Source organism: Salvelinus fontinalis, chromosome 39 (assembly GCF_029448725.1).
Source record: "Salvelinus fontinalis isolate EN_2023a chromosome 39, ASM2944872v1, whole genome shotgun sequence".
Classification (NCBI taxonomy): Eukaryota; Metazoa; Chordata; class Actinopteri; order Salmoniformes; family Salmonidae; genus Salvelinus; species Salvelinus fontinalis.
The window spans coordinates 12,978,314-13,097,202 of NC_074703.1; the positions used below are offsets into that span (position 1 = coordinate 12,978,314).

At 44.1% G+C, this 118,889-nt stretch overlaps 7 protein-coding genes, 1 long non-coding RNA gene and 2 pseudogenes across 17 annotated transcripts; 3 read left to right on the top strand and 7 right to left on the bottom strand.

Annotated features, from left to right (window-relative positions):
• Positions 1-14,235: 14,235 nt before the first annotated feature.
• Positions 14,236-16,731, bottom strand: LOC129838536 (peroxisome assembly protein 26-like). 2 transcript variants are annotated; one of them, XM_055905581.1, is made up of 5 exons: positions 16,344-16,731; positions 16,109-16,260; positions 15,599-15,930; positions 15,370-15,510; positions 14,237-15,162 (listed from the first exon to the last, which is right to left on the bottom strand). In XM_055905581.1, exons 2-5 carry the CDS (start codon positions 16,237-16,239, stop codon positions 15,071-15,073), a joined length of 696 nt encoding a protein of 231 aa, XP_055761556.1. In that variant the 5' UTR covers positions 16,240-16,260; positions 16,344-16,731; the 3' UTR covers positions 14,237-15,070. The 2 variants fall into 2 exon arrangements, with proteins under 2 accessions (XP_055761555.1, XP_055761556.1); XM_055905580.1 differs by having other exon boundaries at positions 14,236-15,162; positions 16,109-16,731.
• Positions 16,732-18,805: 2,074 nt separating this feature from the next.
• On the top strand, positions 18,806-24,478 carry LOC129838471 (cystine/glutamate transporter-like). 2 transcript variants are annotated; one of them, XM_055905449.1, is made up of 12 exons: positions 18,806-19,366; positions 21,077-21,203; positions 21,320-21,435; positions 21,531-21,656; positions 21,765-21,864; positions 21,965-22,009; positions 22,108-22,231; positions 22,334-22,437; positions 22,536-22,632; positions 22,792-22,941; positions 23,065-23,242; positions 23,932-24,478. In XM_055905449.1, the coding sequence occupies exons 1-12, from the start codon at positions 19,129-19,131 to the stop codon at positions 23,994-23,996; spliced, it is 1,470 nt and encodes a 489-aa protein (XP_055761424.1). In that variant the 5' UTR covers positions 18,806-19,128; the 3' UTR covers positions 23,997-24,478. The 2 variants fall into 2 exon arrangements, with proteins under 2 accessions (XP_055761424.1, XP_055761425.1); XM_055905450.1 differs by having other exon boundaries at positions 21,320-21,431; positions 21,584-21,656.
• On the bottom strand, positions 24,310-30,450 carry LOC129838470 (forkhead box protein M1-like). Of its 4 annotated transcripts, none has more exons than XM_055905445.1 (9): positions 30,330-30,450; positions 28,563-29,078; positions 28,307-28,455; positions 27,879-28,073; positions 27,563-27,691; positions 27,339-27,395; positions 26,978-27,029; positions 26,680-26,849; positions 24,310-26,574 (listed from the first exon to the last, which is right to left on the bottom strand). In XM_055905445.1, the coding sequence occupies exons 2-9, from the start codon at positions 29,032-29,034 to the stop codon at positions 25,768-25,770; spliced, it is 2,031 nt and encodes a 676-aa protein (XP_055761420.1). In that variant the 5' UTR covers positions 29,035-29,078; positions 30,330-30,450; the 3' UTR covers positions 24,310-25,767. The 4 variants fall into 4 exon arrangements, with proteins under 4 accessions (XP_055761420.1, XP_055761421.1, XP_055761419.1 ...); XM_055905446.1 differs by lacking the exon at positions 30,330-30,450 and adding an exon at positions 29,788-29,934 and having other exon boundaries at positions 27,354-27,395; XM_055905444.1 differs by lacking the exon at positions 30,330-30,450 and adding an exon at positions 29,788-29,934.
• Positions 30,024-31,883, top strand: LOC129838376 (RAD9, HUS1, RAD1-interacting nuclear orphan protein 1-like). Its single transcript, XM_055905305.1, has 3 exons — positions 30,024-30,153; positions 30,361-30,563; positions 30,666-31,883. Exons 2-3 carry the CDS (start codon positions 30,381-30,383, stop codon positions 31,098-31,100), a joined length of 618 nt encoding a protein of 205 aa, XP_055761280.1. The 5' UTR covers positions 30,024-30,153; positions 30,361-30,380; the 3' UTR covers positions 31,101-31,883.
• Positions 31,884-31,988: 105 nt separating this feature from the next.
• Positions 31,989-34,368, bottom strand: LOC129838218 (uncharacterized). The gene is made up of 2 exons (XR_008756837.1): positions 34,252-34,368; positions 31,989-33,866 (listed from the first exon to the last, which is right to left on the bottom strand). It is a non-coding gene; the product is annotated as an uncharacterized LOC129838218 (long non-coding RNA).
• A 41-nt stretch (positions 34,369-34,409) lies between these two features.
• LOC129838217 (tubby-related protein 3-like) lies at positions 34,410-75,141 on the top strand. 5 transcript variants are annotated; one of them, XM_055904993.1, is made up of 13 exons: positions 34,410-34,555; positions 55,168-55,209; positions 59,631-59,682; positions 65,714-65,876; positions 66,879-67,085; positions 68,964-69,122; positions 70,452-70,585; positions 70,843-71,034; positions 71,268-71,380; positions 71,563-71,680; positions 71,774-71,872; positions 72,287-72,458; positions 72,604-75,141. In XM_055904993.1, the coding sequence occupies exons 1-13, from the start codon at positions 34,536-34,538 to the stop codon at positions 72,735-72,737; spliced, it is 1,605 nt and encodes a 534-aa protein (XP_055760968.1). In that variant the 5' UTR covers positions 34,410-34,535; the 3' UTR covers positions 72,738-75,141. The 5 variants fall into 5 exon arrangements, with proteins under 5 accessions (XP_055760968.1, XP_055760967.1, XP_055760966.1 ...); XM_055904992.1 differs by lacking the exon at positions 34,410-34,555 and adding an exon at positions 34,685-35,579 and having other exon boundaries at positions 71,271-71,380; XM_055904991.1 differs by lacking the exon at positions 34,410-34,555 and adding an exon at positions 34,686-35,579.
• A 1,309-nt stretch (positions 75,142-76,450) lies between these two features.
• LOC129838216 (protein mono-ADP-ribosyltransferase TIPARP-like) lies at positions 76,451-83,657 on the bottom strand. The gene is made up of 5 exons (XM_055904990.1): positions 82,775-83,657; positions 80,017-80,185; positions 79,667-79,854; positions 77,674-77,952; positions 76,451-77,355 (listed from the first exon to the last, which is right to left on the bottom strand). The coding sequence occupies exons 1-5, from the start codon at positions 83,650-83,652 to the stop codon at positions 76,902-76,904; spliced, it is 1,968 nt and encodes a 655-aa protein (XP_055760965.1). The 5' UTR covers positions 83,653-83,657; the 3' UTR covers positions 76,451-76,901.
• A 610-nt stretch (positions 83,658-84,267) lies between these two features.
• Positions 84,268-87,483, bottom strand: LOC129838579 (E3 ubiquitin-protein ligase TRIM35-like; annotated as a pseudogene).
• A 664-nt stretch (positions 87,484-88,147) lies between these two features.
• LOC129838582 (nuclear factor 7, brain-like) lies at positions 88,148-91,505 on the bottom strand (annotated as a pseudogene).
• On the bottom strand, positions 91,497-101,279 carry LOC129838581 (zinc-binding protein A33-like). The gene is made up of 6 exons (XM_055905657.1): positions 100,827-101,279; positions 100,519-100,605; positions 93,108-93,338; positions 92,896-92,918; positions 92,688-92,818; positions 91,497-92,584 (listed from the first exon to the last, which is right to left on the bottom strand). Exons 1-6 carry the CDS (start codon positions 101,223-101,225, stop codon positions 92,052-92,054), a joined length of 1,404 nt encoding a protein of 467 aa, XP_055761632.1. The 5' UTR covers positions 101,226-101,279; the 3' UTR covers positions 91,497-92,051.
• Between the last annotated feature and the right edge of the window lie 17,610 nt (positions 101,280-118,889).

A 118,889-nucleotide genomic window follows, 5' to 3' on the forward strand; every position in this document is an offset into this window, starting at 1 on the left:
AAGCAGTGGACTTGTCTCATGTCATGACACTTGTCGTTATGATTGTTAATTCGATATGCGCAAAAGGACTTCAGCACCGCTTGCTTATTAAATCTTTATTAGATGAACTTGATGCCGCATACGGTGACTCTATTCTCCACGCTTGCGTAAGGTGGTTGAGTCGCGGGAAAGTACTGCAGCGATACGTTGACTTGCTGCCCAAGATCAAATCATTTCTGGAGTCACGAAATGAGGAGCATGAGAAACTGTGTGATGATGCATGGCTGCTAGACTTAACATCAAAACTAAACAAGCTCAACTGCGAGTTTCAGGGAAAAGACAAAGACGTGGCACACATGATCAGCGCTTTCAATGCCTTTAAGGCGGTGTGTGGGTGTGTGGGCCTCTCAGCTGAGAAATGGAAGGCTGCTGCACTTCCCAAAACCTGAGAAAATGTTGCAAAACATCGGAAATAAAGATGCTTTTCTCCCGCAAGAATTCTGTGCCCACCTGGAGAAACTGGCATACGAATTCAACAGGTGTTTTCAGGAGTTAAATGACATAGGGGAGGTTGTTGCATTTATCTCAAACCCTTTCCTCCCCATTGAGATTGAGGAGGTGTCAGCCAATTGCAGCAAGTATTTGCTTTACCAATCGTAGTTGACATGAAGATAATTGAATTGCAAAATGACATCGAGTTGAAAAGCAAGATCAAGAGACAGTGACTTTTGGGGTCTTGTAAATACTGAAATGTTTCCCCTCCTTTCATCCTGCGCACTTAAGGCGAAGGCCTACTTTGGATCAACATATCTCTGTGAGATGGCCTTTCACAGTTGAAAATAATAATGTCAAAGAACAGGTCTTGTCTAACTAATAGACATCTCACAGACAGTGTCAGACTTACTGTGTCAAACTATGAGCCAGACTACAGAGCACTTGCTGATAGTGTGCAATCACAGCCATCACATTGAATAAGTATGTGTGGGGAGGGGATCTCATCCACAGCCATCACGGTGAGTGAGTATTTCCAGTTTGAAATCTGTTGTAGGCTATATTGTTTACAAAAGGATATGATCTGTGTTGTATGTTGTTCAAAAATGGAAAATAAAACAGTACTGTACATGATTGGCTTAGGCCTGTAATTGACTGATTATTGAGGTAATGAATGGTAGTAGGGCTGTAATTTGTGTGAAAATATTTTTTAACAATTGAATGATGTGACTGTTGTCATAATATTTTGAATGCTAGTTGCACTTACTTGAGTATTGTCATTTTGAAGTGTCTTGAAATATGATGTTTATAACGGGAAAGTGAAACAGTACTGTACATGATTGGTTTAGGCCTGTAATTGACTGATGATTGAGGTTATATATGAATGGTGAATGAGTAATAGGCCTGTAGAAATATAGAAAAATGTAATATGACTGTTCTAAAATGTTGAATGATAGTTGCACTTAGTTCTGATTATAGTATTTGTATAATTAAATTAATACTTTGCTTGTGACTGACAGGTAACAAAATAAAGAATGTCAAAGTGAAACTACATTGTGGCCTTGTTTTTTTGGGTCATTTTTTGCATGTGGTTGATCTTGGTTTACATTTGGGCTTGAAAAGGTTGGTGACCACTGCGGTAGACCATTCCATTCTTGTGGGCCGGCTAAGGAGTATTGATGTCTCTGAGGGGTCTTGTTTGTCCCACCCCGGACTTTGTGTTAAATGCTCTACAACAAATTTTCTTAGTGTCCAACAAGCTTTCTCTACCCTTAACCTTGTTCTTAACACCTCAAAAACAAAGGTAATGTGGTTTAGTAAGAAGAATGCACCTCTACCAACAGGTGTGATTAATACCTTTGAGGGTTTAGAGCTTGAGGTAGCCACCTCATACAAGTACCTGGGAGTATGGCTAGACGGTACACTGTCCTTCTCTCAGCACATATCAAAGCTGCAGGCTAAAGTTCAATCTAGACTTGGTTTCCACTATCCTAATTGCTCTTCTTCCACCCCAGCTGCCAAACTAACCCTGATTCAGATGACCATCCTACCTGTGCTAGATTACGGAGACGTAATTTATAGATCTGCAGGTAAGGGTGTTTTCAAGCGACTAGATGTTCTTTAAAATGGCGCCAACAGAGAGGGCTGCCTCGCTTCTCAATTTTAGGATTTTTTGAATGTATTATTTCTTACACTGTTAGCCCATAAAACATTTGTGTGTTATTACATACAGCCGGGAAGACACTATTGGATATCAGAGCGACGGTAACTCACCTGCACTACCAGCATTACGACCAGGAATACGACTTTTCCAAATCGGATCCTTTGTTCGCCACCCCATGGCGATTGAACTAATATCAGAAGCCAACCCAAAACAACGCCGGCGGAGGAGAGGTACTCAGAGTGGTCTTCTAGTCTGACTTAGGAGGCGCGCACACCACCCACCGCTTCCGAGTATATTACTTACAAATGTCCAGTCTTTGGATAATAAAGTTGACGAGCTCAGGGCGAGGGCTTCTTTCCATCGAGACATCAGGGCCTGTAACATACTCTGTTTCACGGAAACATGTCTCTCTCGGGATATACTGTCTGAGTTGGTCCAGCCAACTGGGTTCTCAGTTCATTGCCCAGACAGGAATAAATATCTCTCCGGGAAGAAGGACGGGGGTGTATGTTTCATGATTAACGACTCATGTAATTGTAATTGTAATTGTTATAACATACAGGAACTCAAGTCCATTTGTTCACCTGACCTAGAATACCTCACAATCAAATGCTTACCGTATTATCTCGCAGGAGATTTTTATTTGGTTATAGTCACGGCCATGTATATCCCCCCTCAAGCCGATACCACTACGGCCCTCAAAGAACTTTACTGGACTTTATGCAAATTGGAAACCACATATCCTGAGGCTGCATTTATTGTAGCTGGGGATTTTGACATAGAAAATTTGAAGAAAGGGCTGCCAAATTTCTATCAACATATCGACTGTACTACTCGTGCTGCTAAAGCACTCGACCACTGTTACTCCAACTTCCGGCACGGGGGTGCCGACGCTCCTGAAGAAGGTTATCCAGAAAGGAATGTGAGTCATATTCAGTACATTTAGTTATTGCTTGCTTTTCTAATAGTGCTGAGCGATGAACCGAAATGACGGTTATTTTTGGTTTTAAAAACAACTAAACTGAACAAAAATATAAATACAACGTGCAACAAATTCAACTATTGTTCTGAGTTACCGTTCATTTAAGGAAATCAGTCAATTGAAATACATTCATTTCGCCCTAATCTATGGATTTCACATGACTCGGAATACAGATATGCATCTGTTGGTCACAGGTACCTTAAAAAAAAGGTAGGAGCATGAATCAGAAAACCAGTCAGTATCTGGTGTGACCACCATTCGCCTCTTGTGGCGCGAAACATCTGATCCGGCTGTTGTTTATGACCTGTGCAAAGTTGTCCCACTCCTATTCAATGGCTGTGCAAAGTTGCTGGATATTGGCCGGAACTGGAACTCGGTGTCGTACATGTTAATCCAGAGCATCCCAAACATGCTCAATGGGTGACATGTCTGCTGAGTATGCAGGCCATGGAAGAACTGGGATATTTTCAGCTTCCAGGAATTGTGTACAGATCCTAGAGACGTGAGGCCATACATTATCATGCTGAAACATGAGGTAATGGATGGCATGATAATGGGCCTCAGGATCTTGTCACGGTATCTCTGTGCATTCAAATTGCCATCGATAAAATGAAATTGGGTTTGTTGTCCATAGCTTATGCCTGCCCATACCATAACCCCACCGCCACCATGGGGCACTTTGTTCACAACGTTGACAACAGAAAACAGCTCGCCCACACGATGCCATACACCCTGTCTGCAATCTGGCCACTACAGTTGAAACCCGAGAATCATCTGTGAAGAGCATACTTCTCCAGTGTGCCAGTGACCATCGAAGGTGAGCATTTGCTTACTGAAGTCGGTTTACGAAACATAACTGCAGTCAGGTCAAGACCCTGGTGAGGACGACAAGCACGCAAATCAGATTCCCCGAGATGGTTTCTGACAGTTTGTACAGAGATTCTTCGGTTGTGAAAACCCACAGGTTCATCAGCTGTCCGGGTAGCTGGTCTCAGATGATCCCTCAGGTGAAGAAGCCTGGGCTGGCTTGGGTAAACGTGGTCTGCGGTTGTGAAGCCAGTTGAACGTAGTAGAAGCCATAGGAACTGCAATCTGTGGCCTATTTTTTTGTATATCCCATACGCTAGCATTGAAAAGGCCTGTGACCTCAAAAAAAAAAGTTCCGGAATGATTTCCCTCAGGTTTTCGCCTGCCATATCAGTTCTGTTATACTCACAGACATTATTTTAACAGTTTTAGAAACTTCAGTGTTTTCTATCCAATGGTACCAATTACGACTCCTTGCCGTTCCTCAAGTTATAATGCGTTAGTTGCTTACTGGACCCTGGCAATCTGTGAAATGTTAACGAGTTAACTAGCTAATGAACTACCTACTATCTGTGAACTAATGTTTTCCCTCTACAGTACTATATGTGGGTCAAATTCAGAATGAGAGAATTAGTGAAAATGTGAAAATGAGGTGTTGCTTGTTTTAAACAAGTGGATTCAAGTGAGCTGGGCCTGGCTTTGGCTTAAGCTGGATGCCACTATAGAGTTGAAAGGAACACCACACACTTTCCCTCATTCTCAATACAGTTGATAAATAGGTGTATGCCAAGTGTACTCTGCCTGAAAGAGATCAATTATGCCAACAAAGGGTATCATGTTCTGCTGGCACATTGTAGAACAGATGTCCACAGGCAGAAAGTGTATCATGTAATACTGTGCAGTGTAGCCAAAATATTATTTTTGTTGTGTTGAACTTGACAGTAACACTTGTGTGTGAGTGAGGAGGGATTATATTTTTTTTTACTCAGTGAATGTTATTTTTGCACATGTAGCCTTTTTGCACCTGATCAATCTCTACTATAGTGGCCACTATAATAGAGCATAAAATAGAGCCTGTTTGTTTCATTCCATTTCTAAATTTTAATATGTTTTTTTCCCAAGTGCAATATTTAGATGTGTGTGTGGTCACAAGCGTTATATTATGAAGGCTGTCATGGCTAACTGCAATATTAGTGTATTGTTTTTTCAAGACTTAAGTGTAATTTGCAGTAAAGTCCTGGCAACAAATTACATTGGATTGGTTACTTTACATTTTTTAGCTGTGAGTTAGGTTCACTTTAACCACTTCATTTTACACACAGAAACTGATCATGTAGATCATATTCTTTGTTGTTTAATTAGTTAAAACCTGCATTTCACCCGAGCAGGGATTTTATTTACATGTTTTAGTGCAAAAGAAAAACATTACCCTTTTGTCCCCTCCCCAGTTTGCATCCATGTACCTTAGAGCCTTATTCTAAAATGGATTAAATTCTTTTTTCCCCCTCAATCTACACACAATACCCCATAATGGCAAGGCAAAAACTGGTTTTTAGACATTTTTGCAAATGTATTAAAAATAAAAACTGAAATATCCAATTTTCATAAGTATTCAGACCCTTTACTCAGTACTTTGTTGAAGCCTCTATATGTCTAAGTAATAACTCCTACAACTGCCATTCCACTCTCCACTCTTTCCAGAGCGCAATTTGTAAATAGCAAATTGGTTGTCTCTTCAGTCTTGCGCTGCATTCTATTATGTATGGGGGGTGATAAGAGACATATAAGCTAGTGATGGGTCGTTTGCGAATGAGTCGGCTCTAAGAGCTCTTGTAGGTGAACGTTGGGAGCCGGCTCGCATATCAGAAGAGCCAAATATGTTTAAAAAAAATAAGATATTAATAATCAAAAGATTTAAATGAATATAATTAACTAATTCAAAGAACGAAAAAATATATATAATAATATAGTCCTAAATGCTCAAGCACATACATTCATTCTGACTGTCTTCTCAGACTAACAGCCTCACCTGTTGTTCCTGTCAATCAGACACGCAGTGTCAACCAATGAACCAAAGATGCGTGAGTGAGGGCCGAGCAAACTCACTCCGTCACACACTTAGCAACCGAGGAGAGAGAGGAAGGACAGCTGTGAAACAACAGCTGGAAAATGAGTCAGAGGCACAGTAGCATTTAGATGCATTTTATTAATGTAGACAATGTTAGAGCACAGTGTAGAATTTGCCAAAACAAAATCTCATATAAAGCCAGTTCTACGCCCAACCTACACCGACATATGCGAACTGTGCACCCAACTGTGAAGCTAGCTGTAGCGGAGCTTCGAGGAGCTAGCGGGCCTGCTTGTGAAAGTGGTGGAGCCAGCACCTCCACACGTGGAGATCCACTCAGTCAAGTAGGCCTACTCCGCGACCCACAGCAACGCAGTCTTCTATGGACCAGTTTATGCCAAAGTCTATGTCTGTAGCAAAACAAAGTCAAATTGATATTTTCGGTCGTGTAGGTCAGAGGTTTTAGAAATTATAGCAATAGTCTAAATCCAATGTACACAATTCCAAGCAGGAAAACCCTTTCAAAATCACTTATTCCACAACTGTACGAGAGCACACAGGCTTCAGTGCGTGGAAGAGTCCAAAAAGCTATTGCAGTTTGCATTAACAATGACTACTGAACATCAAGGGTAGCCATTTCTTACATGTCGGTTACATGTCACTTAATTGAAGATTTTTTGATGTCTAGCTGTCTTCTGGACTGCTTTGAGTTCAGTGACAGACACACCTCCGAGAACTTGGCAAAGGAACTGTTGTGCGTGGCCAGAGAATGGCATGTAGATGGAAAAGTGGTCTGTTGTGTTACCGACAATGCAGCTAACATAACCAAAGCCATGAACATTTTTAAATGGACCCATCATCCATGTCGTGTCCACACAAACAACCTGATTGTAAGAGATGCTTTGAGGTGACGAAGCCCACTGTGGACAAAGTGAAAGCATTTGTGGAATACTTCCACAGGAGCACAGTAGGTGCTGAACAACTAAAGTCTACACAAAGCCAGATGGGGATGCCTGAGCTGAGGCCTAAACAAGACTGCACCTCAAGCTGGAATTCAACATTTTATATGTTGAAGCGGTTTCTTAAGTCAAAGGATGACATTATCTCTACCCTGGCCATTGTCAATGCACCTGTTGATGCTCTGACCCAAGAAGAATGGGAGGTGGTGGAGGAGGTGTGCAGAGTCCTAGAACCCTTTGAGCAGGTCACTGTGGAGATCAGTGGAGAGAGGTACAGTAAGCAATTATTACTACATAATTATTTAATCCAGTATTATATATGTATATGAGCAGTAGATGAGAATGTAGTATCAGTAGACAAAACATAAACCTGAAAGCGCCTGCATGCTCTGGACACTACGCTGACAGACACAGCAAACCTTTTTGCCACAGTTCGCATTGATGTGCCATCCTGGATGAACTGCACTACCTGAGCCACTTGTGCGGGTTGTAGACTCCGTCTCATGCTACCACTAGAGTGAGAGCACCGCCAGCATTCAAAAGTGACCAAAACATCAGCCAGGAAGCATAGGAACTGAGAAGTGGTCTGTGGTCACCACCTGCAGAATCACTCCTGTTTTGGGGGGTGTCTTGCTAATTGGCTATAATTTCCACCTTTTGTCTATTCCATTTGCACAACAGCATGTGACATTTATTGTCAATCAGTGTTGCTTCCTAAGTGGACAGTTTGATTTCACAGAAGTGTGATTGACTTGGAGTTACATTGTGTTGTTTAAGTGTTCCCTTTATTTTTTTGAGCAGTGTACATTAAAATAGTTGTACTTTAAATGCACATGTGTAAGAGCATCCTTCTTTTTTACATATATTTACATTTGTGGAATGTTGCAGTTTTGCAAATTGTTATTTATTTTTCTTTGATATGGTGCAATATTCTATTATGCTGTTCAGATTGTGTTCGTTTTGAATGGATAGATTTATATGCACTTTGTTTATATACATTTAAAGGTTAGACTTTAAATGCAGATGTTTAATAGCATTCTTTTTCATAACAAAGCACCTACCGATGTAGCCACCTTGAACTATAGTGTAGCCTACGGCTTGTGTATTTCCTGTTATCGCTAAAGGCCTAGAAAAGATTATGTCCAATCTATAGATAATCTGTCTTTCCCTCAACACCTCATGGCATAAAAATCCACCTTTCCGGAAACATGTCTCTCACCGTTGCAGATTGCTATAGACCACCATCTGTGCCCAGCTGTGCCCTGGACACCATATGGGAATTGATTGCCCCCCATCTATCTTCAGAGCTCATTCTGTTAGGTGACCTCAACTGGGACATACCTTAACACCCCGGCCATCCTACAATCTAAGCTTGATGCCCTCAATCTCACACAAATGATCAATGAACCTACCAGGTACAACCCATAATCCGTAAACACGGGCACCCTCATAGATATCATCCTAACCAACCTGCCCTCCAAATACACCTCTGCTATCTTCAACCAGGATCTCAGAGATCACTGCCTCATTGCCTGCATCCGTAATGGGTCTGCGGTCAAACGACCACCCCTCATCACTGTCAAACGCTCTCCAAAACACTTCAGCGAGCAGGCCTTTCTAATCGACCTGGCCCATGTATCCTGAAAGGATATTGACCTCTTCCCGTCAGTAGAGGATGCCTTGATATTCTTTAAAAGTGCCTTCCTCACCATCTTAAATAAGCATGCCCCATTCAAAAAATTGAGAACCAGGAACAGATGTAGCGCTTGGTTCACTCCAGACCTGACTGCCCTTGACCAGCACAAAAACATGCTGTGGCATACTGCATTAGCATCGAATAGCCCCCGCGATATGCAACTTTTCAGGGAAGTTAGGAACCAAAATACACAGGCAGTTAGGAAAGCGAAGGCTAGCTTTTTCAAACAGAAATTTGCATCGTGTAGCACAAACTCAAAAAAGTTCTGGGACACTGTAAAGTCCATGGAGAATAAGAGCACCTCCTCCCAGCTGCACGAGGCTAGGAAACACTGTTACCACCGATAAATCCAGGATAATTGAGAATTTCAATAAGCATTTTTCTACAGCTGGCCATGCTTTCCACCTGGCTACTCCTAGCCCGGTCAACAGCCCTGCACCCCCCACAGCAACTTGCCCAAGCCTCCCCCATTTCCCCTTCACCCAAATCCAGATATCTGATGTCCTGAAAGAGCTGCTAAATCTGTACCCCTTCAAATCAGCCGGGATGGACAATCTGGACCCTCTCTAAAATGATCTGCCAAAATTGTTGCAACCCATATTACTAGCCTGTTAAACCACTCTTTCATATCGTCTGAGATCCCCATAGATTGGAAAGCTGCCGCGGTTATCCCCCTCTTCAAAGGGGGAGACACTCTAGACCCAAACTGCTACAGACCTATATCTATCCTACCTTGCCTTTCTAAGGTCTTCGAAAGCCAAGTTAACAAACAGATCATCGACCATTTCGAATCCCACCATACCTTCTCCGCTATGCAATCTGGATTCCGAGCTGGTCATGGGTGCACCTCAGCCACGCTCAAGGTCCTAAACGATATCATAACCGCCATCGATAAGAGACAATACTGTGCAGCTGTATACATCGACATGGTTAAGGCTTTCGACTCTGTCAATCACCACATTCTTATCGGCAGACTGAACAGCCTTGGTTTCTCAAATGACTGACTCGCCTGGTTCACCAACTACTTCTCAGACAGAGTTCAGTGTGTCAAGTCGGAGGGCCTGTTGTCCGGACCTCTGGCAGTCTCTATGGGGGTGCCACAGGATTCAATTCTCGGGCCGACTCTCTTCTCTGTATTCATCAATGATGTCGCTCTTGCTGCTGGTTATTCTCTGATCCACCTCTACGCAGATGACACCATTTTGTTTACTTCTGGCCCTTCTTTGGACACTGTGTTAACTAACCTCCAGACGAGCTTCAATGCCATACAACTCTCCTTCCGTGGCCTCCAACTGCTCTTAAATGCAAGTAAAACTAAATGCATGCTCTTCAACCGATCGTTGCCCGCACCTGCCCGCATGTCCAGCATCACTACTCTGGACGGTTCTGACTTAGAATATATGGACAACTACAAATACCTAGGTGTCTGGTTAGACTGTAAACTCTCCTTCCAGACTCACATTAAGCATCTTCAATCCGAAATTAAATCTAGAATTGGCTTCCTATTTCGCAACAAAGCATCCTTTACTCATGCTGCCAAACATACCCTCGTGAAACTGACTATCCTACCGATCCTTGACTTCGGCGGTGTCATTTACAAAATAGCCTCCAACACTCTACTCAGCAAATTGGATGCAGTCTATCACAGTGCCATCCGTTTTGTCACCAAAGCCCCATATACTGTATTACCCACCACTGCGACCTGTATGCTCTCGTTGGCTGGCCCTCATTACATATTCTTTGCCAAACCCACTGGCTCCAGGTGTTGGAGCAAACCATTAAGGAGAGCTGAGCATTAAATATAAATAGGTCTAGTTGCCAGGCTAAAGTAGCAAGGACATGCACATTAACCTGTCTAGGATGAGGGTGCCGCTAGCGGCACTCCCCCCCCCCACCCCCACTGAAAAGGCAGAGCCGCAAAATTCAAAAAAATATATATTTTTTAAATATTTAACTTTCACACATTAAAGTCCAATACAGCTAATGAAAGACACAGATCTTGTGAATCCAGCCAACATGTCCGATTTTTAAAATGTTTTACAGGGAAGACACAATATGTAAAGATGTAAATCTATTACCTAAAAACACATTAGCATAATCCACCATCTTTTATTTGTCCACCAACACCAGTAGCTATCACCAATTCGGCTAAACTAAGATATTTATAGCCCCTAACCAAGAAAAAAACTCATCAGATGACAGTCTGATAACATATTTATGGTATGGGATAGGTTTTGTTAGAAAAATGTGTATATTTCAGGTAGATGGCATAGGTTACAATTGCACCCACCGTCACAAATGGACTAGAATAACTACATAGAGCAACGTGTTTACCTACTTACTAATCATCAAACATTTCGTAAAAATACACAGCATACACTAATCGAAAGACACAGATCCTGTGAATACAGACAATATTTCAGATTTTCTAAGTGTCTTACAGCGAAAACACAATAAATCGTTTATTAGCATAGCACAGGTGCAAACATTACCCCAGCATTAATTCTAGCCAAAGTGAGCGATAACGTAAACATCGCCAAAATATATTATTTTTTCACTAACCTTCTCAGAATTCTTCAGATGACACCCCTGTAACATCACATTACAACATGCATATACAGTTTGTTCGAAAATGTGCATATTTAGCCACCAAAATCATGGTTAGACAATGTGAAATGTAGCCCAGCTGGTGAGAAAATGTCCGTGCGCCATATTAGACAGTGATCTACTCTTATACATAAATACTCATAAACGTGACTAAAAAATATAGGGTGGACATCGATTGATAGACAATTTAATTCTTAATACAATCGCGGAATTACATTTTTTAAATTATCCTTACTTTTCAATACAGTTTGCGCCAAGCGAAGCTACGTAAAAAAACATGGCGTCCTAAGCCACTAACATTTTTCGACAGAAACACGATTTATCATAATAAAAATGTCCTACTTTGAGCTGTTCTTCCATCAGTATCTTGGGCAAAGGATCCTTTCTTGGGTCTAATCGTCTTTTGGTGGAAAGCTGTCCTCTTGCCATGTGGAAATGCCAACTGCGTTCGGGATGAACTGGAAGCGTGCCCAGAGATTCACAGCGTTTCAGAAATAAATGTCCCAAAATCGCACTAAACGGATATAAATTGCTATAAAACGCTTTAAATTAACTACCTTATGATGTTTTTAACTCCTATAACGAGTCTTAACATGACCGGAGAAAGATTACTCCCAACACTAATACTTGGAACAGGTGCGGGTCGGTGTCCTCCACGCGCATAACGCAGCTCCAAAAGACTTACTAGCTACAGGGTTTTTTAATTTATAGTGCCTGTGAACGCGCAATCGACCCCATTCAAATCGTCATCACGTAAAGGCATCCAGGGGAAGACGTAAGCAGTGTCCGTATACTCATAGCAATAACTGTGGCCTTTTAACTGACTCCAGATCAGGGGCCAACATTTCTGAAATCTGACTCCATGTCAGGGAAATTGCTGTAGAATGGGTTCTGTTCCACTTAGAGACAAAATTTCAACTCCTATAGAAACTATAGACTGTTTTCTATCCAATAATAATAATAATATGGATATTGTACGATCAAGAATTTTGTGGGAAGCCGTTTCAAAAATTACACGATTAGCATAAATAGTGATAACAGCGCCCCCAGCCTCAACAGGTTAAGAGAAGATGACACCCAGGCCATATGACACCCAGGCTATACTCTATTTTTGAAAGAGTACATTAGCCAAGGCCATACGTACATTTATGACAGCTGGACATACTATGGTCAGCAGGATACAGGAAGAAAGATGAAAGCAAAATAACTGATGACTAACACGTAAAACATAAGCATGCAATGCATAGATTATTTTTAGGACGTGAAAAGGGTTCTACCATCATTATAACCTAACCAAAAGCAGATATGAGCGTTAGTGGGCGTGAACAAACAAGCTCTGAGATGGAAAGATTAATGATGGAGAAAAGTCAAGGGAAGCTATTTTCATATAGAGGGAGGGGACTCTATACGTTATGCAAAGACAGAATCCTATAACGGCAGGACTCTGTAATATGAGAATTTAATCTCTTTCCATGGAGAAGCTCGGCTCTGTTACGTTTGTGATAGGGTCTTTCCATGGAAGGGCTCAGTTTTGCTACTTTGTATTAAAGTGTATATTGAATTCACAAGTTCTTGTAAGAGTGTTATATTTCTGAGACGATTCTCCACAACATATTTGGCGAGCTTTGCCAGGAGATCAAGGGGCCACAGAGAGTGACGTTTCGGGCTGGTGACAGTTTCTTTGGACAATCTTGCAAATGGGTGGCCACCTAACTATAAAAAGGTAAGCTTGTTCTTACATAGTTGAATGCTGTATAAGCTGCTTCACAGATACTGTCTCAGCGAGAAGGGCGTCACGTAGGTCTCTCTTTAAATTTCCTAGAAACCCAGTAAATGCTAAGAGCTTTTGAATTCAATGAACTGCATACATGTGTGATTTTGGGGGTTGTGAAATGTAAATATATATGTGCATGTGTAGGAACTAAGTGAGTAGGGGCTGTGAACCTTGCGGGCGTTTAGCGGAGGGGGCTTGCACTCGTTCTGATCGGACCGTTCGAATGTGTGGCCTGACTGGTGCAGTTGTTTGCGCTCTCTGGCTGAGATGCCTGGCCCGGTGTGGGGCTGCGGCTGTCTGCCCATACGGTCAAAACAGATAAAGTAGGTAGAAAATCCTGTAATACCTCTTCGATAAAATTAGTAGAAACACTCAGAACAAAGAGGGCAGCAGCACCTGGACTTTGCAGTTTCCCTCTTCGAGTCCACCTTCCAAGACTGACTACCTGTTGAAAACAAGTGACAGGCAGAACCTCCCATCCACACAGCACCCACTTCCTCTCTATTCCACACACCATAATTCAGTATTTCAGTCTATGATTGCCATGTGAGTGTACAAACAAATCGTGAAAGTAAATTGACACACAAAAAAATAGTTTCTGTATTTAAGTCTAAAATATTTCTACATTGATTTTCACAGCTGTTTCATAAGGTGTTTTATTGTAAATTGTAATGTATCCCTTGATGGTATTTGTTAGTTCACCATGATAAATTGTGTCATAAGACATATATATTAGATATATAGATATATAGATATAGATATATATTCAACCACAAGGGTGTACTAATGAGCTATTGTTAAAAAAAAAATGAAAATAGAGGACTAATATTATTTCAGTGTTGATAAGGGAAGGCCTGCTTAAAATATTAACATGTCAGCCAGACAAGCCAGTGTATGAATCAAATATATTTTGCATATGAATGGAGTGGAAATTAGCTCACTTTGTGATCTGTAAGGTAAGTATAATTAATGTGTGTGTGTGTGGGGGGGGGGGGGGGTGAAAGCAGATGAAAGCAGGTTCACACTGAGCACATGTGACAGACGTGACAGAGTCTGGAGACACCGTGGAGAACGTTCTGCTGCCTGCAACATCCTCCAGCATGACCGGTTTGTGCTCACCAGAGGTAGCCTGACTGCCATTAGGTACCGAGATGAGATCCTCAGAGCCCTTGTGAGACTATATGCTGACATATGCACATTTGTGGCCTGCTGGAGGTCATTTTGCAGGGCTCTGGCAGTGCACCTCCTTGCACAAAGGCGGAGGTAGCGGTCCTGCTGCTGGGTTGTTGCCCTCCTACGGCCTCCTCCACGTCTCCTGATGTACTGGCCTGTCTCCTGGTAGCGCCTCCATGCTCTGGACACTACGCTGACAGACACAGCAAACCTTCTTGCCACAGCTCGCATTGATGTGCCATCCTGGATGAGCTGCACTACCTGAGCCACTTGTGTGGGTTGTAAACTCCGTCTCATGCTACCACTAGAGTGAAAGCACCGCCAGCATTCAAAAGTGACCAAAACATCAGCCAGGAAGCATGGGAACTGAGAAGTGGTCTGTGGTCACCACCTGCAGAATCACTCCTTTATTGGGGGTGTCTTGCTAATTGCCTATAATTTCCACCTTTTGTCTATTCCATTTGCACAACAGCATGTGACATTTATTGTCAATCAGTGTTGCTGCCTAAGTGGACAGTTTGATTTCACAGAAGTGTGATTGACTTGGAGTTACATTGTGTTGTTTAAGTGTTCCCTTTATTTTTTTGAGCAGTGTATATGGGAGCAACTGAATCTGCAACACCAGGGAAATTAATTCTGCCTATTACTTACACATTCTGCCTTCACAGGTATCCATGTTTTTCACATTCTGCCTTCACAGGTATTCACGTTGTTTTTGCCAACAAAAGTCCCCCTGAATTTCTCTATTTATCTCAGTCACTTATTAATTTTTACATGATTAGAGGGTCAATGGTGAGCTCTTCGGTATCAGTCAAATTTAAACCTGATATCCCAGCACCAGGCTGTATGGTTTTACAGTTAGCTCTGAGATCAGGCTCGATAGTAAGGAGCAAACGTGGCGTCCCACATCTGCTTCAGCATCTGCAGCAGCTGTGAGATCCAGGGGAAAGATGAGGGATGAGCTGTGGAGAAACCATATCCAAGAATCATCATAACATTTCTGCTTTTTGTTCTGATATCTAGTCGCTGTTCAGTGCTTAGTTGCTTAAATACTGTAGGTAGGTTGGCTGCAATCAAAAGCTATACAAAAGCTTTATGCTAAGTGCTAGACTAGTATTAACTAAAGCAACCACATTATTTTGATGTTCAATTTTATTTAATTTTTTTACCTGGATCCATCCGGACAAAAAGCATGTAGAGAAGGACCACAGCCAGAAAGACTCTCCGAATAAGGAATGACCCAGCACTGGCTACAGATATTCCTCTGTTCAAAAGTCTAAGCAAGGCCTCAAGTTTCTGAATCACAGCACCTATAAAGTACAAACACACAGTCAGTCACACTGTCTGGCAGCATTAACGTCAATACAAAGGGTTAATGCAACTGTAAGTGAGATGCACCTTGAGGTGTGTTAAGTCCAGCAGCCACCACCACAGGACTGGGGTTGGGACTAGGGCTTGGGGATTGTTCTTGGCTGAGGTTCTCTTTATTCTCCACGATATCCAGTGCTGCTTGTTTCTGGTCCTCTGTGAATGCAATACCTCCGACCTCACCAAAAACCAACTCCCGTTCCTCTGTCATATGACCTAAAGGCACTAGAATATGCAGTAAATACAGCTCTGCTACAGTCCCAGATCCTGCCAACCTCCCATTGGATGGGCAGCACAGCCAAACATTGCCTGCCTCCTGCATCATAGCTTGCTCACCACCCACTTTGGTGTAGAAGAGCATGCTACAAAAAAGAAGAGGGACATGGAGAAAAACATGACTGCAGGGTGAATTCGGGAATACATTTACATGCCAATTGAAAACATAAATCACAATGTCCAGTGTCTGCAGTGTATAGCACTGTTATAAATGGTGTGGAAGAAATGAGAACCTGCAAATTAACCATGTTACATTTTCCTCACCACATCTGCATTATTTTGGCAGGTATTTTCTCAGGGCACTCATAATGCTGCAGAATCCATGCCAGTGCACCAGGCCACTGATTGAGTTCAGCCATTGCTTGAATCCCCACAATGCTGAGTGCACCCTTCATCTCCCCATACCTGAAAGTCAGCTGGACAACGGTTTAGTCCAATAATGCAATGCAACAAGGACCATGTCATGAAAGGTGAGCACATTCTAAGAATTAGTACCCACCTGTTGATTTTTTGCTCTGCGTTTAAAAGGCTCTCCAGACCTCTCTCACGTGTGTCGAAAGCAGCTTGGAAATCCCCCCGAACCATTAGCTGCTCGACAGCTGAGTCCAACAGTCCATGTGTCAGCTTTGATGGGCAGACCCGAAGCTGAGAGTCTGAGCCATTGAGGTGGACGAGTTGCTCCTCATTTTACTGTAGGTAGCTAACGTTTCTTCTCTTTAAGTTGTTTGTGCCGACAAATTGAAATACGAATCACCGACTGTCAACCAAACATTAGTAACGTTTTTACCAATATGTGAAACGTGCCGTCAATTATGTGGTGGTGGTAAGTTTAATTGCAAAAAACGGTGGTACCTGCCTTGTACCAATTTTTTTACATTCTGAGGCAATCTACATGCTCTTATTTTGCTTCCGCATTCGCCACCAATCATATTTGGAGATTACTCATGAACACAAGGCAGCCAATCACTTGCGTTCCTATTCATGCGTGAACCTCCAGGTGCGCTGATTTAGCTCGCCCGGCGTGCCGGAATGGTGGGGTTCCAGATGATCATTTGTGGGATCTCTGGAACAATGGTGCATTTGCATATACATTTGCGTCACTGTTTTGTAAGACAAGGACAGAAAGCATTGAAGTTGTAGAACTCAAAATAACTCTATGACATGAGCTGATTATACTGTGCAAAGTAAGGTTTGCGTGTTAAGAGACTTTCATTTACTAATTTTCTGTTGAGAGACAGATTTAGAAGGTTTTAAATATTATATTATTACATGTGATGTTTGATGTTGGTGTCACGTTCCTGACCTATTTCTGTTAGTTTGTTGTATGAGTTTGGGTGGGCATTCTATGTTTTCTGTTTCTATGTTGGTTTATGGGTTGCCTGGTATGGCTCTTAATTAGAGGCAGGTGTTTGGCGTTCCTCTAATTGAGAGTCATATTTAGGTAGGTTGTTTCACAGTGTTCGTTGTGGGTGGTTGTCTCCTGTGTCTGTGTTTGTCGCACCATACGGGACTGTTCGGGTTGTTTGTTCATCGTTATTTTATGTGTAGGCTATTTTCTGTGTTTGTGCGTTCTTCGTGTTTATGTAAGTTCGTCGTCCAGGTCTGTCTACTCCGTTTGTTATTTTGTTAATCATCCAAGTGTATTTCGTTTCGTGTTTTTTTTCCGTCTTGTTTATTAAATATCATGTCTTCACAATCCGCTGCATTTTGGTTCAATCCCTGCTCCTCCTCTTCGGATGAAGAGGAGGAGGACAACCGTTACAGTTGGACCTACAGCAATTTGAAATACTTATTTTTCATAGCAGTAGGGATCTCTCTAACATCCTCACAACTTTCAGCTCAATAAACATGAAAAGTAGAAAAATAAATGTCATACTTTGCCTTTCTGTACTGTTCAAATCACATAATGTGATGGTGTAGAGTGGTAAAATGTCAGATAAGTTATTGTGACACTTAGTTTCCCAGAAATGCTGACAACCATTGTCAACACATGCAATTACAACAAAACATGTCAAATGAAAATAAAGCAGCTATAATGCTTTTGTTAACTGCTGTGTTGAAAGATTTTTAACAATAGGGAGACAAGCGAAGGATTAACTGAAATGGACAGCCACAGTCTCCCAAGCGTTAAGGAAAGAGAGGCCAGATACATTTTTTCACAGTTTGCTGTTTGATCCCTCACATGTGATCTCATGCTGAAGTTTCCTTGCTCATGACAGAAATACTTCACAGTTCACACACAGGGACAAACTACATGACCTTGGTTTTATTCATCAGGCGTGTGTGCAAAGAGAGAGAAATGACATGCCAATTGTTTGACATTGCATTCAACCCCATTTTAGTGTTGACATTTTTGTCAAATTGGATGTTATTTGGTTCTGATTTGGTTCTGAATGAATTCTACTGATATTTTGTGGATATTAGTGAGAACATCAATAAGGCCATCTGCTCCGATAGCACATATAGTTTCTCTGTTGTGAAGTTGTTGTTGTAAGCCACCCCCCTGTTATTTGTACAGCTGCCGCTACAAGGGGTGTTTGGGTTCTCTCCCTATGGTATTCCGTGTTTAAAGCTGTGCACACAAGCAAAACTTACACACACCGACACACACACACAAAGACCCCGAAAAACTTTAGTGCATGCGCACACACACACACACACACACACACACACACACACACACACACACACACACACACACACACACACACACACACACACACACACACACACACACACACACACACACACACACACACACACACACTCTGTACAATGAATGCACCATGGCTTTGACCGTCTAACTATCTTAATTACTCATGTTGTTGAAGCTTGGGAAGACTGCTGGCTTTGTTTCCCGCTTGTGCAGGATTGGTGAGTTTCTATGGTTACTGACTGTGCTGATTTGCAAGAGCCAATGAGGGGGTAAAAAACAAGTTCGGGGGAGAGGGCCTTGTGTAAGTGTGAGGGGTATACTAGTCTACCCGTTCAGCTCATACAGCTCCACTCTGCTTGTCACCCTCCCCTAGCTTGTCTCGTCTTTCACACTTGTCCTCTACATCAAGCAATCTTCATTGGATAAATACAAGCAGTTTCAGTATAAGAAGAAGGATATATGAATTTGATAGTTTATCCATAAAGGGAATTACTATACTTTTGTGTTCGTAAAGAGAGAATACTTTTTTGTTCACTTAAATTAACTACTTGATTTATTCACTGGAACGTGTTGGTGTAAGGCTGGCTATCTAAACAAGGTGTTTTCACACCTTCAAGGCTGCTGAGGCATGGGCATAGATGGAATTCAGTCGAAGGAAGAGGAGGATGAGGTGAAGGAGAAGAAAGAAGATGATGAAGTGATCCACCTGAGGAGGACAATAGGTCTGCTTCCGGCTATCTCCTTCATCATCGGTACCGTGGTGGGCAGCGGCATCTTCATTGCACCAAAAGGGGTTCTGATGAACAGTGGTAGTGTGGGGCTGTCACTGGTGGTTTGGGCACTGTGTGGGGTTCTCTCGACCTTCGGTAAGCACCAACTGTCATTTTAAAAGAGGTAGTGGGTAAATATGAGAGCAAGAGGAGCATAATTGTGATGTTTGAGAGTGGCAGTTGCTAACACAATATCCGTCTTGAAACATTTTTGATAGATCTTCACACATCAGGCTGATTCAGTATTGTTTAAGGTCCAATGCAGCTGTTTTTATCTCAATATGAAAACATTTCTGGGTAACAATTAAGCACCTTACTGTGATTTTTTTTCTATTAAAATGGTTAAAAACATACAAAAAAAGCTTCTTAACAAAAAGTAATTTGTCTCGCAAAAATGTTGCTAGGACTGTATGGGAAAGGTCTGAATGAGGAGCCTCCTAATTGGAGGAGCCTAATTGGAGGGATTGTAACCTGAAAACTATCTGTTATTGGAAAAGAGATATATTATTGTAATTGGTCTATTACACTGCCTGGTCATGTAGCCAGGCAGGGCGAAACAAGCTGAAATTTCAGGCAGTCTTTTCTCTACCTCATAGTGTGGAAATATATATAAAACACAGGTTAATCATGCATTTGACTGCACTGCCCCTTTAATTCACAGACAGCACACAACATTCACTCCCCTAATGGAAGCTTAGGCTACCTCAGAGGTGTAATCTAGTACTCGCTGTATTGTCTTTGGTAGTAAACTGTGATGGATATGTTCACTTAGCTGAATGATCTGGCCAAGGTCCATAATCCTCTGGTATTTGCACATGTAATCAACCTTTTCACTTATAAAGTCATTTTGACTTATCTTATTTAATTAATATGAGAGCAAGAGGAGCATAATCGTGATGTTCACTGTTCACTGTACAGGTTATTGTCATACATGCCTCCACTATTATTTGTACCATTAACATAATTTAAAACATTTATTATCATTCAAGTATATGAGTCCTTGAACAGATGTCCAAATGTTTACTATTAAACTGATGGTTTAATATACAGATGTAGGATCTTAATTTGAGACAGTTTGCTACAGCAGGAAAATGAGCCTGTTGATTATAATTAATGGCCATTTTTGTAGGGGTTGATGCATTTTTCATTTGGGCAAATCAAGTCTGAAATGGAAATGTCAGTGGAAATTACAAACTTCAGAAGCCTTTTTAAACAGGAAAATTCTCAGCAACAAAAGTGATCAAATTAAGATCTGTACTATTCAATAAGGTTGTTTATAGGGTAATAGCCTACGACTGACCAAATAAACAGATCAAAAGGGTAGCATGGGCTGAAAGCATGGGGTGGATGTATGGCTGACCTTTCCCAGGTATTCCCCCAGTTTTTAACTTTATTATATCACAGTTTTAAGCACAGCTATAACTAATGATATGCACTGAATAATGAATATTTAAAAAAATCTGTTTCCTGAATGTATAGAGATAGTTATACAATAGAAAATATCTCAGGCCACTGAGCAAAAACTCCACATTGTTTCCACATCATTTCAACCACCAAATTCAATGTGATGATGTTAAGTCAACGTGAAAAACTGACTCTATTTGAAAAAAGTAATCAACGTAAGGGAATTTAGTATTTTTTTCACCCAACTTTTCACCTGAATCCAATGACATGGTGAATTTTTTTTGTGATTTCACGTTGAAATTAACGTTATTTGACAACTCAACCAAATGTAAATCAAAACTTTGTTGAACTGACGTCTGTGCCCAGTGGGAGATGTGTCATCTGTCTCTGTTCTTTGTCCAGGGGCCTTGTGTTATGCTGAGCTGGGAACCACATTTACAAAGTCAGGGGGCCACTACACCTATCTGCTGGAGACATTAGGACCCTTGCCTGCGTTCCTGCGTCTCTGGGCAGAGTTTTTATTCATCAGGTCAGCAGCCTGTATCTCTGTGTCTCTTTGCATTCACTCTTGGAGTAGTTTAGGGGACAGTATAGTTTATTACACGTTTTCTAATGCTTTTACTGTACTCCATGTGGACTGTAAAGGCCAGCTGTAGCATCCTACGTGTCCCTGGCATTCGGACGCTATCTGGTGGATCCCTTTTTCAGCCCTTGTGCTCCTCCCACAGCACTGATTAAACTGGTCAGCATCCTTGGAGTGAGTGAGTGATAAAATACAATCGATAAGACTTTGTGAATTGTTTGATTACTATGGAATACTATTTCAACGAGGTTTATCTTCCCCATCTCCTTGTAGCATTTGTGGTGGCGATAAACTGCTGGAGTGTGACCCTGGTCTCTCGCACCCAGATCACGCTGACATTCATCAAGATGTTTGCCCTTGTCTTAATCATCGTTCCTGGCATCATGGCATTAGCCAGAGGTGGGGTAGTGGTTTTGGTAGAGTAACATGATACACAATGTACACAATATACACAGGACCCTAATCAATCAAACCCTGCTAACTCGTTTTCCTCTCTCCCCTCCCCAGGACAGACAGAGAACTTTCAGAATGGCTTTGAGATTGATACATTAACACTGGATAAGCTACCATTGGCCTTTTATTCTGGTCTATATGCCTATGGTGGATGGTAAGCAGTGCACAAGAAAATCCCATATCATATACCAATTGTTGTGTTGTCCGTAAAGAACTGTTAACTGATAAATGGACATCTTTTACTTTCTTTGCAGGTTTTATCTGAATTTTGTCACAGAGGAGGTCATTAACCCAAATAGGTATTTTACATTAAAAAAAAACAATGTGATTGACCAATTATTTCCACACAAATAATCAATGAACCTCATGCCTTAGTTTGTCTGATCTATTTTGTCAGAAACATCCCACTGGCAATCATCTTCTCCATGGTGACGGTGACTGTGTGCTACGTTCTTGTCAACGTGGCCTATTACACCATGATGACAGCAGAGGAGCTTCTTGTGTCTGATGCTGTGGCTGTGGTCAGTACTGTGGCATCATATGGTCAAAGCCAAGAGAAGGAAAATAACTGCATATGAAGTGAACTGCATGTCAGCCTCATATATGCTGTCTGTTTATCGCAGACGTTTGCCAATCGTGCGCTTCACGGCTTGGCCTCTGTGATTCCTGTACTGGTAGCTGTGTCCTGTCTTGGGGCGCTGAACGGTGGCTTCTTTGGAGCACCCAGGTAATAATGCTGCACTCTTGTAATTCAGAAACGTACACCTTGATGTACGCTTGGCTGGTTCTATTCACGAGACGTCTGTCTGTCTGTCCGTGGTGCAGGATGCTGTTTGTGGGGGCCAGGGAGGGACACTGGCCAGTCCTCTTCTCAATGATCCACATCCGTAGAAACACGCCTCTGCCTGCTGTTCTGCTGCTGGTATAGTCTACTACTACTGCCCATAGTCTACCTTGCCAACTCTATTAGAGTCTCTTTACAGACATCTGTATTGTAGGGATGTCCTTGTTGGGTTGATGAGGTAGGTCTATGCTTTGCTTTCATGGTCCAGTTGAGATGTTTGTGTTGTCCTTCCTGCAGTATCCGTTGGTGGTAGTAATGGTGGCGAGAGGAGAGATATTCCAGCTGATCAACTTTGCCTCCTTCTCTCGGTGGCTCTTCATTGCCATGGCGACCATGGGGATGCTCATCCATCGCTACCGCTTCCCCCTCCACCCAAGACCCTTCAAGGTTGCTATGACTACTATAATTAACTAATGTCACTTGTTTGGTACTTACTAGTTGGCTGTTTCTTGACTGTTTACCTAGTTTTATTCCTATGATCAGCTCATAATTCTATTCCATGTCTACTAGGTGCCGCTGGCCATTGCAGTCACCTTCACAGTGGTGTGCTTCTTCATCGTTGGGCTGTCTCTGTACTCAGACCCCTGGAACACAGGGGGCAGCTGTGCTCTCACCCTGTCTGGAGTCCCTGTCTACTACCTGACCGTGCACCGCTCACGCCTGCCCGCCCGATGGAGAAAGATCTTCAGTGAGTCACATCCTTATCATGCCACTATAATGTTGTCATCATCATACATCATCATACATCATATTTCTGCTGCCAATGACTGGAACGAACTACAAAAATCTCTGAAACTGGAAACACTTATCTCCCTCACTAGCTTTAAGCACCAGCTGTCAGAGCAGCTCATAGATTACTGCACCTGTACATAGCCCATCTATAATTTAGCCCAAACAACTACCTCTTTACCTACTGTATTTATTTATTTTGCTCCTTTGCACCCCATTATTTCTATCTCTACTTTTTTCTATCTCTACTTTTTTTTTTACTTGCTATATTGTATTTACTTCGCCACCATGGCCTTTTTATATTTTTATTTATTTATATATATATTTTGTTTGCCTTCACCTCCCTTATCTCACCTCACTTGCTCATATTGTATATAGACTTATTTTTCACTGTATTATTGACTGTATGTTTGTTTTACTCCATGTGTAACTATGTGTTGTTGTATGTGTCGAACTGCTTTGCTTTATCTTGGCCAGGTCGCAATTGTAAATGAGAACGTGTTCTCAATTTGCCTACCTGGTTAAATAAAGGTGAAATAAAATAAAAAAATACTGAATTACTGATAGCAGAAATGTCAGGTGAGGGTGTTGTGTGGGATAGTTATGGCTGTTGCGAGTCACTGACAGGACAGTCTCTCTATTCTCCAGACTACTGCAGCAAGCAGCTCCAGATACTGCTGGAGGTGGCTCAGCAAGAAGTCCAGACCTACTAAAGACGCCTCTTTACTCACACACTGACCGGACGGACACCCATTGCTGTGCCCTCCATATTGCATATGGATGTGAAAACCAAGGCATGTTAGATTTGGAAAATAATGAGCCGTTAACTCCACAACATTCACTGCTGGGAAAGTTAGTTCTGCTGAAAAAACCCCCACTGACTATTGTTTTTGTTTATTTGAATTAACGGTGTACTTTTTACACTTTGAATACGATAGATGTTTTGTGTGGATTATTTACATTTAAAATGACAATCATCAGCAAATGACATACTGGTATTTGGTACTCAAATAAAACAAAGAGAGAAACTGTGACATTAATTTATTCCATTTACATAGGATTCATAAAACAGACATACTTTTCGTAATCATCCCAAAATGTACCCATGTCAGTTTTCCCCAAACCTTCCTCTGGGGTCTGTTGTACTGGTCATGTAATAAATACTGAACCAGAATGTAAAAGTTCTTGCATATTATGTGGTGTTCATGCCTCTTCCAGTTTATCATACTTTTAAATTATATGGGACAAGAAACCCAGGACTGTGTGAATCTAGTCAAAGTTAAGACATCTAAACCCACCCAATGTGAAAAGAAGCAGCAAAGTCACAGGGTTTCATTATAGTCAGCACACCCACCCAAAAAGGAAAAGAGGCACTTTAAACATTTACATTAACTACAGTTTCCAAGACACCAATACTGTAAAGATATGAAACCAAGTCAATCACCAGCAAGCCCATGCCATGATATTAAACACTAGCAGACAGTATGCTCCTTAAACTTGAACCTGAATGTGTCCACCACAAGCACAGCCAACAAAGGAACTGAGAATAACCATAAAAAGCCATACACCGTTCAGAATTGGTCATATACAAATGATGCAGTCTTCCTTTCCCATAACAAAGTAACAACTATGACCCTTTGATCAAGATAAAACCATAAACTCATGCATTAAATGTTTAATCTTCTAGCCATAAAAACTTCAAATGACAATTCAAACATATTTCCCTTCTACACAGACAGAGTAACACAGGAGTAGAAGACATCACCATACTACTTTATGCTTTTACACATTGAGTAAGAAATTACTACCACTCTTAAAAAGTTCACAACGCAGATTGGACATTGTGTCATACTTAGAATAAGTTACAAAAGTGCACTAGAATAAGTGTTGACTTGGTCAATCAAAAATGGCATCTCCTTTGTGTGTAGACAGCCCTGGTTGTTTATTACTTTCTCTCATTGGTGGTTGGTCCTCTGTACATCATGTTACATCCTTTCAGAGGTCCAATCAAATGGAGACTCGCTCACTTTCAGAGGAGGCACCACATCTTATATTCTAGCATGGTAGTGTCAGTCTCACTGGATAGTTTGATGATTTATCTATGTATAAATGTACATTTTAAAGAGCAAAACATATTACAAAATGTGCAAATTAACATACATATTCTATGTAGGCTACACATCAACATACAACTCAGACATACTTTTCGGTTCTCTAGTAGTTTCTTCAAGACTATCGTGGGAGACAGTGAATTGTAATCAAAATATGGTCGCTTATGCTTGTGGCATGAAACACAACCAAGAGAGAGGAAAAGGACTGCTTAGTATTGACAAAAGCAACCTATGACAAAGAAAAAAAATCTAAGTCAGAAAAACTCCCACATTTACAGATTGGAAGATGATGTGAGCAGCTTGGGTAATGATGAGACTATGGCATCATCTAGCAAAGAACTTTGAAAAGGTCGTGCTCTCTGCTCGGCAGTGGCTACTTGAGTTCAGGGATGAGCTGAGACCAGCTGATGTTCCCCATACCCAGATCATCATCCTCCAGGCCAGAGAAGCTGATATCCACCAAGATCTTGCTCAGGCTGTCGTTCATGGTGTCCAGGACCAAGCCCTCCGTAAGGGAGCGGTTGGCTGTGGAGGGACCCCCGATCTGGAGCTCTCTGGAGCAGCCCTGCAGACGCTCTGGCCCCGGGGAGCAGGTGCCGGTGGGGCCAGCCGCAGATGAGGAGCGCGCAGAGGTGAGCAGCTCGCGAGGGGAGTTGAACAAGGGCAAGTCCTTAAAGGGAGTGCTACTGAAGCTGAAGGGGGTGTGGTCATGGCGGTGCGGGGTGAAGCTGGGGCCGGGGGTGCGGATGGGGCTGAAGTCCAGCATGCCGCCTCTCTCCTTGCCCAGCGGGGTCACCCTCCAGGGCTCTAACAGCACAGTGGGTGGCTTGCTGGGGGTGGAGGAGGCTGGGTGGCTGCTCTTGATGGGGGTCTTGAAAGAGAACTCCCTGCAGGGGCTGTTAGGCTCCGGCCGGGGATCGAGCTCGGCGTCCTGTAAGGCGGAGCCGTCGGAGGCCAGGCCCGAGTCGAAGAAGGTGCTGTCGGGGAAGAGAAGCACAGGCTCCTCGTTGGAAGGCAGGACGAGGCGCTGCTTGCGACGGGAGCTGCTGACTTCCTTCCTGGTGTTGGTCAGAACAGCCCTAGGGGCAACGGAGGTCAGGGGCACACAGACCTGCTCCTCCTTCATCTCCCCAACTGGAGGAGCATACAGCATCACTGTGGAGGCATCACTGTACGTAACCTGCCAAACACACAGTCCCAGCGTATTCATTTAATAATTATAGGGAATCAAGTAACCTCCGGCACTTCACAATAAAAAAAACGTATGGTGATGGTGAGACTTTACCTTGGGAGCTATACGGACCCTCTTGCCCCCTCCTGTGGAGCTAGATTTCTGTTGGGGGGCAGAGAGGGGGAGCTGTGTGGACGAGGACAGGAAGAGTGACTGGGTGAAAGGCAGCTGGATGGGGACCAGGTAGGAGTCTGCACGAGGAAGAAGGGGCTTCATCTTCCTCTCTGAACATATGGATGGCAGAAAAAAAAGTCACAAGGCAACAGCTACACATCAATAATTTCCAACTCTCAAAGGTTTGGTAATTGTCCAGCTGCTTGTTTCCCCCCCCCTCCGTCTTTCCCTCACTCACCAGGGGCACTGGCAGATGTTTTCTTGATTTCAGGAGCAATTCTCTTTTGTTGCTGCGGGAGACAATTGAGATGTTAACTTCTCATTCCCAACACAACTATTCTAATTGAAATGGTCCCTTTCTCTTCTCAAAGACAACATATGAAGACGGCATGAGTTAGACCTGTGTAGAAGAAGTTACTGACTATGTACGGTGGTCCTGTGATGTCTGCCTCTCTGCCTACACCTCGCATCTCCCCTGAAATTAATTGTCAACTTAATGAGCTAAAAAAGAGCAGATGGAAAGCATGTCCTGTCCTCTCTCGGAGTGTCCTGTCCTCCCTGACTGACTGCCACAGATGAAAAGGGTAAAACAATCTTACATGTTGTTCACAGACCTGCATGGTCCGAGACGAGATGGAAGTTGGATCAGACTCAGTCTGTGGGGTGGAAAATTGGTCAAAAGGGACAGAGTTATCATAGAGATAAGTAGATATCAGAGTTAAGACCGTTATATGCAGGGATTCGTCCTCTTGTGGAGTCCCATAGTTGTAATTGGCCAGCGACAAAATATGACTTAGAACAGAAAAGTGGGTAACATGCCGACCTTGTAAACCTGGTCAAGAGTAAGGCAGCGATTGGCCTCTGGGCGGATGGTCCAGTAGGAGATCTTGCCATCTTGTGTTGTCTCACGGATGAACATGTCATGCAGGGAGAGATTGTGGCGGATGGAATTCTGGCAGAGGAGCATAGACAATATCAACCTAAAAGGATGTGGCTAATGCCATTGGCAATTATACAAGTTTTTGTTGGGTGCTTAAGGGGTATTTTTCTGCTTCTATTGTAACACGATCTTGTCCTTAACTACTACAGTGACACCAATAAAATCTATCTGTGACCAAGGGCTTATTGTGGATGTTTACCTTCCAGCCTGGCTTAGCCACCTTTCTGAAATATGGAAAGTGATCCTCAATCCAAGTGTAGATCTCTTTCAATGTCATCCTCCTGCTCTTCTTACTGTTGATGGCAAACTGAATCATTGCCATGTATGAGTAGGGTGGTCTCTCTGACAAGGGGTCTTTGACAACCATGTGTGCTTCCATTCGCTCACTTTGTGACTGTGTGCAAAACAGAACAAAAGAGAGGTTGGTTTCGTTTGGCCTATGTAGATACTACTCTTTGAAGACTCAACAAATGCAGCAAGCACGCAGAACTAATATCACACTTGAGTGCAACACTTGAAACATTCTAGATAAACATATAACACGGTGTCGGTGACACCCTCCTTGAGCATCACTGTTTACATACGTCCGTTGACAATCACACTGAGATGCTAAAAGAGGAGCCAAACCTGGAGAATCTGTTGGCAAGCGTCATGATTCTCTTTGTTGGCAGCTTTCTTAGCAGGATCTGGTTCAAGACCGTCTGTATTCATCCTCCCAAGCCACTGGATGTTAGTAAGGCTGTCATCTAGAGGACTGCAATCAAGGTCCCTATTCACTGTGAAATAAAAACTGTGCGCATCAGCAATGTTCATCATAAAACAGTTAAACACCTGAAAAGTGGAGGGTCAATTAACCCAAAATCATGAAAGCAAATAAACATACATGGTTTAATTGTAGTCAAAGTCCTAGTATCCTTTAGGCAGTCCATTGTTGTTGCCTTCTCTGGCTGTGTGACAAGAGCCATGCTACTCCTACCAGAGCTGCGACCTCTCATATAGCTAGGTTGACTGAAAGAATCTGCACCATCCTCGATACAGCCGCCACCACTTAGAAGGATAAATTTGTTTGGTCCTTGAGAGCCACACTCCTTCCCCTTGGCAGTGAGGGCCCCAATTACACTCTGAAGGTCTGCAGTTTTGGGGATGACAACCACTTGTGTGCCAGGCATAGTGGGATGGTCCATGATGCGGATGCCATCAGGAAAGCACTGGCCACCTGAGGGTTTGGATGTGGATGGTCCCTTGTGTCGTAGTCCATCCGGCTCATCAATTGAGCCATCAAGTGTTGGTTCATTTAGCTGGAAAGGAAGCTTCCTCCTCCTAAGGATCAGGGGCCTTCTTGGGCTCTGTCTCATTTTGCTCAGATTACAGAGGCTGGCCCTTTGACTTCACTTGATGTCTGAAGAGATAACAGGTAACGTTAAAGTCACAACTACATTTCCCCTGGGGCAGAAAAATCTGGTTAGGTTAGAGCTAGTTAGCTATAATGGTTAAATGATAGCGAAACTGATCTGATGACGAATCAGGTGCTGACAACTTTATACCTGAGTTGATATGCTGCAACTAAACAAGCAAGACTGTCGATGCAAAAGCTGTTATTTCAAAAATTATCCAAGGTTCTTTTGATGGGTAAATAAAAGTAGCGTTAGCTAGCTTGCGTAACCTGGTAACAACGCCAAATTGAATATCTTTCACATCATGAATTTACGTTTTCCATATTTGCGCTGACGTTACTCTAGTAACTTGCTAACTTAACTATACTAAAATATATTTGATTGTTTCAATTAAAAATAAAACAGCCAGGTAATTGTTACTATAGCTAGTTAGCTAACGATTTTAGAATAGAAATACCAGTCTTTCAAATATCAGCTATGGTTATGACGCAGTCTTCTAGAACATGATGGTGTTAGTTAAATTAGATAGTTTCTAATCCACGGGTTTATAGTTAGCTAACATACAAAGAAGGTATAAAAATATTCCCCAAACTAACGTAAGCTAGTAGTTAGCTAACTAGCGGTAGTAGTTAGCGCGTTTAGTTTGCCAGCTAACGTTAGTCCAGTTAATTAGCCAGCTAACTAGCAACTTTAACCAAGTTGAAAATAACAAACCTTCATATTATGGTGATGCGATGCGCTTTTGTTCTGGGTTACTTTACTCCTTAATTAAACAATGACAATAATCGAAAATGAAAGTTGATAGGTAGTTTGTAGATCTCCACCTCCTTTCATTCAGTGTGAAAGCGAATGGGAGTTTGAATTTTGGCGCAGTATTTGCGATTCCGGTCATGTGGTCTTTCAATATCCAATGGGCTGAACCCAGTGGATGTGACAACCAATCAGCGTTAGCCATTATGTTAACTGCAAGACTTGAGGAGGACAGCGAAGCAAATGCCAAATGTTTGTCCTTTCTGATTCTGACATTATTTCTTCAAAACATTGATAACTAGCTACTTCTGACATGCAGTATACACCCAGGTACGTCGTGTGATATGCGAAGACGTACTGTGTTAATGGGAGGGTACTTCACTCTGTTATTTTTTGTTGTTGTAGCTAACTAGCTAACGTTACTTCTTAACCCAAAGCAAGCTATAGCGTTATAACGTTTCTTATATACCACATCTGTTCTATACTGCATTACTTTGATACGTCACCTTATATTTCACCTTCTCTTGATCCCATCAGCTCCTCAGCCATGATCGCTGATGCCCCGTAAAACAAGAAAGACATATTTGCCAAACTCACAGAAGCCGTCGCTGTTGTTTTTTGAGACACCACTTGATGACGCCAGATACCACAACGTGCCTCAAGTGAGAGGCGCACTCAATCCCAATTCATTTCTGGTTGAGGAGCAGCGACAGAACAGCTGCACAGCCTGTAGTTCTTGGGTAATCACAGTTTAGGATAACTGATGTGTATGATGATAATCAATCATTTTTTAAATGTAATTATTTACTATCTTAATGTACTATTATTTACTATCTTCTAACCAAGATGAAACGGAGACACCAACACCGAGAACTTCTCTCAGGAAAGGGACAGCTGAGAGGAGACGGTTGTCAGAGGTAACACTGGAAGATGCAGCATCAACCTCCGGCAGATGTGTGGGGGTCCTTAGAATGGCAGCTGCCAATGTTGCCAGACATGGCAAGAGCCCAGCGTCATGCTCTGCTCGGACTCCTGCCTCAGCAACACACCACACCCCTGGCACAGACAATGTCTTCTCCCCACCTGATGTAGAGACTCCAGAATTACACCATGATGGTAGTTCCTCCTTTCTTCGCTTCCTGTTGCCTGCGTCACAGCCGATGACCCTGCCACACACCGTGACTTCAGAGATTTTAGCAACAGACACCCCAGAGAGGGACTATGGAGTCAAGGTTACATGGAGGAGGAAAGGGCTGATGAGGTTGCTGAGGGACTGAGGTTATCTTTCAAGTGCAGGGGCACTGATTAGCATCTAATCAACATTACTGTAAATGTTGACATTTTATTATCATGTTCTGCAATTAACACTGAATTGTAGTTAACACAACATGAATACATTAGTCCACTGATTGAAAGTGATATGCTGCAATGACTATAATCGAGTCCATTCAATTGTTTTGCTGCTCGGGATAACTTGGCATGTTGTCCATGTGCAGTTGGTAGTTCAGCCCATTATGGATGTGGCTCTGTCTAGGTTCTTGTTTTCTTTGTACCCTGGGTCCACATTAAATCTTTTTTTTTTTTTTTTTAAAGGTTTTTCAATTTAACATAAATACATAATGAATTTCCGTGGTGTGAGTGTTACAACACTAGCTAGTAACTTGGGTATAAATAGAGGGGTCTATTTACTAGCTACATGTGTGGTAACATGGCATGCAGAAGCAAAGAAACCTGTCCAATCACTGTCTATATAACTTGCCATCCAATAACATTGTCAGTTGCCAACTTAGTGACTTTGTTGCTATATTTAGCATGTATTCAGACCCCTGTAGCGACTAGTGACAAATGTAGCAACTTTCTGGTGTTTTTGGAGACTCTGACGTGAAAGCACATATTGTTCTTACTCTTCTCAACGAGCAGCAAGTGCTGCCGTGGGCCCCACCCCCATCCCAAAGCAATCACAGGCGGCCCAGTCCTCACGCAGCAGTCCCTCCCAGCTGCAGTCAGAGCAGGAGATGTTCACCCCTCCGTGTCCAGACTGCAAATGAATTGTGCATGCGGGAAGCATAAGCTAAACATCTAGCTGGCTAGCTCATCATGTCTCAGTCTAGACTGTACACTCAAAAATACAGAAAGGAGTGGGAATCAAACCCTGAATTCAAAGACTGGTTGAAGCTGTTTATTGGAGATGATACATGGGCATACTGGCTGTATTGTAAGGCTGATTTCTACGCCAAACTTAGTAACTCAAAAACATATTCAAAAGGCAAAGCTTTATAACAGTTCCACCCAAAACAAGCTGCCATTTATGGTTAAAAAAATTGACTGCAAAAAAGACTGAGGCCACCATTCGCTGAACACTGTTCCATGCTGGCATGTGATCACATTGGAGAAGCATGTAGAGCTGCTTTCTCAGACTCCACTGCTGCTACCTACTTCAAAATGCACAGGACAAAGTGCACAGAAATGATTAATGGTGTTCTAGCACCATACTTTATAAAAGAAGTTGGTCACAGATGTGGGTGACCAGCGTTTCAGCCTCCTCCTCGATGAGTTCACGGATGTAAGTGTTTCTAAGTACCTGGGGGTTGTGATAAGGTACTTTAGTGATACCAAGCAGACAATTGTATCAACATTTCTGGGGCTTGAGTTGGAGGGAGGAGATGCTAAATCTATAGCCCGTGCTGTTGTGGCTTTCCTCGAGAAGTGTTGTCTTAAAAAAGAGAAACTCCTGGGGATAGGGACTGACAATGCCTCTGTTATGACAGGGATTCACAATGTGGTCCATAAAGTGCTGAAGGAGGAGTATGGCCTCAAATATCTGGTTCTTATTCACTGTGTGTGCCACTCTCTGCAGCTTGCTGTAAGTCATGCTTCCAATGACACCATCCCACGTAGTGTGGAGTACTTGGTACGAGAGACTTATAACTGGTTTTCAGTGTCTCCAAAGCGTAGGGCAAGGCCATATATGAGACCATCAACTGTGGGGAGAAACCTTTACAAATAACCAAGGTGTGTGCCACACGTTGGCTCTCCATTGAACCTGCGGTTTCACGCATTTTGGACCAGTGGGAGGAGCTTAGGCTGCATTTCACAGTCACCAAGTCCAGTGAACACTGCTACATGGCTGAGGTTTTATACTCCATGTACAGTGATCCTCAAAACATATTGTATCTGACTTTTTTGAAGTCAGTGCTGGGTGAGGTACAGTTGGCCATCAAGGCTTTTGAGGGAGAGCAAGTAGATCCTCTTAAGCTACTTGACAGCTTGGTTAGCCTGATCAAGTCTGTGAGCAGCAGGGTGCTGTAACCATTGGCAAATGTTGATGTACTCAAAGGGCCAATAGATGGATACATCAGTCCCAAACCGTACCTTGGTTACCTTTTTGAGTCAAAAGCAGCTGAGCTCCACCTTGCGCCTGAGGATGAAAACAATGTCAGAAAGCGGTGTGTAGCCTTCACTAATGAGTTGAGGGTGAGACTGCTGGACAACATCGAAGCATTGCAGTACATGTCAGTTTTCAATGTGGAGGAAACTCTAAAGCACAATAAGAGCCCTGGAGAAAAAAATGAAAATAGCCAAGCTCCTTGGCGACTCAAATGCAGAGCTAGACAAGATTGTTCAGCAATGGCGTGCCATCCATCTTAGTAAATGGAATGAGACAAAAAACACACTGGGCTTCTGGAGTGAGATTATGAAGTTCAGGGATGCAGCTGATATCAACGCGTTTCAAGAACTTGCCATGGTTGCTGTGTCTGTGTTGTCCTTGCCACACTCGAATGCTGTAGTCGAGAGTCTTCAGCCAGATGAGTGTGGTAAAAAGCAAACTTAGAAATCGGATGTCCTTGCAGACCCTTAACCCATCCTGTACATTCGATATGGACTGAAGCTGTCTGGTGAGGCTTGCAATGAGCACCAGCAGCTTTTTGGCACATCAGCTGCTTACTCATTTAAGTCAGCTCCCTCAGTTGCTGAACCTGCCATAGAGAGCCCTGACCAAAATGACGATGACCCACTCTTTCTGTGAGCCTTTTTCCCAGGGTCTGGGAAAAAAAAATATTAACCTGAATTAGGGCCAGACTAGTTACCATAATTTTCTCACATTGTCTTTGACAGTTTTTTCTATTGTCTCTTTTTGGTCCATTTAGGTTGATAATGTAGATTGTATACAAAAAAATGAAATGTTATGGTTAAAAATGTTCATGTTTTACTGTGACTTGTTGTAGGCTCCTAAGTGGACCCTAAGGTTAAAAACCAAACCAAATTAAGAAAAAAAAAAAAACTATGTAAGTGTCTCTTTTGGGTCACTTTTGTCTGTCCCAAGTCCGGATAAAGGAGGAGGGTTGGAATTGTGACATAAAAAAACAAGAATCAACAGAAGAAAGTTAATTTGTAGTTCTAAACATATTTTGGGTGTTTTTTACTCACTTTTTGTCTCTCCCACGACGTTATTCCTCTCTCCTACGGCGTCCATCACAATTACATACACATGGCCAATTATGCAAATTAGGCGCTGGCGTCATTTAGCGACTTCTAGCGACTTGTAGGACAGCCAATAGCTACTTTCCTTACTGAGGAGTTGGCAACCCTGTGTTGTAGTCATGTGCGGTAACTAGGGCTGTGGGGAACAATTTACCAAGCGTATCAAGGAAAGTTGTCTGCTGCACCGGGAGGCCACCACCAGCTGGGATCCATAGCAACCGTGGATAAACATGAGTTACTACAGCATAAGGTAAGTAAAAAATAAAATAAGTAAATAAATATATATATATATATAGTTCTTATAGTTCTTTGCCCATGATATTATGTAGACATGCGGTGTCCAAATTTGATGGGCGAAGTGTGTCTGGTGGTGGTGCGCGAGACTTGTCTGTCACTTAACTTTTTCAGAAGGCACTGTTGCTCGAGAACTATGATGCTAGTTTGGCTAATGTTTGGCTAATGTTCTTTGCTTGCTCAGGCTTGCTTGCCTGAAGATAGCGTGCTCCGTGAAGAGACTAGATCAGAGGCTGAGTGGTAAATCAATCATGGAAGATAATACCAAGCACAAACTAAAATGCATATTTTTCACAACTTGAAATGTAGCGAACTATTTTATTTTTTCTTGTCAGGAATCAAGCAGAGTTAGATGCTTATCATTAATAATTTGGGAATCGTTTTATCACGAAAAGGAAACATGAGCTAGCTGGTCAGTGAATTGTAGCTAGGAAAACACCATCGATTGTTAGCTAGCTAGCGTGCTTGTTAATAACGGTAAAACAGAAAGAACACAATTCGTCATGGATTGCTCGTAAACTTTGTGATTAATGTTTTGTAACAGGAATGTGTTTGAAAATGAGAGAGTATTTTTTGATTTTAACTTGCTAGCTAGCTATAACGTTCAATCTGAAAATTGTCAAAATTGTATGAACATGTATGTTGACAAAGGAGCTATAACGGCGTTATAAACATCTAGCAAGGCTCAAGCCTGGAATATGTTGGGTTGCTAACGTAACATTATTGCGTCAGGAAAGCCATCAGATAGGGAATATATTACACTCGATTTCTCGAGTTACTGTGGCTTTGTCATAGGAGCTTGCGCCATTGTCCTTGGAGACGGAACCGCAGAAATGTGGGTACTATAGCAGCGTGCTAAAAAATACAGTATTAGGGCCTATGAGGGGGGCAATCTTGGCAACATCACTCGGCACGGTCACCACCAAAGAAGTCTCCCGAAACGGAAGAAGTGACAGGATGAACAACATCAACAAAAGCAGGTGAATCAAGCTAATGTCATAGCATAATGATTGTATGGAACTGTGGCCAACATGGGGACAATCCGATGTTGAATAGGGTGTTGGATGGTTCAGTTCGTGGTTAATGATGTGATAGTTATGTGATATGCTACATGGAGGCAATAGACAAATTACAATATGTCAGTCAGAGTAGGATTATTATTTAACACTACCTGAACCCTTCGGCATAACAGCATCAGCTGTCATAAACACAGTCATGACAACTTGTCATTAAAATGACAACTGACTTTATACTGTTTATGACCCTACTATTATGACAAAACCTGTTCTTTTGCTGAGCTTAAGGTGTTATACTAGCTAGCACCCACAAGTGAAATCCACTGCATTGCTTTTGCAACTTCATTTCACCCTGTGAAGTTGAGTTTCATTTAGGGATTCTTAATGCTTATTTCACAAGCAAACATTTTCCTTATGCTGTGCATTCCTGGTCAAAATAATGACACTCCACCCCCATATTATTGTGGATTGGAATGTAGTATGGTTGAATGTTATGTGACTATCTGGAGGCAATAGAGAATTCCATAGTGTTTGGTTTTTAAAGCATGCCCACGAATGTTGCAATACCATTGCACCCACAACAAACAATATTATTGGCTATTCCCTTTGTAACATTAATGCACACTGTGGAAAAGGGCTCAGGACAATTAATAGGCAAACAAGTTGACACAAGAACTATGCAATCTGGTTTCCGAGCTGGTCATGGGTGCACCTCAGCCACGCTCAAGGTCCTAAACGATATCATAACTGCCATCGATAAAAGACAGTACTGTGCAGCCGTCTTCATCATCCTGGCCAAGGCTTTTGACTCTGTCAATCACCGCATTCTTATGGCAGACTCAATAGCCTTGGCTTCTCAAATGACTGCCTCGTCTGGTTCATCAACTACTTCTCAGAGTTGAGTGTGTCAAATCGGAGGGCCTGTTGTATGGAACCTCTGGCAGTCTCTATGGGGGTGCCACAGGGTTCAAATCTCGGGCCAACTCTTTTTTCTGTATCTATCAATGATGTCGCTCTTGCTGCAGGTGATTCTCTGATCCACCTCTATGCAGACGACACCATTCTGTATACATCTGGCCATTTTTAGTTTAGTTTAGTTTATTAATTCGACCATTTAAAAAAACAAGCACACATAAAACTTAAAAGCCATACATGCACATGAATAGAATCATCGAGGATAACACACAATAAAGTCTGGGACTTATTTCCATTGTGGTCCTCTTGAGACAAGATGGCTAGACAAGATCAAACACAGTATGGCAGTGAAATAATAAAACAAAAACATAGAAGAACATCTATCTCATCATTCCAGTTACATCATAGGGGTTATTCATATGGGCACAGAAAACATCAAACATATTTTTACTTTATTTTTAAAGCAGTCCAGAGAGGATGTTATTTTTATAGGCAGAGGCAACTCATTCCATTCTGAGGCTCCAGTATACAAGAAAGTACCTTTCCCAGCATTACTCCTGAACCTGTATAAGTACACATCAGCAACACCTGATCTGGTGCTGTGATTGTGTGCATCCCTAACACAAGGAAAGTAATCACTTAGATATCTGGGCGCAGGACCATAAATACTCCTGTAAACCAAACCTAGTCTAATCTGGGACACCCTAGCCTCAACAGGCAGCCAGTTTAGTTCCTGAAAGCAGATCCTGCCTATATGAGTACCTGGACACACCTTCAATACTACCCTGATCAGCTTATTCTGGGCTATCTGGAGTGGAGGTCGACCGATTATGATTTTTCAACGCCGATACCGATTGTTGGAGGACCAAAAAAGGCCGCTACCGATTATTCGGCCGATTTTAATTTTATTTATAATAGAGACATTTACAACAATACTGAATGAACACTTATTTTAACTTAATATAATACATCAATAAAATCAATTTAGCCTCAAATAAATAATGAAACATGTTCATTTTGGTTTAAATAATGCAAAAACAAAGTGTTGGGGAAGAAAGTAAAAGTGCAATATGTGCCATGTAAGAAAGCTATTGTTTAAGTTCCTTGCTCAGAACATGAGAACATATGAAAGCTGGTGGTTCCTTTTAACATGAGTCTTCAATATTCCCAGGTAAGAAGTTTTAGGTTGTAGTTATTATAGGAATTATAGGACTATTTCTCTATACGATTTGTATTTCATATACCTTTGACTATTGAATGTTCTTATAGGCACTTTAGTATTACCAGTGTAACAGTATAGCTTCCGTCCCTCTCCTCGCTCCTACTTTGGCTCAAACCAGGAACACATCGACAACAGCCACCCTCGAAGCAGCGTTACCCATGCACAGCAAGGGGAACAACTACTCCAAGTCTCAGAGCGAGTGACGTTTGAAATGCTATTAGCGCGCTAACTAGCTAACCATTTCACATCTGTTACACCAGCCTATTCTCGGGAGTTGATAGGCTTGAAGTCATAAACAGCGCAATGCTTGAAGCACAGCGACGAGCTGCTGGCAAAACGCACGAAAGTGCTGTTTGAATGAATGCTTACGAGCCTGCTGGTGCCTACCATCACTCAGTCAGACTGCTCTATCAAATCATAGACTTAATTATAACATAATAACACAGAAATACGAACCTTAGGTCATTAATATGGTCGAATCCGGAAACTATCATCTCGAAAACAAAACGTTTATTCTTTCAGTGAAATACGGAACCGTTCCGTATTTTATCTAACGGGTGGCATCCATAAGTCTAAATATTCCTGTTACATTACACAACCTTCAATGTTATGTCATAATTACATAAAATTCTGTCAAATTAGTTCGCAACGACCCAGGCGTCCCAAACTGTTGCAAATACCCTGACTCTGCGTGCAATGAACGCAAGAGAAGTGACACAATTTCACCTGGTTAATATTGCCTGCTAACCTGGATTTCTTTTAGCTAAATATGCAGGTTTAAAAATATATACTTCTGTGTATTGATTTTAAGAAAGGCATTGATGTTTATGGTTAGGTACAGTCGCGCAAAGATTGTGCTTTTTTCGCAAATGCGCTTTTGTTAAATCATCCCTCGTTTGGCGAAGTTGTCTGTCTTTGTTAGGAAGAAATAGTCTTCACACAGTTTGCAACGTGCCAGGCGGCCTAAACTGCTGCATATACCCTGTATATGACTGTATAACTGTTGCAAGAGAAGTGACATAATTTTCCTAGTTAAAAGACATTCATGTTAGCAGGCAATATTAACAAAATATGCAGGTTTAAAAAATAAGTACTTGTGTATTGATTTTAAGAAATGCATTGATGTTTATGGTTAGGTACACGTTGGAGCAACGACAGTCCTGTTTCGCGAATGCGCACCGCATCAATTATATGCAACGCAGGACACGCTAGATGAACTAGTAATGTCATCAACCATGTGTAGTTAACTAGTGATTATGATTGATTGATTGATTGATTGTTTTTTGTTAGATAAGTTTAATGCTAGCTAGCAACTTACCCTGGCTTCTTACAGCATTCGCGTAACAGGCAGGCTCCTCGTGGAGTGCAATGTAAAGCAGGTGGTTAGAGCGTTGGACTAGTTAACTGTAAGGTTACAAGATTGAATCCCTGAGCTGACGAGGTAAAACATTTGTCGTTCTGCCACTGAACAAGGCAGTTAACCCACCGTTCCTAAACCGCCATTGAAAATTAGAATGTGTTCTTAACTGACTTGCCTAGTTAAATAAAGGTATAAAACATTTAAAAAAAATAACGATTTCCGATTGTTATGAAAACTTGAAATCGGCCCTAATTAATCGGCCATTCCGATTAATCGGTCGACCTCTAATCTGGAGCTTCCCCTTCATAAGTTTAGATAAGCCCACAAACCAGGAAGTACTAGCATAGTCAAAATGGCATTGAATGAGGGCAGTAGCTAGCACTTTCATGGAGTCCTTATCAAGCAGCTTGGACTTTCTAGCCAAAAACTTAGTTCTGGCATTAACCTTCCCTAGCACCTTATTGGCCATGCTCACACCTCCCAAGCTTCCATCAAGGTTACATCCCAAGTAGCTAACAGAGGTTTTAAACAAGCTTCAATGCCATACAGCACTCCTTCCGTGGCCTCCAACTGCTTATAAATGCTAGTAAAACTAAGTACATGCTCTTCAACCGATTGCTGCCCGCACCCTCCCGCCAGACTAGCATCACTACTCTGGACGGTTCTGACCTAGAATATGTGGACAACTACAAATATCTAGGTGTCTGGTTCGACTGTAAACTCTCCTTCCAGACTCACATTAGTCATCTCCAATCCAAAATTAAATCTAGAATCGACTTCCTATTTCTCAACAAAGCCTCCTTCACTCATGCCGCCAAACATACCCTTGTAAAACTGACTATACTCCTGATCCTCGACTTTGGCGATGTCATTTACAAAATAGCCCCCAACACTCTATTCAGCAAATTGGATGTAGTCTATCACAGTGCCATCCGTTTATCACCAAAGCCCCATTTACTACCCACCACTGTTACCTGCATGCTCTCGCTGGCTGGCCCTCACTACATATCCGTCGCCAAACCCAGTGGCTCCAGGTCATCTATAACACGGAACCCAAACCGGCTGAGCGTGTGCGCCATCGTGCATAAATGTATTTTGTCCCCCACACCAAACGCGATCACGACACACAGGTTAAAATATCAAAACAAAATCTGAACCAATTACATTAATTTGGGGACAGGTCGAAAAGCATTAAACATTTATGGCAATTTAGCTAGCTAGCTTGCACTTGCTAGCTAATTTGTCCTATTTAGCTAGCTTGCTGTTGCTAGGTAATTTTTATTTATTTTTATTTTACCGTTATTTTACCAGGTAAGTTGACTGAGAACACGTTCTCATTTGCAGCAACGACCTGGGGAATAGTTACAGGGGAGAGGAGGGGGATGAATGAGCCAATTGTAAACTGGGGATTATTAGGTGACCATGATGGTTTGAGGGCCAGATTGGGAATTTAGCCAGGACACCGGGGTTAACACCCCTACTCTTACGATAAGTGCCATGGGATCTTTAATGACCTCAGAGAGTCAGGACACCCGCTTAACGTCCCATCCGAAAGACGGAACCCTACACAGGGCAGTGTCCCCAATCACTGCCCTGGGGCATTGGGATATTTTTTAGACCAGAGGAAAGAGTGCCTCCTACTGGCCCTCCAACACCACTTCCAGCAGCATCTGGTCTCCCATCCAGGGACTGACCAGGACCAATTTGTCCTGGGAGTTGTTATTTTACCTGAAATGCACAAGGTCCTCTACTCTGACCATTAATCCACACACAAAACGGTCAAACGAATCGTTTCTAGTCATCTCTCCTTCTAGGCTTTTTCTTCTCTTGACATTATATTGCGATTTGCAACTGTCATAAATTAGGTGCATTACCGCCACTGACCTTGTTCATCTTTCAGTCACCCATGTGGGTATTAACAATGAGGAAATGGCACGTGGGTACCTGCTTCTATAACCAATGAGCAGATGGGAGAGGCAGGACTTGCAGCGCGATCTGCGTTACAAATAGACCTGACTTCTATTTTAGCCCTTGGCAGCGCAGATGCTCGTTGGCGCGAGCGAGCAGTGTGGGTGCAATGATTGAATAATATAGATTTCTACATTTATTTTTGCAAAGCTTGCGCACGCAACGCGAGCGGTGTAGTCAGCCTTTAAGTCTTTGCTAGGTAAAGCGCCGCCTTATCTCAGCTCACTGGTCACCATAGCAACACCCACCCATAGCACGCGCTCCAGCAGGTATATTGCACTGATCATCCCCAAAGCCAACACTTCCTTTGGCTGCCTTTCCTTCCAGTTCTCTGCTGCCAATGACTGGAACGAATTGCCAAAATCTGGAGTCTTATATCTCCCTCTCTAACTTTAAGCATCAGCTGTGAGAGCAGCTTACCGATCCCTGTACCTGTACACAGCCCATCTGTAAATGGCACACCCGACTTCCTAATCCCCATATTTTTACTTACCCTCTTGCTCTTTTGCACCCCAGTATCTCTACTTGCACATCATCATCTGCACATCTATCACTCCAGTATTAATGCTAAATTGTAATTATTTTCACCTCTAGGGCCTATTTATTGCCTACCCCCCTACTCTTCTACATTTGCACACATTGTACATAGATTTTTCTATTTTTCTTTTCTTTTGTCTTGTTGACTGTACGTTTGTTTATGTGTAACTCTGTGTTGTTGTTTTTGTCGCAATGCTTTGCTTTATCTTGGCCAGGTTGCAGTTGTAAATGAGAACTTGTTCTCAACTGGCCTACCTGGTTAAATAAAGGTGAAATAAAAAAAAGAAATACAGTGTTTCCTCTAGGATTTCCACCAAACATTTTAGAGGCCCTCTTGGACGCTGAGACAAAATGTTGTAGTTTTAAAGCTGATTTCCTGCAATTCTACACATTTTGCCATGGGGCGGAGAAGACATTTTACAGTTTTATAGCTAGTTTCATGCTATTCTAAACATTTTGCCATGGGGATGAGATAACATTAGCAGTTTTAAGGTAACTGGCCAGAGAAAATCTCACTTTAAAAAGTTTATATTCTGTTAACTAAAATATAATGTTGTTGACTCGTCCTATACTTGTATTTGTGGCCAAAGCATAAATTACAGCCACATCGACATTTTTCCACCTGGGGCAGAAAAAGATGGTTAGCTATAATGGCTAAAGGATAGCTATACTGTTGAGCTGATGACGAATCAGGTGCTGACAACTTTCTACCTGAGTTGATTGTTCTTTTGATGAGCAAATTAAAGTAGCGTTAGCTAGCGTAACCTGTTAACACCAAATGACATTTCTATCATGATCGGATGTTTTCCATATTTGTGCTGACTTTATTCTAGTAACTTGCTAATCCTTTCCTACAATTCTACACATTTTGCCATGGGACTGAGAGAAAATGTGCATTTTTAAAGTAACTGTCTAGTGAAAATCTCACTTTTAAAAGTAAATATTCTGTTATATACTATTCTCATATTCAAATAGTGTTATTGACTCGTGTTATTGACTCGTCGTTGTGGCCAACGCATAAATTGGAGTAAAAATGAATACATCTCAAACAGCTGTTAAAAAAAATGCTTGCTATTTCCTCATGGAGTATGATGTAATACTCATTTACATTTAAGTCATTTAGCGGACGCTCTTATCCAGAGCGACTTACAAATTGGTGCATTCACCTTATGACATCCAGTGGAACAGCCACTTTACAATAGTGCATCAAGATCTTTTAAGGGGGGGGGGGGGGGGGGGTCAGAAGGATTGCTTTATCCTATCCTAGGTATTCCTTAAAGAGGTGGGGTTTCAGGTGTCTCCGGAAGGTGGTGATTGACTCCGCTGTCCTGGCGTCGTGAGGGAGTTTGTTCCACCATTGGGGTGCCAGAGCAGCGAACAGTTTTGACTGGGCTGAGCGGGAACTGTACTTCCTCAGTGGTAGGGAGGCGAGCAGGCCAGAGGTGGATGAACGCAGTGCCCTTGTTTGGGTGTAGGGCCTGATCAGAGCCTGAAGGTACTGAGGTGCCGTTCCCCTCACAGCTCCGTAGGCAAGCACCATGGTCTTGTAGCGGATGCGAGCTTCAACTGGAAGCCAGTGGAGAGAGCGGAGGAGCGGGGTGACGTGAGAGAACTTGGGAAGGTTGAACACCAGACGGGCTGCGGCGTTCTGGATGAGTTGTAGGGGTTTAATGGCACAGGCAGGGAGCCCAGCCAACAGCGAGTTGCAGTAATCCAGACGGGAGATGACAAGTGCCTGGATTAGGACCTGCGCCGCTTCCTGTGTGAGGCAGGGTCGTACTCTGCAGATGTTGTAGAGCATGAACCTACAGGAACGGGCCACCGCCTTGATGTTAGTTGAGAACGACAGGGTGTTGTCCAGGATCACGCCAAGGTTCTTAGCGCTCTGGGAGGAGGACACAATGGAGTTGTCAACCGTGATGGCGAGATCATGGAACGGGCAGTCCTTCCCCGGGAGGAAGAGCAGCTCCGTCTTGCCGAGGTTCAGCTTGAGGTGGTGATCCGTCATCCACACTGATATGTCTGCCAGACATGCAGAGATGCGATTCTCCACCTGGTCATCAGAAGGGGGAAAGGAGAAGATTAATTGTGTGTCGTCTGCATAGCAATGATAGGAGAGACCATGTGAGGTTATGACAGAGCCAAGTGACTTGGTGTATAGCGAGAATAGGAGAGGGCCTAGAACAGAGCCCTGGGGGACACCAGTGGTGAGAGCGCGTGGTGAGGAGACAGATTCTCGCCACGCCACCTGGTAGGAGCGACCTGTCAGGTAGGACGCAATCCAAGCGTGGGCCGCGCCGGAGATGCCCAACTTGGAGAGGTCTAGAAGGATGAGAGCAGAGGAGAGAGAGTTAGCTTTAGCAGTGCGGAGCGCCTCCGTGATACAGAGAAGAGCAGTCTCAGTTGAGTGACTAGTCTTGAAACCTGACTGATTTGGATCAAGAAGGTCATTCTGAGAGAGATAGCAGGAGAGCTGGCCAAGGACGGCACGTTCAAGAGTTTTGGAGAGAAAAGAAAGAAGGGATACTGGTCTGTAGTTGTTGACATCGGCGGGATCGAGTGTAGGTTTTTTCAGAAGGGGTGCAACTCTCGCTCTCTTGAAGACGGAAGGGACGTAGCCAGCGGTCAAGGATGAGTTGATGAGGGAGGTGAGGTAAGGGAGAAGGTCTCCGGAAATGGTCTGGAGAAGAGAGGAGGGGATAGGGTCAAGCGGGCAGGTTGTTGGGCGGCCGGCCGTCACAAGACGCGAGATTTCATCTGGAGAGAGAGGGGAGAAAGAGGTCAGAGCACAGGGTAGGGCAGTGCGAGCAGAACCAGCGGTGTCGTTTGACTTAGCAAACGAGGATCGGATGTCGTCGACCTTCTTTTCGAAATGGTTGACGAAGTCGTCTGCAGAGAGGGAGGAGGGGGGGGGGGGGAGGAGGATTCAGGAGGGAGGAGAAGGTGGCAAAGAGCTTCCTAGGGTTAGAGGCAGATGCTTGGAATTTAGAGTGGTAGAAAGTGGCTTTAGCAGCAGAGACAGAAGAGGAAAATGTAGAGAGGAGGGAGTGAAAGGATGCCAGGTCCGCAGGGAGGCGAGTTTTCCTCCATTTCCGCTCGGCTGCCCGGAGCCCTGTTCTGTGAGCTCGCAATGAGTCATCGAGCCACGGAGCGGGAGGGGAGGACCGAGCCGGCCTGGAGGATAGGGGACATAGAGAGTCAAAGGATGCAGAAAGGGAGGAGAGGAGGGTTGAGGAGGCAGAATCAGGAGATAGGTTGGAGAAGGTTTGAGCAGAGGGAAGAGATGATAGGATGGAAGAGGAGAGAGTAGCGGGGGAGAGAGAGCGAAGGTTGGGACGGCGCGATACCATCCGAGTAGGGGCAGTGTGGGAAGTGTTGGATGAGAGCGAGAGGGAAAAGGATACAAGGTAGTGGTCGGAGACTTGGAGGGGAGTTGCAATGAGGTTAGTGGAAGAACAGCATCTAGTAAAGATGAGGTCAAGCGTATTGCCTGCCTTGTGAGTAGGGGGGGGAAGGTGAGAGGGTGAGGTCAAAAGAGGAGAGGAGTGGAAAGAAGGAGGCAGAGAGGAATGAGTCAAAGGTAGACGTGGGGAGGTTAAAGTCACCCAGAACTGTGAGAGGTGAGCCGTCCTCAGGAAAGGAGCTTATCAAGGCATCAAGCTCATTGATGAACTCTCCGAGGGAACCTGGAGGGCGATAAATGATAAGGATGTTAAGCTTGAAAGGGCTGGTAACTGTGACAGCATGGAATTCAAAGGAGGCGATAGACAGATGGGTAAGGGGAGAAAGAGAGAATGACCACTTGGGAGAGATGAGGATCCCGGTGCCACCACCCCGCTGACCAGAAGCTCTCGGGGTGTGCGAGAACACGTGGGCAGACGAAGAGAGAGCAGTAGGAGTAGCAGTGTTATCTGTGGTGAGCCATGTTTCCGTCAGTGCCAAGAAGTCGAGGGACTGGAGGGAAGCATAGGCTGAGATGAGCTCTGCCTTGTTGGCCGCAGATCGGCAGTTCCAGAGGCTACCGGAGACCTGGAACTCCACGTGGGTCGTGCGGGCTGGGACCACCAGGTTAGGGTGGCCGCGGCCACGCGGTGTGAAGCGTTTGTATGGTCTGTGCAGAGAGGAGAGAACAGGGATAGACAGACACATAGTTGACAGGCTACAGAAGAGGCTACGCTAATGCAAAGGAGATTAGAATGACAAGTGGACTACACGTCTCGAATGTTCAGAAAGTTAAGCTTACGTTGCAAAAAAAAAAAAAATCTTATTGACTAAAATGATATAGTACTGCTGGCTGGTGAAGTAGGCTGGCTAGCAGTGGCTGCGTTGTTGAAAGTGTAGCTGGCTAGGTAACCTCGACAATTTCTCTAAATTTCTCTAAAGACAGCAAAGACAACTATGTAGCTAGCTAACACTACGCTAATCAAGTCGTTCCGTTGTAATGTAAGTTTCTACAGTGCTGCTATTCGGTAGAAGTTGGCTAGCTAGCAGTGTTAGCTAGCAGTGTTGACTAGGTAGGAGAACGGCAGCGCGGCGGACGAAAATAGCTGGCTAGCTAACTGATAATTACTCAAAACTACACAATTATCTTAGATACAAAGATAGCAAAGACAACTATGTAGCTAGCTAACACTACACTAATCAAGTCGTTCCGTTGTAATGTAATCGTTTCTACAGTGCTGCTATTCGGTGGCTAGCTGGCTAGCTAGCAGGGTTGACTACGTTACGTTACGTTAGGACGAAAATAGCTGGCTAGCGAACCTCAATAACTACACGATTATCTTTGATACAAAGACGGCTATGCAGCTAGCTAAGTAGCTAGCTAAGATCAAACAAATCAAAGATAGCAAAGACAACTGTGTAGCTAGCTAACACTACACACTACACTAATCAAGTCGTTCCGTTGTAATGCAATCGTTTCTACAGTGCTGCTATTCGGTGGCTAGCTGGCTAGCTAGCAGTGTTGACTACGTTACGTTACGTTAGGACGAAAATAGCTGGCTAGCGAACCTCAATAACTACACAATTATGTTTGATACAAAGACGGCTCTGTAGCTAGCTAAGATCAAACAAATCAAACCGTTGTACTGTAATGAAAATGAAAAAAAAAAAAAAAAAAAAAAGGAGGTTGAGCTGGCCAATCAGCGGTCTACTCGTATTTTTTTATTTTATGACCGGTATATGCCCACACCATTCTGTTGTTGGGGTACACCTAAACCATTCCAACACAGAAAAGCTGCTGTGCATACTTAATTACATTTTTTTGGAAGGAAAACTATTTTACTCATATTGTAATTCATTATAGGTCATATTTCATATTAATCTGGAAACACTGGACAGCTACTTTTAAGCAAATTTCCCGCAATTCTACACATTTTGCCATGGCTTATGCTGTGTTCTTATGCTATCTGAGTGACTCAAACATTATAACAAAATCAATAGTTCAATGATTATCTTATTTAAAAATATGTACCCTCATTATCTTTTCTGTATACTTTGTATCTGGTTTTAGTCGTTTAAGTTTACACTGAAAACATTTTATGAATACAGGGGAAACCCTGACATGACGTGTTGGAGCATGCCTCTCCCTACCACATCTTACTCTAGCAATCCGTTTCAGAGCTGAGGGCACTGTGCTTAATGTAATGGCTTGTCTGAGGGAAATCAACTCTCCCTATGGTCCCCCAGCACTCCTATTGATGTCTGTTTGATGTCAGTGCATTAGGACTGTGCTGACCAGAGGTGCCCTGAGAGCAGAGCATGGTGCTGTGTGCGTAAGAGGTTACTGTTAACTCTGCAGAAAAAGTGTGAAATCCAGGTCCATTTTTACCCTGAGATGAGAATAAAATCAGAGGGCAGTTCCCACCCTTTCCTGTTCTCATGCTGCAATGTGGACTGTGATTATTTGATGTAATCTGCTTGTGTAGTCTTTCAGAGGATGTGTGTAGAGGATTAGTGTAAGGAACAGACATGTAGCCTGGGCAGGGTTTCCGTCAGGAAAATTTGGTGGCGGACACCGTGACGGCAAGATTTTAATTTACCGGATGTTTGAGAAATTTACCGGACATCCATATGCATTGGGTGCGTAACATAGGCTGTCCTCCCATGGTGCTCCAAAGCACATTTTAGATTATTGTAATTAATCTTAACAGAATAGAAATGAGCCTGTAAATTAGCCTGTTCTTATATCAGCATGACAGGTTTTATCGAAAAGCAAAATATTGCTGACCAGAGGTGCTATAAATCATAAATGAATATCATTAAAAAAATGAAAAAACATTTAGCCTAGAAGAACAAGTCGCCTACACAGTAATAAAACAAACTTCAAAATATAATATTTGTATAATATCATTTGCCAATGACCTGTCCTATAGCCTATTTGTATGAACATTTTAATTAATAAATAACAAACCACAGCTGGTTTCAAATACAATCTAGGCCTCTACTTTAATTTAGCCTAGGCGTGCAGATTTTAATTAGTCCTAATAAATAACAAAACATGGTTGTCTACGAACTCCAGGGCCAGCCCGCCTCGCTCCCAATTCCAGCTGCGATTCAGCACCACAGCAGTGGAAAGAGGCCACTCTAGGTGGCCACAAAATGAAGAAATTATCAAACTGGTGTTGGACAATCAAATTCCATATGTAAATAAACAACATTTGTTACAGCTGGTTCATTAACAGAAAGCTTATTTTACAATACTCCTGTGAAACGAGTTCCGCGCCATGCATTTATAAAAGTACTTGTTTCCAAAGCTCAATGTTTAGTTTCTAAGTGCTGCTGAATAAGCTCAACTGAAATGCACCAATAGTGCATGATACACATCATTACTCTACTCTGGTCTATTAATCCATTCTAAATCTATATAGGCCTGGCCTACTATACATGGTGATCTTGCCTAGGGCGGCAGCAGAACTGCTAGGACTGGGCCTGTCAAACATAATAATTTGCCTGTAATTTACTTGCGTTTTGGGGTGGACCTTGGCCTGCTCAAAGTGAGCTGCTGCTGCTGTTGGGATGTCAAAACTGTCCAACTCCTTGGAGCAGCTTGATGCACATCAGCCTTTTTACCTTGTTCTCAAGAAGGTGCGATCTTGAGGCCGTCTTTACTCTGGTTTGGGGAAAGAATCCCTTCCCGACGGGCACACTGGAAACAGGGTTAATCAACACAATCTTCGCCAATTTTGCCCAGTCTGTGTCAGTGTGTGCGCTACTGGTGGAGAAGTCAGGTGCAGGAGAGCAGAGAGTTGTGAACAGGCGCACACTTTATTTAGGCAGAGGCAATAAAACAGACAGACGCCACTGCATCAAAACCTCCAGCCAAAGGTAAAAGTGCAAGGCTCGAAACAGTCACAAAAATTAGGAAATGTTTTACAATAAACATCCTTCGTGGAAATACCACAGAATAACGGAAAAAACCCCAGCCTGGCGCGTACACACGAAACACGTAACAAAACCAATTTCACACAAAGACATGGGGGGAACAGATGAATAAATACATGCAGCCTCACTGCGGTAACGGTCTGCGCCCACTTCCTGGCGCAGCACGGCGCGCTGAAGGTGGACATCGGCGGCGTCCTATGTTTCCTCCGCGCGCCGGAACCAGTCTTCCACTGCAGGAGCCTCGGTCTGACGGCTGATACCCCAATACACACTGGAAGGGGGTGAGGTTAGTGGAGGAGTGGCGGAGCGAGTTCTGGGCCATCTCTGCCCAGGGCACGAACGCTGCCCACTCACCCGGCCGGTCCTGGCAATTGGACCTCAGAAACCAACCCACATCCTGGTTTACTCTCTCCACCTGCCTATTACTCTCGGGGTGAAAACCTGAGGTAAGGCTGACCCGAGACCCCCAGATGTTCCATGAACGCCTTCCAGACCCTCGACGTGAACTGGGGACCCCGATCAGACACTATATCCTCAGGCACCCTGTAGTGCCGGAAGACATGAGTAAACAAGGCCTCCGCAGTCTGTAGGGCCGTAGGGAGACCGGGCAACGGTAGGAGACAACAGGATTTAGAAAAACGATCCACAACGACCAGGATCGCGGTGTTACCCTGTGAAGGAGGAGGATCGGTCAGGAAATCTACCGACAGGTGCGACCACGGCCGTTGTGGAACGGGTAAGGGTTGTAACTTACCTCTGGGCAGGTGCCTAGGAGCCTTGCACTGGGCGCACACCAAGCAGGAGGAAGTATAAACCCTCACGTCCTTAGCCAAGGTGGGCCACCAGTACTTCCCAGTCAGACAGCTCACCGACCGACCGATCCCCAGATGACCAGAGGAGGGTGACTTGTGGGCCCAATAGATCAACTGGTCACGGACAGCAGACGGAACGTACAGATGCCCGATGGGACACTGGAGGGGAGCGGGCTCTGTACGCAACGCCTGCTCAATGTCCGTGTCCAGCTGCCAAACAACCGGCACTACCAGGCAGGAGGCCGGGAGTATGGGAGTCTGATCCATGGGCCGCTCCTCTGTGTCATACAGCTGGGACAGTGCGTCTGCCTTCATATTCTGGGAACCTGGTCTGTAGGACAGGGTAAACACAAAACGGGTAAAGAACATGGCCCACCTTGCCTGACTAGGATTCAGTCTCCTCGCTGCCCGGATGTACTCCAGGTTGTGGTGGTCAGTCCAGATGAGAAAAGGGTGTTTAGCCCCCTCAAGCCAATGTCTTCACGCCTTCAAAGCTTTAACCACAGCCAACAGCTCCCGGTCCCCCACATCATAGTTCCGCTCCGCCGGGTTAAGCTTCTTCGAGAAGAAAGCACAGGGGCGGAGCTTCGGTGGCGTGCCCAAGCGCTGAGAGAGCACGGCTCCTATCCCAGCCTCAGACGCGTCCACCTCCACTATGAACGCCAAAGAGGGATCCGGATGGGCCAGCACGGGAGGCAAGGTAAACAGAGCTCTTAGGTGCCCAAAAGCCCTGTCCGCCTCAACCGACAACAGCAGACGTACAGGACCCCCCTTCAGCAGTGAGTTAATGGGAGCAGCCACCTGGCCAAAACCCAGGATAAATCTCTGGTAGTAATTGGCAAACCTTAAAAACCGCTGCACGTCCTTTACCGTGGTGGGAGTCGGCCAATTACGCACGGCTGAAATGCGGTCACTCTGCATCTCCACCCCTGATGTGGAAATGCGATACCCTAGGAAGGAGACGGCCTGCTGAAAGAACAGGCATTTCTCAGCCTTGACATACAGGTCATGCTCCAACAGTCGTCCAAGTACCCTGCGCACCAAGGACACATGCTCGGCGCGTGTAGCGGAGTATATCAGAATGTCATCAATATACACCACTACACCCTGCCCGTGCAGGTCCCTAATAATCTCATCCACAAAGGATTGGAAGACTGATGGAGCATTCATCAACCCGTACGGCATATCGAGGTACACATGCCCTGAGGTGGTACTAAACGTTGTCTCCCTCCCGGATACGCACCATGTTGTAGGCGCTCCTGAGATCCAGTTTAGTGAATGAAGCGCGCCCCGTGCATTGACTCAATTGCCGTGGCGATGAGAGGTAGCGGGTAACTGTACCTCACCGTGATTTGATTGAGACTCAAAATCAGTTACCATTCAGTCTGCTGTAGGAAAATTGTTCCTGGTTTAATTCAATGTGTCTTAAATCAGTATCAGTATCAGTAATTCCCTTTCCATAAAGGTATGGTTGTTGTATACCTATTTCACAATGGCTCAGCAGACCTATAACAAACCAGCTGGACCTCAAGTATCTATCTGTACAAGACCTGTGGGTGAAAAAGCGTTTCAACAGGGTAGAAAATGAGGTGCAATTTACTTCCTGTTTTCCAGCACATTCCGAACACATGCCTCCGCAGTGGCTTGGACAATCCACCCAGTTGAGTCAGGGACTGACAGACAGAAAAAAATCGGGTAATTGCAATAGGTAGGCTGGTTCTCAACTGTATCATGTAGGCTACATCATTTTAGCCTACCTAATCTCCCGTGGGCCGATTCTGCGTGTAGACCGAAGAATCTACCATGACTCAATGGGATGCATGCGACAACGAGCTTCTGTAGTTCCTGTCTTTGGGTTTTCACCATTGTTATATGAATGTAAAGCGGTGCTTCGAGTGCTTGCCAGTCGACACTTAGCTCTTGTTTCCATCATTTGTTTTGACAGTGTTTAATTACTCTCAGGTGAATCATTCCCCATATTGCCCTCAGCTGAGGAGAATGCCATTTTCCCTTCGCTGGCACGCGCATGCAAACACACGTACACAAACAGAAGACGATATGACTTAAAGGTACTGTGGTCTCCTAGCAACAGGATCAAGGTCCCCCACTTCTTGCCAGTTTTAGGAATGAGAGGGTTGTTTGTTTATACTTCCGGTAATTGGGAGTAACTGTGGTTGTCATCCAGAAACCGCACTACTTACACGGACGGATTCAAGGGGCATATAAGGAAAGCCTATGTAGAAAGCCAGAAAAACAGAATAATGTGGTTTCCCATTGACAAGAAACAGTTTGGTTCATTTTGCTATGACTAAGCAAATTCCATTTTCTGGCATTTTCTGTCAAAATAAAAGTGTTGGGACTATTTTACTTAAGATACTGGGCCTAGGCTAAAGCCCACAAAACGTCAACTTTCCCAATTGGTGTTAAATTCAGTTTTTTAGTCAATGGTCTGCGGTTTTGATATGTGCAATATCTCCCTCTGAGTCAGAGGAAATGGCGTGCAGAAAGCATTTTTAGCTATTCCGATACAGTCATTTCCAGTTTTAACACGTGGCCTATCAGTCTATATATCTGATACATCTTAGAAACTGAAGAAAGACACACATGTAAGTCAGAGGACCAAGTTTAGCGATTTTATGCCCAGTATTTTGTCTTGGCATGAACTCACGCCACATTTAGACTCCTCTAACAAATCCCTGTGGGTTCACTGTGTTGTGTTCAGAGGCTTGCCTCAAGTGTGGCGTCATGGCAACGGCTCCTACTCCGAGACCTCACCCTCAGCTGTGTGGTGCTGGGACTCCCTCCTGACTGCAGGGTAGCAGGGTTGTAGTTGGAGCTTCAGGTAGACCTTCAGACTGACTCTGGACCGGGTTGGGAGTACCATACATTACCGGCGCTGCTGCTGGACTCACTATCTATCATACACCTAGACTGGCTGATACAGCATCATGGACAGTGTAAAGAGTGGTGTCTCCCAGCCTGTCTACAGCCGCTGGTCTTACAGGTATTCAGCAGGCCTACGTAGGCACACACTCGCGCATAGACATGATCATATTGTACACGCACACACATACTGTGTGCTTGATTTCTCATAAATGTGTACTGTAGGGTGATAGAGGAACTGAGAGGGGTCTGTGTCCTGTGAGTCAGGTGTTTGTTGTGCCTGTGACAGACAGATAGGCTTTGAGCATCTCTTCCTCCTCTTCCCACTGATCCTACCTACCCACACCCCGGTTCTCTGTTCTCCTTGGGCTGAATGGCTTACCTGTTGTTAAAGGGAAACAAACACCAAAAGGTTGTTTTTGAGTGGTTTTTCATTAGTCCACTATTGATACAGCCCCAAAATGTTTTGTATGTCAGCAGTCAAGTTTGAAAGATATTGTAATTTCAAGAAGCAAAGTGTCACCGGCCAAATGCAGTGTCAACAGTGGGCTAATAAAAAAAAAAAAGTTTACCTTTAAGGATCTCTCCCACGCTCATGTTTCGTCTGGTGCATTGTCGTTACTTATTCAGAGCTCCACCGCTTGTACTGTAACACGTTTCTTTCTAACATGTTATATTGTGAGGTTTTGTTTTACAGCTGTTTGCTCTAACTAAGGACGTGCTAAGAATATTTGACCAAGTAGCTGACATGAAAGAATTTGATTGAAGTTGCTTGTGTTGAAAAGACTGTCGTTTAGCTTGTATGAGTCCTATAATATCCTAGGCCTAGTTAAACAGAGTTGTTCATGCTCTACACCTCACCATGCGTTGATCATTTATACAGCTGGTGTCTTTTCGTCTGGCTTCCTTAAAGGCACAATCTGCAATCTGGAAATCTGTTTTAATGGTCATTTCAATTCTTGGTATATAGCAGGGCTGCCGTTTCACATGAAAAGACAAATCCCAAATTCTAGCTTTAACTTGACGCAGAGCTGATCTGACTGCCAGGGTATCAAAAACAGCCTATTATCACCCATGTCATCACCCTAATCTCACCCATGTCATCACCCTGTTTTGAATAATCCCTCTTTCTTGTGATTTCACTCGCTGAACTGGAACTGAAGCCATTCTCTCCAACCTCCGGGGAATTAGAAGTTTAATTAGACTACCTCTCATTCAGTCTTTCTTTTTAACCCCGGAAAGTCATTTGCCGAAGGGGAAATTAAATGTACTTTATTCGTTGAACTTTAAAACATGATTTAAATTAGTCCAAAGCTGTGAAGTATATTAATGAGAATAATTTTTTTGCAGTTTGATAATACGCTTCTACTCCCTTGTCTCTCGTCTGATAATAAAGTCTCTAATTTTATGCTAAATGCCAGAGACACATTTGGAACTGCATCATATTGTCATATGAATGCAGTAGTCTCATCCTATTCTCAAGCTTTTTCACCAACAGACCGAGGACAAGGCTATGACATGGAGGGTATATTAAAGCTTGTTCGTGATAACGTAATAGGCTATTACTGGCCTGCGTCTTGTTTGCTTGTCAGTCATGAAGTCTTTTACAGCACAGTGTCAGTGTTATGAAACATTGATTAACGCGTAGATACCTGTGAAGTGGACAGAAAGACTGTGTCCTCCACCTCTCTCAAACTTGGAGGACACGGTCTTTCTATCCACTTCACAGGTATCTACGCGTTAATCAATGTTTCATAACGGTCTATTCTCAGATTAAAGTATAGAATGATGATACCCTGTGGCGGATTAAGCAAATACACAGCACTTGATCAATGTTCATTCACTGTCTGGGGGCTGTGACCACGCCACAGTCATATAGGTGTTCATTCACTGTCTGGGGGACTGTGACCACGCCACAGTTATATAGGTGTTCATTCACTGTCTGGGGGACTGTGACCGCGCCACATCTATATAGGTGTTCATTCACTGTCTGGGGGACTGTGACCACGCCACATCTATATAGGTGTTCATTCACTGTCTGGGGGACTGTGACCACGCCACATCTATATAGGTGTTCATTCACTGTCTGGGGGACTGTGACCACGCCACATCTATATAGGTGTTCATTCACTGTCTGGGGGCTGTGACCACGCCACAGTTATATAGGTGTTCATTTGTAGTACTACTGTACAGGCCACTGTCTGTTCTATGTCTGTTAGCTTTAGGCCTATTTTAGATAAATGAAAAATGTATTGCTTAATATGTGTTATGGACTGGGGATCGATTTACATTTCCCTGTAAGCTAGAAAGATCATGTGCTTCTCAAACTGAAGGACCACACACGCATTGAGACAGAGTGTCAGAACAGTGTCAAAGCTTCCCGTTTTAGCATCGTTCTTTTTGGTGTCACTGATCTCTTGCTAACTCTATTCTTCTCTTTGTTACCTGTTCGAAAACCCCATGGCCCTGAAGACCCTCCAGCTCCGCCAGCTTCTCCTCTACCTCAACAGCAAGGTAAGCAGCACCGATGTTGGATCATAACTTGATCACCCAATGCAGGAGATGTAGAACTTGGAGTGTATTTGAGGTTTATAAAGGCTTTTGAATTTTGTAATATCCACTTTGAAATTTCAGACTTGATTTTCCCTTACGAAAAATGCATCAACCCCTACAAAAAATGTCCAATAATTATAAACCACATAATAATTCACATTTCCTGTTGCTGCAAGATTATTCTCCTGCTGTAGCAAACTTAGAGAGAGAGAGAGAGAGAGAGAGAGAGACACACCCCCATCCTCCATCACACACTCCGCCATCCCTCCATCACACACTCCGCCATCCCTCCATCACACACTCTGCCATCCCTCCATCACACACTCCGCCATCCCTCCATCACACACTCTGCCATCCCTCCATCACACACTCCGCCATCCCTCCATCACACACTCTGCCATCCCTCCATCACACACTCTGCCATCCCTCCATCACACACTCTGCCATCCCTCCATCACACACTCTGCCATCCCTCCATCACACACTCTGCCATCCCTCCATCACACACTCTGCCATCCCTCCATCACACACTCTGCCATCCCTCCATCACACACTCTGCCATCCCTCCATCACACACTCTGCCATCCCTCCATCACACACTCCGCCATCCCTCCATCACACACTCTGCCATCCCTCCATCACACACTCTGCCATCCCTCCATCACACACTCTGCCATCCCTCCATCACACACTCTGCCATCCCTCCATCACACACTCTGCCATCCCTCCATCACACACTCTGCCATCCCTCCATCACACACTCCGCCATCCCTCCATCACACACTCTGCCATCCCTCCATCACATACTCTGCCATCCCTCCATCACACACTCTGCCATCCCTCCATCACACACTCTGCCATCCCTCCATCACACACTCCGCCATCCCTCCATCACACACTCTGCCATCCCTCCATCACACACTCTGCCATCCCTCCATCACACACTCCGCCATCCCTCCATCACACCCCCCATCCTCCATCACACACTCCGCCATCCCTCCATCACACCCCTCATCCTCCATCACACACCCCCCATCCTCCATCACACACTCCGCCATCCTCCATCACACACTCCGCCATCCCTCCATCACACACTCCCCCATCCTCCATCACACACTCCGCCATCCCTCCATCACACACTCCCCCATCCTCCATCACACACTCCCCCATCCTCCATCACACACTCCCCCATCCTCCATCACACACTCCGCCATCCTCCATCACACACTCCCCCATCCTCCATTACACACTCCGCCATCCTCCATCACAATCTCCCACATCCCTCCATCACCACCACCCCCCCCGTCCCCACATACGCTGTGTTCTAGCAGTAAGAGTGTCTTGTAGGTTATGTCTGTCAGTAAGAGTGTCTTGTAGGTTATGTCTGTCAGTAAGAGTGTCTTGTAGGTTATGTCTGTCAGTAAGAGTGTCTTGTAGGTTATGTCTGTCAGTGAGAGTGTCTTGTAGGTTATGTCTGTCAGTAAGAGTGTCTTGTAGGTTATGTCTGTCAGTAAGAGTGTCTTGTAGGTTATGTCTGTCAGTGAGAGTGTCTTGTAGGTTATGTCTGTCAGTGAGAGTGTCTTGTAGGTTATGTCTGTCAGTAAGAGTGTCTTGTAGGTTATGTCTGTCAGTGAGAGTGTCTTGTAGGTTATGTCTGTCAGTAAGAGTGTCTTGTAGGTTATGTCTGTCAGTAAGAGTGTCTTGTAGGTTATGTCTGTGGCTTGGTAGAGTAGCGGTGGGTTCCTCTAACTCGCTCTGTGTCTCTGAATAGAGTCCCACTGCTACTCCCACCTTCTTCTCCTTCTCCACTGTAGCTTAGCAACATGTACCCAGCAGGCCTTTTCACAGGAGTCCAGGAAAAGTCGTCCCAAACAACAGCCACCACTCTGACGGCCAGAGACAGGACTCTATGGAGAACTGTGTTTTAGATCTAGACTTGCTGTTGCTTTGTAGCACAGTAGTGCTGCTGTCTGATGCGTTGTTCTATTGCGTTATACAGTCCTGATACAGTATCATTTTTGACCTCACAAGGAAAGTGAGGAGTTTTGTAGCTCGAGCCCTAAGCTTTTCTCGGTCAAGTTAGCCTCTGTGGTCATGAAGAACTCCTGGACAAAATGATATCTATTAACCACTACATGTTTCTTTACAGTGTGCAGATCATGCAGTCAGGCTAAGCTCAAACAGTTCTAGCCTAAGGTATGACACTAATCCTGTATGACAGTCTTAGTTATGTCCAGCAGTGACACTGCTTTTTCAAGCGAACACCTTGGTAACATTCAATTCTAGCTCTGCCAGGAGATTTCAGTGCATTGTCCGCAGTTATTATTCACAGCAGCGATGCCCCCTGGTGGAATTCCATTGAAATTCATTAGTGTCATTGTAAGTGACAACAGGGTAGGCTTGTGCAATATACCATATACCGGGGTATTTACAGTTGAAGTCAGAATTTTACATACACTTAGGTTGGAGTTATTAAAACTCGTTTTTCAACCACTCCACACATTTCTTGTTAACAAACTATAGTTTTGGCAAGTCGGTTAGGACATCTACTTTGTGCATGACACAAGTAATTTTTCGAACAATTGTTTACAGACAGATTATTTCACTTATAATTCACTGTATCACAATTCCAGTGGGTCAGAAGTTTACATACACTAAGTTGACTGTGCCTTTAAACAGCTTGGAAAGTTCCAGAAAATGATGTCATGGCCTTAGAAGCTTCTGATAGGCTAATTGACATAATTTGAGTCAAATGGCAGCATACCTGGGGATGTATTTCAAAGCCTACCTTCAAATTCAGTGCCTATGCTTGACATCATGGGAAAATCAAAAGAAATCAGCCAAGACCTCAGAAAAAAATTGTAGACCTCCACAAGTCTGGTTCAACCTTTGGGATCAATTTCCAAACGCCTGCAGGTACCACGTTTATCTGTACAAACAATAGTACGCAAGTATAAACACCAAGAGACCTCACAGCTGTCATACCACTCAGGAAGGAGACACGTTCTGTCTCCTAGAGATGAACGTACTTTGATGCGAAAAGTGCAAATCAATCCCAGAACAACAGCAAAGGACCTTGTGAATATGCTGGAAGAAACAGGTACAAAAGTATCTATATCCACAGTAAAACAAGTCCTATATCGACATAACTTGAAAGGCTGCTCAGCAAGGAAGAAGCCATTGCTCCAAAACCGCCATAAAGAAGCCAGACTACGGTTTGCAACTGCACATGGGGACAAAGAACGTACTTTTTGGAGAAATGTCGTCTGGTCTGATGAAACAAAAATAGAACTGTTTGGCCATAATTACTGTCGTTAAATTTGGAGGAAAAAGGGGACCGTTTGCAAGCCGAAGAACACCATCCCAACCGTGAAGCATGGGGGTGGCAGCATCATGTTGTGGGGGTGCTTTGTGGAGGAACTTGGCACTTCAGAAAATAGATGGCATCATGAGGGAGAAAAATTATGTGGATATATTGAAGCAACATCTCAAGACATCAGTCAGGAAGTTAAAGGTTGGTTGCAAATGGGTCTTCCAAATGGACAATGACCCAAAGCATACTTCCAAATTTGTGGCAAAATGGCTTAAGGACAACAAAGTCAAAGTATTGGAGTGGGCATCACAAAGCCCTGACCTCAGTCCTATAGAACATTTGTGGGCAGAACTGAGAAAGCATGTGTGAGCAAGGAGGCCAACAAACCTGACTCAGTTACACCAGCTCTGTCAGGCGGAATGGGCCAAAATTAAGCTTCCCAACTTATTGTGGGAAGCTTGTGGAAGGCTACCCAAAACGTTTGACCCAAGTTAAACAGTTTAAAGGCAATGTTACCAAATACTAATTGAGTGTATGTAAACTTCTGACCCACTGGGAATATGATGAAATAAATAAAAGCTGAAATAAATCATTCTCTCTACTCTTATTCTGACATTTCACATTCTTAAAATAAAGTGATGATCCTAACTGACCTAAGACAGGGATTGTTTTTACGAGGATCAAACGTCAGTAATTGTGAAAAACTGAGTTAAAATGTTTTTGGCTAAGGTGTATGTAAACTTCCAACTTCAACTGTAGATATACCGATGGTATGATTTTCAATACCTTTTTCAAAATGAAATAAGGCCCCTTGTGTGCACTTCCGGTAATACAAAATACCCCGGTATGGTACAGAAACGGTATGAAAATCTGCATACCACCCTACCTCGATCAGGGGTGCATTAATTCGTGACCACTGTAGCAAATTGTTTCCTATTGGAAATATAACAGATAAGAGATGAGACCCAGATAACAGACTGGTATTAACCACAGAACCACTTGTATTATGTCTCAGTCAGATATGAGTTATGAGTGGATAGTAACCATTTTGTCTTTCGTCTCTTCTCAGTGCCCTTGATGATGACAGCACCAGCCTCAGGCAGCAGAAGCTGGAAAAGCAGGTAATGACTAACTTTATTAAACACATTAAACTAGTTATGCCACATACAGCACCTGTTCAACATCATAGCCACTCTATAGACATTACAGCTCCTATATAGACATAACAGCTCCCATAGACTTGTTCAGGGTATATGTCATGAGTATTCTATTTATGATGTTTATATCTAGAGGCATTTTGTGTTTGATGTTTTGGTTGTTTTTAGTGTCTTTTCATGTTTTGTCAGAATTGTTTTTGAGGTCTCAGTCCATGTTTATAGCTGTGAGACTGTCAAGCTTGAACATTTGACTGGCAGCGAGTGTACAAATGACCTGGTTTTCTGCCACCGATGTCACTCAGGCTATGAATTTAGTTGGCTTTGTAATAGCATTTGTATTTCCGACCATCAGCACAGTAAGGCTGATTGTTATGAAACAGAGGGAAAACAGGGTGTCTTTGAACTCTTTTATTTTCGAAGGAAGTACAATTTGTCCAATTAGCAGAAAGAAAAGTATTTTTCCGGAAGTGAATTGTTTTAGCACTCATTGTAGAGATAAAGCACCAATCTGCTCCTTTCTCAGCGAACAGCTCTTCCCGGTTTGCGTGTCTGATGATTGTCCCTTACAATCCCTCCTGCCTGCAGTATCCTTATCACCACCCACACTGCTTTAAAGTGAAACGGACTGATTTGGTTTAAGAAACCAGTCTTAGGCAACAGTCACACAATGGAGTAAAAGATGGAGGAGATGATTGGTAGGCACATAGACTGACTCGATGGCTGAGTCCCAAATGGAACCCTGTTCCCTACATAGGCTCTGGTCAGAAGTAGTGCACTAACGAAGTAGTGCACTATGTAGGGAACAACCGTAGAAAGGTTTCAGTAGACAGTCTGTGTAGTGCGCTGTATGCCTACATATGTAGGATCTGAATTTGTTGCTTTTGTTGCTGAGAATTTTCCTGTACAGCAGGAAATGTACACTTGTAGTGTATTTGAGTTTTAAAAAGGCTTCTAAAGTTTGTAACGCTAAACCTAATCCAAACCACTAACACCTTACCGTAACCGTAATTCTAACCCGAACTCTAAACCTAACCCCTACGCTTAAAATAGCCTTTGTCCTCATGAGGACGTGGGAAATGTCCCCACTAGGGAGAATCTTCCTTCTTTTACTATCCTTGTGGGGACTTTTGGGGATTTTAGGTTCCCACAAGGATAGAAAAACCAACCCACACACAAACACAGACACTTGCAGCACCTCTATCCCCCTCCCTCCCTTTCTCCATCTCACTCATTCTCTCTCTCTTCCCCACTCTGCCCCGGGGTGAGTAACACCGCTGATTCAGTTAGTGACAGTGACCACCCAGACACACGCACATACACTCTAGTTCTCTCTCATTCACACTTTCTCACTGGCTGAGGAGGAGACACGGACTCAGAGTGAGAGGGAAGCTGGTGTTGCGTGGTTATGCTCGTGTTAGTTGTCTGATCTGAAAGCCTAATCCAGATGTAGAGGGGGGCAGGGAGTCAGAGGCATGCCCGGCACGGGTGCTGCTCGGTGGGGGAGAGTTTAGACGTGACGGGGTCTCACAGAGCATGGAACCCTGAGCTCCACAGAGAAGCTTCTGCACTTCACTTTTACTCTCTGTCTCACTCCGGACACTAATGGACAGGGTGGGTCAACACCTCTTATTCTCTGTTCTGTTTATGTCATTTATGGTTGACTATTTTGATCTGAGAGTAACATGGGAAGTTGTGTGTGCACAGGTACATGCCTGCATGTGTATATTTTGGTGTGTGTGTGTGTGTTTGCATATGTACGTGCTTGCGTGTGTGTACTGTGCATGTGTGCAAGCATTTGATTTCAGCTCATCCTGGTGATATCATTGTTATAGCCTGTCTCTGGTGGGACACACTTCCGTGGATGTGGGATATCTCCTAGTCTGCTATTTTCATTAGCCTCCTGTGTTTTGTTTTAGGCCTGTACAATGTCTTGCTCCTACAGCCTCAGGATGGTGAATGAAACAGTGTATTGAGTCATATCCTTTCCTCATATCCTATCCTCTGAAGTCTTTTGTTTAAATTGACAATAATACAATGGATTGTTTTAATTGTAGGGCAGTTTTGTTTCTAGTAGGCTACGTTCTTTTCTCCAGTTAAAAAAAAAGCATCTGATATTTAATCATTTAGTGGTATGATCTGTGTAATGGTGGTGTACTGGGATCTAATAGCCTATTCAACAGATTATATAAACTCTTCATGTTACTGTTTGAATATGCACATAGTTGAACAATGAGTAGCCTAAATATTGCTCATTTTTCAGCCATACTCTATGTTCTGGTTATACACTCTTAGAAAAAAGGGTTCCAAAAGGGTTCTTCGGCTGTCTCCATAGGATAATCCGTTTTTGGTTACAGGTAGAAACCTTTTGGGTTCCATGTAGAACCCTCTGTAGAAAGGGTTCCTTCTATACCAAAAAGGTTCCTTCTATACCTGGAACCCAATGGGTTCTACCTGGAACCGAAAAGGGTTGTTTAAAGGGTTCTCCTATGGGGACAGCTGTATAACTGTTCAACGTTCTAGATAGAAAAAAAGGTGCTAAGAGTGTAGTCCAAGCAAGCTAGGAACTAGGTTTGAGTTCTGTTCAGTTTGGATAGAGTTAATTCAATGAAGTGAAGTGTCGTTGCCGCTGATGAGTTCTGTCAGCGAGTGAGACAGTTCAGTGTCTGCTCTACTGCTGTCAGTTCTTGTGAGGTAACCGTTCTGTAAAAACGCTATTATGAGTTAAGTCCAGGAGTGGCCATTGCTAAGATTCCAGCAGCAATAGCATCTTAGTGAGAGAAAAACAGATTACACAAATATGGCTAGCATTTCCCAGACAGTTTACACAGGATGACTACTGCTGGCCAGTTTACACAGGAAGACGACTGCTAGCCAGTTTACACAGGAAGAGTACTGCTAGCCAGTTTACACAGGAAGACGACTGCTAGCCAGTTTACACAGGAAGACGACTGCTAGCCAGTTTACACAGGAAGACGACTGCTAGCCAGTTTACACAGGAAGAGTACTGCTAGCCAGTTTACACAGGAAGACGACTGCTAGCCAGTTTACACAGGAAGACGACTGCTAGCCAGTTTACACAGGAAGACGACTGCTAGCCAGTTTACACAGGATGACTACTGCTAGCCAGTTTACACAGGAAGAAGACTGCTTGCCAGTTTACACAGGAAGAAGACTGCTTGCCAGTTTACACAGGAAGACGACTGCTAGCCAGTTTACACAGGAAGACGACTGCGTGCCAGTTTACACAGGAAGACGACTGCGTGCCAGTTTACACAGGAAGACGACTGCTAGCCAGTTTACACAGGAAGACGACTGCGTGCCAGTTTACACAGGAAGACGACTGCGTGCCAGAGCAAAGAGGGAAGACAAAGAAAAAAACTAGACAAAAGAGTTTCAAAGTTGAATCAGATCCTGGGTCAGATGTGTGGCTCTTGATAACATTTTTAAATAGGATCTCATTGTGAAGCATTGTGGGGCTTTTGTTTCTTGTTTACATGGAATCTGTATCCTGTGTCCAAATTAACAGTCTGTTTCATTATGATAATCCATTCAGATGTTTTATTCATTTGTCTGCTATTTTTAGCCTTAGAAGAAAACGAAGAGGAGAGCCCTGTTCCCCTCTTAAAGGGATACTTTAGGATTTTATTTACTTCCCCAGAGTCAGATAAACTTGTGGATACCATTTGTATGTCTCTACGTGCAGTTTGAAGGAAGTTGCTATCTAGCGTTATCGCAATTGATAACTAGTGTTAACGCAATGACTGGAAGTTTATGGTAATTGCTAGCATGCTAGTAGATGCCATGGGCGTCCAGTCATTGGGATAACGCTAGTTAGCATTGGCTCGCGAAACTACCTCTGACTTCCTTCATACTGGATGCAGAGGCATAAAAATGCTATTTATGAGTTAATCTGACTCTGTGGAAGTAAATAAAGGGCTTCATTGCCAAAAGCCCAAAGTGTCCCTTTAAAACAAAGCCTGTTTGAAATGTAAACCATCAGACTCCAAGCTGAAACCATTAAGCTCCCAGAGGCCCTTCATCTGGTCTTATTTTCATTTTAATCAAAGACAAAGTCTGGGTATTTAATTAATATAATTTTTCAGGTGCACCTTGAGATTCAGTTGTCAAATAGAAGCGGGCCATGATAGTGTGTGTGTGCACGAGCATGCGCGTGTGTGTGTAGGTACGAGCGTGCGTGTCTGTGCTTTTGTGTGTGTGCGCCTGTGTTGCATTGGCCCTGAATGTGTGTGTTGCGTTAGCCCTGAGTAATAAAACCTTTCTGTAGTGGTGGTTAATCAGCCCAATGAGGCTTCAGAGAGACAAGGACCTCTCGTCTCTTTCCAGCCCAGTTCATCACTAAACACCGCTTGTTGTTTTGATGCTCCCCACTATATGAGGCAGTTACGTAACCCATCGCCTGCTTTGACCAGAGACCAGGACTGCAGGGCCAACTGATGAATGTCACCATAATTCATGGAAATTGACCATTTCTCTAGTGTGAAGCTTTTTTTATATTCATAGAGACATTGTGCTGTGTATTGTTTAGCCAGAAATCTAAAGTTGGCCAAGCCTCGTCGCTGTTGTCCCTAGTTTCCCAGAGCGTTTGTGATGGCTGTGACAATGTCAGCTCTAATGATCCCACTGCCTTGTCACTGTCCCCTGTCCCCAGTCTCTCTGTCCCCTTACTGAACAGAGCCTCAGCCAGCACAGCACAGAGTTATACGGTTAACAGGAAGCAGCATTTCCAACTCTAGGTTTACTAAAGTAGTTTGAATTGTTTGCACTGTATGTGAAGCACTATGTTACTTTGTCTCATAGCATATTTTACAACAGTCTAGGCTTACTTGTCCATGACCCATGTAAAAGGTTTTTCTAAATTGATTTCAATGGATTTGTTGCTGAAGGTTCCTTCACTGAGTAGCTAACTCTCTTGTATCCCATTTCCTCTAGTGGTATTGCTAGGATACAAAGGTCCATTATTCTGTGACCTTTTCTATGAGATAAATATAGCCTAGCCAACCTTACCTCACCTGTCCTGTTTCTATGCGAGTTGCTTATTCTGCCTTCCAATTTAGTGTCAAAGATACCGAAGGAAGAAAAGATGACATTTTACTGTGGCTAAATGATTTGCCAGGTCGGGTCATGACGCTTGTGTGTGTTGTTTACAAAGCCATCTGGGGTTCCATCTTGAGATTCACATTGAATGGCCATCATGTTCTGTCCTCTCCCCCAACAACAGTGGGAGTGGTGAAAGACAACAACAAAGAATGTGGAGTCTATCAAGGACACTCTGACACGGTTACCATAGGAACATGCATCTTGTTTGACACCCCTGAAACGAAGCTGGCAAGCCACGATAATGAGTTTTTTTGCTCATTTGTTTTGTCGTATTGCTTCAGATAACTCTGAGAGCACTGTTTTTCAAAACAACACCACCACCACAAAGTGTTAATTCAGGGACATAAGGGGCCATAAGGACGGAGTCGTTACTGATTGTCTGGTCCTCAGTATTTTGATTGATCTGGAAAAGGTCTACGGCTGTCTGTATAAGGTTGAATATAGATTAGTGTCTGGCTTGATGATGAGGAAGTCATCATAAAGTAATTCTTCCCCAGAGTCAGATGAACTAGTGGATACCAGTTTTATGTCTCTGCATCCAGTAGGAAGGAAGTTAGCCGTAGTTTCGCCAGCCAATGCTAACTAGTGTTTGAGCAATGACTGGAAGTACACAGTCTACAGGTACACATTACATAGCAGTCAGACCTCTATGATTAAAGAGTGTTTTAATGAGGGAAAGGGATGGTGTCCTCATGGACTGTGGGGAAGAGAGGCCAGGTATACCTGGACAGATACAGGTAGGATCCAGAGAGAGAGGATCACTAGAGCCTTATCACCAGCTGTCAGTCCAGCTGTCAGTCTGGGGCAGGGAGGGAGGGACGAACAGACAATATTTGCATGGTAAACGCTCACTGTCGTAATTCCCTCCCGTCCACAGAGGGCGCTGTTGGAGCAGAAGCAGCGGCGGAAGCGGCAGGAGCCTCTGATGGTGCAGCCCAACCCAGAGGCCCGGCCCAGGCGCTCCAGGCCTCGGCGCAGTGAGGAGCAGGCCCCGCTGGTGGAGTCACGCCTCAGCATCACCAGCGATGTCATCATGGACGGTGAGCCTTGGTTCTTGGGGTTAGCTACTGTATTAGCTAGTTTTTCCAGGGTCAGGTCGCACGATCAGGATAAAGTAATGGGTCTGAGGAAGCAGGATCAGTGCTGAGCGATTGAACCCCAGTCTACAGTCAAGAGATAGACAGTTGTTGGTGTTGGCTGTGAAGAAGAATACTTTAATGATCAATTTGCTTTCCAGTTCAGAGTGAGGGCAGTACATCATGTGAGGACAGTGAGAGGGAGTGGTGGGAGAAGGTAGGGCCAGGCCCCATGTTGCCCAGGAAAGCAGGGAGAGGGCCAGTCATGGAGTTCACTCTGGAGGAGCAGAGTGGCCTTCCAGATCGAGGTAGAGGAAACCAGTCAGGAAATACAAGACTAGAGAAAAGTGTTTATATAGAATAGGATTATAAACATTGGTGCATCCCACTTCTGATACCAATCACCTGTACATTGGCATGCAACATATTTTAGTATCTCACATACTGGGATACAATACAATGTTCCTACAAACAATCAGGAAACTAATATGTTGAGGTGTGTGTGTGTGCGTGTGCTCGCGCGTGTGTCTAATAACGCCTCCCTCAGTCTTGGGACATGTGGAGAAGCGCCTGTTCAAGGTAGTGGAGGAGACACCCAGGAAGCTGTTCTCTCTGAAGCCCAGAGGGGCCTTCAGATGGGGAGGCGAGAGTCACATTCAGAGAGGCAGAGCAGGATTCAGACTCCCAGGCAAGAAAAGGGCCACCTGCTCAGTGCATATCACTCCATAGCACAAGGCTAAGCTCTGACATGAACATAGAGGAGAGGTACTACAGAGAAACGCAGCTGCAAGCAGACGGCTAAGTAATAAGGAGTAGGTACAAATCAAATCACCTCCGGGAAGCACAGATAGGAATACAGAACAGCTCTTGGAGAAGTTAACAGCTGGATGCTCAAACACACAGACATGCAGGACAAAGTCATTAACATAATTAAAAAAATGTCTGTGAATGCGCCCCACCCTGCAGGTATCGACGGCCCTGCTGCCTTCATGGGCTCTGAGGCCCCAGACCTGGGTGCCAAGATCCAGATTCTGTCGGTGAGCAAGTCCCAGCCCCTGTCCCTGTCCCAGCCGCTGCACCAGTCTCCCCTCGCCGAGGAGCCTGACCGGGACGGGGACACAGAGACTCTGCTGGAGCCCAAGACGGACATCCACGAGCTGCTGCAGAAACGAGGTGAGCCGGGGGGGGGCTTGAGAAGGGGGTTAGGGAGTCAGGACAGCCAGTTTGGATAGAAGGTTGGAGTGTTAAAGTACAGTGTAATAAAGAGTTCTGTCAGTGGGTAAGGCTGGGGGGTTTCCTGAACACCTTACCTGACCAGGAAACACTCCGGGGCCTAGTTATGGTCAAACCATGTGACCAGGAAATACTCCGGGGCCTAGTTATGGTTAAACCATGTGACCAGGAAATACAACGGGGCCTAGTTATGGTCAGACCATGTGACCAGGAAACACTCCGGGGCGTAGTTATGGTCAAACCATGTGACCAGGAAATACACTGGGGCCTAGTTATGGTCAGACCATGTGACCAGGAAATAGTCCTAGCCCTATGACCTACACAGCACAGACAATGTCTCATACGCAGTAGTGCTATAGACAGAAGACCTAGGAGAGTGTGTACACATGCGAGTCAGTCATTTATATCCTCATCGTCATCTACCCTGATAAATCCTCTGGGTCGCCTCAGCACACGAATACCAAGCAGCTTCAGAGATCACATCCCGTCTGCTGCTCTGGCGGGCCTCACGGCTACACCGACAGGGCACTCAATATAAGTGTCTCTTTCCCACCTCTGGGCTGGTAGAGGCACTTTGTAGTCGTGAGAGGACAGGCTGAACTGAGAGAGAGAGAGAGAGTGAGAGAGAGAGAGAGAGAGAGAGAGAGAGAAATGCAGGGTAGTGAGAGGTAGTGGGTGAGAAGATAAAGAAAGCAAAGGAGGACAGATGAGAAATGGGAGCGTATCTGGTCAACATCGTTGTTCAGGGACAGTCTCAAGAACTTTGAAGGTTGTGGTTTATTGTTGCAGCTGTTGCTGCTGTCCTTTCAGTTACCCTCATTAAAAGCCATTGCGCAGTGCTAAAACCTTTTCCCTGCTCTGGGATGCTTTCTCCTCCCAGGGCTGTGGTGCTGCAGTGTGCAGTTCGAGAGATGGCTGAGGGCGAGGTTGATGGTGACACAGTGAGAATTTTATCATTTTATCATGTGTAAGGGGCAAGAGTAGCATCCACCTACCACAGTACCTATTTATGCCACCTCACCTCCCCTCCTTCTGGCTGGTCCACGAAGAGTGTTGAAGTCTCTTTCATTTCCTGAGACTAATTCAATATCCTTCTGTACTCTTACTGTGCTAAATGACAAGCTAAATTAAGATAGCCAGGTCTATATCCGGGAGAGAGATGTATTACCTAGTTAAACCTGAGACCCAGATTAAGGGCAGCATATTACTGCATTAGCCTCAGTTTTTAAGGATCTTCTCCTGGACAGCAACAAGAGGGCAGGTGACACTCCCCTCTCAATAATGCAAACCTTCATCATGAATGAATGTCTGGTCTGCTTAGTGCTACTGAGATCCAGCCTGTCCTCAGGTGCCTTTAGATAGTATCTGTCTGCCTGGCTGCCCATGCTTTTTTATTTCCCAGTGGAAATGAATTGAAATGGAAACGGCAAAGGATTAGTAATAGCCTACTGCCTCCATTTGGATTTGACTTGGGGACGCTATTCAATCAAAACTGGTCAGCGAGTTCCCAAGTTCTTCATGTGCTGTGAGACAGAAAGGGGTTGAAATGATCACGTTGCAAGTTTTGGTTTTACAACCTGAGCTTTGACATTTCCATTTGGCTGATTTAGTAAAAGCAGTAAGTTTACAAAACTTTGTGTGTTGTTTTAATTGATGCCTTTGAGTCACTATTAGAATGTAGCTGACATTTGCGGTCTTTATTTCATGTTTGGCAGTACTCTGACATTTAGACATATCTCTGGGGCTAGATGGAGTGAACACCACTGTGCACATATTGTTTCTAGCCACATTGGCCAATACATATGTGTCTGTCTGCAGAGGCGTGGGACATCTCTCTCTTCCCCTCCCCCTCTCTGACTGACCCCGCCAACGACAGGGTGGTCCAGTTGGTTGGTGCAGTGGAGAAGGGCCCAGAGGAGGGGCCGGAGGAGGGGCCAGAGCGCCCACTGTCTGCCAGGGAGAAACTACTCCAGTCAGGTAGTAGAGAGCAGCCTGCCGTTCCCATGGTGACAGGGCTGAAGTGAAGGTTGCTGGGTTTCTGTCTCTCTCCCCCCTCCTTTCCTCTCTCTCTGCAGCACTAACTCTATGGAGCAGAGGTGAAACTGAGGGAGGATACAACAGTGAATTCTATAGTTACTGATAATAACCTAGTCATTGGATGTAAAGTGCTAGATATCATACTCTGGCCTCAAGACACACCGAAGAAAAACATTTCATATTTATTGTATCATCAACAATGGAACACATTGAGTGCAGACATTTTTCCCCTTCTCACTTTGAATTATGCTTTCGCACCTAAAAAATGCTTTCTCATTAAAATATTCCACAGCACCAGCCAGTCACGGCTGGTAAATCCAATTAGCAGCATTACTGACACCTGTCCAGAGCAGCTCCCACAGAGGCCTGTCTGACCACACCGTGCTGGGTCTGTCTGGCTGGTATCTCTCAATAGGATTTCTGCTTTTCCTCGTACCTAACTAACCCCTTTACATTGGACAATCAGGGCCGGTTTTGCGGACACCGATTACTCCTGGACTGAAAAGCATGCTTAACGTGCATTTAGTACAAGACTAGGCTTAATCTGGGTCCAGGAAACCAGCTCTCAGTGATGGATAAAACACACTGAAGATGGAGAATCTATTGTCTTGTATTTCAACAGTATTCTTTCCATTGTGGAAATGTATAGGGCTCTGAAGTGGACTAACAGTGGTGTCTGGGGATAATGAAGGCTGCTGGGATGGCTAGAGGTTCATAACAGGTCTCTTCTATCGTAACCTGGTTACTGGGTAGTCTCGTCTGTTCTATACAGAAAAGTTCTTCCTCAATGGGTCTCAACAGTTACTCAGCACTATTTCGCTTCCGCTTTCCTTCCTATCCTCTGCCAGCTGTTTTGAGGTTAGGTTGTCTCCTCAAATATTTTGGGCCTACTAAATATTTCAAAGAGCAGTTTTAGCTGCATATTGTAATATGTGGCCTTTTTTGATTGCAGAAATATTGCATCAGTTCATATTTTCAACTGGGGTAGTATGATGACTTAGTTGGAACAAATGAAGAAATACGTTGCCCATATCCATTACATGCAGGCTAATCACTTTGGGTCCCAGGAGAAAAAAATCTCTCCTTCTTGAGTCATGGCAATAAGAACCTATGGGATTACTGAGGAGATATGGAGGAGTTTTCAGCTTGGCTGGGCATCTGAGATTATCTCTCCTGTCTGCATAGAACCCTGGGTCCTCCTGATCCCAACCAATGGAGTGTAAGCTGTAGGCCACATCTCCCATAGTGCACTCTTTCTCCCATGACCAGGTCTGTCAGGCAGTATGAACTACGAAGAGGCCAGTGAGGATGAGGAACACGGTGACGAAGACCGGACACGCTCGCTGTCCCCCAACCCAGAGTCAACCCGGCCTGCGTCTGCCTCCAGCACAAAGTCCAACACAGTGAGTCCAACCATATAGTTGTCTCTGTCCTGTCATATCATTGGGAGCACACACATAGCTATGTGGCTATGGTTTGTGAGATTTCTAATGTGTTCATTACACATGGCAAATCAACTTGTCACTTGAAGACACTGAAACAACAAGATGGCAGATGAATGTTGTCCCCCCTACTTCTGGACCATATCTCCTTTATAACAGCGATTGGCCGGTATGTTTTGTGATGTAGCAGTGTGTGTCCCCCCCACCCCCTCTCACAGGAATACGTGACACCGGGGTCGCCCACGGCGGAGAGTGCCCTGATCGAAGTGGACAATCTGGAGGAGTTTGTAGTGCGTCCCGCCCCCCGTGGCGTCACCGTCAAGTGCCGCATATCCCGGGACAAGAAGGGAATGGACCGCGGCCTATACCCCACCTACTTTATGCACATGGAGAGAGAGGACGGGAGGAAGGTACATTTGACCTCACATCCTGTCATGGTGGATTAACATGGAGACAAGACTTAGATGGGTTTCTTTTATCATCTTATTTCACAGGCCTGTTTAATTTTATTTTCCTCAATAGCTACATTTGAAATGGTATGAGAATATAAAGTACAAGTAACACCTGTTTTGATTGCGGTGATTAAAATGATGGTTTGTGAGTTTCCCTCTCAACCTGAGTTTACTCTCTTTGTTTCACCCAGCAGTTTCTTCTGGCTGGGAGGAAGAGGAAAAAGAGCAAGACGTCCAACTACCTGATCTCAGTGGACGCCACGGACCTGTCACGCGAGGGAGAGAGCTTCATGGGGAAACTGAGGTAGGACCATATCTCACTCGTTTCACAACTCTAAATATAATTCTAAATCTTTGCTGATGAACAATTTCCATATTGTTTTGAGCCCTCGGCTGCATCTGATAACCCTATTGGGTGGGAAGTGGGATTGTGAGTGCTGGAGGGACATTGTAGACTCTAATGTGATTGGTCTGGTCATCCTGCAGGTCTAACCTGATGGGGACCAAGTTCACCGTGTATGACCAAGGCACCAACCCCTGTAAGAACCCTGGAGCTCTGCTGGAGGAGAGCAACACACGACAGGAACTCGCAGCCATCTGCTATGTGAGTGTACACACACACACACACTAATATAATTTAACCAGTAAGGTTGTGTGATATTCTGTGACATTCTGATCTCCTGTGTTCTCTCTGCAGGAGACCAACGTTCTGGGGTTCAAAGGTCCCCGCAAGATGACCGTCATCATCCCAGGCATGAACATGAACTTTGAGAGGGTCCCCGTCCGTCCAAACAGTGTATGTATCAGCCCCATGGGACTGTACAACTCCAATCACTTCTTCTAACATTTGTAGTCACTCTACTTGTTATGCACAGTAAGAGAGAGGGGCTTGTCAGAGGGCATGATTGATTTAAGACTCTGGCATTCTTACATCTTGAAATATAAAATCATTTAGCACAATCTGAATAATGAAGTCAACATCATGTAATGGAAACTGAGGCTAACCCACTAAGGGCTGTGAGATGTGGTCACTGGGGAGTGACGTCAGATCAGATGGTTTGGATGTCTGGGTCGTATTCATTAGGGCACGCAACGGAAAACTAAATAGAGCGTTCTTATTGGGTAAGTCAAGGTTGTCACTCCCTGTTTCAGTCCTATTTCTTCTGTTTAGTGCCTAATGAATACAACCCCGTTGTCTGTGTGTTTCCAGGAGCAGGACAGCCTTCTAAGTAAGTGGCAGAACCACTCAGTGGAGAACCTGATTGAGCTGCACAACAAGGCCCCCGTGTGGAACGACGACACCCAGTCCTACGTGCTCAATTTCCACGGCCGCGTCACACAGGCCTCTGTCAAGAACTTTCAGATCGTCCATGACAACGATCGTGAGTTGATCCGTCAGTGCTTCTCTCGACTCTCGCTCTTTTTTCTCTTTCGCTCTTTTTCACTGTCTATTTCTCACTCCCTCTCCTTGGGTAGAATGGAATAATGATTTCACATTATTTAGTCGTCTCTTCTCTCTTCCCTCAGCGGACTACATCGTAATGCAGTTTGGCAGAGTGGCCGAGGACGTATTCACCTTAGACTACAACTACCCCATGTGTGCCCTGCAAGCCTTCGCCATTGGCCTGTCCAGTTTTGACAGCAAACTGGCCTGCGAGTGACCAACTCCATCACGACTCCTAACTCGCCATTCCCTCCATGGCCCTTTCAACCCACTCCCTGCACCTCCAAAACAAAGCCAACTCCACAACACCGCCCCTCCACCTCACCGTCACAGGATTCAGCACCTTGCTTGTACAGTCAGCAGTCAGCTCACCAGCAGTCTGCCACTATGGAAATAATCATGAACCATGACCTCTCACCCCTTCGTGGTACATCCAATCATGGCACTCGAATCATGCTGACTTGGAGAGCGGATGAAGAGAGTGGGTGTGTGAGAGGACAAAAGCAAGTAGATTTGGGCGGAGAATATAGGATTTTCCTTATCGGCAGAAAAATGAAATTACCATCCACAAAGGGAAACTTGTCAAATCATCAAGGCACCTTTGTTTTTATTTGTATTTATCTGTAGTTCTGTTTCAATGAGTTTGTATTGCTTTTTGTTGCGTTAGCTGTTGTATATTGGTGATTTTATGTGTATTGAAATTGATTGAAAGGGAAAAAGGACACCAAGCATCATAGCCCAAAGTGTCGTGGGCACTTCCTGTTAGGGACAGGACTTCTAACACAGACTAGACCAGGTCACAGGAGATGGTGTCTTTGATTTATTTCAGATTTTAATGTTTTATAGGCCTCAACACATGTCTGATGAACTTATGAGTTTTTAGCAGATGCTTTTAAAGTTGCCTTTAATGTTGATTCCAAGTGTCATTTTACTCCATTTGACATTCTGTTGCCTTCCACAATCACTGTTGTGCGATTCTTTTTTTGCAGCATCAAGATGTTCAATAACTCTAACGTTAAACTATTTCAACCCTTTTTTATTTTCTTCCTCTTGAAGATGAATTTCTCGTAATCACATTTATTTGCCTGCATATCCATCCAATGTGTCCTCATCTGTTTTTTGTTTTAAAAACACACGTTAGTAAAAGTATGTCAGTAGCATTCTGAGGAGTTTGGAACGGAACATTTCTTACTGCAATTCCTTTGTACATGTCATTTTGTGATGTCTTAGCCCCATGTCAAGTTAAAACCTCACGGGAAAGTCAATAGAGTTGCCCAGCAAGCACGATTAAAGGATTTTATTATAGTTTTATATAAGATATGTCTTAATGTTTGGACATACGGCTCATTGTCAAATATCATGAAATGTCAGTTCTAAATGTCATTTCAATATGTGGAATACAAAAGAGTTAGCCTGGAATCCAAATAATAGAGGAATATTCCGTTTGGATTCCAAGTCGGCAGGGTAGCCTTGTGGTTAGAGCGTTGGGCTAGTAACCGAAAGGTTGCAAGTTCAAGTCCCCGAGCTGACAAGGTACAAATCTGTCGTTCTGCCCCTGAACAAGGCAGTTAACCCACTGTTCCTAGGCCGTCATTTAAAATGAGAATTTGTTCTTAACTGACTTGCCTAGTTAAATAAAGGTTAAATGTAAGTCGCTCTGGATAAGAGTGTCTGCTAAATGACTTAAATGTAAATGTAAGTCATCCTGTACTCAGTCTACATTATATGCCAAACTTATCTACCCATTTAAAATGACACCAGATTGGATAATAACACTACATTATATATGTACTGTAACTGGAAGTGCTACTCTGTTCAGCAGACTACACTTGTACTGTACCATGAAGTCATTGAGAACCCACTGGGCCAGAACTGGTTGGATCCACGTCATTTCAACCCCAACATTTGAGGTGATGGCTTTGAATCAACGTGGAACACTGATTGGACAACTCAACCAAATGTAAATAGACGTTGAACTGACGTCTGTGCCCAGTGGGAAATTACTTTTGGGGCGACATGTAAGGTGCAAAATAGTTCAAATCTGTGCAAAAATAAATAAAAAGGTGAGCATAGAAAGTTATTTAAGTAGAGTTTTAAGTACACTGAAAAATGCATAAATAGTGGCCTTTTTTACAACGCTCGTTGCTGAAGAAAAGTTTCAAATTACATCACAATGCCAGATTATTACTTTTACAGTATTTTTTGCACAGGTTTAAACTATTTTGGACCATGAAGAAGTCACCCTTGATTAAAGTTTCAGCTGGATGGATGTGCTATAGAGATGATTCTCTCCAGTACTGTGATTCTTGTTCTTGGAGGATTAGGAACATTCCTGGGTTGCCTGCAGGATGCATTTGATTTCTGTCCAAACAAGACAAACACTGATTATGTGTGACAGTGTCGGGAAACAAAGTTAATTCACAAGATGTACTGTTTGAAAGAGGGAAAGTGTTTGTTTTTACAAAATATATTAAAGCGAGAAATATAACGTTTTACTACAAGATACTTATGGGGAAATACATGCTATTCATAACTTAACTTTCTGACAATTTTTGGGGGATTGAATTTCAGAAATATGACTGTAAATAGAATAAATTCAAGATATTGTAAAGTGAACAAGACTCCCCTTGTAAGCTTGAGTAATTCATGTATTCAGTAAAAAACATTTATTTGGACCTACAGTGCTGTGAAAAATGATTTGCCCCCTTTCTAATTTTCTCTACTTTTGCATACTAAATGTTATCAGATCTTCAACCAAAACCTAAAATTAGATAAAGGGAACCTGAGTGAACAAATTACATACGTATCAAATTTATTTCATAAACAAAGTTATGCAACACCCAATGCCCCTGTGGGAAAAAGTAAGTGCCCCCTTAAGCTCAATTACTGGTTGTGCCAGTTAGCTGCAATTTTTTTTTTTTTTTTTACCGTTATTTTACCAGGTAAGTTGACTGAGAACACGTTCTCATTTGCAGCAACAACCTGGGGAATAGTTACAGGGGAGAGGAGGGGGATGAATGCGCCAATTGTAAACTGGGGATTATTAGGTGACCATGATGGTTTGAGGGCCAGATTGGGAATTTGGCCAGGACACCGGGGTTAACACCCCTACTCTTACGATAAGTGCCATGGGATCTTTAATGACCTCAGAGAGTCAGGACACCCGTTTAACGTCCCATCCGAAAGACGGCACCCTATACAGGACAGTGTCCCCAATCACTGCCCTGGGGCATTGGGATATTTTTTAGACCAGAGGAAAGAGTGCCTCCTACTGGCCCTCCAACACCACTTCCAGCAGCATCTGGTCTCCCATCCAGGGACTGACCAGGACCAACCCTGCTTAGCTTCAGAAGCAAGCCAGCAGTGGTATGCAGGGTGGTATGCTGCTGGCAATGACTCCAACCAAACGCTTCCTGTAGTTGTTGATCAGTCTCTCACGTCACTGTGGAGGAATTTTGGAATCTTGCATGCAGAACTGCTGTAACTCAGTGACATTTGTGTTTTCAAGCATGAACTGCTCGTTTCATGTCCTGCCTCAACATCTCAGTTGTGATTAGGTCTGGACTTTGACTAGGCCATTCCAAAACGTCTAATTTGTTGCCTTTTAGCAATTAATTTTTGCTTTTTATCTAATATTAGGTTTTGGTTGAAGAGCTGATAACATTCAGTATCAAAAATACGCAAAAATAGAAGGTGGCAAATACTTTTTCACAGCACTGTACATTATAAACTTTCATTTGTAGGCTAGGTTGTAGCAACCTCATGATGGGTACAGGGAAAATGTTAGTATCATGTAGTAGCCTAAACCTATCGATGTTACATTAAACTGGGTGAATGGAATATGAATGACAGTCATCCAATATTCTGTAATAGAAATATCGTCCTCCCTAAACATAAACGGAACCGACTGCCCCTGATGTATTCAGTAAACCCATTTATTTTCAATAACATAACTTTACAGTTGATTAAGAACCTTTTTGAAAGCAACATCTAGAACTTATAATTTCTTCTTTCTACATTATCAAGTGTTACAATTGCTTCAATTATTAAAACATTTAGAAAATATATCAAACTTGTTTTAGTGTTACATTTAGAATTCCATTTTAAAATGGGACGTTGTAGAAACTTACTGTAAAAACGATAATTGTAAAACTTCATAAAACACATATCTATTCTAAAAACATTCCAAGTCTTTGGAAGGCTTTGAACATTATCCTTTGGACTGGATACACATTTTGTTTGATAGAGTTTTGACTGATCTATTCTTAATGCTGTCTTTCACCTTAATGCAAGGTGCTGCAGTACGGTCTGGTGTGGAATGAACATCCAGTGAACAACAGTTACCATCACAGGCAGCAACACTAGCTCTCCCAGGGCAAACCTACTCATTGACGTCCACCACTAGCAGTTCTTTGTATTTGATCAGGTAGTAGGGGTAGCACTGGCACCGGTCAAAAACTACAAAGATGGTGGGGTTGACCAGCTGGTCCACACAGGTGTCGTACAGGTTGTAATCCTCCTTCGTGGATCTGACGGGTGGCGGCCGGCGGTATTTGCACTTGCCCACGCTCACCTTTCCCACCAGCACCTTGGCCAGGAACATGTGACGCACCCCAGCGTCAGGTGACACCGCAGCGAATGTGTTGGAGTAGGAGGCGTCGCGGGCGAAGTAGGAGCCGTAGCCGTACACGAACCCGTTGACTCCCGAGACGCGCGGGTCAAAGTTGTTGTGGCAGATGTCCTCAATGAAGTCCCCGACAGTCCCGTGGAACAGGTGCCTCTCCAGAGCCCCGTCTTCCTTGGTGTCACTGCGCTTCCGCATGTGCTCCTTGTACCTACAACACAAACAATGCCACCTAAAGTATGAATTCATCTTAAATTCAATTCAATAGCTTTTTATCAGCATTACATTTATTCATGGTCAAATGGAGCAGGAGAATAAAAAGCCTTCATCTCGTTGGATAACCCTGATCAATACAATTATATCAATCTGTTGTGTGATGTAATGTCGCACCATGTTATCTACCTTTTCCCTATCCTTTATCCCATTCCCACATGACGGTCATATACACAGTACATGAGGAAAATGAATGGCTATTCTCATAAGGATAGAAAACATATCAAAGAGGACCAGAGAGAGTCCCCATCCACACCTTTGGAACTTGTCCCAGTGGAGAACATTCTGGATCTGGTGGAGGCTGACTATCTCCACCCGGGTCTCTGACAGGGTCTTGTGGAACAGGCGGTGGACCTTCTGGAAGGCCTCGGTGTTGGCAGGCACATCCACCATGCAGTAGTCCTGGTCTGGGGCAGAGCTAGGGGTCCACACTGGGGGGTACCAGGTGCTGAACTCCCCCAGGGGGTCTACACTGAAGTTGGCCGGGGACGGCTCAGTAGATGTGCCGGCCAGACCATCCAGCAGGATACCTGTCCTATACAAATCAAGTAGATGATTGTTTTAGTGAATGTAGTTGATGTTATTATTGATGAACTAGTACTAATATGGTGTGATTCCAGCATTATGAGTAGGACCCTGAGAAATTCTCTACCACCTGAACCTGCAGTTCAATCAATCATATTACTGGTGACACTACAGCCTCTTTCAAACACATTTCAACATAATGAACACATGGTTAGTCGTGGTTAGTCATTTTACAGGTCAGGAGTATCTTTCGAGCCCCTCCCACACAGGTGCGTCCCCTTCAGGGTCTAAATGCCAACAGGTGCCTTGAGATGACACCATCAACCTTTTGGTGCTGTTGGACAGAACTACTGGTTTGAAAAAGAGTGGAGAAGTTCTCCTGGCCCCAATTATGAGTTGCACTACATGACCAAAAGTATATGGACACCCCTTTGGATTCGGCTATTTCAGCGACACCCGTTGCTGACAGGTGTATAACATTTTGCAATCTCCATTGACAAACATAAGCAGTAGAATGGCCCGTACTGAATAGCTCAGTGACTTTCAACGTCGCACTGTCATAAGATGCTACCTTTCCAACAAGTCAGTTTGTCAAATTTCTGCCCTGCTAGAGCTGCCCCAGTCAACTGTAACTGCTGTTATTGTGAAGTGGAAAGTTCTAGAACCAACAACAGCTCAGCGAAGTGGTTGGCCACAGAAGATCACAAAACGGGACCACCGGGTGCTGAAGCACGTAAAAATAGTCTGTCCTCGGTTGCAACACTTACTACCAAGTTTCAAACTGCCTCTGGAAGCAACGTCAGCACAAGAACTGTTTGTCTGGAGCTTCACAAAATGGCTTTCCATGGCCGAGCAGCCACACACAAGCCTAAGATCACCATGCGCAATGCCAAGCGTTGAATAGAGTGGTGTAAAGCTCGCCGCCATTGGACTCTGGAGCAGTGTAAAAACGTGTTTTCTGGAGTGATGAATCACGCTTCACTATCTGACAGTCTGAAGGACGAATCTGGGTTTGTTGAATGCCAAGAGAGCACTATCTGCCCAAATGCATAGTGCCAACTAGTTTTGTAGAGGAGGAATAATGGTCTGGGGCTGTTTTTCATGGTTTGGGCTAGGCCCTTTAATTTGGGAATAAGGGAAATCTTAACGCTACAGCATACAATGACATTCTGGACGATTCTGTGCTTCCAACTTTGCGGCAATAGTTTGGGGAAGGCCCTTTTCTGTTTCAGCATAACAATGCCTCCGTGCACAAAGCGAGGTCCATACAGAAAGGGTTTATCGAGATCGGTGTGAAAGAACTTGACTGGCCTGCACAGAGCCCTGACCTCAACCCAATCGAACACCTTTGGGATGAATTGGAATGCTGACTGCGAGTCAGGCCTAATCGCCCAACATCAGAGCCTGACCTCACTAAAGCTTTTGTGGCTGAATGGAAGCAAGTCCCCGCAGCAATGTTCCAACATCTAGTAGAAAGCCTTCCCAGAAGAGTGGAGGCTGTTGTAGCAGCAAAGGGGGGACCAACTCCATTTTAATACCTATGATTTTGGAATGAGAGATTCGACGAGTATGTGTCCACATACTTTTGTAGCCATGTAGTGTATAACAAACAAGTGTATGTAAATTCGATTTAAGATAATTGAACACAGTTCAAAAGAGCCTAGAAAGTAAGGTAACTGAACCAATCAACCAGCTCAAGGTTAAAACAAAACATGGATACGTACCTCAAATGTGCTCTCAGAGACTTAAGGGAGCGGTAGAAGGGTCTGAGTCGGATGGCCCGCTGAAACCCTGTGGTGACGTTGGTCTGGATCATAATGGTGAAGTCCACCTTGTATTCCACCGCTAAGATGTGGAAACGACACTCCAGCTCCCCGGCATCCATCTTGTCCAGAAGGATCTTGGACACATCCTTAACAAGACAACGCGGTAAGTCAGAGCCTACATAGCACAACATGAAACAGAGGTAACCATTTGTGAGGGAATTATCTTTTGTAATGAACAAAACGCAGTCCGCCATAGTGAAAGTTCATTAAAAATCTGAGGTTATGAGAGAGGGGTTTGAAGCACTCACGTCTTTGTACTTTGTCCAGCTGAGGTTATTCCACCAGAAGAAGCACCTCCTGGTGTAGAGGTGAGGGTTCTTGGTCGGGTCTGTGGTGTTCTGGAGTCTTCTGACCCGGTCGTATTTATCCCCGTCCTTCAACGTCATGGTGTCAAAGTGCACAGTGAACATATCCGTACTAGTGATGGGGGGGGGGTTAGATACAGTTACATATCGGGATATAACTTTGTGACGATATACAGTGCCTTCAGCAGTCTATTCACACCCCTTGACTTTTCCCAAATTTTGTTGTGTTACAGCCTGAATTCAAAATGTATACATTTATATTTTGTATCACTGGTCTACACATAATACCCCATAATGTCAAAGTGGAATTATGTTTTATAAATTAAACAAAAATGAAAGGCTGAAATGTCTTGAGTCAATAACTATTCAAACCCTTTGTTATGGCAAGCCTAAATAAGTTCAGTAGTAAACATTTGCTTAACAAGTCACATAATAAGTTGCATGGAATCACTGTGCAATAATAGTGTTTTACATTATTTTTGAATGACTACCTCATCTCTGTACCCCACATCCAATTATCTGTAAGGTCCCTCAGTCAAGCAGTGAATTTCAAACACCGATTCAACCACAAAGACCAGGGAGGTTTTCCAATGCCTCACAAAGAAGAGCACCAATTGGTAGATGCATCCAAGTTAAAACAGCAGACATTGAATATCCCTTTGAGCATCCCTTTGAGCATATTAATTAAACTTTGGATGGTGTATCAATACACCCAGTCACTACAAAGATACAAGCGTCCTTCCTAACTCAGTTGCTGGAGAGGAAGGAAACCATGAGGCCAAAGATGACTTTAAAATAGTTAGCGTATAATGGCTGTGATCGAAAACTGACGATGAATCAACAACATTGTAGTTACTCCACAATACTAACCTAAATGACAGACTGAAAGGAAGGAAGCCTGTACAGAATAAAAATAATCCAAAACATGCATCCTGTTTGCAATAAGGCACTAAAAAAAATGTGGCAAAGAAATTAGAGGTCGACCGATTATGATTTTTCAACGCTGATACCGATACCGATTATTGGAGGACAAAAAAAGCTTTTATAAGATAAGTTTAATGCTAGCTAGCAATTTACCTTAGCTTACTGCATTCGTGGCACAGGCAGGCTCCTCGTGGAGCGCAATGTAATCAGTGTTAGAACATTGGACTAGTTAACTGTAAGGTTGCAAGATTGGTCCCCCGAGCTGACAAGGTTAAAAATCTGTTGTTCTGGGCAGAACGTCCCTAGGCCGTCATTGAAAATAAGAAGGTGTTCTTAACTGACTTGCCTAGTTAAATAAAGATTAAATAATGGTGTAATTTAATAAAAAAATCGGCGCCCAAAAATACCGATTTCCGATTGTTATGAAAACTTGAAATCGGCCATTCCGATTAATCGGCCATTCCGATTAATCGGTCGACCTCTAAAAGAAATTAACTTTATGTCCTGAATACAAATGATTATGTTTCAGGCAAATCCAAAACAACACATCACTCTTCATATGTTTCAAGCATGGTGGTGGCGGCATCATGTTATGGGTATGCTTGTCATCAGCAATGTCTAGGGAGTTTTTGGGGATAAAAAAAATGGAATAGAGCTAAGCACAGGCAAAGTCCTAGACGAAAAGCTGGTTCTGTCTGCTTTCAAACAGACACTGGGAGACAAATTCACCATTCAGCAGGACAATAAGCTAAAACACAAGGCCAAATATAAACTGGAGTTGCTGACCAAGACGACATTGAATGTTCCTGAGTGACATAGTTACAGTTTTGCCTTAAATAGGCTTGAAAATCTATGGCAAGACTTGAAAATGGCTGTCTAGCAATGATCAACAACCAACTTGACAGAGCTTGAAGAATAAAAAAATAAAAAATAGTGCAAATATTGTACAATCCAGTTGTGCAAAGCTCTTAAAGATGTGTCCAGAAAGACTCACAGCTGTAATTTGCTGCCAAAGATGACTCTAACATGTATTGACTCTTATGTGAATACTTATGTAAATGAGATATTTTTGTTTTTCATGTGCAAAAATCTCTCAAAACATGTTTTCACTTTTTGTCATTATGGGGTATTGTGTGTAGATGGGTGAGAAAAAATATTAATTTAATCCATTTTGAATTCAGGCTGTAACAACAAAATGTGGAATAAGTCAATGAATACTTTCTGAAGGCACTGTATCTGCACCAACATTTCAATAGTTTTCCTTCATAGTTCTCCATCTTCTTTTTAAAAAGGGAGACCATTTTTTTTAGCACTTTTATTTTCACGGCTGGACAGAACTTGTTCTCTCATGGCTTTCTCTTGTCCCTCTACAGCAGACATCGTGAGCAATATGCTTGGAATCACAGTATCTAAACGCAATACATATCATATTGGCACCTAAGTATCGTATCGTGAGGTACCTGCCAATTCCCAGCTCTAATCATAGAAAAAACCCATTAAGAGTTATGGTGTGGTAGCAAGTAGCGCTACGTTAAAAAGACCGGTATCAAATCCTTGATGTCATCTCTGGCACTTCCCGTGTGTGGGTGTCTCAGTTCCTGTATTTTTCTTCTTCATTTACTCTGTAAATGTGCAATATTTTATACATTGATAAACTATTGTGTGATTAAAATTCAGCAGTACTTATGGAGCTATGAGGGACAAGCATGGAAATCACAGATTTTTAGGACTGATGGACAGTGTTTTATGGATAACATCTACTACCTGTACTACTCACCCTTCCTTGACTCCAATCTCCTCCCGGTTGACATTGCAGTAGGCCCTCTCTAGATTAACCTGGGCGCGCGGGGTGAAGTCTACCCACTGGTGACTGTTGACGCACCACAGCTGCCAGTGGAAGGGGTATGGCGTGTGGTGCTGCTTGCAGTTGCTCCCCGTCCTGCAGAAGTAAGTGAGAAAGTGGTCGCAGATCTGGATGTCGCCGGAGGTGTTTGTGTGGAAGGTCAGACTGACTGCTGTCTTAGATGGACCAGGGGGCTGATTAGTGCCAGCGGCTTGGGCTTGTGTTTGGGCTGGGGTGGTAGGCTGGTGGACAGGCTGTGGCTGGGTGATGATGACAGGCAGGGGGAGGATGAGAGAGGTGGTTTTGACTGGGCCCGGTGTCATGTTTTGGGGCTTGTGAGGTGAGATGGTGATTGCTCCAGGTTGAGGAAAGAGGGTGCTTTGAGGAAAGGTGAGGAGCACACTGGGGGTGATTTTGGTTGGGGTCATTTGTTGTGGTAGAGGTTGGATGATCATTTGGGTCTGGCTTAGGGCTGAGGATGTGCCTGACGACGACTGGATGATCCTGGTGGTGTTGCTGCTTTTGCCAGGAGAGCAGATAAGAGTATTGCTGGCACTAGTAGTCTGCCCTGACTTGGAGGGGAGAGGAGTGAAGCGGATATTGACACTGTATGGTGTCACAGTCCAGACGACGTCCACATGCTGGGAGTGCATGGCGTCCCACACTGGCAGACTGGTGTTGGTGTCAGAAGGGACCTCCATGAGCAGTAGAGAAGGAGTGAGGAAGATGACCTTGGGAGACTTTGGACAGGCCTCTGTGATCACGGTTGTAGGTCCCCTCTTCTTCCCTTTGATTGATGAAAGGTCAGTCATCTTCAATATCTTTTGAGGATAAATGGTCAGTTTATGTTGGCATTGCATGGTACATGAAGGACTAAATACATGTCCCAATCCTATCCTGAGTCTGACAAAACAAAAGCCAAATCATTTTAAAAGCAACACTTATCACATAACAAAAATCCAACTTGCTGGAATCCTAAAAAAGATTATAGATATATCCTGTAGACATTTAATTAAAAGGTACTAATTAATAGGAATGCTTGAGACGTTGCCGATGCTTTTCGTCGTGTTTCTTACTAGCTAAATGACTTGCATCGCATGATGCAAAAACAGAACATTAACTTACTTTTTACCTGTTAACTTGCAGTGTTTCAGGCTTAATGAATCTGTCCACGTTTTGTTTTACTCGATAAAAATGTATTGATTGGTGTGTAACTAAATAAGACATTTATATTTAAGCCTAAAACAGATCTGGAAGTCGTCTTCAAACAATATTCTTACAGGAGGATCGTTTGTAGATTTCAGGGGATACCATTTGACGGTGTTATTACAGGAATGGTTTAGCCCAACTATTTGAAATTGATGACGACTGCACACAAATAATAGTTTATCTTAATATTTTCTAATAAAATATCACCACAGCAAGTCTGATGTTCCATTTTTATTTAGTTTTATTCCACACAGAAAGCTAAACTTTTATTCCATACTACACAATAAAATAAAATGTCAACAAGTGTCCATTAAATCAAATGTAAGTGTTAATTTAAAGGCAACGAGTGGCAGATATTTAAATATTATTTATCCATTAGATGTTTCTCATGACATAAAATCAACATCAAGAAAGACACCTTAGAGCCAGAAAATTCCATAACACATCATGCACCAACACATTCTCAGGTGTGATCTACAGCTTTCACTGAGACCTCTAATGGCTCAATCCTCAGACACTGATTACAGCCAACCCAGAAATAGGGGAAGACCCTCTCAGAAAAGGTGTGTTTGAAAGTGTAGATCTGCGTGTTGTCAGCTGGGTCAGAGAAGCACTCTCCCCTTCTCCCAGTCTAGCTGCACTCTGATCCTCCGAGGGCTCTTCTTCAGATTGAGTCGCGTCAGGGGTGAGGTCCCTGTGTAACAGTATAACTTTAAACCGTCCCCTCGCCCCGACACGGGCGCGAACCAGGGACCCTCTGCACACATCAACGACGGTCGCCCACGAAGCATCGTTACCCATCGCTCCACAAAGGCCACGGCTCTTGCAAAGCAAGGGGCAACACTACTTAAGTCTCAGAGCAAGTGACGTAACTGATTGAAATGCTACTAGCGCGCACCCGCTAACTAGCTAGCCATTTCACATCCGTTACACTCACCCCCCTTTCAACCTCCTCCTTTTCCGCAGCAACCAGTGATCCGGGTCACGGCACCAATGTAAACAGTATAACTTTATACCGTCCCCTCGCCCCGACACGGGCGCGAACCAGGGACCCTCTGCACACATCAACAACGGTCGCCCACGAAGCATCGTTACCCATCGCTCCACGAAGGCCACGGCTCTTGCAAAGCAAGGGGCAACACTACTTAAGTCTCAGAGCAAGTGACGTAACTGATTGAAATGCTACTAGCGCGCACCCGCTAACTAGCTAGCCATTTCACATCCGTTACACCTGCAAAGTACATCTTGTGGTAAAAGTACACGGACAGGTATTCATTCTTCAGTACGGAGGAGACCTTGTCTTTCCTCTGGATGGACTCTTTGGCTACACCGAGGACCCAGGCGCGGTTATCTCCAACCTCCACGTCCCAGACATGCTTTCCTGAGCTGAAGCCCTCAGAGCCCAGTACGCCTGTGTCAGGGTCAAACCTCTCGGGGTTGTCTGGAAGCTTCTGTTTGTCGTCGCTGTCCCTCACACTGTTGAGGTCTTCAGACAGCAGGAGCCAGGGGGCAGCCGTGTTGGGGTCCAGAGTCACTGGCGCTGAGGAGAAAGTATATCCAGTTACCATGATGTAGTGGTTCTCACCACTGTAATTGCTGTGTCAATACACATTAAGAAGCACTTTAAGTGCTTAAAACGTTAAGGTTTCAGTCTATCATGTAATGAAATAGACTAGTCTTGACACCAAGTAATGTTCAACACTCTGCAGTTAGTACTCAGTACTCACTGTATTTAACAATCCCTTGCATCTTCTCCCACACTTTGTATTGAAGTGAGCCCAGGTACTTAGCCACATCAATGAGTGCTCCAGAGACCATATCTGGGTCCTGCAGTGTGCTGCACGAAGCACTATACAGCCAGAACAAGTAGGAGTTAGTACTCATCATGTAATGGTCTGTAGACAGTGAAACCACCAGGGGGTGTACTCACCTTCTCATTGTCTGCTTGCATTTCTGGAGAAAAAAAAGTATCCTCCTCAGCCATCTCCTCCTCCACAGCTCTGATTGTGTCAGAGAGAAGCCAGGGTTCTGTCCATCTCCCCCATACTCTGCCTCAACATCTCACTCTTACTCTCCTCCTCCTCTTTCAGAGCTGCAAGCCTAGCAGCCTCTTCAGCTTGGAGGAAATGGTGGAGTGTCTCAAAACTCCTCATGAATCCTCTTTGCCACAAACTGGGCCTGGACCTGAAATGAGACCTTTGTTAGGATTGTGTGTTAACATTTGAGAGAGTTTGATTTATTTCATACTATGGCCAACCACCAACAGTACCTGAATATGTGTCACTGTATTTTCATAGTTTTGCTTCATTTTGTCAAAAGCCTCCGTCTTCTCTTGCAAACAAGTAAGCACAGACTTCATCTCCTCCTACAAAGTACATTAAAAAGACAATTGGACTAAGAATAGAGTCAACAAAACATACCCGTTCTTCAAAGGCAAACAGTTGCAGAAATCATAAAACAGATTAGATCAAACTCACAGCATTTTCCCCTTTACCTTCATGTTCACCTCTGAACTCATAAAATGCTAACTAGAGAACTCAATTTATATTTATAGGGCTGCCTATCATAACACCAGATTACCCTTATGTCGCCTATAGCCTCTCCCACCGGGCAGCACTCGTGGTTTTTATGTTTCCTGGAGGTGACAGACCACACAGATGGGCTCCTTGTCCTGCAGACAGAACAGCTTCAGCTTCTCCCCATGCAGAGAGCACAGCTCACCCGGTTCACACAGCACTCCTGTAGGCCCAAGCGCTCCACTCTCCTGGATGTAGGAGTCACACAGGTTCTTCAGGGTGGGGCTGGCCACCGGCTTGTCCACAAACTCCCTTCTACAGAGAGGGCAGTCCCGGGCTGAGCCCTTCCCAGACCAGTACTGCAGCAGGCAGGCTGCACAGAAACTGTGGCTGCACTTGAGGACCACAGGGTCCCTGAAGATGTCACAGCACACAGGGCAACAGAGGTCCTTCTATGGGAAAGAGAATCGAGCAGCCATGCCTTCACACGAAAGTGACTCTTCCTCTGGAAGGGTATGTAGGGCAAAGGGACGCACAGAGCTGCATGCATTAGACAAACACAGAGCGAGCCCTTGTTTTGTGTTCTAGTTAACTAATGGCCTCTAAGGTATAGTATTTACTTTAACTTTACCCAACTAAATATTTGGCCTCAACAACATACTGTCTGAACTTCAAAATGGTCATACTTACTGCCTAGGTCCTAGGACAAATCGATGTTTAGTTTGGGAGTGCTTTAATAGAACAAGTTACATTGACACTCGCCTGATATCCAAGACAAGTCTACAGGAGAAAGCAACCAAACACACGTAACTAGCTCCTTGTTTTATCTGCGACGCCAAGACCTGTTATGACTTCCTTCTTCCTGTTATGGTGTGACACATCCTTATCGGGGTGGAGCCAGGCAGACCATTCTTTAACACTTTACCACCAGTTCCACTTTGTGCTCACATTGGTTTCATTATTTGGTGGTACTAGACTGTTACTCCATTGTTTGTGTTTGTTGTCATTGTTGACTTTGTAAACAACTTATTTATATATATTACATGTAATGTTTCACTAATGAATTGTCAAGCCATGAGCACTACAAATACGTCATATAAATCAACTACTATTTGAATGTTAATGTCATAGCCGTGGGATGTATTTACTCCATTGATATTTACATTTTTGTTGTAGGCCCACTCGTTGACTATAGGCCCATTTTACAGTGTGGCATTGAGCAACAGTGATCTCTACTGTATACCGGTAGTTGGAGATCCCCATCTAGTGGTGCATATTTGCAATGGTAGCAAATTTAAACTTTATTTTCTAACGTGTTAATGAATTAAATGAGCTAAACCCACTTAAATAATTAAGAAGGTACATTCAGTTAAATAGAAAAGCACAACATGAAATGCAATAGAAACTTTTAATATTTATTTAGATAATTGACTGTACTTTACATATTTTACATACTGTAACAACTGTTTTAAACACTTGTACAAGCATTATGAGATAGACAGGTGTTACCATACAGAAGGTATATATGCATTCTATTGGCATCAATTAAATTATACTACTTATACCCATAGTATGCTCTGTGTTGAGGTCTTACAGCTATTTACATGGAGCTGGATTCAACTAAAGTTCACACAATGGGGTCCCTCCAGTTGATACATCAACTAATTAACATGTTAGTAGATATTTGTCCCCACTTATTATAAACTTAGCAACGTGTCTCCACTCATGTTTATATTCTGCCCAACGTTGGGGCTAACTGACAAAAGGCGCAGTGGGACCAATTGATTGGTACTGTAAAAGTATGGGAACACTTTTTCAGTGAATGTATCATTGAAGGTGTACATAGTAGTGCTCTTAGTGGGATCGCAGAATGTCAGCTCCCCCTTGTCACAGTCCAGACGTACTCTGATCACTCGTGGGCTCTCATCCAACTTGATCTGGGTGTCTGGGTTTACACTGTCACGACTCCTCCTCTGTAGTGCAGGGGGCGGTTCCTCCTGCAGGCAGAGGAGGGTCGTTAGTGATTGGAGTCACCTGGGCTCAGGGTATTTATAAACTGTTTCACTAATCACCTCTCTCTCTCTCTCTCTGCTCCTCCAGGTATGATCATGTTTTGTTTGTTCCTTTGTAGTTTTGCATAGTTTTCATTCAGTCATGTTCACACACACATATTCACGCATCCATGCACTTTACATACACCTTACATTATGATACTTCCACACCTCATTCCTTTTTCTTAGTTTAAGTTAATAGTTTTGTTTATAATAAAGAACACTTTGAATTGGCCTATACCTGTTGTTCGGGTCCCCTCATTTTTGTCACAGGCTATGAGCCGGCTTGTGACAACACATACTCTATATTTCCCACGAATATATCTGATGCTCCACAATCTACATTTTGAGTGACTTGTTGCACACAATGGACTCTATGGCTACTCCCAGGGTCCAGTTATCACTTTCTCCTACCTCTACATCACAAAAATGTCTGCCTTTACTGTACCCTTCAGAACCCAACACTCCCCTTTTTAGCCTCTCAGGATTTTCTGGAAGGTTCTGCCTCTCCTCACTGTATGTCACAGTGGTCAGGTCATGAGTCAGTATGAGCCTTGCAGACACTGTTTGGATCCATGGTTACTGAAGCTTAAGGGGAAAGTTCATTGTACTTTAATATTGTACTATAATACTGAAGTGTGTGGGTGTAATGGGAGATAAAACTATTTCAAATAACTATTGAAAAAAATACATTTATTTCCAAATTGTGGCCTTATTTGCTACAGTAAGATATTAAAAAACAACATTTGTGAAAAACTTGGACTTTCTATAGTAAACGATCCGAAGCGTCTTCTTCCAGACCTTGCATTTCAGAGATCCCACATGCTTGGCTATGTCAATGAATGCTCCTGACACTACCTCAGCATCTGCAGTGTCTGTTGCTGTGGATTCGGCTCTATGGGAATAAGTAAACATCAGTGCTGTTGTAAATGGAGTGTAACATGTATGTAGTAGGGATGAAATGGGACTTAATTTACGACATACCTATTAAGTATGGCCTTGTAATTCTACAAAAAGAAGGACATATTTCACTATGTTATATCAGATGACAATGAGATAATTGAGAAAAAACTCACAGAGAAATAACTAATTTACAGTTGTGAAATCATTCACTAGCAATTTCCTGGTTGAGAATTTCAAGGCATAATACGACATTTGACTGCAGACTAGCAGTGTGACACTTGCGTCTTTTGGACGAACATTCGTTTTTGCAGTGAGTTCATGAGCTCATGTTGGGAATTTACATCTTTGTTATTTAAAACGTCTTTACCCTTACCTGAAGGAATGTGATATTGTCAACTTCCATTTCCTTGATCATTTGAATAGTCTCTTATGGTTGAAATCTGCTTGGTCAACGGCTCAGCTCTTTCTCGCATCACTTGACATTTCTGTTGCTCTTCCTTTCTCAGGGCAGCTATCCTGGCTGTCTCTTCCTGTTCCGGGAACTGGTGGAGTTTCTTAAACTCCCCCGTATCTGCTCCTCTACACACTGGACTTGACCATAATAGACAAGATTAAACTTGAACACTGTTCAAATGTTTCTACATTTAAAAACATATTTTTTTAATGACAGATACCTGTATATGCTCTTCCCAGGTTGGATGGTACATCTTGGCTGTGTTCATGTTTACTAATTCCTTCTTCAAAGTGGAACTCACATGTTGGATTTCTCTCAAAAAATAAATAAAGTGATTATTGTAAACCTGGTAAATGTATGTTACACAGACCAGTCTTTTAATCCAGCCAGTCACGATCTACTCAGTCACATAATGTGACTTAAATGACCAGTTCAAATAAAAGCAAAGTGAAAAGATACTTTCACAAACTGACCTTCAAATCAGGCAGAGCCTCCTCAATGGGATAGCAGTCATGGCCTTCACGTTTCTTTGACGTGTGACAGACAACACATCAAAACAGAAGAGTTCCATGTTGCTGGCAATTGTCCTGAGATCCTTTCTCCTTTTCACTCCCTCTCTGCAACGATTCACAGAGACTCTTTAAGGCCAAACTTAAGCTAGGTTCATCAATAGAGCACTCGTTCCTGCATACAGGACACAGCAGATTGTCCATATCCTTCCAGTATTTCTATAGACACTCCTCACAGAAGCTTTGGCTGCATTTGAGGATGACAAGGTTGCTGAATATTTATTTTTTATTGAACCTTTATTTAACTAGGCAAGTCAGTTAAGAACACATTCTTATTTACAATGACGGCCTACCAAAAGGCCTCCTGCGGGGACAGGGGCTGGGATAAATATATATCTATATAGGACAAAACACACATCACAACAAGAGAGACAACACAACAGTACATAAAGAGAGACCTAAGACAACAACATAGCAAGGCAGCAACACAACATGACAACAACATGATAGCAACACATGGTAGCAGCACAAAACATTGTACAAACATTATTGGGCACAGACAACAACATAAAGGGCAAGAAGGTAGAGAGAACAATACATCACGAAAAGCAGCCACAACTGTCAGTAAGAGTTTTATTTATGTCACAACACACGGGACAAAAGAGGTGTTTCTCCAGGAGAGACAAGCTGGCTGCCATTATAATGTATCACTCTGTGTGCTATTCTGTCTTGGTTAAGGCTAGAATCCATCAAGCAGGTTGACTGGGTTGTGGCGCAAGGGGCAGGTTATACTGGTTATAAAGGCATGATACAGACTAAAACTCCACCCACAGTTAAGTTTTCATATTCCAGGAAACTGAACCAGAACTATTACATTTTCCTCTGTGTCCTGGTAGGAACCCAGATGTGTGTAGTGTTCCAACCAACAATAATGAGTGATCTAACACAGCCATGTATTAATAAGTCTTATCTTGTCATAGCAGCTTTTACCCATATCATATAATACATATATATATATATATATATATATAGTAAATATGCAGCTGTCACCTTTCCAATATCTATTAGGAAATACACTGTACAGACTAGAGTGACCTTTTTGTTATTTATCAAACTAGTGATGTGCCTATTAGTACCTGTGTTGTGAGAACAGTACTTTACCACTAAATGTCAGTAAGTGTCCAGACATTGCAAAGAGAAAAGGTTATTACTGTGAAACTAATTGTAAAACTACATTGTAGATCGTTACTTATTGATGGTGAAGACATCGTAGTATTGCTTAATTGTGTATAAGTATACATACATGGTCATACAATGAGATATGCTGCTATTATATGTTACATCATTTCAACTCTAGTCTGAAAATAGTCCTACAGTAAATCCCATTTACTTTTAACCTGTCTTTTCTGCTTTTTTGTATCTTCTGCTTTTCCCCACAACCCCTCCAATATACACACACACATACACAAACACACATTAGGTTGGAGAGGCTGGAGCAGATGGAATCCGCAGTGCAGTGGCCAATGAATAATCCGCAGTGCAGTGGCCAGATTTGCCTCGTGCCCCAGCTCACGTCAAAGTTAACATAGTGTGGGGTCTCTTACAAAGGCGCAGTGGGCTTTTAAGACTTCCTAGACTAAAGTATGGGAACAGCTTTCCAGTAAATGTGTGTTTGAAGGTGTACAGAGTATTGCTCATAGTGGGGTCGGAGAATGTCACCTCCCCCTTGTCACAGTCCAGACATACTCGGATCACTTGTGGACATTCATCTACCTTGATCTCTTTGCGGGATTTCACACCTGCTCTGTATTTCCCATTAATATATCTGATGGTCCACAATCCACTCTCAGGATCCAGTTTTACTAGCTTCTTCCGCTCAATGGACTCTTTGGCTACTCCCAGAGACCAGTTATCGCTGTCTCCTACCTCAACGTCCCAAAAAGGTTTGCCTTTATTGAAGCCCTCAGACCCCAACACTCCTACATGAAACCTCTCAGGATTGTCTGGAAGACTCTGCTTTTCCACACAGCACATCACAGTGGTGAGGTTATCAGTGAGGATGAGCTTTGTGGACACTGTGTTTGGATCCATGGTTACAGGATCTAAGGAGACAGATAAACCATTTCACAGAACTATTGAAATATATATTCTGTTCACAAATGTTGGAGAGTTGGTGAAATGAATTGTGAAATACCCTGGACTTACTGTAGTCAACAATCTTAATCAGACTGTTCCAGACTTTGAACGTCAGACATCCAACATGCTTGGCCATGTCAATGAATGCTCCTGGCCCCATTTCAGCATTTGCAGCAGTATATGGAGGTGTGCAGTCGGCTCTAGGGTAATAATTAAACATTAGTGATTCCATTCAATGGAATGGAAAAGTATGGAGATAAAAGAAAATGGGACTTACCTGATAAGTATGGCTTCGTAGTTCTATAAAAATAACAGGGGAAAATGACACCGTTATAGTATGAGGTGGCTGTGAAATAAAAGGCCATAAACCTGTCAATCATTGCAAATATGCTTATCTGCCTCATAGCTTACAGGTGTGTTCATCGACAGTTGTGAAACAATTGTATTCACCAACAATTTACAGACATTAAGTAATACTGGCACACATACCTGCAGGAATGTGATATCATCAGTCTCCATGTCATTTTTGATAACTCCAATAGTTTCAGAAAGAATTGAGATATTCTTGGTCAACTTCTCCATTCTTTCTCTCATCACTTCATATTTCAGCTGTTGTTCCTTTTTCAGAGCAGCTATCCTGGCAGCCTCTTCTTCTTCTAGGAACTGGTAAAATGTCTTAAACACCCCCCTTATCTGCTCCTCTCCAAGTTGGCCCTGGACCTACCATAGACAAGAAGGAAACTTAAAAGGATAGTTCACCCAAATTACACATTTACATATTGGTTTCTTTACCCTGTAAGCAGTCTATGGACAAAGTATGACAGCAATCCATGCTTTGTTTTAGTTTCTCTGCCACTGTTTCCACATGCTAACATTTCATAATTTGTGGAATAAATCCCATTCAAATCATGGGACCGATATTATAATTTTTGGCGCATCATCTTCAAAACATCTATAACTGACTTTGTTGAGCTTCAAAATTGTCACGACTTCTACCGAAGTCGTTGCCTCTCCTTGTCCGGGCGGTGTTCGGCGGTCGACTTCACCGGCCTTCTAGCCATCATCGATCCACTTTTCATTTTCCATTGGTTTTGTCTTGTCTTCCCACACACCTGTTGTCAATCCCATTCATTACCTGTTGTGTATTTAACCCTCTGTTTCCCTTCATGTGTTTGTCAGAGATTGTTCTTTGTCAAGTGTTGTGTTTATGTGTATAGGTGTGCGACGGGTCATCGTACCCATATTTGTTTTATGTTTTCCTATGAGTGTTATGGAGCGGGTTACTGGGACTATAATTAAAAAACTCCATTCTACACTCTATTTGACTCTCCTGCGCCTGACTTCCCTGCCACTTATACACGCAACTGTGACAGAATCTCTGACCAGATAATATATGAAGTCAGCAGGAGAGGACACGACGCCCATGGAGGTGGAAAAGCTCGTTATGGAACAAGCGAAGGAGATTGACTGTTTGAGCGCCGTCATGGATCGCATTGTCCAGAATATGGATCGCTGGGAGAGACAGGGAGTTTCTCCAGCGCCTCCACTGCCACAACTGGGATTTACCTTTAACGCGTTTTCCCCACATGAACCTAACAAAATCCGTTTACCCCTACCCACGGGTTACAACGGAGATACTGCTGGCTGCCAGGGTTTCCTCCTTAAACTGAACTTATATCTGGCCACGGTCTCCCCAGTACCATCCGACCGGGAGAAGAGTTCCGCCCTCGTCTCATGCCTCACCGGGAAAGCCCGGGAGTGGGCCAGCGCTGTGTGTAGAGAGGAGAATGCGGCATTGGACCATTTTGAGGAGTTCACCCTTTATTTCAGGAGAGTATTCGACCATCCTCCCGAAGGAAAGACGGCGGGTGAGCTCCTCTATCATCTGAGGCAGGGGACGAGGAGTGCCCAGGAGTTTGCTTTGGAGTTTAGGACCTTGGCTGCCGGCGCTGGATGGAGCGACAGGGCCCTGATCGACCATTACCGTTGTAGCCTACGCGAGGACGTCCGTCGGGAGCTGGCCTGTAGAGACACCACCCTTAACTTCGACCAGCTGGTGGACATGTCCATCAGGCTGGACAACATGCTGGCTACTCGTGGACGTCTAGATCGGGGTCTGGTTGTTCCATCCTCCCGCACCCTCTCTCCCGAACCAATGGAATTGGGAGGGACGGTGCGCCGGGAGACCGGAGGGGGTTCCCGCTCGAGCACCATCTATGGTCACAGAGATCACACTGCTGGTCGGTGCCGGGTTGGTTCCTCTGGGAATAGAGAAGGCAGGCAGGGCACTCTGGCATCACCCCAGGTGAGTAGGCACCATTCTCATCCAGAGCCCTCTGTTGCACTTATGTTTGTCTCTGTCACTTTTCCGGATTTTTCCCTGCAGTCCCAGTATAAGGCGCTAGTAGATTCAGGCGCGGCTGGAAATTTCATTAATAAAAATTTAGCTCATAGTTTAGGGCTCCCTATTGTGTCTGTGGATATGCCTGTTCCTATTCATGCCTTAGATAGTCGACCATTAGGGTCAGGTTTTATCAGGGAGGTCACCGCACCGTTGAATATGATAACGCAGGAGGGTCACAAGGAGAAGATTAGTCTTTTCCTTATTGATTCCCCTGCGTATTCTGTGGTGCTAGGTCTACCCTGGTTAGCGTGTCATAACCCCACTGTTTCTTGGCCACAGAGGGCTCTCACGGGGTGGTCGCGAGAGTGCTCAGGTAGGTGTTTAGGGGTTTCCGTTGGTGCTACTACGGTGGAAAGTCCAGACCAGGTCTCCACCGGACTTTCCACCGTGCACATTCCTCCAGAATATACCGATTTGTTTGGCTCTCGCCTTCTGTAAAAAGAAGGCGACTCAATTACCACCCCATCGACAGGGGGATTGTGCGATAGATCTCCTGGTAGACGCTGCATATCCCAGGAGTCACGTGTATCCCCTGTCGCAAGCGGAGACGGTGGCTATGGATACATATATCTCTGAATCCCTGCGTCAGGGGTTCATTCAGCCATCCATTTCACCCGCTTCTTCGAGTTTCTTTTTTGTGAAGAAGAAGGATGGTGGTTTACGCCTGTGCATTGATTATCGAGGTCTCAATAAAATCACGGTGAAATATAGTTACCCGCTACCTCTGATAAATACAGTTATGGAGTCAATGCGCGGGGCACGCTTCTTCACAAAGTTGGATCTCAGGAGTGTGTATAATCTGGTGCGTATTCGGAAGGGTGATGAGTGGAAGACGGCATTTAGCACCACCTCAGGTCATTATGAGTACCTGGTCATGCCATATGGGTTGATGAATGCTCCATCAGTCTTCCAATCATTTGTAGATGAGATCTTCAGGGACCTGCACGGGCAGGGTGTAGTGGTGTATATAGATGATATTCTGATATACTCCGCTACCCGCGCCGAGCATGTGTCCCTGGTGCGCAGGGTGCTTGGTCGCCTGTTGGAGCATGATCTATATGTCAAGGCTGAGAAATGCTTGTTCTTCCAACAATCCATCTCCTTCCTAGGGCATCGGATTTCCACTTCAGGAGTGGAAATGGAGAGCGACCGCATTACAGCCGTGCGTAATTGGCCGACTCCAACCACGGTAAAGGAGGTGCAGCGTTTTTTGGGGTTTGCCAATTACTACCGGAGATTTATCCGGGGTTTTGGTCAGGTTGCGGCTCCCATTACCTCACTGCTAAAGGGGGGCCCGGTGCGCTTGCAGTGGTCGGCTGAGGCGAACAGGGCTTTTGGACACCTGAAGACTCTGTTTACCTCGGCGCCTGTGTTGGCTCATCCGGATCCCTCTTTGCCATTCATGGTAGAGGTGGACGCATCCGAAGCTGGGATAGGAGCAGTGCTCTCTCAGCGTTCGGGTGTGCCACTGAAGCTTCGCCCCTGTGCTTTTTTTTCGAAGAAGCTCAGCCTGGCGGAGCGAAACTATGATGTGGGGGACCGAGAGCTGTTAGCTGTCGTAGAAGCCTTGAAGGTGTGGAGGCACTGGCTTGAGGGGGCTAAACACCCTTTTCTCATCTGGACTGACCACCGCAATCTGGAGTACATCCGGCAGGCGAAGAGAATGAATCCTCGCCAGGCAAGGTGGGCCATGTTTTTCACTCGTTTTGTGTTTACTCTTACTTACAGACCAGGCTCCCAGAACGTCAAGGCAGACGCATTGTCTCGGCTGTATGACACAGAGGAGCGGTCCATGGATCCCACTCCCATACTCCCAGCTTCGTGTTTGGTGGCGCCAGTAGTGTGGGAGCTGGACGCGGACATTGAGCGGGCGTCACGTGCAGAGCCCTCTCCTCCTGAGTGTCCAGCTGGTCGTCTGTACGTTCCGTCTGCTGTCCGCGACCGATTGATCTATTGGGCTCACACGTCACCCTCCTCTGGTCATCCTGGGATAGGTCGGACGATGCTCTGTCTTTATGGGAGGTACTGGTGGCCCACTTTAGCTAAGGACGTGAGGATTTATGTTTCCTCCTGCTCGGTGTGCGCCCAGTGCAAGGCTCCTAGACACCTGCCTAGAGGTAAGCTTCAACCTTTACCTGTTCCTCAACGGCCGTGGTCGCACCTGTCGGTGGATTTTTTGACTGATCTTCCACCTTCACAGGGTTACACCACGATTTTGGTCGTTGTGGATCGGTTTTCGAAGTCCTGTCGTCTCCTCCCTTTGCCCGGTCTCCCTACGGCCTTACAAACTGCAGAGGCCCTGTTTACACACGTTTTCCGGCACTATGGGGTGCCTGAGGATATAGTGTCTGATCGGGGTCCCCAGTTCACATCAAGGGTCTGGAAGGCGTTCATGGAACGTCTGGGGATCTCGGTTAGTCTTACCTCAGGTTTTCACCCCGAGAGTAATGGGCAGGTGGAGAGAGTTAACCAGGATGTGGGCAGGTTTCTGCGGTCCTATTGCCAGGACCGGCCGGGGGAGTGGGCGAAGTTCGTGCCCTGGGCAGAGATGGCCCAGAACTCGCTACGTCACTCCTCCACTAACCTTACTCCTTTTCAATGTGTATTAGGGTATCAGCCGGTTCTGGCTCCTTGGCATCAGAGTCAGACCGAGGCTCCTGCGGTGGACAATTGGTTTCGGCACGCTGAGGAAACCTGGGAGGCAGCCCACGTCCACCTTCAGCGTGCCATAAGGCGCCAGAAAATTGGCGCAGACCGTCGCCGCAGTGAGGCCCCGGTGTTCGCACCAGGGGACAGGGTCTGGCTCTCGACCCGAAACCTGCCCCTCCGCCTGCTCTGCCGGAAGCTGGGTCCGCGGTTTGTGGGGCCGTTTAAAGTCCTGAGGAGAGTGAAAGAGGTATGTTATAGGTTACAACTGCCCACTAATTACTGTATTAACCCCTCGTTCCATGTGTCTCTCCTCAGGCCGGTGGTGGCTGGCCCGCTCCAGGAAGCTGAAGTGCTTGAAGTTCCTCCCCCTCCTCTAGACATCGAGGGGGTCCCGGCGTACTCTGTTCGATCCATTTTGGATTCGAGACGTCGGGCGAGGGGCCTTCAGTACCTCGTGGACTGGGAGGGGTACGGGCCGGAGGAGAGATGCTGGGTTCCGGTGGAGGACGTTTTAGATCCTTCTATGTTAAAAGAATTCCACCGCCTCCATCCGGATCGCCCTGCACCTCGCCCTCCGGGTCGTCCCCGAGGTCGGTGTCGACGCGCTGCTGGAGCCGCGCGTCAGGGGGGGGGTAATGTCACGACTTCTACCGAAGTCGTTGCCTCTCCTTGTCCGGGCGGTGTTCGGCGGTCGACTTCACCGGCCTTCTAGCCATCATCGATCCACTTTTCATTTTCCATTGGTTTTGTCTTGTCTTCCCACACACCTGTTGTCAATCCCATTCATTACCTGTTGTGTATTTAACCCTCTGTTTCCCTTCATGTGTTTGTCAGAGATTGTTCTTTGTCAAGTGTTGTGTTTATGTGTATAGGTGTGCGACGGGTCATCGTACCCATATTTGTTTTATGTTTTCCTATGAGTGTTATGGAGCGGGTTACTGGGACTATAATTAAAAAACTCCATTCTACACTCTATTTGACTCTCCTGCGCCTGACTTCCCTGCCACTTATACACGCAACTGTGACAAAAATCAATTTGAGATATATTCGGATTGATTTGGACAGGACAAATGCTAATATCAGTCCCATGATTTGAGTGGAATTTGTGCCACAAATGCTAATTCCTTTATAACAGTGCTAAATCAAAACTAAATCTAAATCAAAGCATGGATTGCTGTCATACCTTGTCCATAAACTGCTTACAGGGTAAGGTAACCAATGTGTAATTTTGTAAATTGTGTAAACTATCCCTTTTAACACTGTTCAAGTGTTTATACAGTGCATTTGGAAAGTATACAGACCCCTTTACTTTTTCCACGTTACATTACAGCCTTATTCTAAAATGTATTAAATAATTGTTTTTATAAATGTTTGCAAATGTATTATAAAACAGAAATACCTTATTTACATAAGTTTTCTGACCCTTTGCTATGAGATTCGGAATTACGCCTCAGGTGCATCCTGTTTCCATCCTTGAGATGTTTCTACAACTTGATTGGAGTCCACCTGTGGTCAATTCAATTGATTGGACATGATTTGTGAAGGCACACACCTGTCTATATACGGTACCACAGTTGACAGTGCATGTCAGAGAAAAAACCAAGCCACGAGGTTGAAGGAATTGTCCGTAGAGCTCCGAGACAGGATTGTGTTGAGGCACAGATCTGGGGAAGGATACCAAGACATTTCTGCAGCATTGAAGGTTCCCAAGAACACAGTGCCCTCCATCATTCTTAAATGGAAGAAGTTTGGAACCACCGAGACTCTTCCTAGAGCTGGCTGCCCAGCCAAACTGAGCAATAGGAGGAGAAGGGCCTTGGTCAGGGAGGTGAACAAGAACCCGATGGTCACTCTGACAGAGCTCCAGAGTTCCTCTGTGGAGATGGGAGAACCTTCCAGAAAGAAAACCATCTCTAAAGCAATCCCCCAATCAGGCCATGGCCTGATTATGGTAGAGTGGCCAGACAGAAGCCAGTTAAAGGCACATGATAGCCAGCTTGGAGTTTGCGACAAGGGAACTAAAAGACTCTCAGACCATGAGAAACAGAATTCTCTGCTCTGAGTAAACCAAGATTAAACTCTTTGGCCTGAATGCCAAGCGTCACGTCTAGAGGAAACCTGGCACCGCTCATCACCTGGCCAATACCATCCCTACGGTGAAGCATGGTGGTGGCAGCATCATGCTGTGGGGATGTTTTTCAGCGGCAGGTACTGGGAGACTAGTCAGGATCGAGGGAAAGATGAACGAAGCAAAGTACAGAAAGATCCTTGGTGAAAACCTGCTCCAGAGTGGGACCTCGGACTGGGCTGATGGTTCACCTTCCAACAGGACAACGACCCTAAGCACACAGCCGGAAAATGTCTCTGAATGTCCTTGAGTGAACCAGCCAGAGCCCGGAGTTGAACCCAATCCAACATCTCTGGAGAGACCGGAAAATAGCTGTGCAGCGACGCTCCCCATCCAACCTGACAGAGCATGAGAGGATCTGCAGAGAAGAATGGGAGAAAATCCCCAAATGCAGGTGCGCCAAGCTTGTAGCATCATACCCAAGAAGACTTGAGGCTGTAATCGCTGCCAAAGGTGCTTCAACAAAGTACTGAGTAAAGGGTTTGAGTACTTATGTAAATGTGATATTTCAGTTTAAAATGCTTAATACATTTGCCAACATTTCTAAAAACCTGTTTTTGCTTTGTCATTATGGGGTATTGTGTGTAGATTTATGAGGGAAAAAAACAATTGAATCAATTTTAGAATAAGACTGTAACTTTTTGTAAAAAGTCAAGGGGTCTGAATACTTTCCGAATGGACTGCATCCTTACTAGAAAATATGTATTACTGTGAACTACCATTAAGTGTTCCACACAGTTTTCATCTTCCAGTTTGGCGGCGGTCATTCTTTCCAATTTGTTCTGCAAAGGAGTCTTGATTTCACTCTAGAATGACATAAGAAGTGAAATTTGTCAACCTTGCTAAACATTTATGTAGATGACACAAAACTGAGTCAGTTAGGCGTTCATTGTACAGTACTCAGCTAGTCATGTCTTTATTCAGTCACAGAGGGATCCATTTTTCTTTAAACAAAGGCAAAGTTAACAAATCAAATCACACAATTATCAGTTAAATAAAGGCAAACATGTTTCTAAATCTGTCTCACCTTCAAATCAGGTATAGCCTCCTCAATGGGATAGCAGTCATGGCCTTTATGTTTCTTTGATGTATGACAGACAACACAGATGGGCTGTTTGTCATCAAAACAGAAGAGTTTGAGTTTCTCTCCATGCAGCTGGCAGATATCCTCAGATTCTTTCTCCTTTTCACTTCCTCTCTGGAACGATTCACAGAGACTCTTTAAGGCCAAACTTTGGCTCGGTTCTTCAGAAGAACACACTTTCCTGCATATAGGACACAGGAAAATCTCCAAGTCCTTCCAGTATTTCCGGAGACACTCCTCACAGAAGCTGTGGCTGCATTTGAGGACGACAGGGTTGCTGAATATGTCACAACACACGGGACAAGAGAGGTGTTTCTCCAGGAGAGACAAGCTGGCTGCCATTATAATGTATCACTCAGTGTGTTATTCTCTCTTGGTTAAGGCTAGAATCCATCAAGCAGGTTGACTGAGTTGTGGCTAAAGGGGCAGCTTATACTGGTTATAAAGGCATGATACAGACTAAAACTCCACCCACAGTTAAGTTTTCATATTCCAGGAAATGAAACCAAAACCAGAACTATCACATTTCCCTTTGCATCCAGGTAGAAACTCAGGTGTGCGTAGTGTACCAACCAGAAATAATGAGTAATATAACACACACTAGAGGGATATAAAACAACAATAAAAAAATATGTTAAATCAAACAAGTAAGGACTTTACCACTAGATGTCTAGTCATTACAAAGAGCAATGGTTACTACTGTGAAAAGCATTGCAAAACTACATTGTAGACTGCTGGTGAAGACATGGCAGTATTGCTTAATAGTTTAGAAGTATACATGGTCACCCAATGAGATATGCTTTTATTATATGTAGTGTACTTTCAAATCTAGTCGGAAAATAGTCCATTTACTTTGAACCTGTCTTTCAACACACCAAGGTACATGTCATCCTACTAACAAACAATTCCTCAACTAAATGCTATTGTAGTCTTTCTCTCTCACTCTCTCTCTATTTCTCTCTCTCTGTCCTTCTCTCTCTCTTTCTCTCTCTATGTCTCTCTCTCTCTCTCTAAGATGGAGTGGCAGGCAGGCAGTGTGATGAGTGTGTTGTTCACATGTATATTTCATTGTTATCTTGACCACCTTCCCCATCCATCAGTATATCCTTTAAATGATTGTAATGGTTGGATTTCACAATATGTTGCCTCTTTGAAACATCGATAAGGCATTATGTATTGAAGTGAATTCTTCAATCTGGACTCTAGTGTTTCAGGTCAAAATGATGTCATTTCAAGTGTGCAAGTGTTCAGTTTAGAGTCCGTTTGGGTTTGAATGTCTGTCTCTGTATAGATCTTCTGTATAAACTACTGTGTACTATATTCTCTGTGTAGATTGATATCCTCATCTAGTTGTGAGAACTTGAAATGGCAGTAGATGCAAAAAAAATGATCATCTGTCAATCAACCACGTTTAAGGGAGTTCAATTCGCTTGAACAAGTTGAAAGGACATTGGGAAAACAATATTACATTGATATGGACAGCACAACATGGACAGCACAACAGTTGAATTGGAATTTTATGTATTCATTTTTATTATTGAGAATGGACATACAGAACATACTAACATAATCTACTTCATTATACATAATCTGTTGACTACAAATAACAATGATTCTGTATAAAAAATATGTCTTCTGCTTTTTTCCACAACCCCTCCGATACACACACACACACACACACACACACACACACACATACACACACACACACACACACACACACACACACACACACACACACACACACACACACACACACACACACACACACACACACACACACACACACACACACACAGTGCATTCGGAAAGTATTCAGACCTCTTGACTTTTTCCACATTTTGTTACCTTACAGCCTTATTCTAAAATTAATTAAATTACATTTTTCCTCATCAATTTACACACAATAACCCATAATGACAAAGCAAAAACAGGTTTGTAGAAATGTTATCAAATTTATTTAAAAAAACAGAAATACCTTATTTACATAAGTTTTCAGACCCTTTGCTATGAGACTCGAAATTGAGCTCAGGTGCATCTTGTTTCTATTGATCATCCTTGAGATGTTTCTACAACTTGATTGGAGTCCACCTGTGGTAAATTCAGTTGATTGGACATGATTTGTGAAGGCACAAACCTGTCTATACTGTATAAGGTCCCACGGTTGACAGGTCATATCAGAGCAAAAACTAAGCCATGAGGTCGAAGGAATTGTCCGTAGAGCTCCGAGACAGGATTGTGTCGAGGCACAGATCTGGGGAAGGATACCAACACATTTATGCAGCATTGAAGGTGCCCAAGAACACAGTGTCTTCCATCATTCTTAAATGGAAGAAGTTTGGAACCACCAAGACTCTTCCTAGAGCTGGCAACCCGGGACCAAACTGAGCAATCAGGGAGAAGGGTCTTGGTCAGGGAGGTGATCAAGAACCCAATGGCCACTCTAAAGGAGATCCAGAGTGGGAGTACCATACAGAAGGACAACCATCTCTGCAGCACTCCACCAATCAGTCCATTATGGTAGAGTGGCCAGACGGAAGCCACTCTTCAGTAAAAGGCACATGACAGCCCGCTTGGAGTTTCCCAAAGGGCACCAAAAGGACTCTCAGACTATGAGAAACAAGATTCTCTGGTCTGATGAAACCTAAATGAAACTCTTTGGCCTGAATGCCAAGCGTCACATCTGGAGAAAACCTCTCACCATGTTGGTGGCAGCATCATGCTGTGGGGATGTTTTTCAGCGGCAGGGACTGGGAGACTAGTCAGGTTCGAGGGAAAGATGAACGGAGCATAGTACAGAGAGATCCTTGATGAAAACCTGCTCCAGAGCACTCCGGACCTCAGACTGGGGTGAAGGTTCACCTTCCAACAGGACAACGACCCTAAGCACACAGCCAAGACAACGCAGGAGTGTCTCAATGTCCTTGAGTGGCCCAGCCAGAGCCCAGATATCAGTACGTATCCAGACATTGCAACGAGCAAAACTACATTGAAGCCATGGTAGTATTACTTAAGAGTGTATAAGTATACAGACATGGTCATCCAATTAGATATGCTGTTATTACATGTAACATACTTTTAAATCGAGATAAAAAATTGTCTTAAAGTAAATGCAATTTGCTTAAAATATGTCAGACACCAAGGGTTACTGTCATTTTATTAGCAAGCAATTCCAACAGCCTCAACTAAATATTGTCTCCAGTCTCTGTCTCTGTCTCTCTCTCTAAGGAGAGTGGCAGGTAGGCGGTGCGATGGACGCAAGCTTAGTGATTATTTCACTCATACTGTCCACCATTCTTCCAGTTAGCCAGGCAACTTGGAGCCTTATTGGGGATCCAAGTTGATAGTACAGGGGACAGACTCTTTTCACACAACTTCGATATGAAGTGATTTTCAAAGCAGGTTAGGAGAGCATTTTTGCTAAACTTAACCCTTTTCCTAACCTTAAACCTCAGTCTCCTAACCTGCCACATTAATACTCCCAACCTGCAGTGAAAAATTCACTTCCTGATCGAGGTGGTGAAAAGTGTTTCTTCCCCATGCCTGTGCCAAAATGTCCTCTTCCTCTTAAGCTGACAGCACAGTATGACAGTGTGCTGATCACTGCCCAGCGTTGTAGTCAAGTCCCTAACCTGGACTTGGGTACTACAACACTGGCACTGACCCCAAGTGTCCTGTGAGAACAGGGTGCTTGGGCCCAGTGTCTGTCCCAAAATGCCCCCCTCTTGGTTCGATGTTAAAATAGATCAACGAGGCGATGTAAATTGTGGTGGCTTGCTGGATCAAAGTACAGGTTGATAGTGTTGAAATGGACTCCACCCACAATGACCAGCAGTTTCTATATGTCGTTCCCATTATGGAGAGTTGCTAGGCAACAAAACCGAAACTTACAGTCACATTTCACTCTGCCTGCTCCAGACAGAAACTAAGGCTCAGGGGTGTATGCACAATATTACCAACCAGTGGAGGCTGCTGAGGGGAGGACGGCTCTTAATAATGGCTGGAATGGAGCGGATGTAATGGCATCAAACCATGTGTTTGATGTATTTGATACCATTCCATCTATTCCGCTCCAGTCATTACCACAAGCCCTTCCTCCCCAATTAAGGGGTCACCAACCTCCTGTGCTACCAACCCACATTATGACAATCTAACAGTCAGACAAGTATTGTCTTGTCAAACCAACTGGTATCTGTATATACAGTGAATATGCAGCTGTCACCTTTGTAATATCTATTAGGAAATATATTGTACAGACTGCTGACATACTACAACAACAACAATAAAACATCTAATTAAACTAGTGAAGTACCTGCTGTACCTGTGTTGTGAGAACAGTACTTTACCACTAGATGTCAGTAAGTGTCCAGACATTGCAAAGAGAAACAGTTGTTACTGTGAAACATTGAAAAACTACATTGTAGACTGTTACTTACTGCTGGTGAAGACATGGCCATATTACTTAATAGTGTATAAGTATACAGACATGGTCATCCAATGAGATATGCTGTTATTACATCTAACATTCTTTTAAATCTAGATGAAAACTTGTCCTAAAGTTAATCCAATTTGCTTCAAATATGTCAGAGACCAAGGGTTACTGTCATTTTATTAGCAAGCAATTTAAACAGCTTCAACTAAATATTGTCTCCAGTCTCTGTCTGTGTCTGACTGACTCTGACTCTCTCTCTCTCTCTATCTCTCTCTAAGATGGAGAGTGGCAGGGAGGCGGTGCGACGGACGCAGGCTTATGGATTCATTATTTCTCTCATACCGTTCAATGTTCTCCCAGGCAGCCAGGCAACTAGGAGCCTCATTGGGTCTGAGAATGGCTGTCAATCCCCCTAGGTTCTAATGAGCTTGGGCAGTTTGACATGCAGTGTTCCCTCTTACTATCCTCCCTGGGACTCGTCTCAGTGACGGATGCCTTCTGGAGAGTATCAGGACCCCTCTACCAGTCTCACTCCTCTATCAGGGTGTTACGGAGCTGATAGTACATAGGACAGACTCTTTTCATGCCCCTTGGATACGAAGGGATTTTCGTAGCTGGTTAGGATAGAATTTTTGTCTCCTAACCTGCTACATTAATTACCCTAACCTGCTGAGTAAGTTCTTCTAACCTGCAGCGAAAAAGTCACTTCCTGATCGAAGTGGTGAAAAGAGTGTTTCTCCACAGTACAAAGCCAAGGGTCCTGGGGAGAGGAGAGGTTGCTGGTTCTCCGTGCCTGTCCCAAACTGTCCTCTTCCTTATAAGCTGACAGCACAGTATGATCACTGCCCAGCGTTGTAGTCAAGTTCCTAACCTGGACTTGGGTACTACAACACTGGCACTGACCCCAAGTGTCCTGGGAGAACAGGGTGCTGGTGCCCAGTGTCTGTCCCAAAATGCCCTCTTCCTCTTGGTTCGATGTCTCAATGCCACTGTGCTGTGGAGCTCTTTCCTGTAGCATGTCCTCAGGAGAGACAGAAGCTATTGATGCCGATGGCTCTGAGAGCATATTAAATGTTGTTATCAATATAGTATTACGGTGTCACATTTATTGCAGCCTCGTGTAAACCGATTCAATAGACTATTAATCTTCTGTGCTACGCAGTAATGGTGGACGGTAACTAGTGAGAAGAGGGACCATTAGTTATTAGGGTGCTTATGGCCTGAAGAGAGCAAAGTGTAAAGGGGAAGGAAGAGCGAGAGAGACGGAGGGATGAAGATGGAGGGAGAGGGAGAGAGAGAGCTCCTCAAATGATCACAGTGAACAACTACCAATGGAACAGGCCTGTAGAGTAGTCCTTGGGTAAATAGTGGAAGACATTAGCAGATGAATATCCTCAAGTTGAAACACAACTGTAATTGTTACAGCCTAGAGATGGACTGTATGTCATGCTTTATCAATATTTCCTATTCAGAAAAAAATTGTTGTGTGACGTGTCGACCAATCATTTCCATTCCCTTCACGTTCTGAGTAGTAGAGGACCACCAGCGTCAAAGGAAATAAACCTCAAGCACATCCATTTAATCAGAGGAGAATTTCATTTCTGCTTTTCACACATGAATTGAGGCCTCCATATAAATTGGATGAAATACACAATATCACCAGACTGGCCAAGCTGGCTGCTTACCAAGTACCAGTTACCTTTTCGGTCTTATTGATTATTTTCTCCCTTCTCTGTATCGGTGGAGGAACACTTGACAACAATATCAGACAGACATAAAACCAATGGGGGGAAAAAAACAGGGGGAAAATATTTTAGGTGCAAACAGTTTAGAAAGTTTCCCCAGAAGCCATTTTATTTATAGATTCTTACTCAGAGGCCAAATGTGTGTTGATCACTGGAATATATACACACACACACACACACACACACACACACACACACACACACACACACACACACACACACACACACACACACACACACACACACACACACACACACACACACACACACACACACACACACGGCTTGCATGGGGACAAATGAGAGGTGAGGTCAATCTTATTTGGAGAGAATGGTGAGAACTCTGGGACTCAGACTCCATCCTCCTTGGGGCTCTGGAAGGTCGCCAGGCCTCACATTTCAGATCTCCAGGATTCACTGGGAGCCCAGCTGTTATTGGGTGTGCACTCCTGCATACCTCCACCCCCACCTCTGCAAATAGAGTTTAAAGGAGCTACATCAATTCAATAACCCACACAGGACAGTTCAATACAGCACACCCACTCTCCCCTCCCCAATCTAATTCTTCTTTTCATTTTTTATTCCCAAGCATTCCTTAAACTCTAGCTGAGGGAGAGAGTGATTACGAGGTTGTTTCTGGGAGATGAATTTGTGCTCTGCAAGGACTCAAATCGTTATTAGTTTTTTCTCTGGCTTCATGATGGTACGAGCGAAGATAGCGCTCCTGGTGTAAGGAAGGTTTTCACAATCACCTTCCTGAAATTGTGTTTCATGTTATGGATTTTTTTTCTTTCTTCAATGTCCTGAAATGGTGACTGGGGACAATTATGGAAACACCCACTCTGGAGAGATAAGAAACTTTACAATGTGATTCAGATCACAGACGCAGGCACTACATCACGTAGACATCTCCAGACTACGGTGTTTAGGGTAGCGATCATTTTATAAGGGCTGATCAAAAAGGTTGGTACCAAACCAATGTGACAAATTGACCATCTCCAAGTAGGTCACATGGCCTACAGTGCAGAAATGGTCATTGTCAATGGTGAGGGCCTAATCCATTGTGGTATGCTGGGATAGGCTCTAAGGGCCGCACAGGAAAGAGAAGAGGACCAGCTTCACACCACAGGCAGATAAGGAGGTAGTAGCTAGAGGAAACTGGGAGTCTTTTTAGAGCCAAGATGGATGATTGTGATGCTCCATCATGGCACAACAGGGCCTCTGTCCCAATGATATGGGATATTAAGAGCTGCCCTGGGAGAAAGGATCCTGCCCTCATTAACTGTGTGCTAGTGGGGCATATACAAGATGGGAATGGTTAAAAGGTACTATATAATCCTCCATTGACCTCTACCAGCCACCTGCATCCGTCTCAGAGCGGAGGTGGAGTTCAGGGACACATCCGCTGCCGCTGGCTGGAAATAGCGTGACTTGTGTGGGGTTGATTCATGACATGATGGGGTCCTTGGAGACAGTGGATAGTAGATGGCGCCGTACAGTAACAATACATTTATCTTCCTCTGAGACATCACTGTTATGTGTGATTACATTGAGAGTAAGAGATGACGTGAGGCCTTTGTATATGTCGTTTTTCCATCCTGATCATGGGGGGGGATTTAATTAATTAAACCTCTTTGCTTGCAGGAAGCGATTGTTACTATTTAGAATTCGACAGTTTCCATAGGACCGAGAATGCAAATAATCCTTTAATCTTAGCAGTCGGTCACAGCCTCATAGCCGCCCTCCTGCATCCCTCATCACATTAAAACTCACACAACTCACATTGGTCCCAGCAACCCTTTGTCCCATGTGAAATGCTTCAGGCTCGTAGCCATTGTGAGGTTCTAATGCTTTTTATTAGTAATTTCTTAGTGGTTTTAAATGTGATCAGTTGGTGCGCTGGCCTCCTACTGAGGGGAGATGGCAGAGAAAGTAACATTCAGTAAATTAGCCTCCCAAAGTGCATCAGCCCAGTCTTTAAGCACTGACCCGTCATACTAGTGTGTTAGCGTAGGAAATCCCAGGATACTTTGAACTGCTGAGGGCAGAGAAAGTACCATTCAGTAAACAATGAGGAAGTAGAAGATCTGAGTGAGTCATCAGGGAGTTTTAACCTATAGATAACGAGGATTAGGCATGCGGGTGACATGCGGGGCGGCAGGGTAGCCTAGTGGTTAGAGCGTTGGACTAGTAACCGGAAGGTTGCAAGTTCAAATCCCCGAGCTGACAAGGTACAAATCTGTCGTTCTGCCCCTGAACAGGCAGTTAACCCACTGTTCCTAGGCCGTCATTGAAAATAAGAATTTGTTCTTAACTGACTTGTCTAGTTAAATAAAGGTAAAAAAAAAATAAAAAAAAAATAACAGGTGCATCACTGTGGTGCCCTGGTATAACCGACAGTTACTCACAGCTCAAGTCCATTTAGAGTTTCTGTCATCAGTGTACAATAGCCTACATCCTCTTTGTCATGCAAGGAGCCAAAGTGGAGCCGATGAATGAAATGGGATGCCGTCACTCCCGGCAACCAGCCCGTCCCCTTACTCCTCCTCAGTGGGTGGACGCTGGACAGACATTGTCCCGTTGCCAGGCTATGGCAGGGGAATGCATCACTTCGTTGTGTCATTTAACAACCGTGTGGATGATGTCCCTAGTTTTGTACCTTATTCATCTGACATTTCTACCGAGGGGGACCGGGGATGTGTCCCTGAATGACTTGCAGAACTGCTGCCAGTAAATGTCAACTCTAAGACCTAATGATTTTTAGTTGTTGACATGTTTTAATGTGTCCATAAAAGTAGAGAGGAACCAGTCCATTAAAGAGTAGATGGCAGAGAGTGGAGAGAAACTAATAAGGTCTATTTTTTATCACCCAGTGACTTTCAGAGTGACATAAAATTTGTTTTTGAGGAGGTTAGAAGGCTTCGTAATAATTGTATTTGAGGAAAATGACAAGAAAATAGAATTGGGGCTATAGTCTTAAACCCTGGTTTGTAATCCCTCATTCTCTTGCTCATAACAGACCATCGACCATCCAGTCTGTGACTGTCACAGATGGAAGATGCCGAAGTACCTACACATCAGGTGTGTATTCGTGTGTCTGCACCATTCATAAAACAACAAAGTCCCCTTTCAGCATTCTAATAGGGTTGTTATCAAAGATAGTCTAATATTTTACCCTCTGCAACGTGATAAACGACAGCCATAATCTGACTGCCATCTGTATCGACTGGGGCTGGGACTGGAAGAGTGGACTGGCCCTGAGAGGAGAAGAGATAGGAGAGGCGGGTTGTTGTTTAAAATAGTAGCAGTGCAATCAACCATTGATCTGGGGGAAAGGGGGGGGGGGGGGGGGGGGGGGCGCCAGCCCTGCAGCGGCTCAAATTAATGCTAGGGTTTAAATTTTGATAAACGATGTATGAGCCGATGCGGAGAGACGGGGGAAACGAAGCGAGATAATTGTTTTGTTGGTGTTCGCTCCCTCGTCCATGGTGCCCAGTGAAGGTCATGCTTTATTGAGTGTTTGGCAGTGTTTTTATCCATAACCATACTTGAAACACAAAACTATGGATAATGGCACTATTGAGTCTAGCGATCGCCGGAATCGTATATTTTACGAGCCTTCAACGCGGCCCATAAAGATGCAAAATAAATTTCTCCATTCAAGGTGACAAAAAAAGCTGCCCATTAGCCAAGAGGAATTGGAGGCTGTTATATTTCTAATGCAATGCCATTGAGGGGGAGTAAAATATACATATGCAAAGGTTTACAGAAACGGTAGTAGGCCCTATAGGTGTCAGGTAAGTGGCATTCCGTTTGTAGTTATGGACATCAGAGGCTGATGTTTCATTGCTGTGAGGCAGCTCTGAATGATGCAGTTGACTGCTGCTCAGACAGTGGAGCAGAGAGGAAGGTGACATGATCATCATGACAACAGTGATGCAATCTCTTTGGCTTAACATTGCCTGTAGAAAGAGGACTGCTGCAACTGCTCTCTCTGTCTCTGCCTAGCCCTGGTCCCAGATCTGTGTGTGCTGTATAGCCAACTCCAATGGTTGTTGATATGCCAGGCGTTGCAGACATAGCAGGCATAACAACCACCATAGTAGACTACACAGCACAAACAGATGTGGCACCAGGCTAGTCTCTAACACACATAGTGACCTCCCTCTCTGATAGAGTCTCGTCACTTTCCAGTACAGGGTGATTGATGTATGGCGTCCGCTGGGTGGATGGTGGGATGGTTGTTTGCAGTCAGACACAGACCATTATGATGGGTTTTTGTGTGGGGTGTAAAGGTCAACGCGGTGTGGAACTCCCCTGCCCAGAGCAGACCTCCTCTCAACCTCATTAGAGAAGAGCACAGAACCGCCAGCACCAGACAACCTCATCTGTATGCTAACAGACTAATAAACATGTCAATGTGTCTGGAACGCTGCCCTGTCTGACCCCCAGTATGCAAAAATCACTTAATAAAGCTGTTACTGAACACAAACAGTGTATCATTCTAACAACACCTGCAGATTGAAAACCAGATGACGAAAGGCATAGTGAAATCAAAATGGCCGCCCTCTTTGACCACGGGTGACCCCACTGAAATTTGATGGGAACACGTCAAGTTCCAGTATCCTGCACGGATATTAACTCTAGTAATAACACTAGATATATTATTAACAGTAGTTACAGTATATTTCAGCACTGAAATATGAATATGAAATTAAATAAAGCAACTCTGTGGTACTTCATTCTCATCAAACTGGGGATTAAAGCTAAATCTGCCTTTATTTTGCTCTATTGTACAATAATGTGTAATCTTTACAATATTCCATGTTGCCATGGAAATTAATGCACACCCAGCGCACTTCAAAGCATTCAAATTTGAGTTGTGAATAGATTTTCATTAATAATCGAAATGAGCTCTGAATATTGTGATCAAAGTTAAAATCCGTGTTTAAAGAGTTCCCTTTTTATTGTCGGTAATTACAGTGGATTATGTGGGATTAGTTGGGAAGCAGTGCCATTAGATTAGAGATTATGTCACTCGCTCTGACGTCGCAGGTTGTTTCATAACCTTCGTTTTTCTTCGTCCTACCAGAAGTGTTCTGAGTGATGACATCACTCACCAGATGCTATAGCTGTAACGAATGACGCTCTCCTCATCCTCGGAAGAGGTGAGGAGAGAAGGATCCTCAGACCAAAACGCAGGCTTTGGGAAATAAGCCATCTTTATTAACACAACGATAAAGATGGCAACACGAAACTAAACAAACACTTGCAAAACTACAAAATAACAAAACGACGTTGACGAGACCTGAACATAAACTTACATAACTAAACATAAACTTACGTACAGGTAACAGACGACATCGAAACGAAAACGAAACAAACAAACGCTACAGTCCTATGTGGTACGAACATAACATACGGACACAGGAGACAATCACCCACAAACAAACAGTGAGAATGCCCTACCTAAATATGACTCTTAATTAGAGGCAAACGCAAACCACCTGCCTCTAATCAAGAGCCATACCAGGCAAACCGAAACCAACATAGAAACAGATAACATAGAATGCCCACCCAACCTCACGTCCTGACCAACTAACACACAAAAACTAACATAAATAGGTCAGGAACGTGACAGTACCCCCCCCCACAAGGTGCGAACTCCGGACGCACCAGCACAAAGTCTAGGGGAGGGTCTGGGTGGGCATCTAACCACAGTGGTGGCTCAGGCTCCGGGCGCGGTTCCCACCCCACCATAATCCATCCTAACTTCCTCCCTCCAAGAATGTCCACCCTCTTTTTTCCCCCACACAATTCTCTTAATAATATATTTAATAAGGATAACACCGGGACAGAGAGATAAATCAAGATAGAGGGATAGATAAGACTATAGATATAGATGAAGATAGAGAGGGAGATTAGGATAGAGGGGCAACTCCGGACTGAAAGGCAGCTCCGGACAGAGAGACAGCTCTGGACTGATGGGCAGTTCTGGGTATCCAGCCTTTTCAGGCTGAAGGGCAGCTCATGGCTGACTGACGTCTCTCGATGCTCATGGCTGGCTGACGGCTCTCGACGCTCATGGCAGGCTGACGGCTCTCGACGCTCATGGCAGGCTGACGGCTCTCGACGCTCATGGCAGGCTGACGGCTCTCGACGCTCATGGCAGGCTGACGGCTCTCGACGCTCATGGCAGGCTGACGGCTCTCGACGCTCATGGCAGGCTGACGGCTCTCGACGCTCATGGCAGGCTGACGGCTCTCGACGCTCATGGCAGGCTGACGGCTCTCGACGCTCATGGCGCTCTGACGGCTCTCGACGCTCATGGCGCTCTGACGGCTCTGGCTGCTCATGGCGCTCTGACGGCTCTGGCTGCTCATGGCTCTCTGACGGCTCTGGCTGCTCATGGCTCACTGGCGGCTCTGGCTGCTCATGGCTCGCTGGCGGCTCTGGCAGATCCTGTCTGGTTGGCGGCTCTGGCAGATCCTGTCTGGTTGGCGGCTCTGGCAGATCATGTCTGGTTGGCGGCTCTGGCAGATCCTGTCTGGTTGGCGGCTCTGGTAGATCCTGTCTGGTTGGCGGCTCTGGCAGATCCTGTCTGGTTGGCGGCTCTGGCGGATCCTGTCTGGCTGACGGCTCTAGCGGCTCCTGTCTGGCTGATGGCTCTAGCGGCTCCTGTCTGGCTGACGGCTCTGTAGGCTCATGGCAGACGGGCGGCTTTGCAGGCTCATGGCAGACGGGCGGCTTTGCAGGCTCCTGGCAGACGGATGGCTCAGATGGCGCTGGGGAGACGGATGGCTCAGATGGCGCTGGGGAGACGGATGGCTCAGATGGCGCTGGGGAGACGGATGGCTCAGATGGCGCTGGGGAGACGGATGGCTCAGATGGCGCTGGGGAGACGGATGGCTCTGGCCGGATATGGCGCACTGTAGACCTGGTGCGTGGTGCCGGAACTGGAGGCACCGTGCTAATGACAAGCACCTTCCTACTAGTGCGGGGAGCAGGGACAGGGCACACTGTATTCTCAAAGCCTACTCTATCCCTGATGCGTGGTACCGGCACTGGTGACACCGGGCTGAGGACAAGCACATCAGGATTAGTAGGGGGAGAAGATACAGTGGGTTCAGGGCTCTGGAGACGCACAGGTAGCTTAGTGCGTGGGGCCGGAACTGGAGGCACCGGGCTAGATACATGCACTACAGGGAGAGTGCGTGGAGGAGGAACAGGGCTCAGGATACGCACTGGTAGCCTAGTGCGTAGTGTATACACTGTAGGTACTAGGCTGGGGCGGGGAGGTGGTGCCGGAAATACCGGACCGTGGAGGCGTACTGGCTCTCTTGAGCATTGAGCCTGCCCGACCTTACCTGGTTGAATGCTCCCGGTTGCCCGACCAGTGCGGGGAGGTGGAATAACCCGCACCGGCCTATGTAGGCGAACCGGAGAAACCATGCGTAAGGCCGGTGCCATGTATGCCGGCCCGAGGAGACGCACTGGAGACCAGACGCGTTGAGCCGGCCTCATGACACCTGGCTCAATACTCAATCTAGCCCTCCCAGTGCGGGGAGGTGGAATAACCCGCACCGGGCTATGCACTCGTACAGGAGACACCGTGCGCTCTACTGCGTAACACGGCGCCTGCCCGTACTCCCGCTCTCCACGGTAAGCCTGGGAAGTGGGCGCAGGTCTCCTACCTGCCCTAGGCCCACTATCTCCTAGCCCCCCCCCAAGAAATTTTTGGGAATTACTTACGGGCTTTTTTGGCTTCCGTGCCAGACGCGTTCCCTCATAGCTCCGGTTCCTCTCTCCGGTAGCCTCCGCTCTCCTCAGTGCCTCCAGCTGTTCCCATGGGAGGCGATCTCTACCAGCTAGGATCTCCTCCCATGTGTAGACACCCTTTCCATCCAAAACATCGTCCCATGTCCATTGCTCCTTTCTCTCCTGTCCCCTACTCCGTTTCGTTTTCCTTTGCCGCTTGGTCTTAGCGTGTTGGTGGGTGATTCTGTAACGAATGACGCTCTCCTCATCCTCGGAAGAGGTGAGGAGAGAAGGATCCTCAGACCAAAACGCAGGCTTTGGGAAATAAGCCATCTTTATTAACACAACGATAAAGATGGCAACACGAAACTAAACAAACACTTGCAAAACTACAAAATAACAAAACGACGTTGACGAGACCTGAACATAAACTTACATAACTAAACATAAACTTACGTACAGGTAACAGACGACATCGAAACGAAAACGAAACAAACAAACGCTACAGTCCTATGTGGTACGAACATAACATACGGACACAGGAGACAATCACCCACAAACAAACAGTGAGAATGCCCTACCTAAATATGACTCTTAATTAGAGGCAAACGCAAACCACCTGCCTCTAATCAAGAGCCATACCAGGCAAACCGAAACCAACATAGAAACAGATAACATAGAATGCCCACCCAACCTCACGTCCTGACCAACTAACACACAAAAACTAACATAAATAGGTCAGGAACGTGACAATAGCCTACATCCACCTCCATACATGTACCTATAGATAACACAACTACAGATATAGGATCTTAATTTGATCACTCTTTTGTTGCTGAGAATTTTCCTCAGCTGCCAGATATGCATATGCATATTTTGATATGCTTGTGATTTCCATTAATTCACTGAAAACTCACACTAACACACGGTTATATTAACAGTATTGTACTTTTCCTGTATCCTACATTTTTGTCCAGCTAATAGTCTAACCACCGATCAAGCAACAATACTGACTAAACTTTACAATCCTGTTGCTGAAGGAATATTTAGCTGTGACAATATACACCACCGTTCAAAAGTTTCGAGTCACTTAGAAATATCCTTGTTTTTGAAAGAACATCACAATTTCTGTCCATTAAAATAACATCAAATTGATCAAAAATACAGCGTAGACATTGTTAATGTTGTAAATGACTATTGGTGCTGGAAATGGCTGATTTTTAAGGGAATATCTACATAGGCGTACAGAGGCCCATTATCAGCAACCATCACTCCTGTGTTCCAATGGCACGTTGTGTTAGCTAATCAAAGTTTATAATTTTAAAAGGCTAATTGATCATTAGAAAACCCTTTTGTAATTATGTCAGCATATATGCATATCCTAGCTTCTGGGCCTGAGTAGCAGGCAGTTTACTTTGGGCACGCTTTTCATCCGGACGTCAAAATACCGCCCCCTATCCCAAAGAAGTTTTAACAATGTCTACACTGTATTTCTGATCAATTTGATGTTATTTAAGGACAAAAAAATTACTTTTCTATCAAAAACAAGGACATTTCTATCAAGGCACAAAGCGAGACCCAAATGCAGAAAGAGGAGGCAGATGGTTGGAGTATTACAATATTTATTAATCCAAAGGGGTAGGCAAAAGAATGGTCGTGGACAGGCAAAAAGGTCAAAACCAGATCAGAGTCCAGGAGGTACAGAGTGGCAGACAGGCTCGTGGTCAAGGCAGGCAGAATGGTCAGGCAGGCGGATACAAAGTCCAGAAACAGGCAGGGGTCAAAACCGGGAGGACTAGAAAAAGGAGAATGCAAAAAGCAGGAGAACGAGAAAAAAGCTGGTTGACTTGGAAACATACAAGACGAACTGGCACAGAGAGACCGGAAACACAGGGATAAATACACTGGGGTAAATAAGCGATACATGGAGGAGCTGGAGACAATCACAAGGACAGGTGAAACAGATCAGGGCGTGACACATTTCTAAGTCACCCCACACTTTTGAATGGTAGTGTAGGTCAAATTAAAATCCGACATCTATATGCATACACAATCCACCAATAATGTTAATTTCCATTGTAATGGTTTGATGTTACAGTATCCATTACCATGAATCTGCTCTAGTCCAGTCTTGAATCTAACCCAAACTGCTGGTTGAGGAAGACTGATTACAGATTACCGAGGCACTTGCTGTGTGTCAATGCTATGGATTTTTATTTACTTTTGTACTGGCAGGATTGACAGTGAGCACCTGTGAACGGCGAGGCAGCAGCCCACTAAACTGATCTGTTTATACACTCCATTGATTTAGAGAGGAGGCTGGGAGAGGAGAAATGAGGGCCTGATGCCCCGTGCCAATCAAAAACAATTCAGTGTCTGCTGAAGAAGCAGCACGCCCTAGTAGTGAACAAAAGCCATAAATAACGCCAGCGCTTGACGCCGTCCCCATCTGATTATTAACGTTTCTTATAACTTTTTTTGTATTATTTTCGAAATATTTTTTTAAACATTTGTCCCACAAAGGAGTTTAGAAGGAATGGAGATTCAACCTCTTTCTCCTCAGGCCTCCGGCGAGGTCTATGCTTCCTGTGGTCATTTATTTTCCAATTGATTTCCCCTGCGGGCCACTCTCTCCTATCACTGATGTCCAGTGATCAACTGGAGTGAGACAGACGTGTTTTATTTTGGGTGTATTGCTCTCTATATAAACTGCATGGAAAGATACTCTTTATAAAGCACAGCGAGGCAACCAGAAGGAGTGTATCACACCATTTACAGGTCACTGTTCTGTCTGCCTCTGTGGCAGGAATGGAGGGGGAAGGGTGGGGTGAGGAGGGTAAGGGTGGGGTGAGGAGGGTAAGTCGTATGTCTAATCTGCATCTTCTGCCACGTAGCAGCTATCAACATGAATGTTTCGGGGAGAGACAGTTCCTCAATGTCCTCAGGTGATACTGAATAGAGGGGTTCATTTCCTGGCCACAGCCCCATCTCTGTCTCGCTCTCCAGCGCTTTACACAGGAAAGATAAAAGGCTAGACCTGAGAACAAACAGCCAAACCCAGTGGCAACAGACAAAAATGGCAAAGAAAGAGCAAACTGACCTAACCAAACACAGAGCTTGTGGAATGCTCCCGAGGGCCCAAGGTTCCATCATCTGTAGCAGCCCAAGTCAGGCTTGATCCACCTTAACTCTCTGTTCAGTGTTCACTGGCACTAATCTCAGTGTTCAGTCTGCTGCCAAGATCACTGACAGTTCGCTCAGAGAAACACAGAGGTTTTCCTCCCCCACGGTTTAATGCTACTGTCTGCACTTTTAACCCTATTCTTTATGAATGGCTCACTTCCTCTGTTGCTATGAAGGGACTGGTGTAGTCACTTGGGCCAATCAAGAACATTCTTAGATGACATAGGGATGACATAGGGATGTGTAGGGTGCATACTGTACATTAGTTACAATGCATACTGTAGGAGGTGTAACCATTATCTTCTTATTAGAATGACAGAGAGAAGCATTTCTACCACATGGCTCCAGTTCAGACTTCCACAGTAATTGTAATGTGAAAAGGAAAATTATTATTTTTCACTTACATTTGTCATGTTTACAATGTACTTTGAAAGAAGAGAAATAGCGAGATATGACATTGTGATAGTAGCGAATAATGCACAAACATGTCTGAAGTTTGTTCTAAACATAGAATTCATAATCAGAGCACACAAACAAAATATGAGTTGTTTTCAATATTTCACCAGATTATTTTGAGATTTTTTTTGAAAAATCTTCGAATGTGATCAAGAAAAGTCTGGAAGATAGAACACATATAAATCACATATCTAACAGAGGTTATCGTCACCTCAGGGTATAGATTTCAATTATAAGCAGTGACACAATACTGCAAGACCTGCGGGGGGCAGGTCCTGCGGGGGGCAGGTCTCTATTCATCTATCTCTCACACTCTCTCTCTCTGCCTCTCTCCCCTCTCCCTCTCCCTCTCTCCCTCTCTCCCTCTCACACCCAGTACTGCGGTGCTTGCAGCTCTAGTCATTATTTTAGTGTAGGTACATCATCCTCCCA

Excerpts from the sequence above, each read along its gene's own strand:
- LOC129838581 (XM_055905657.1), bottom strand. The coding sequence starts at position 101,225 with ATGGCAGCCAGCTTGTCTCTCCTGGAGAAACACCTCTCTTGTCCCGTG. Across the intron at positions 100,606-100,826 it reads AGGCTATACCTGATTTGAAG|AGTGAAATCAAGACTCCTTT; the intron begins GTGAGACAGATT and ends ATGTCATTCTAG. Across the intron at positions 92,919-93,107 it reads ATGATATCACATTCCTGCAG|AACTACGAAGCCATACTTAT; the intron begins GTATGTGTGCCA and ends TTATTTTTATAG.
- LOC129838470 (XM_055905445.1), bottom strand. The coding sequence starts at position 29,034 with ATGAGACAGAGCCCAAGAAGGCCCCTGATCCTTAGGAGGAGGAAGCTT. Across the intron at positions 26,850-26,977 it reads AACATCTGCCAGTGCCCCTG|AGAGGAAGATGAAGCCCCTT; the intron begins GTGAGTGAGGGA and ends CCATATGTTCAG. Across the intron at positions 26,575-26,679 it reads GGGTCCGTATAGCTCCCAAG|GTTACGTACAGTGATGCCTC; the intron begins GTAAAGTCTCAC and ends TGTGTTTGGCAG.
- LOC129838376 (XM_055905305.1), top strand. The coding sequence starts at position 30,381 with ATGCCCCGTAAAACAAGAAAGACATATTTGCCAAACTCACAGAAGCCG. Across the intron at positions 30,564-30,665 it reads GCACAGCCTGTAGTTCTTGG|CAAGATGAAACGGAGACACC; the intron begins GTAATCACAGTT and ends CTATCTTCTAAC.
- LOC129838536 (XM_055905580.1), bottom strand. The coding sequence starts at position 16,239 with ATGAAGGGTGCACTCAGCATTGTGGGGATTCAAGCAATGGCTGAACTC. Across the intron at positions 15,931-16,108 it reads GCCAAAATAATGCAGATGTG|CATGCTCTTCTACACCAAAG; the intron begins GTGAGGAAAATG and ends TCTTTTTTGTAG. Across the intron at positions 15,163-15,369 it reads TTTTGTCCGGATGGATCCAG|CTCATCCCTCATCTTTCCCC; the intron begins GTAAAAAAATTA and ends GTTTCTCCACAG.
- LOC129838471 (XM_055905449.1), top strand. The coding sequence starts at position 19,129 with ATGGGCATAGATGGAATTCAGTCGAAGGAAGAGGAGGATGAGGTGAAG. Across the intron at positions 21,865-21,964 it reads CTATATGCCTATGGTGGATG|GTTTTATCTGAATTTTGTCA; the intron begins GTAAGCAGTGCA and ends CTTTCTTTGCAG. Across the intron at positions 22,232-22,333 it reads TGTCTGATGCTGTGGCTGTG|ACGTTTGCCAATCGTGCGCT; the intron begins GTCAGTACTGTG and ends TGTTTATCGCAG.
- LOC129838216 (XM_055904990.1), bottom strand. The coding sequence starts at position 83,652 with ATGACTGACCTTTCATCAATCAAAGGGAAGAAGAGGGGACCTACAACC. Across the intron at positions 80,186-82,774 it reads GAGATTGGAGTCAAGGAAGG|TACGGATATGTTCACTGTGC; the intron begins GTGAGTAGTACA and ends CCCCATCACTAG. Across the intron at positions 77,953-79,666 it reads TCTCTGAGAGCACATTTGAG|GACAGGTATCCTGCTGGATG; the intron begins GTACGTATCCAT and ends TGATTTGTATAG.
- LOC129838217 (XM_055904991.1), top strand. The coding sequence starts at position 35,479 with ATGAGGGGGGCAATCTTGGCAACATCACTCGGCACGGTCACCACCAAA. Across the intron at positions 67,086-68,963 it reads CGAGCTGCTGCAGAAACGAG|AGGCGTGGGACATCTCTCTC; the intron begins GTGAGCCGGGGG and ends GTCTGTCTGCAG. Across the intron at positions 71,873-72,286 it reads TCCCCGTCCGTCCAAACAGT|GAGCAGGACAGCCTTCTAAG; the intron begins GTATGTATCAGC and ends GTGTGTTTCCAG.